The sequence below is a fragment of the Tenrec ecaudatus genome, chromosome X (genome assembly GCF_050624435.1).
Source record: "Tenrec ecaudatus isolate mTenEca1 chromosome X, mTenEca1.hap1, whole genome shotgun sequence".
NCBI classification, from domain to species: Eukaryota; Metazoa; Chordata; class Mammalia; order Afrosoricida; family Tenrecidae; genus Tenrec; species Tenrec ecaudatus.
Genome location: NC_134548.1, coordinates 53,623,759 through 53,733,090, shown reverse-complemented (window position 1 = coordinate 53,733,090; position 109,332 = coordinate 53,623,759). Strand labels below are relative to the sequence as shown.

The window sequence follows — 109,332 nt, the reverse complement described above, 5'->3', positions numbered from 1 at the left end:
CTATGATGCAGCTTATACAAAATAATTGTTGTTCTGTTAACTGAATACCACTCTGTAATTGCAAAAACAAAAAAAGTTGCAACTGTTTTGTTGACATTCTGAATGCTTCTAAGTAAATACCATTTTTTTAAAATTAAAAAAAAGAAAGTTGTATGTTTCATCGGTACTATACTGCACTCTGACTGGCTTGTCTCCTCCCTGCAACCCTTCTGTAAGGGGATGTTCAGTTGTCTATAGGTGGGCTTTGGATGCCCACTTCACACCCCACCTCATTCACAATGATATAATTTTTTTGTTCTGGGACTTTGATGCCCGATACCTGATCCTATTCAACACCTCGTGATCACACAGACTGATGTGCTTCTTCTATGTGGGCTTTGTTGCTTCTCAGCTAGATGGCCACTTGTTTATCTTCAAGCCCTTAAGACCCCAGATGCTATATCTTTTGATAGTGTCTTCACCACATTTGCTTATGTACCCGCTTTGTCTTCAGCAATCGTGTTGGGAAGGTGAGCATCATGGAATGCCAGTTTAATAGAACAAAGTGTTCTTGCATTGAGAGAGTACTTGAGTAGAGGTCCAATATCCAGCTGCTTCCTTAGTACTAAACCTATAAATATATGTACATAGATCTATTTCCCCATAGTCATATATAAATATATATATGTACATGCCTGTATTCAGGCCTCTTTATTAACTACCCTTTGCCTCCGAGTTCTTTCCTCTATTTCCTTTTACTTTTCTCTTGTCCCACTATCGTGCTCAGCCTTCATTTGGATTTCAGTAATTCCTCTCGGTTACATTGCCCTTGATCAAACCCTGCCAGGCCTCCTACACCCTCCTCCTCATCAATTATAGATCACTTTTTGCTCCCTTGTCCCTGGGTTTGTGAACACCCACTTCCTTTCCCCTGCTTTCCCCCTCTCCCCTGTCCCCCTGGAATCCTTGGTCCCATTGTTTTCTGTCCCAGATTGTTTATCCCACCTATCTTATCTTGACAGACATGCTGAGATAATAATATGAACAAAAACAAGACAGCGCAAAAGAAAGCAAAGCAACAAAAAAGCACGACCAAAAAAGAGAGAAAAGCCTATAAATAGTTCCAGGCCTATTTGTTGACCTTTAGGAGTGGTTTCCGGTTGAGTGTGATGGGGTGCCATGCCCTGGCCCCAAAGTCTAATTTTGGTATTCCCTAGGGACTTCGTTGTTCTGTTCCCTTTGCTGTTCTGTTTGCCCTTAGTGTTTCACCTCGGTGTGGTAGGATCAGATCAGGCACAATTTCCGCACTGTCACCAATGTTGTCCTCCTTAGTGCTATGCGTCAGTGAGGAATGCCGTGTCTCGTAGTGGGGCTGGCCCCATGGTCCTTGCATTGGCTGCTCTGAGGAGGAATATCGTCCTCAGGGATTGATGGCTCCACTCTTTCTTCCTCTCCCTTCATTTGCCCCTGTGTGGTCTGATCAGACATGTCTCTCTCCCTTGTTACTGCTTCTTTTTTTCTGCCAGCAGGTTTATTGGTATATAATTCACATATCATACAATTCAATGGTTCAGTCACATCAATAATGACCACAATCCGTTTGAGAACATTGTCTTCTTTGTTGTGCTCATTGTTGTTAGGTCCCCATTTCCCCACAATCTCCCTGCCACACCCCCAAAGAACCATTGATCCAGTTACTGTCTATAAGCTTACCTACCCTGGATTTCATATACAAGAAACATTAATTAAAATAAACTAACAATAATAACAAAGTAAAATAAATAACGCCTTCATTAAAAAGAAAGCAGAAAATGTGAAAAATGAACAAATTTAAATGGATCGTAAGGGAGATCAAATGATAGGATGCTGATTTTAACCTACCTGCCTCTGCAATAATTCACTTCCCAATCTATTCTGCATGATAGCCAGGCTAGCCACAGCCCTGGCCTTTGTTCAGCGGGGATTCACCAGGGGTTTAACTTGCATGTCTTTCCCCTTCACTTTGTTAAGAAGCAGAAGCAGCTTTAAAAATAGTTCAAAGGGGAGAGTTACTGTTTCTTTCTATAAGTCTTATCCCTACATTCTATGTGCAAGGTGTTATTACTGTTTCTTTTCATTGAATTTTCATGTTTGGGAAGGATAGCCTGCTTTAGCCAAAAGAAAATGTCTGCAGTGAGTGCACATGCCTTATGATGTTATCTCCAGCAATGTCTCCAGCACTTGACAAGATTTTTAAAAATTATTTTATTTTTTAAAAACCATTTTACTGGGGGCTCATACAACTCTTTCTGTACAACTTTTATCACAATCCATACATCTGTCCGTTGTGTCAAGCACATTTGTACATTTATTGCCCTCATCATTCTCAAAATATTTGCTTTCTACTTGAGCCCTTGGTATCAGCTCCTTATTTTTCCCTTACCTCTCCCCACACCCTCATGAACCCTTGATAATTTATAAATTATTATTTTGTCATATCTTATACTGTCCGACATCTCCCTTCACCCACTTTTCTGATGTCCATCCCCCAGGGAGGAGGTTATATGTAGATCCTTGTCATCAGTTCCCCCTTTCCAACCCACCCTCCCTCCACCCTCCCAATATCGCCACTCTCACCACTGGTCCTGAAGGGATCATCTGCCCTGGATTCCCTGTGTTTCCAGTTCCTATCTGTACCGGTGTACATCCTCTGCTATACCCGGATTTGTAAAGTAGAATTGGATCATGATAGTGGTGGGGTGGGGGGAGCATTTAGGAACTAGAGGAAAGTTGTATCTTTCATCATTGCTACCCTGTACCCTGACTGACTTGGCCCTGACCATTCTATAAGGGGATGTCCAGTTGCCTACAGATGGGTCTTGGGTCCCCACTCTGCATTCCCCCTCATTCACAATGATATGATTTTTTGTTTTTGATACCTGATCCCTTCAACACCTTGTGATCACACAGGTTCGTGTGCTTCTTCCATGTGGGCTTTGTTGCTTATGAGCTAGATGACCGCTTGTTTACCTTCAAGCCTTTAAGACCCCAGACGCTATATCTTTTTTTATGTTTTTTAGGGGCTCATACAACTCTTATCACAATCCATACACACATCAATTGTGTAAAGCACATCTGTACATTCATTGCACTCATCATTTTCAAAGCATTTGCTCTCCACTTAAGCCCTTGGCATCAGGTCCTCTTTTTTTCCCCCTCCCTCCCCACTCTCCCCTCTCTCATGAGCCCTTGATAATTTATAAATTATTATTTTGTCATATCTTTCCCTGTCCGATATCTCCCTTCACCCCCTTTTCTGTTGTCCGTCTCCCAGGGAGGAGGTCACATGTAGATCCTTGTAATCAGTTCCCTTTTCCAACCCACTCTTCCTCTACCCTTCCAGTATCACCACTCACACCCCTGGTCCTGAAGGTATCATCCGCCCTGGATTCCCTGTGCCTCCAGCTCCTATCTGCACCAGTGTACATCCTCTGGTCTAGCCAAACTTGCAAGGTAGAATTCGGATCATGATAGTGGGGGGAGGAAGCATTTAGGAACTAGAGGAAAGCTGTATTCTTCATCGGTGCTACATCGCACTCTGACTGACTCATCTCCTCCCCTAGACCCCTCTGCAGGGAGTGTCCAGTGGCCTACAACTGGGCTTTGGGTCTCCACTCTGCACTTCCCCCTTCATTCACTATGGTAAGATTTTTTTTTTGTTCTGATGATTTGTAAGGTAGAATTGGGATCATGATAGTGGGGGAGGAGGAAGCATTTAGGAACTAGAGGAAAGTTGTATGTTTCATCATTGCTACCCTGCACCCTGACTGGCTTGACTCCTCCCCCTGACCATTCTGTAAGGGGATGTCCAGTTGCCTACAGATGGGTCTTGGGTCCCCAATCTGCACTCCCCCTCATTCACAATGATTTGATTTTTTGTTCCTTGATGCCTTGTACCTGATTCCTTCAACACCTCGTGATCACACAGGCTGGTGTGCTTCTTCCATGTGGGCTTTGTTGCTTCTGAGCTAGATGGCCACTTGTTTACCTTCAAGCCTTTAAGTTGACAAGAATTTTTATGAGAAACTTTCAGCCAGAAATGAAAATGTCAATAAAGAAGTATGATCTTCCTTCCTCAGTCTTGCCATTGTTTTCCATAATGACTGTAAACATTGTAAATCACAAATGTTAAGACTCTTAGAGATTAATTTTCCTCATTCACTCGCTGACATCATGTCCATGCTGACTCATAGCGATCCCTTGTGAGTTTTCCGAGACTCTAACTGTTTAAGTGAGTAGAAAGACCAGTCTGTCTCTCATGGACCTGTTGGTGGTTTCAAACTGCTGACCGTGAGGCTTGCAGTTCAACACATAACTACTACACCACTAGGGCTCCTCTTAATTATTCTAGGATTTTGTTTTGTTCTTTCAGAAATACTAAAGTAACCCCACTGAGGGAGAGTGAACAACAGAATGGTATGTGAAAGAAGGTAGTGGATGGAGTAAGATATGGCAACATAAATAAATAATATTTGAGACCAAAAAAAGAGAAATACTAAAGTCTAAAATAGTTGACCAGCCACACCACAGAGAAAGACTGGATATTTTACTCCTGTAAGCAGTTACAGTCTCAGAAACCCGTATGGGGCTGCTAAGAGTCAGAATGCCTTCAGTCTCAGTGAGTTCAGTCATCTCACAGGCGAGTTTGGTCATCTCACGTGCCAAAAAGCATGAGCCTTTGGAGTAGGAAGAACGAGTTCAATGTCTTTCTTAACCAGCATGCTTTCTTTCTTTTAAAAGCTTAATCCCCTCTGCTTCAGCTGGGTTTTTCAAATTATTTTATCAGGGGCTATATACAGCTCTCATCACAATCCACACATTCATCCATGGTCTCAAACACATTTGTGCATCTGTTGCCATCATCATTTTCAAAACATTTTCTTTCTACTTGATCCCTTGGTATCAGCTTTAGATTTTAATTTTATCTAGTTGCTGTTTTATTAGAGAGATTCCAGCAAAATTGTAGCAACGAGTCATGGATAATAAAGAAAAATATTTGGTTTTGTGTTATAATATTAGTATTCTAGTACTGTGTTTTTTTGGCTTTAGCAAACAGACATTTATTTTCTCCCATCTTCGAAGATGCGAAGCAGAAAGTCGGGGCTCTGACTCTGGGAGATCGTTGACTTCTCCAGTTTCCGTTCCTGGGCTCCTTTGTGATCTTCATTTGATACCTGTCTTCCTCTCGTCATCCTTGATTGGCTCTCTGTCTAATCTGCTGGTGGTTTTATATCTCACACGTGATTAGGCTACAGGGATGGCGTCTAATTATAACAAATGAAGCCCCATGCCAAGTGGGAGTATATCTACTCTCTTTTTCTCTCTGCCATCAAATCCATGGCAACTCATCTCCACTGTATAGAGCAGGGTAGAACGGCGCCTGTGTGCTTCTGAGACTGCAACTCTTTGCGAGGGTAAAAAGCCCCATCTGTCTCCTACCGAGCAGCTAGTCAGTTCAAACGGCTGACCTTGTGGTTAGTAGCCACACGGGCGGGTTCTTTAGTATGGCCGCAGATGTCCTGAACCATCGAAGCCCGTTGCTGTGGTCAAGTGCATTTCGAGTCAGAGTGATCTCATGGGACACAGGAGACGTAGCCCCTGGAGTTTTCCAAACTGGCAGTCTTTCGGAAAGCAGAATGCCTCAGCTTTCTCCCCTCAGGCATGACTTCAGGAACCTGGTCCCAGCAGAGAGAGCTCGAATACTTTTTTTTTTTTCAGGACTCTAGTACTTTTAAACAAAATATTTTCTATGTGAACTATATTAACCAATATTTAATAAAATTGCCTTACAGCTAATGGTATCACTTAAATTAAAACTTCTTTCTTCGCTTGTCATTTATACCTAGGTCACCCTTTCCTCTAAAAGTCAAAGATGAGTCGAAGTCACAGAGCCATGGCTTCAGGTCTCAATCAATTGCAGGGGAAGGCTCCATGGTGCTCTCGGAACCTGGAGCTTCTCCACATAAACCACAGGAGCAAGTGGTAAGAAGCTATTTCTCATCTAGCTCCGTATGTGCTTTCTCACTGCTTACCTGGCTCTACTGAGGCTTGAGGCTTTTTGCCTCGACCAGCATCCCACTCTCTTGTCAAAAATCATCATAGAACAGTAATATAAATTGATTTTTAATTTATTTAACATATGATTTGCAAACAGGGCAACACTTCCGATGAGGGTCAACATGTTCCAAATATGTGAGAATGTCCTCAGATTTTTATACGCCATCTATATTGCCATGGAAACAAGGCCAGAACAGTGTGTTCGTAATAACAAATTACCGTAAAACACAGCTTCCGGTCTGACCTTGAAATTTTCTATTTCTCAAACTGACTGACGTCCTGCAAAAGAAAGTCATTACTAAATGAAATCCTTTTTACAAATTAAACAAGGCTATTCTTTGAATTGATGGTACAAATGGCTAAACACTCAACAGATTAAACCCGCACCTGCTTTTAGGAGAAAGACGGGGCACTCTGTTCCCATGGAGACTTCCAGCCTTGGCAACCCTAGGAAGCACAGTGTTGCTATGAATCTGAATAGACTCAATGGCACCAGGATTGTTTGCCTTAAAGGAAACTTTTAGCAAATCATCAAGGCTCAATGTTCAAAAGATCATCTGAAAAGATAAATAATTTTTTTTTTAAGAAAGAAAAGATCATCTGAGGGCAATAGCCTGGATGGGTTATCCCACCTCCATGGGACCAAGATCTCTGAATTCCACAAGAATGGGAAACTGTTTCTTTAGTAGTGCTTTGCTTACCTGATGTCTCTTTCCTTTCCATATAAAGCAGATGATTAATTTCGCCATCTCATTAAAGAATGGTGTCGGCAGCGGAATGGGGATGGCATTAGATCAATAGATGGATTATATTGCATTTGGGAATTCCCCAAACACATCCAAGCAGATCAGGGTGCCACCCACGTAGCAATAATCACCCAGCTCTGAGCTGACTACCCCACCGCCCTCCCTCTCACCCACCAGCAGCACATAGCATTAAACAAAAAAAAGAGTCTTGAAAGAAAACTAAGACATGCTAGCTGGACCACAGAGGCTCAGCTCCCAGGGGAGCACACATTTAAAACAGGCAATTTGGCCTCTACATAGGCAATTTGGCCTAACTGCTGAAGTCACTACAGATCTGGGAGCCAAAGCCAGTTCAACATGAGCTGACCATAGCATGGGGATTTTCGAGCTGCTAGTGTTAGGTGTCATCACCCTGACCATGGGTGCTGTTCTTGAGCCAATCGTAACAGCAAGTATGTCAGCCTATCTCTTGGCTGTTCTTCCTCCTTTTCACTGACCCTCTACTGTACCAAGCATGCTGTCCTTCTCTAGCTACTAGCCATTCCTGAAAACGTCAAAAACTCTTGAGACAAAATCTCGACAACTTCACTTCTTTCTTTTTTGCTTTTTTTTTTTTAACATTTTATTAGGGGCTCATACAACTCTTATCACAATCCATACATATACATACATCAATTGTATAAAGCACATCCATACATTCCCTGCCCCAATCATTCTCAAAGCATTTGCTCTCCGCTTAAGCCCTTTGCATCAGGTCCTCTTTTTTTTCCCCCTCCCTCCCCTCTTCCCCCTCCCTCATGTGCCCTTGGTAATTTATACATCGTTATTTTGTCCTATCTTGCCCTATCCGGAGTCTCCCTTCACCCTTTCTCTGCCATCCATCTCCCGGGGAGGAGGTCACATGTGGATCCTTGTAATCAGTTCCCCCTTTGCAACCCACTCACCCTCCACTCTCCCAGTATCGCCCCTCACACCCCTGGTCCTGAAGGTATCGTCCACTCTGGATTCCCTGCGCCTCCAGCTCCCATGTGCACCAGTGTACAACCTCGGCCCTATCCAGTCCTGCAAGGTAGAATTCGGATCATGGTAGTTGGGGGGAGGAAGCATCCAGGATCTGGGGGAAAGCTGTGTTCTTCATCAGTACTACCTCACACCCTGACTGACCCATCTCCTCTCCTAAACCCCTCTATGAGGGGATCTCCAGTGGCCGACACGACAACTTCACTTCTCAGGAGCATTCTGGTTGTACTTCTTCCAAGACAGCTTTACTTCCTCTAGCAATTTGTAGTATACATAAGATTCTTTGCCAAAACCATTTTCAGAGGCATCAGTTTTTCCTCAGTCTTCCTTATTCATTGATCATTTTTCACGTGCATATAGGGTGATTGAAAATACTAGGGCTTGGGCCCAGTGTACCTTTGCATTCAGTGACATTTTTGCTTTTTAACACATTCAAGAGGTATTTTGCACAAGCTTTTCTCAGTGCAATTAAGTTTTTTATTTCCGGACTGCTTCTTCCATGGGAACTGATTGTGGATCTAAGTAAAATGAAATTCCCTAAATAGTGCATCTTTCTCTGTTTATTGTGATGTTACTTACTGGTACAATTATGAGATTTTGGGGGATTTTTTAATGTTTTGGTATAATCCATACTGAAGGTTGTAGTCTTTGGTCTTCCATCAATACTAGCTTCAAGGATTCCTCAATTTTAGTGAGCAAGATTGTATAATCTGTATATTACAGATTTTTAATGAATCTTCCATCAATCCTGACGGTGAATTCTTCTTCTTGTAGACCAGCTTCATGGATTATTTGCTCAGCATACAGATTGAATACACCTGGTAAAAGGATCCTTGACATATACTATGGTAGTTACAGAAACTGTTGTTAACTTGAGACTATTAAGAATGAAGGGGTGGAGTTTAGCCTGTCAATCAGGTAGCAGCTTGGTGACTTCATTTGGAGGCTTTAAGGAGATAAATAGCTCCCTGGAGGTGAGACACTCACTCACTTCCTGCAAGACATTCCTGTTGACAAGTCACATGGAGCAATGCTGATGGCAACCAGAGCTTTGGAGCTGGAGGGGCCACATGGAGACTCACATCAGCGCTAAGATGTTTCCACTGCCACTGGAGCCACAAGACTTTCCACTCTCTGGCCTTTGATCTTCCTGCACTTGACATCATTGCATGTGTTTCATGAGTCTGAAGAGGAATTTATACATAGGTATTGGACATATGGGCTAATATCGGACTTATGGACTTGATCTAGACTGGGCTGGGATGTTTTCTTAATGTCCAATTGTTCTTTGATATAAAGTTCTCTCTTATACATATATGAGTCTCCCTAGATTTGTTTCTCTGGTCAACCCAGAAATGTACATATACCTTTCCAGTTTTTAAGCCAAGAAGTATCTCCTTATTATGTTCGAATGATTGTCTCTTTATGTATGTATAAGTTCCACATGAGCACAATGAAGTGTTCTAAAATTCCTATCCTTCACAATGTTATGTATAATTTGTATGATCCACACAGTCAAATGTCTTTACATAGGTAAATACCTTTCTGATAGTCTCAGTTTTCAGTCAAGAACCTTCCTCTAGTTCTTTAATGTTTCCTCCCCCGCACCCCCCTGACTACCATAACTCCAGCTCTATCTTCACCAATGGTACAGATAATAGCTCGAAACACAAGGAATCCAGAACAGATAAACCCCTCAGGACCAATAAGGGGAACAATGATACAAGGAGAGTAAGGGGGAGGGGAGGGAACTGATCACAATGATCAACACGTGGCCCCCATCCCAGGGGGACAGACAGCAGAAGGGTGAATGAAATGAGACAGCAGTCAGTGTAAAACATGAAGAAGAAAAAAGAATAATTTATAGATTGTTAGGGGGGAATAGGGGAGGGAGGGGGAAAAGGAAGAGCTGATGCCAGGGGCTCTAATAGAAAGAAATGTTTTGAAAAAGATGACAACATATATAAAGATGTGCTTGACAAACTGGATGTATGAATGGATTGTGATAAGAACTATAAGAGCCCCCAATAAAATAAAACTTAAATTCTGTTTTAAATAAAATAAATTTTATTTCATTTTAATCTTTTATCTTCTTTTGATGCTTCCTGCCTTGTTCAATATTTTGCCCACAGAATCCTTCAATATTGTTGCTCAAGGCCTGAAATTGTTCTTCAGTTCTTTCAGCTTGAGTTGCTGAACATGTTCTTCTTTATGGTTTTCTAACTCCAGGTCTTTACATATTTCATTATAATATTTTACTTTGACTTTTCAAACCCCTCTGAAACATTGTGTCCAACCATTTTTTACTTCATCACTCAGAAGGGTGTGTTCAACCACCCTTTTACTTCATCGTTTCTTCCTTTTGCTTGCAAGAGCAAATGTGAGAGTCTCTTCTGACATCCATTTTGGTCTTTTCTTTCTGTCTTTTTAGTAACCTTTTGCTTTTTTAATATATGAGCTGATCTTCAGTAATAGTGTTCAATATATCCAGTCTATTCTTAAAATGGTCTTTCAACTCGGGTGGGGTATGCTCAAGGGTGTACTTTGGCTCTGATGGACACATTTTCATTGTCTTCATCTTCACCTTGGATTTTATATGAACATTTGATGTTCTGTTGTGCAATTGGCCCCTGGCCTTCCCTTTACTGGCCGAAGTCAACCTTAACAGCTGCCACTGCTCTGCGACTATTGAAGTGCTTGACTGCTTGGTGTGAGTGGTTGAAAGAGGAATGAGAATATGGTTTCTCACACGTTGGTCTTTTGATTAAAACATCTTTCTAATGTGTGCTATAGCAAAGTGGGATGAAACAAAAAGCAGGTGGTGCCTGGCTATTAGAAAGAATTGTGTCTGAGATGTTAAAAACTTGTCTTAAAACAAGCAGCCATCTAAGCGAAGGATTAGCCAAGCCCAGACACAGAAGACACACATCAGCCTGTATGATCCAATGATTGTAAAATATACAATACAAGATCATAGGAGTGAATTGTATTAGAGCTTAAATTCTGAACACCTGGGTTGCAGAAGGTTATGGATGACAGTGAAAGCCCAAATTCCATTTGCAGAGTCCCCAAAAGGATTAAGCCTCAAAGCCTTGGCCAGGAGTGTGACTAGCTTTGCTCTAAAACCAAGTGCAACAGGAAATGAATTCGTGCAGATCTAGTAAGGTTAACTGTGAGCATCTTATCATCTGTCTTCCTTTTTGACCCATCTTTAATTTGTTCTCTTTTTTATTTTGATTGCAGCTATTTTTTCCCAACCATTTTATTTATTTCTTACTTCCTTTTGGATTGAGATTTTTCTTTGTTTTATTTTGGTATTGTTGTTGGGTGTGGGGGTTTTTTCTATGATTTTCCTTATATAAAATCCAGAATAGGTAAATCTGTAGAGATAGTAACTAGAATTGTAGTTTCTTAGCAATGAATATAAAAATGAATAAAATGTTCTAAAATTGATTGTGGTGATGATTGCACAACCCTTTTAAATATATTTAATATATTTCAACCATTTAATTGTACAGTGCATGAATTATATGTCAAGAAAAATTGTTTTAAAAATAATAAAATAAAACTCTTTGCAATCTCACTTTATCTTATACTTTCTCACATCACAATTCAGTGTCATATTGCACTAATGTTAGGGTTAGAGAACCTTGCACTGTGTATCTGAATATGGCAAAAGCCATAATGGTTATACATGAATTATTGAAGTTTACAGTGCATTGTTTTGTCATATGCATGTTTTATACATTTCATATGTAATGTATATGATTTATCATATAAAATATATAGTATGATAAATTCTATGTGTTAAAATATTATAAGTTATGAAAAATGTCATCAAAGTCTCTGTATTTTCATTTCTTCTAAGGACATGCTATAATCTTTGTGACACTCTTTTTAGAAGAGGTCAAACGAAACATTATCCCAGCTATCAAAAGAGATAGCGTCTGGGGTCTTAAAGGCTTGAAGCTAAACAAGCAGCCATCCAGCAGAGAAGCAACAAGCCCGCATGGCAGAAGCACACCAGCTGGTGCGATCATGAGGTGTCATCAGGATGGGATAACCAGCATCAGAAGACCCATAACAAACAAACAAACAAAAACATATGGTTGAGAATGAGGGGGGTCAGAGCAGAGACCCAAAGCCTATCTGTAGACAATGGAACACATTTACACACACACACACACAGAGGGTCACAGGGAAGGGATGAGTCAACCAGGGTGCAGTGTAGCACCGATGAAACACACAGTATTCCTCTGGGTCCTTGAGGCTTCCTCACCCCCACCCCACCTCCACTATCATGGCCCAGTGCTGCTTCTCACTTCGGACTAGACCGGAGCATGTGCACAGGTACAGATAAGAGATAAGAGCTCACGACACACAGAATCCAGGAGCAGGAATGGGAATAGCAATACAGAGGGTAGGGGGTAGTGGAGGAGAGGAGGGGAGGAAAGGGAAACCGATCACAATCATCGACACATAAACACACACACACACACACACACACCTGCAGGGGAACAAACAACAGAAACCATGGGAGAAGGGAGACAGCAGTAAGTGTGAGAGATGGAAATACTGATCAAGGATTACAGCCTTCAGGATAGTAAATGAAGAGAAGCCTGAAGTTGTCGAGGACTTTGTCCTGCTTGGATCCACAGTCAATGCTCATGGAAGCAGCAGTCAAGAGATCAACGGACTCATTGCACTGGGTAAGTCAGCTGCACAAGACTTGTTTCGCGTACTGAAACACAAGGCTATTCCTTTGAGGCCTCAGGCGAGCCTGACACATGGAATTTTCCATGGCCTCATATGCATGTGAAAGTTGGACACTGAATAAGGAAGACTGGAGAAGAATTCATACATTTGAATTGTGATGCTGGAAAAGAATATTAAATGTACTATGTACTGCTAAAAGGATAAACAAATCTGTCTTGGAAGAAGTACAGTCAGGGTGTTGCAGAAAGGCAAGGATGGCAAGACTTCACCTCACATATTTTGGAAAAATATGTTGGAAAAAGACAACACACTTGGTAAAGTGAAGGTGAGATGAAAAGGAGGAAGTCCCTCAACGAGATGGACTGACACAGGGCTGCAACAATAGACTCAGACATAGGAACAATTGCGAGGGTAGTGCAGGACCATGCAGTGTTTTGTTCTGTTGTGCACAGGGTTGCTATGGGTTGGAACCGACTCAATGGCACCTAACAACAAATAAAAACAAAGGCTGGCATATTTCTATTCAAAATTGTAGTCCCCAACATACAACATATTTGAGTTATGACACTTATGATCATCTGTTTGAGTTTTGGGAGGATTTTGTTTGTTTTTGTTGTTGTTGCTCATCTTATTAGTAGTAATATGTACAACATATAATGTTGCTGTGTGTAGTTTGCTGATGTTATCATTTTCAGATTTTCACTCAGCAATGCTCAATTTTATGATTTAGTGTTCAAAATACTGTTGTATAAATTTTCTTCTAAACTAAAATTTGTGGTTTCAATTATTTGAAAACAACCAAGGGCTCAAGTAGAAAGAAAATGTTTTGAAAATGATGATAGCAACATGTGTACAAATGTGCTTGATACAATTGATATATGGATTGTTATAAGAGCTATATGGCCTCCCAAAAATGATATTTTAAAAGCACACTTGTATATATGTTGCCATCATCATGTCCAAAACATTTTCTTTCTACTTGAAAAAAAAATGTTTGAAAACATGGACCTAAAATGCTATTTGCTTTGCTAAGATAAATAGGTTGATTTGGCAAGCAATAAAATATATGGAGACTAAAGAAAAAGACCATTCAGACAACTCTCACTAATTATCCTCCTATCCAGGAACAATAAATGATCAAAAACTTTCCACAAGTAGAGTTATTACCACCACGGACAAATAACAATATTATCTAACATTTCATAATCGGAGCACATTTTTATGATTTGTGTATTTTTGGAGCCCTGGTGGAGTAGTGGCTACATGTCAGGCTGTTAACCACAAAGTCAGCAGTTCAAAACCACCAGGCTGTCTATTCCTGCACAGTCTCAGAAACCCACAGAAACAGTTCGACTCTGATCCATATATAGGGTCTGTATGAGTTGAAATTGATTTGATGGCAATGAGGTATTTTTAGTATATTTTATGAATATATATATATATAAATATTTATGCACTGTTTACAACTCTCTTTTTTTTGTAGTTAGTTCAAGGATCGTTTGTTGGCCCTGTTTACAACTCTTAAAGATGACCTAAGATTGGAGTTATAGGTATACTGATAATAAAGACAATAATAGTGGCATGGGGCAATGAGATAGATAGTTAACATACATCAGAACCTACTTAAGAAAGAGTCATCACAATGGATCCTCTTTGTGAAGTCAGGGATTACCTGTAGTATCAAAAATAGAATAGGGGGATAGAGAAATCTGAGGCCCTTTCCCCTGAGAATTGGAACAAAAGAAGAATGCTTATTATCACCATTCCTATTCAGTATTTCCTCAATTTCCTAGCCAGAGCAATAGGCCAGGAGGAGAACCAAATGGTGTATAAATTGGAAAAGAAGAAGTTAAATCAGTGACATGATCTCCTATACACAGAAAATCCCAAAGAATTTGCAAGAAAGCTTCTGCCCTAATAGTAGAATTCAACACCATTGGAGGATATAAAATAAAGACACAAAAATCAGTTGGGTTCCTTAACACTAACAAGCAGTTCCAAAAAGGAAATTGAGAAAACACTATTTATAATAACCTGCAAGATTATAAATTATCTAGCAATAAACCTAACCAGGGATGAAAAAGAAAACTATAAAACACTAGTACGTGAGAAAAAGATACCCACATAAATGGAAGGTCATTAAATGCTTATCGATTGGAAGAACTAATATTCTTTCATTGGAAAATTACAATTTAATATTGTAAAAATGTCACACTATACAAAATGATCTGTAGATTCAATGTAGTTCCAATTTAAATGCAGAAAACATTCTTTACTGAAATGGGGAAAGTCCTGACCAACGTCGTTAGAGAAGCGCAGTGAGCGCAAATACAGAGACACAAATACAAACCACAATGCGAGGACGGCCTTGGGCAAGCTGCTGACTGTAGGCCAACCCACTACAACAAAGACCCGAGAGACCAAGTGAAACAGCTATGGATGATAATCCTGGAAGCAGGAGCTTCCAAAGAAAGGCTAGAAAAGCGGACTGACTACTAACTGGGAAAAGAAGCCGAACAGAAGCACCAGGAAAAGAGACCCCTCCAAAAATGTTTTTATTAAAAAAGACCAGTGAATTGTTAACTGGTCAGATGTAGTTACTTGAACTTTTACAAGCTGCATTCCAGTGAGACAGCAACTTGACCACACCCTAGTGGCTGGAGATGAGAAAGTTAGGATCTGCTCTTGTTCCCCCACCCCCACCCCCGCATTCTCCTGGTGACCAGAGGCTACAACCATGACCGGCCACACCCTTGCCATCACAGTGGCCAATGAGCTCCAATCTCATAAATAAGGGTTATGTTAGACAGGGTTTCCTAGAGAGACGAAACCCGGACGCTAATAATTTCATATATATGTATATAGATGGCTCAGTGCAACTCACTTCCGTGAGACAACTGTGAGACACTGGCAGTCCTTCAAGTCTTGAGGGCCGCTGGGTAGTCCTCTGTGGAGCAATTCAGGCCATCCAGGAACAGGCAGCAAACAGCAAGGCAGGTCAGCAACAGTCAGCCAGATGACAGGGTCCGACAGTCCCCAGCTCAAGAGATATATATTCCAGTAGTGTGGCGAAGCAGGTCTTGAAAGAACTTCAAATTATGGCAACACAGTCCATGGGTTAGGCGTCCCACAGGTACTGTAGCTTGCAAATTGAGCCACAGAACAAGCAAGGCAGCCACACACTGGTCTGATGATCAAAAAGCAAGACACAAGAAAGGCTAGGCTCACCAAGCCATTTATCTCTCTTCCCTTCAATTAATCCCACATGTGTTCATTGGCCATGTTGATCCAATAAACCTATCACAACCCCTTGCCAACTTGGCACCTGTACACAGTTCTTTAGCCATATATAATTTCCAGACATGAATGAAATCACACTTAAAATCAAACCCTTATTTTACATATAAATGAAAACAGAGTCCAATTGTATCTGATATATCATATATGAACAAAGGAAAGATATTAAATAAGCACATATAAAGAAAATACACTGACGATCACAAACCTCGCTTTTGCAATTGATCACGTGGTCATAACTGATAGCTAGAAATATCTATTTTCTACTTCTGTATTACCTTTACCCTCAGCAAGCACCTCAGGTGGCTGTGGTTTTGGGCCTGGTGGGGTGACCCAGACCTTCATTCCTGAGGGGTCTGGGTCATTATAAGTCCTGTCAGAATTGGGTTGCTGTAACTTACCATTTACTTTAATCACAGGACATGGTAGCATTAAGAGCAGGCCTATGCTGCACAGATGAGTCTACCTCAGACCCCTCACTGCCTTTAGGCCAGTGAATACCTTTCCTCTGTCCCTGTGTTTACAATGACCAAAGTCTGTGACACTAACCCAACTTCAAGGGCACTGCCACCTTACAATCTTACCATGTCTCACTTAAGCTGTTCACCTGTTGTTTGTTTGTTTGTTTTCCAGTTCTCAGGTTACAAAGGCCTATAAACCAAGTGTGCCAGCTCCAGGACCACCGCCTCCAAAACCCACCTCGACCTTATCTATCCTGGGCTCTTAATGGACAACCCCTTCTAACAGAGTAGGAAGAGTATGGACCCAAAACCCCACTACATCCCTTTGTCAGCAGGAAGGAACTAGAGATGTCGTTGTCCAGTACCCCAAAGATTTGGATCCATATCTCTTCAGGGAGAAATGTTAGGCAGCTTAGCTTAGGGAATTGGGAAGTCCATTTACGCATGCCCAGGAAAGCCAGCAAAGGACAAAGCTGGATTTTCCCGCCGGTGGGCGGAGATGGGCATTACACCTGGAGCAGCCCACCTGGGCCAGGTGACTGCAATTCAGCCAATGGGATCGATTGACCTGGGGTCGTTCACCACGCCTCCCCTGGGAACCCTTAAAAAGGCAGGGACCGAGAGGGAGAGGGTGAGAAGGAGAGGGTCTTGCTTGGCTTGTCTGGTCGTCTTCCTAGGAGGAGAGGGATCCTTGCGTGACCTGGAGCAGTCTCTGCCAGGCCGCATGGTCAAAGGAATCCTATGGGTGCCGCATAAAACCTGATGCTTCTTTGAACTTTCATTAAATTCACTTGGATCATGGGGGAAAAAAAGAGCTGGCCTATGGGATCTCCTGGATTCCAGACATCTTCTTTACCTCCATTATGTAGCACCAGACCAACTTCTCCTTGGTAATCAGGATCAGTCGCACCACTCAGTACAGTGACACCCTTCCTGACCTGTTGATCCAAAGGCATGAGGAGCCCAAAGTGGCCAGGGGGCGTTCTCAGCTGCCAGTTCAGTGGAATCCATGCTGTATTTCCAGGTGGGAGAGAGTTCCTTCCTTTGGGACCAGGACCCCCAGGCCTGAAGTGCACACATAGGATTGCTGGGACAGGAAGCAAAAATGCTGCAAGGAGATCACTAGGAAGGAGTAATAGTGAGTGGTGCCACTCAGTTTCCACCCCTTGGTTGCTGGACCCATGAAATCTGGCTATTGGAGACACAGCACCATACATTGGCCACTGGTTTAGAGTGTATACAGCTTCCTGGAGAACATTGCCCCAGCCCCGCAAGTTGTTGTCACCTAGTTGGCGCCGTAATTGTGTCTTTAGGAGCCCATTCCATCATTCTATCAAGCCGGCAGCTTCAGGATGATGAGGAACATGATACAACCAGTGGATTCCATGGGAATGGGCCCATTGCCACACTGTACTTGCTGTGAAGTGAGTTCCTTGATCTGAAGCAATGCTATGTGGGATGCCATGCCAGTGGATGAGGCATTCTGTGAGTCCACGAATAGTAGTTTTGACAGAAGCATCACGTGCAGGGAAGGCAAATCCATATCCAGAGTAGGTGTCTATTCCAGTAAGAACAAAATGCTGCCCCCTCCATGATGGAAGTGGTCTTATGTAATCAACCTGCTACCAAGTTGCCAGTTGATCTCCCCAAGGAATGGTCCCATATCTTGGACTTAATGTTGGTTTCTGCTGCTGGCTAATGGGGCACTCAGCAGTGGCAGTGGCCAAGTCAGCCTTGGTGAGTGGAAGTCCATCTTGCTGTGCCCATGCATAACCCCCAGCCCTGCCACCATGTCCACTTTGTTCATGTGCCCATTGGACAATGACAGGAGTGGCAGAGGAAAGAGGAGGACCAGTCTCCACAGTGTGTGTCATCTTATCCACTTGATTGTTAAAGTCCTCCTCTTCAGAGGTAACCTTTTGATGAGCGTTCACACAAGACACGATTACATTTACTGTCTTGGCCCATTCAGAGAGGTCTATCCACATGCCTCTTCCCCACACCTCCTTGTCACCAATTTTCCAATCAGGTTCCTTCCAATTCCCTGACCATCCAGCCAAGCCATTAGCCACAGCCCATGAATCAGTATGCAGTCTCACATCTGGCCATTTTTCCTTATATGCAAACTGAACGGCCAGGTGCACTGCTCGAAGTTCTGCCCATTGGGAGGATTTCCCTTCACCACTGTCCTTTAGGGAGATCCCAGAAAGGGGCTGTAGTGCTGCTGCTATCCACTTACGAGTGGCACCTGCATATCGTGCAGAGCCATCCGTAAACCAAGCATGACTTTTTTGGTCTCCAGTTAAAGTATGGTAAGAAATTCCCCAGGAGGCCATAGGTGCAGACTGGGAGAAAGGAGGCAATGTGACAGGAGTGGATACTGTTGGCATTTGGACCACTTCTTCATGCAGCTTACTTGTCCCTTCAGGTCCTGCTTTGGCCCGATCTCATATATACCACTTCCATTTAACAATGGAGTGTTGCTGCGCATGTCCAACTTTATGATTACGTGGGTCAGACAATACCCAGTTCATGATGAGTAGTTCAGGCCTCATGGTGACTTGGCGACCCATGGTGAGGCATTCAGTCTCCACCAAAGCCCAGTGATAGGCTAACAGGTGTTTTTCAAAGGGGGAGTAATAGTCTGCAGAGGAAGGCAGGACTTTACTCCAAAATCCCAATAGTCTACGCTGTGATTCACCAATAGGGATCTGCCAGAGACACCACACTGCATCTCTATCTACAAGTGACACCTCTAGCACCATCGGGTCAGCTGGATCATATGGCCCCAGTGGCAAAGCAGCTTGCACGGCAGCCTGAACCTGTTGAAGAGCCTTTTATTGTTCTGGGCCCCACTCAAAATTGGAGGCCTTTCATGTCACTTGATAAATAAATAGGTCAAAGTAGAACATCCAAGGCAACATCCATGTTGCCTCCAAAATCCGAAGAGGCTCACTAGGCGTTATGCCTCCTTTTTTGTTGTTGGGGGTGGTGGTGGCAAATGCAATAGCTTATCCTTCACTTTAGTAGGAATATCTCGACATGGCCCACACCACTGAACCCCTAGAAATTTTATTGAGATGGAGAGTGCCAGAATTTCATTGGATTCATTTCTGAATCTCTTGTCTGCAGATGTTGTACCAATGAATCTGGAGTCTTTGATACATCCTCCTTAGTGGGTCCAATCAGCATAATATCATCAATATAATGGACTAGTGTGATATTTTGTGAATAGACAGGCGATCAAGGTCCCTCTGGACTAAATTATGGCACAGGACAGAAGAGTTGATGTACCCTGGGGGGAGAGTTGTGAAAGTGTATTGTTGCCCCTGCCAGCTGAAGGCAAACTGCTTCTGGTGGTATTGAGACTAAGGCATTAGCCAGATCAATAGCTGCATACCAAGTACCAGGAGAAGTATTAATTTGCTCAAGCAATGAAATCACATCTGGCACGGCAGCTGCAATTGGAGCCACCACCTGGTTAAGTGTACGATAATCCACTGTCATTCTCCAGGATCCATCTGTCTTCTTTATAGGCCAAATAGGTGAGTTAAATGGGAATGGGGTAGGAATCACCACCCCTGCATCTTTCAAGTCTTTGATGGTGGCACTGATCTCTGCAATCCCTCCAGGAATGAGGTACTGCTTTTGGTTTACTATTTTCCTAGGCAATGGCTGTTCTAATGGTGTCCATTTGGTCTTTCCTATCATGATAGCCCTTATTCCACATTTCAGGGATCCAATATGGGGGTTCTGTCAGTTACTAAGTATGTCTATTCCAATGATGCATTCTGGAACTGGATAAGTAATCACAGGATGGGTTCGGGGGGCCACTGGACCCACAGTGAGATGTACCTGAGCTAAAACTCCATTGATAACCTGACCTCCATAAGCCCCCACTCTGACTGGTGGGCCTTCGAAACACTTTGGGTCTCCTGGAACTAGTGTCAGTTCTGAGCCAGTGTCCAGTAATCAACAAAAAGTTTGATTATTTCCTTTACCCCAATGAACAAGCCGCAGGTCCCTTTGGGGAAGGCTAGAAGAAAGACTAACAGTACAGACCTTCGGTGATGTAGCAGGGTCCTCCTTCAAAGGGACCCGGCCTCCCCCTCATTCAAGGGGTTGTGGGTCTGTAAACTGGCTCAGGTCTAGGAACTGATTGAGTGATCGTGACTGTCTGTTCTGCTGTTCACCTGATCTAGAATTCTTCTGCCTGTATAGATCATGTAAATATTTAGTAGGTTCCCCATCTAAGTAGCCAATGCCATAATTCCACAAGAGACGAGTTGCTTTGATTACTACGGAAACCTTGTTGTCTATTATAACCACACCCACCTTGCCTCTGTTGATTCAGTGCTGACACCTGTGCTCTACCACCATGGTGCCCAATCAGCCCCATTGTGGGCAAATGTCGAGCAAATGTTCACTTGGGGCAGTTCCCACTGTTAATCCTGGTGCACATAAAATAGCAATTACACAGGAGTCTTCAGAGATTCTGGGGCCCACTTCACAAACTTGTTCCTTATGGTTGTGGTGAAGGGTAGGTCCTCAGGACACCCCCTTTTGGGGTCTATGGGAACATCCCGATAGATCCATTCCAACATACCAATTTCCCTAAGCTTTTGGATGCCTTCCTCTACAGTGTACCAAGGTAGGTCAGGTACCTCAAGTTGGTCTAATCTAGGCCATCTGGCAGTCCATGCTTCAGCGAACCAACCAAATGAGGAATTAGATCCCCCTCTTAGCCTTTCTTGCTGAGACATTGCAAGAAGAATCTGTGTTTAGGGGTCCCTATATTTGTCATCTGAGGTTAACATAATTGACAATATCACCGAGAAGTCAACTCAGAGGTAGAAGTATCCAAAGAAACAAATCTACAAGACTGAAAATAGGGAACAAAAAAATATCAATTTGTAGCAAAGGCAATTAAAAAGTAAAAAGAAGGAATAATGTAGTTACCGAACTTCCAAATAGAGAGGAAGTCAAGTGGATTTACTTGGGTGAATGAGAAGGCAATAGACAATAACAATGAAACGGGCAAAAAAGACAATACAATAGGCAGACATTGAAAGGAGTGCTAGAGTTAAAGATAACTCTTATAAACAAAATCCTACAGTAGCAGTGATCTAGTAAATATATGGACAGATACATAAACTGAATGGGAGCGGAAGGGAGAGTATACCCACCAATATATATTTGACAGAGGATATCTGTACATGGGTATGTACTTTCAGTGCAAATACATTCATGGATATGATGGAGCATACAGGGGCAAAATTATGAAAACATCTTAGATATAACCAAACACTGTGAGGAAACGGTTGCTGGGTCTGAGGGCTCAGGACTGTGACCTCAGGGAACACCAAAGTCAATTGGCATAACACAGCCCCCAGTCCACAGAGATAATGTTCTGAACCATAGTTTGGTGAGTAACAATTAGGGGCTTAAAATTTCATAAGAGCCATCTAAGGTCTTTCCCTGTGCAGAGACAAAAGAGAGATGAACATCAAAAGCACACTGTGATAAATGAACCACGTGCGCATCAGTCTCCATGCCCCGGAGACCGGGACTAGACGGTGCCCAGCCACCACTACCAATTACTCTGAATGGGACCACATTAGATAGAATGAGAGAAAAATGTGGAACAAAATTCAAAATCATATAAAATACCAGGCTTATTGGGTAGAGAGATACTGGCGTAACCCCTAAGATTTTGGCCCTTAGTCACCCTTCAGGTCTGGAACTGAACTCACCCCCATGGCCTCTACACATCTAGAGTAAAAGAGAATGAATGAGACTAAAGACTCGGAGAAGATACTAGTCCACAGAACGAATCATCTACACAAACCCCGACCATATCTACCTTGAGACCTGACGAACTAGATGATGCCTGACTACCACTGCTGACCGTTGGGGTCAGAGACATAACAGAAGGACTCGGAGAGAACAGGAACAAAATACAGAACAGAATTCAAGTTCTGAAGAAGTCCTGAATTACTGGACTCCTAGAAACTACTGCCCTTAGATACTCTTTAAACTTGGAATGCAAACTATGCTGGGGGCAGGGAGGGGAGGGTCACTTTTCAACTGAATAAAGAGCTTGGCTCATAAATAAAGACTGCCACCTGTGAAGTCTATGATCCTTTAAAAAAATCATCTGGATGAGGACCAAACATTTACTCTCAACAAAAATGAGAAGGTAAGGGAGCCAGAAAACGAGATTCCTGGAAATAAAACAACCTGAACAAAAATAAAGAGAAAGTTGACACACTGTGTAAACTCTAACTAATGTCACTGAACAAAGTGTGTAAAAATTGCTAAATGAAAACCTAATGTGCTGGGTAAATTTCCACCAAAAACACAATAAAAGATTGTTTAATAAGTGAAGAGACTATTTATCTAGAGAGTCTAAAATGTATCAATCCTGTACATAAAACCCATCTTTATATGTTACTCTGTTAAATACAAATAGTTAAAAGTTACCAAAGTGTTACAATTGTGCTTTAATGAAACCCAACTCACTGCCACAGAGGCTGAGCGACCAGACAGGAGAGAGGGGAAAACTGCTCCCCCACCCCCTCCCCGTGAACTTCCTAGCCCGCAGTTCCTCAGGGGAGGAGAAATCCCCATGGAGCAACTGGGGTTTCAAATGGCTGATTTTTCATAACCACTAAGCCACCAGGGCCTCCTAATACCAATGACAGAAGTAATATTTGTTGAAAGTTTGGGGGCCAGGAAAAACATGCCCTTGATCACAACATCGTTCCTTAGGGCAAACAGTCTTGGCCTAAAGATGAAGCGCAGAATAAAGTGGATGGAACCCCCACCTTTAAAAAGAAAGAAAGAAAGTTTGCTCAAAGCCCAACAAATAAGATGAAATGTAATGAATGGCCCTATCTCCCTGAATTTCATTAGCAGCCTTTGGTCACCTCTTAACATTTGCTGACTGTTACTTCATTGCTCTGGTGCAGTGCAGCAATGATGAAACACACAACTTTCCTCTAGTTCTTGAATGCTTCATTTCCCCCCACTATCATGATCCCAGTGCTACCTTACAAATCTGGCTGGACTGGAGGAGGTACACTGGTACAGGTGGGAACTGGAAACACAGGGAATCCAGGACAGATGAACCCCTCAGGACCAGTGGTGAGTGTGGCGATATTGGAAGGGTGGAAGGAAGCTGAGGGAGGAAGGGGGAACAGATTACAAGGATCTACATATACCCCCCTCCCTGGGGCACAGACAGCAGAGAAGTGGGTGAAGGGAGATGTCGCACAGTGTAAGGTATGACAAAATAATAATAATTTATGAATTATCAAGGGTTCATGGGGGATGGAGGAGTGGGGAGGGAGGGGGGAAATGAGGAACTGATACCAAGGGCTCAAGTAGAAAGCAAATGTTTTGAGAATGATGAGGGAAACAAATGTACAAAAGTGCTCGACACAATGGATGTATGTGTGGATTGTGATAGGAGTTGTACAAGCCCCCAATAAAAGTATTTAATTATTTTAAAAAGCAAAAAAAATCACATATATAATTTAAATAATCACTTATTACTGAAGAAAATGGATACTACCAATTCACACATTTAGACAACATGATCACTTTTGTTCAGAGAAATGAATTGTCTTGATCTAGCAGAATTCCACAGGAAATTATTTTCTTTGGTACCATGGAAAATATTGGGCTGTGGTAGCCTATTAGTATTCCATCTGAATTAAATGGTACTACTCACACCACACTTGGAATAATTTTTCATAGAATTTGAATGCAGAAAAGCACTTAACACTAAAATTGAATATAATTTACACTTTGTTTCCCAAGTGAGAAAGTGTGTCACAACATACAGCACAAATACCTATATGAAAAAGGATGAAAGATCTAAAACAAACACCCACACTTGACAACTTGAGGAACAGAACACCCATGTACAAATATCCTCCGTCAAATTATATATATATATACTCTCCCTTCTGCTCCCATTCAGTTTATGTATCTGTCTACATATTTACTAGATCACATGCTGCTGAAAGAGATTAAGCAAGAAAGATGTCCCACGCTTATGGATTGGAAGACTTAAGATTATTTATATGTCAACACTACCAAAGCAATCTATATATTCAATGCAATCCCAATAAAAATGTCAATAGCCTGCTTTACGGAAATAGAAACACCAATCCTAAACTCTACGCGAGATGGCAAGAGGCCCTGAATAGTTAAAGCAATATTAAAAGAGCAGAGCAAAGTAAGAGGACTCAGGTTTTAATTCTCAAACGTACTATCTCAAAACTCAAACTCGACGCCATCAAATCAATTCCAACTCATACTGATCCTATAGAACAGGGTTTTAAAACTCCTGTGGGTTTCCAAGACTGTAACTTTTTATGGGAGTAGAAAGCCTCATCTTTCTCCTGAGGAGTGGCTGGTGTTTTTGAACTGCTGATCTTGTGGTCAGCAGCTCAACATGTAACCACTATGCCACCAGCGTTCCTAAAACCTACTATACAGGTACAGTGATTAAAATAGGTGGGTGCTGATAATACACACATAGAACAATGGAATAGAATTAAGAATCAACAAAAACAATCCACATCTATGGTCAACTGATTTTTTGCAAGAGTGTCAATGAAATGGGGAAAGAAGAGTCTCTTCAATAAATGATCTGAGATGAAAAATACAACTTTCCTCTAGTTCCTAAATGCTTCCTCCCCCTCCTCGGCCCCCACTGTCATGATCCGAATCCTACCTTGCAAGCCTGATTAGACCAGAGGATGTACACTGGTACAGATGGGAACTGGAAACACAGGGAATCCAGGGTGGATGATCCCCTCAGGACCAGTGGTGTGAGTGGTGATACTGAAAGGGCATAGGGAGGGTGGGTTGGAAAGGGGGAACCTATTTCAAGGATCTACATGTGACCTCTTCCCTGGGGGACATACAGTGGAAAAGTGGGGGAAGGAAGACATGGGACAGAACAAGATATGACCAAATAATAATTTATAAATTATCAAGGGTTCATGAGGGAGGGGGGAGGGGAGAGGGAGGGGAAAAATGAGGACCTGATGTCAGGGGCTTGGGTGGAGAGCAAACGTTTTGAGAATGATGAGGGCAATGAATGTACAAATTTGCTTTACACAATTGATGTATGTATGGATTGTGATAGGAGGTGTATGAGCCCCTAATAAAATGATTTTTTTTAATGAGCTGATACCAAGGGCTCAAGTAGAAAGCAAATGTTTGATAATGATGATGGGAACAAATGTACAAATGTGCTTGATACATGGATGTATATATAGATTGTGATAAGAATTGTACGAGCCCCAAATAAAATGATTGGGAAATAAATAAATAAATAATCTGAGAAAATTGGATTTCCAAATGCAAAAACAAAACAAAACAGGATTCATGCCTCACGCCTATGGATTATTCATGCCTCATACAAATTCAAAATGAATTAAAGATCTAAATGTACAAACTAAAATTATAAAGTTCTTAGAAAGAAAAGCAGAGGCAACACTATCAGGCTTAGCTTTCAACACTGGGTTATCTAATAAAGTATCAGAAACACAAATTGCGAAAGACAAAATAAATAAATAGGACTTCATAAAAATGTAAAACTTTCAGTTAGCAAAAGACTACAAAAAAGTGAAAAGATATGTGTTAGTCTGGGTAGACTAGAGAAACAAATTCATAGACACTCATGTGAATAAGAGAGAGTTTTATATAAAAGAGCAATTGTATATTGAGAAAACATCCCAGCCCAGTCCAGATCAATTCCATAAGTCTGATATTACCCCATAGGTCAATACTAGTCCATAAATTCCAGATCAAGTCCATAAGTCCGATATTACCCCATATTTCCATACCAGTACTTAAATTACTTTTTAGACTCCCGCAGCATGCAATGATGTGGAATGCAGGAAGATCACAAGCCACTGAGGGGAGAGTCTTGTGGATCCAATGGTATTGTAAGCATCTCAGTGCTGGCAGGGGTCTCCACGCGGCTCCTTCAGCTCCAGCGTTCTAGCATAGCTCCATGTGTCTTGTCCACAGGAATGTCTGGCCAGCCTTTTCTCTGTGTTTCCCAGTGCTGTCTGGAATCAATTTATGGACCACTTCTTTCAAGTCATTTGCACCTTTCAGGCGGTGATTGCCATCAGTTTCTTACGGATTTGGCGGACCTGCTGGTGCTGAGAATAAGAGGTCTTCCGAACCTGCTTCTTGTATTTTTTAGTAAAACCAACACAGAGCGGATGAAGCAGATACCCATCGGTAGTCTGGACATCAACATGAGTTTCAATCATGGTCTGCCACTTTTTGACCATAGAGCACATCAAGTCCCACGTAAGGTCCGCGCCATGGAAGGTGGCCAGGCAGTTTTTTGCCCTGAATGTCCTCAGTCATTAGCTTGAATTTTCTAAATTCAACTTCCTCATTTTACAGATCAGCATCAGATGCAACTTTGGTTCCTTGAATCCCGGTGGCTGGTGTTTTTTCCAGTAGTTCTTGGAGTGAACCTAGCTGGCGCTTGCACAGCATACCAGTCTTTCTTAGAAAATGAATCAGCCACTTTATTCTGAGCTCCTTTTTTGCCACCTTTTGTAAGGTGCTTGTTCTTGCCGACCACCGTGGTACCGCTCAGAGAGCCAAAGAGGCAGATTTTATGTTTTTTAGTCAGAACGCATATTATTTCTAAACAGGCTTTCAAAATGTTTACTCTGTAGTATGACTTTTTTTTTTTTTTGGTGCCGAAACCCAGGATCGAATATGTAGTATGACTTTTTTAACATACATAATTCAGTGACATTAATTAACTTCGCCATGTTTTGTAATCACTGCCACTCTCTAATTCCAAAGTTTTTCTTAATAGAAATCCAATGCCTCCTAAGGAATGACCTTTCTTCCCCTTCTCTACCTAGCACTGGTAGCCACTCATAAACTTTGATCTCTATGTATTTGTTTAATCTAGATATTTCATGTAAATGGCTTGCCTTGGAATTACTGAAACCAGAATGAAGGCTGAGCATGGTAGTGGGACAGGAGGAAAGCATGAGGAAATAGAGGGAAGGAGTAGAAGCCTAAATACAAACATGATTTGTTTCATTTGGCATAATGAAGTTCATTCAAACTTCATTCATGTTGTAGTATTATCAGAACTTCATTTATCTTCATGGCTAAGTAATACTCTATTACATGTAGATACTGTATTTTGTTTATCTATGCATCCATTTCTGGGCACTTGAGTTGGTTTTACATATGGATATTGTGAATAATTCTTCAATGGCTATTAGTGTACAAGTATCTGTTTTAATTCTTTCTTTTAAGTTTTGGGAGTATATACCTAGGAATGGAATTGCTGGGTCATATGATAATTCTATGGTTAATTTTTTGAGAAACTTCCCAAATATTTTGCACAATGTACACATTATTTTACAACCCTGCCAACAATGGGTGAGTTTCACTTTGCCCACATCCTTGCCAACTCTTGTTTCCAATTTTCTGACAGAAAACATTCTACTGGGTATGGAGTGCTTTGATTTGCATTTCCTTGACTAGTAACTTTGAGCATTCTTTCAAGTGCTGGTTGGCCATTTGTATGAGTTTACTTTCTTTGGTAAAATGTCTAAGTCCTTTGCCTATTTTTAAATCGAGTTGTCTGCCTCCTCTCGATGTTAAACCCTTATCACGGGTTTGTTTTAAAACACATTTCATCTTCACTGAAACCCAGAACTTTATTCATACAACTCATGCAAAAAGAAAGGATCAACTTAAAGCTGTAGACGGGGACAAGAACCTGGGAAGAGCCAGTAGTGCTACCAAATGGACACAAAGTCTTCTGTTTTCAGCACAGTCTCATTTTGGAAAACTGAAAGGTCTTCTCACTGAGCACAGAAAACCCCACTTACAGATAGAGAAGTGGATACAGAGAGATGATTGATAACATGGAAAGGCTACTCAGCTCCTGGCAGTTGCTGTAGCCAACCAAGACTAAGCTCTTGTTTTTTTTAAAAAATCACGGTCAGCAAGTCATTTAAGACTCATAGCAATCTTATAGGACCGAGTACAACTGCCCTGGGGGCTTCTGGGACTGTGACTCTGCACGGGAGTAGAAAATTCTAGAGCTGCTCAGAGATTAAGACATGAATTTTCTATGGCAAGGGGAAAAATTGAATGGTCTTTTTGACTTTTAGTTTCAGACACATAGACAATCGTTTATTAACAATTTCTTTGAAAAGTTATCTTCAAAATGACATTTTGTGTTTTATATATTGTTGCTTTTGTTTTGCTTTGTTACCATTTTCTACACACATCAACCCTTTCAAAACCACATTATATTCTTTTTTTTCTTGAAACTACATTTTCAGAATTCAAGGCATTTTTAATGAAATGACATTTTGAAAGGTAATATTCATTGTGAGACATCATTGGGAAACATATGTCCCGTGGGGTTTCTGGTGCTAGAGTTGGAGGGACGAGGCTCATGATTTCATAGTCACACGGTTATGTAGGCTTCCTCTAGATGTCAATACTCACTACAAATGGGATAGCTACTTCCCACTGAACCCCAGAGGCAGAAAATGTAGATGGACATTATATGTCTCACGAGTCATGAAAGAGTTAAAAATATCCTGAATTCTGATTTTATTTTATTTTTAATTCTGATTTTAGTACTAGGATTACAAATACATCAAAGCACCGGGTTTTAAATTGGTGAATAAAGCCTCTATCTCAGGACATGAGGAAAGAGGTGGTGTTGTTGGGTGCCATCGCATCAGTTCTGAGTCCTACTTGCCCTCTGCATGACAGCACGAACACTGGCTGGGCCTGCGTCAGCCTCCCAGTTGTTCCTATGCAAGCCCACGGTGGCAGTCACTGTATCAACCCATCTAGGGCCTTCCTGAGCTTGGCTAAGCATGATGTCCTGCTCCAGGGATTGGTCTCTCTTGATGACATGTGCAACGTATACAAGGTGAAGTCTGGCCATCCTTGCTTCTAAGGAGCATTCTGACTGTATGTTTAAGACAGATTTGTTTGTGCTTTTGGAAGTCCATGCTACTTTCAATATTGTTCTCCAGCACCGTAGTTCAAATGCATCGATTTTTTTTCAGTCTTCCTTACTTACTTCACATGTAATTAAAAACGCCATGGCTTAGGGGAGGTGTACCTAAGGCCTCAAAGTAATATTCTTGCTTTTCAACATTTTGTTTGGCTTTTATCTATCTATTTATTTATTTATTTATTATTGCTTTTCAGCATTTTAAAGGGGAAAAGAGTAACAAACATAAAAAAGTTTACATTTAGGAAGGCACTTCTGCTTCCAGGAAGCAGAAAGGTAAGTAAGGTCAAGCACCAGTGACAGGACTTACTTGTCGGCCTGAGACAACAATAGGACTTGAAAACAATAGTTTTGAAGGCACTGAGCAACAGTTAAGGAAATGCAGTGATCCCAAGAGACAAGAAATAAGTGAGATCAGCCCTGTAAATTCCCCAGTTTTACTGTCTTGAGGGAGTTTCCAGAAGAGGAAGCCAAGCAGAGCCCTTCAGAGTGCCTGCGCTGAGGAAACCGAGCTGAGAGTTCCTACAGACCAGGGCAGCTAGGGCTTACAGGACAGAGCGCCAAAGAGGAGAGAGCTGCAGAGAGACACACTGCGGCTCTGCAGGTGATCCTCCTTAAGGATTCCACAGAGTCTATCCATCATTGTGTGTGCATGAAGATCTCACCGGTGGCTGGGGAAAGAATCATCTAAAAGAATGCGAGGAGGGAGAACAGTGGTGGATTCAGCCAACCAGCCTAGAAAGAGTCGGCATTAGATAGAGAATTCAAGACGGTCCTGACACAGCAGTGGGGACAGTCAGCTCTACATTTACTATTGCTCTGGAACCTCCTAATCAAACCTCCTTTAAAAAAAGCAAGACCTGAAAAGAGAAGTGCTTTTAAGAAAATTAAATATATCCTAGAAGAAAGCTCCAGAAGAACTAGAGGAATACAAAAATACCCACAACCAGTAATGAAAAATTCATGACATCTGGTAGCCAATCAAAGATTTCTAAGAATATTTTTGCAAGGAGACATGACTAATAATAAAGAGAATAATCAATCGATCAAAACTGACCCAGAACTTGAACAGATGCTAAAATTATTATTAAATGACATTTAAATGGCTATTATAACAGCATGTTATATATTTTGTAAGTTAAGTGGAGACATTGAGGACATAAAAAAGACCCAAATTGAAAACCTACATTGACTATGATGAAAATACACTGGATGATATTAGCAGCAAATTAGATATTACAGAATAAAATATTAGTGAATTTGAATATATATAATAAAAGCTACTAAAAATAAATACACAAATAAACATAAAACACTTTAATTAGTATAGCACCAGTGATGTGTCGGACAACTTCAAGCAGTCTAATATAGGAATAATTGGAGTCCATAAAGACATGAAAGGAGGCTCCAGGAAAAAAAAAGTTTTAAAGAAATATTGGCCAGAATTTTATTTCTTTTTGGTGAACTTTAGAAACTCACACGTCCAAGAAGTTCAAAGAATTCCAAGCACAAGAAACATGAAGAAAATTTCACAAGAGGTATCATTATAAAATAGCTCAAAACCAGGGCTCTAGAGAAAAATCTTAAAAGCAGCCAGAGGACAAAGAGACAAAGATAAGGATGCCATCTGATTTCTCACCAGAAAAAAATGCAAGCCAGAAGACAGGGTTGGGAGGGTGGGAGGGGGGAACACCTCTTGAAAGTACTGCAAGAAATGAAAAGTGTCAACCTAGAATTCTATAGCCATGAAAATACCTTTCAAAAGATAAAGTGAAGTAAAGACTCTTTTAAGATAGACATAAACTAAGAGTTCATCTATCATAAGCAGGCCTGCACTAAAAGAAATGTTAAGGGATGATCATTAGGCAGAAGAAAAATGAACTCAGCAGGAATTTGGATCTAAACAAAGAAATGAAGGGCCATGGAAATGGCAACTACATTGATGACTAAATATGATTATTTTTCTTATTATTTAAATCTAAATAAATTTGTTAAATAGTAAATAACTGTGTTTTGAGGGGTCGTAAAATGCACAAAAAAATAACATATAGACTGAGCATGGATGTACACTATTGTAAGGTTCATATTCTAAATGTAAAAATAGGAGGGCTGGAACCTTCTATCCCCCACTTAGAGGCACTAGGTGACTGCGGGTGGGGAGTACTGTCAGTGGGAAATTCTGTCACAATAAGCACCCCTGCCTGGTGAGAGATTTCCTTCCCCACTTAGAGGCACCAGGTGGCCTGCTCTGGGGAAGCCTCTGCCATCCCCACAGATGACACCAGTAAGTCTCAGGGAGGGCCCAAATGCCAGCAGATGAACCAAACACACAAAAACAGCCCAACAGAGGTTCTGAAATTAAGTTGGCAGTGGAACCACAGCCCACAAAACAAGCTAGGACCTACATGTTAAGCCTAAATAGTAACCATCTGATAAAATCGAATGATTAAATAGGACCTAGCATTTCCTAATAAAAAGTCAAATTGTACTGGATATAATCAAATGTAATCTGGCATACTAAGACTCAATAAAATTACAACTTGAATGAAAAGGGCAATCAACTGATGCTGACCCTGAAATACATTAGCTTGTGGAATTATCCAAAAAGAATTTCATAGAAATCATCATTAAAACGTTTCAATAAAACAGGAAAAACATGTTTCAACAAGCAAATTTTAATTCTCTTGAGACAAATGAAAAAAATTACCAACTCTCACCAAATAATAAGAAACATAAAAAGTAAGCATGGCAAACATAGAAATGAAAAACACAACGTTGTTGTGTGCCATCGAGTTGATTGTGATTCATGTCAACCCTCTAGGGCAGAGTAGAACTGCTCTCATATAAGCTTTTATCTGGAAGCATGACTAGTGGGTTCAAACCACCAACCTTTCAATTAGCAGTCAAGCACTTAAGCCATTACACTGCCAGGGCTCCTTGCAAAATGCAACTGATTCAAACATCTCAATGGATGGACTCAATAATAGAGTAGAAATGACAGAGAATAAAATCAATGAACTTGAGGAAAGATCAATATAATTAGTCCAATCTTATCAACAGAAACAACATACCCTGAAAAAAATTTTTTTAATTAAAAAAAAAAGAAACAACATACCCTGAAAAACACAATGAACAGAACTTCAGGGACCTGTGGAACAACATTAATGTTACAACATGCACATAATTGGTGTTTGCCGTTGCTGTGGCTCTTGTAACAAATTACCCAAAACTGGGCAACTTAAAATAATCCATATTCATTTTCTCATTGTTTTGGAGGGAAGAAGCCTGAAATTAGTACCACTGGGCTGAAATCAAGATGTTGGCAGAGCCGCAATTCCCCCAGAGGCCTTCAGAGACAATTAGTTCCTCGCCTCTTCCCACTTCTGGTGGCTCTAGACATCCCTAGGCCTATGGCCACATCATTCAAATCTCTCTCTGTTTGTACATCGCCTCCCCCCTGTGTTAAATCTCATCTGCTTCCCTCTTAGCAGGTACTTGTGATTGCACTTAGAGCCCAGCCAGATAATCTTTTCATTTTGGGTATTCAAAACTTAATCCTATCTATAAAAAGTCTGAAATCTACAGGTTTCATAGATTAGAACCTGCTCTTTCTGGGGGCCATGCATCAGCCTACTACAATGAGAGTCTCAAAAAGTGAGGAGAAAGATAGGGAAGCTGAAAGTATTCAAAGAGACCATGGCTGAAAATGTCCCTAAACATTTAAGAAGGTGAGCAAATTCCAAATAGGATGAACTCAAAGAAGCAAGCACCTGTATTCATCATAATTAAACGTCTAAAAACTGAAAACAAAGATATGTAAAACAACCTTCGAACAATTCCCTGAATGGCAAAAAATTGTTTGTATTGGACTGCTAACCTAAAGGTTGGTGGTTCCAATCCCCCTGTGGAACGCCTGGTAATCTAGTTGTGTGGATTACAGCCAAGCAACCCTCATGGAACAGGTCTCCTCTGTCATGTCTAGTGCCACCATCATGAGTCAGAACTGACTCAACTCTGCGGCAATGGGCTTGGTTGACCATTTGGTTCCATATAGATGATATTTTCAAGGAGCATGGCATTCATGGGCGATAGCCTCAATTTTGTCAGCCAATCTGTTATTTAGACCTCAGGGACAAATTTGGGTTCAAGGTTTAAAAATAATCTCAAGGCAATCCCCTTGGGGGAATACCTTAGCCTTAGCTGGTCCAGTATGTTTTTCTTTTATTTTGTTTGGCTTTGCTTTTAGGAATTTGAGATTGTATTCCCCTCCCCACCCCCCGATTCTACTAGAGTGCATCACTGTGGTTAGGGGTGCTAGCTGGCCACTAGCTAGGTCTTGTAGTCTTGGGATAGGTGAGGCTGAGGTTCATGTAGATTGTCAATCCTGTAGACAAATTTCTTCTTCGAGTTTTTGGTTTCTCAGGGAAGTTATTTTAAATGGATTCATTTTAGGTGAGCTTTATCCAAACCAAATGCACTGCCATCAAGGCACTGCTGACTCATGGTGATCCCCTGTGGGTTTCTGAGGCTGTGACTGTTCAGGAGAATAGAACGCCCAGCGTTTCTTCCACGGAGCTTCTGGTGGTTTCAAACTGCTGACCATGAGGATCGCAGCCCAACGCATAACCACTAATCCACCAGGGGTCCTTTCATGAGCTTTATACAGAATTGATTATCCCTAAATAATGGGACATTCCTGTATTTAAAGCCCATTTTTACCCAGCAGCTCTTAATGCCTTTCTCGTTACAAACAAAATGAGTGTGTTCCCACCACATGTCTACGAGTTTGTTGTACTACAATAGCTTTCATGGTGCTGTGACACATAGCTGGGTGATATGTCACTGGTGTTTCAGATACCAGCAGGGTTACCCAAAGTGGACACGTTCCAGCAAAGCTTCCAGAATTAAACAGACTATAAAGAAGGACTAGGCTGTCCACTTCTGAGTGAATAACTACGGAAAATCTTCTGCAGAGCAGCAGAACACTGTCAGAAATGGTGCCAGAAGATGAGCCCAGAAGGCACTCCAAATGTTACTGAGAAAGAGCTTCCTTCTCGCAATAGAGTCAGCCAGAATGACAAGAATGGAATAAAGCCCATGAGACCTTCGTTTGTTGATGGCGCACCACTCAAAATGAGCAGAACGAGCCGTAAACATCTGCTAATAAATCAAACTTGTAAGGCACAAAGTATACATCTAGGAAAAGTGATACACCTGTCCAACTGACTGGAAGAGATTCATAGTTGTGCCCATTCTAGATAAAGGTGACCCAAGAGAATGCTCAAATTATATCATTGATGTCACATGCAACATTTTGCTGAAGACCATCCAACTGTCAGAGCAGCACATTGACAGGGAGCTGCCAGAGGCTCAGGCTGGATTCAGAAGAGGAACGTGGAACAAGGGGTATAATTACTGATGTCAGATGGATGTTGGCTCAAAGCGGAGAATACAAGAAGGTTTGTTTACTTGTGCTTTATTGATTATGCCAAGGCATTCAACTGTGAGGATCATAACAAACTATGGATAGCCTTGAGATGAATGGGCATTCCAGAACACTTTGTGGTGCTCATGCACAACGTGTACAAGGATCAAGAGGCAGTTGTGCAACCAACAAATCAGGTAAGATGTGTGCCACGATTGTACCCTCTCACCATACTTATTCAATCTGGATGCTGAGCAAATAGGCAGAGAAGCTGGACTGTATGAAAAAGAATGTGGCATCACGGTTGGAGGAAGGCTTATTAATAACCAGCCATATATAGATGACACAATCTTGCTTGCTGAAAATGAGGAGGACTTCCAGCACTTGATGAAAAAGATCAAGTACGGATCACAACTCAATGTAAAGAAGACCAAAATCTTCACAACTGGATCAATAGGTAACATCATGATAAATGGAGAAAAGGTTGAAGTTGTCAAGGATTTTGTCTTGCGTGGATCCACAATCATGGAAGCAGCAGCCAAGAGATCAAAAGACACATTGCATTAGGTAAATCTGCTGCACAAGACTTCTTAGGAGTATTGACAAGCAAGGATGTTACTTTGAGGACAAAGGTGAGTCTGAGCCAAGCCGTGTGAGTTGGACATTGAATAAAGAACAAAGAAGAATCAATGTATTTGAATTGTGGTGCTGGAGAATATTTAAAATACCATGCCTAAAAGAACAAACTGATCTGTCTTGAGAGAAATATGGACAGGGTACTCCTTAGAAGTAAGGATGGCAAGACTTCATCTTACATACTTCAGACATATTGTCAAGAGAGACCAGTCCCTGGAGAAGGACAACATGTTGGGCAAAATAGAGGGGCAACGAAGAAGAGGCAGGCCCTCCAGGAAATGGAGTGACACAGGGGCTTCAACAATAGGCTCAAGCAAAGAAACGATTGTGAGGATGGTGCAGGATCAGGCAATGTTTTGTTCTGTTGTGTATAAGCCTGCTTTGGGTCAGAAGTGACTTGGTAGAAGCTAAGGCACGGGGGCGCTCACACACTCACACACACAGGCATTAATGAGTTGAAATGGTTTGGTTTGAAATGGATTGTCCTTTTGAATCAGACAACCATATGGTTTACTATGCCAAAAATGATAGATTCAAGGAGAATGGCATCACATTTATTATCAAAAAGGGATATTTTAAGATCTATCTTGAAGTATGATGCTGTTTAGGATAGGATAACATCTGCACATACGAGGAAAGCCAGTTTATACAATTATTATTCAAATTTTTTTTATTTGCAGCTTTTATTTATTTATTTTAATTTTATTAGGGGCTCATACAACTCTTATCACAATCCATACATACATCAATTGTGTAAAGCACATCTGTGCATCCTTTATCCTCATCATTCCCAAAGCATTTGCTCTCCACTTAAGCCCTTGGCATCAGGTCCTCCTTTTTCCCCCCTCCCTCGCTGCTCCCCCCTCCCTCATGAGCCCTTGATAATTTATAAATTATTATTTTGTCATATCTTGCCCTGTCCGATGTGTCCCTTCACCTCCTTTTCTGTTGTCCGTCTCCCAGGGAGGAGGTCACATGTAGATTTTTGTAATCGGTTCCCTCTTTCCAACCCACTCACCCTCTACCCTCCCAGTATCGCCCCTCACAGCCCTGGTCCTGAAGGTATCATCCGCCTTGGATTCCCTGTGCCTCCAGCTCCTATCTGCACCAGTGTACATCCTCTGTTCTATCCAGACTTGCAAGGTAGAATTCGGATCATGATAGTTGGCGGGGAGGAAGCATTTAGGAACTGGAGGAAAGCTGTATTCTTCATCGGTGCTACATCGCACTCTGACTGACTAATCTCCTCCCCTAGACCCCTTTGCAAAGGGATCTCCAGTGGCCGACAAATGGACTTTGGGTCTCCACTCTGCACTTCCCCCTTCATTCACTACGGTAAGATTTTTTTTTTTCTGCTGATGCCTTTTCCCTGATCTCTTGGACACCTCGTGATCGCACAGGCTGGTGTGCTTCTTCCATGTGGGCTTTGTTGCTTCTGAGCTAGATGGCCACTTGTTTACCTTCATGCCTTTAAGACCCCAGACACTAGCTCTTTTGATAGTCGGGCACCATCAGCTTTCTTCGCCACATTTGTTTATGCACCCGTTTGTCCTCGGCGATCGTATCATGGAGGTGTGCACCCAATGATATGATTTTTTGTTCTTTGATGCCTGATAACTTACCCCTTCGGGACCATGTGATCACACAGGCTGGTATGTTCTTCCATGTGGGCTTTGTTGCTTCTGAGCTAGATGGCCGCTTGTTTATCTTCAAGCCTTTAAGACCCCAGACACTATGTCTTTTGATAGCCGGGCACCATCAGCTTTCTTCACCACATTTGCTTGTTCACCCGCTTTGGCTTCAGCGGTTGTGTCAACTCTGGGTGGACTAGAGAAACAAATTCATAGACACTCATATGTGTATAGGAAAGAGGCTTATATAAAGAGTAATTGTACATTAAGAAAACATTCCAGTCCAGTCCAGATCAAGTCTACAAGTTCAATATTAGCCCATATGTCCGATACTAGTTGATAAATTCTTCCTTAGACTCATGAAACACATGCAATGACACCAAATGCAGGAAGTTCACAGGCCAGTGGGTGGAACGTCTTGTGGATCCAGTGGCGGTAGAAGGATCTCAGCGCTGGCAGGGGTCTCTACATGGCTCCTCCAGCTCCCAGGGTTCTGGCTGCATCACTGAAGCTCCATCAGGCTCGTAGTCAATAATGTCTCACAGGGAGTGAGCATGTGTCCTGCCTCCAGCGAGCTATTTATCTCCTTAGCACCTCCAAATGAGGTCATCAAGCTGTGACCTGATTGACAGCCTAGACTCCACCCTTCGACTCTTAAGTCTCAAATTGACAATTATGCAACTACCACGCCAACCAATAAAGCTAGTGATGAAGAAACTGAAGAATTCTACTAATGTCTTCAGTGTCAAATTGATCAAACATTCCACCAAGATGCTTTGATAATTATTGGTAACTAGAATGCCAAAAGTTGGAAAGTAAGAGGAAGGAACAGGAGTTGGTGACATCACTTTGGTGAGAGAATGAAGATTGGAGATGGCATGACAACATTTTGCACCATCGCCCAGAATGGCACTTGATCAGCAATGAAAACAAAGCCAAGCCACAAAGCCCTAACAATAGACTTCAGTGTAGGAGGGGCAGGTCCTTGAAACCCCCCCCCCCCAGGAGCCGTGGGGAGATAGTCATAAAGGTCAGCAGACAGACCTGGAATTATGTATGCTTTTTCATTTTGTTTTGCTTTTTCCCCCTTTTTCTTCGATCGTTTGTTTTCTTTTTGTACTGTCTCCATTATTGTTTTGCCTATCTCTATGTTAGGCATGGGAAGCAAGGCCGAGGAGAAAGCGATGGGACGGGTGGTTCCAGAGGGACTTGGGGGAAGGAGGAGGCAGGAGAAGGGAGCAGTGAGAAAACAATACCATAGAGAAGGGAACAACTAGGGAATTAAAAGAAACAACTAGGAGGACGTAGAAATGCTGAGGGTGTTGTGTTGGAATAATAGCATCTAGCTGAGAGGAATTACTAAGAAGCAGAAGATGAGCGAGTATGATGGTGGGAAAGGAGGAAGGTAAAAGGAAACAGAGGCATCGGCGGGGTTTATCAGCCTTGTGCCCCTCGGTGGTCCGAAATGGTTAACTGCTTGGCTGCTGTCAAAGAGTAAGAATGTATACTCTTAAGATAAAAATATATGGACAAATGTGTGTGACACAATGGATGGATGGATTGTGATATGAGCTGTATGAGCCCCTAATAAAATGATTCTTAAGATAAAAATACATTCCTTGAGGAATAAATATTTTGCATATTGAAAAAAAAAGGAAACAGAGGAAAGATCTAGAAAGCAAAGGTATAGATAGCAGTACAAACATAGGTGTGCACTTATGTAAATATATTAATTCATAAAAGTAGAAGTATTGGTCTATGTACATATATTTATATGGCAATACATTGAGGAAATAGATGGATTTTGGGACTCTACCCAAGACCTCCCTCACCACAAGAATACTTTACTTGAACAACCGGGCATTCTGTGATGCTCACCCTCCTGACATGATCACTGAAGACAATATAGGTGCATAAGCTAATATGGTGAAAAAAACTGATAGTGCCCGGCTATCAAAAGATATAGCGTCTGGGGTCTTAAAGGCTTGAAAGTAAATAAGTGGCCATTTAGCTCAGAAGCAACAAAGCCCGCATGGAAGAAGCACATCAGGCTGTGTGATCATGAGGTGTTGAAGGGATCAGGTATCAGGCATCAAAGAACAAAAAAAACCATATAATTGTGAATGAGGGGGAGTGCAGAGTGGGGACTCAATGCCCATCTGTAGGAAACTGGACAGCCCCTTATGGAACAGTCATGGGGAGGAGACCAGCCAGTCAGGATGCAGTGTAGCAACGATGAAACATACAACTTTCCTCTGTCTAGTTCCTAAATGCTTCCTCCCCTCCCACTATCATGATCCTAATTCTACCTTATAAATCTGGCTAGACCAGAGGATATACACTGGTACAGATAGGAACTGGAAGCACAGGGAATCAGATGATCCCTTCAAGACCAGTGGTGAGAGTGGCGATACCGGGAGGGTAGAGTGAGTATGGAGTAGAAAGGGGGAACCGATTACAAGGATCTACATATAACTTCCTCCCTAGGGGACGGACAACAGAAAAGTGGGTGAAGGGAGATGTCGGACAGGTCAAGATATGACAAAATAATAATTTATAAATTATCAAGGATTCATGAGGGAGTAGGGAGCAGGGAGGGAGGGGGGAAATGAGGAGCTGATGTCAGGGGCTTACGTGGAGAGCAAATGTCTTGAGAATGATGAAGGTAATGAATGTACAACTGTGCTTTATACAATTGATGTATATATGATGTTAAGAGTTGCATGAGCCCCAATAAAATGATTTTTAAAATACATTGGAAAGTGGATTACAGCAGATATGGTTAAGTTAAAATTTAACATCTTACCATTTGTCCCCGTTTGAACAATTTTTAACTCATTTTACTTTTTATGATTTTGTTTTCTTTTGAACTGAGGTTTTTCTGTTTTATTTTGTTGCTGTTGGGATCTATTTTATATGATTTTCTTTATATGAAATTCAGGAGAAGTAAATCTATAGAGATAGTAACTAGATTATTGTACATACTCAAGTATAAGCCAACTCAAATATCAGCTGAGGCACTTAATTTAACCACAAAAATGCATTAAAAATGTGCTGAAAAACTTGCTTATACACGAGTATATATGGTAATATTTCCTTGGGGTTATAGTAATGGAGGAGGGGGAGAAATGGGGAGCTAATAATAATGGATACAAGAATGAAATAATAACAATGGCTACAAGAATAAAAACAATGTTCTAAAATTGATTGTGGTGATGAATACACAGCTCTTTGTAATATATTTAAAACATTGAATTGTGTGGTACTTGAATTACACGTCAATAAAGCTGTTTTTTTCTTTCTTTTTTAAGGCTTCATGAAAAGAGCAAGAAGATGGACAGCAGAGAAGAGGGCAGAGGGAGATGTCGGATAGTGTAACATATAACAAAATAACAATTTATGAATTATGAAGGGTTCATGAGGTAGGGGGGAGTGGGGAGGGAGGGGGAAAATGAGAAGCTGATAGTAAGGGCTCAAGTGGAAGGCAAAAGTTTTGAGAATGATGATGGCAACAAATGTACATATGCGCTTGACACAATGGATGTATGTATGGATAGTGATAAGAATTGTATGAGCCCCCAATAAAATGATTTTTTTAAGAGCAAGAAGAGGACCCAAAGATTGGGGCGGGGGGGCAATCTTTGGCAATACTATATTGGATAAAGTGATTGATTTTCTTAAAATTCTGTATAAAATTGCAACATTTCAATAAGAAAAACAACTCATTCCATTGAATATGGACAGAAGACAGACAACTCACTAAAGATGATATCCAATCGGTCATTGATCATATGAAGAAATCCTTGTGATCATTTGTGATAAAAGAAATACAAATGAAAATAACAATGAGATACCACCTCACATCAGCACTGATAGCAAAACTCTAAAGAAAAACCAGAAAATAACAAATGCCGGAGAAGATATGGAGAGATTGAAACACTCATAGATGGCTAGTGGGTTTCAGAATTGTATAGTCACTATGGAAAAGAGTATGGTACTTCCTTAAACAAATGTGACTAGAAATATCATGTGACCCTATAATTTCTCTACTTGGTATATCTCCCAAAGAAATAAAGAACAACATATGAGCAGATAAGTACACACTATGTTTATCACAGGGCTAGCTAAAATATAAGAAACTTGAAAACAACCAAAAAGTCCATCTGTGGTAGAAAGGGTAAAGAAACTGATACATATATACACAGTAGAGTACTATGTATCTTTAAAAAAAACAATAATGAAACTGTTAAGCACTTTAGGACATGGTTGAATTTGAAAGACTATGCTCAGCAGAGTTAGTCAATCTCATAATGACACCACTATTAAAAAGAAAAAAATGATTTTTACACCAAAAAAAGCAGACTTGGGCCTCTGCTCAAGCCCCCCTCAATTCAAGAACACAATGCAAGACAAAACAAAAGGGTACATAAGCAGATGTGGTGAAGAAAGCAGATGGTGCCCAGCTATCAAAAGATATAGCATCTGAGGTCTTAAAGGCTTGAAGTTAAACAAGCGGCCATCTAGTAGGGAAGCAACAAGCCCACATTGAAGAAGCACACCAGTCTTGTGTGATCATGAGGTGTTGACAGGATCAGGTAACAGGCATCAGAGGACCCAAAGCAAACAAAAACATGTTGTTGAGAATGAGGGTTTCGGAGCAGAGACCCAAAATCCATCTGTAGACAATGGGAAATCTCCTCATAGAAGGGTCACAAGGAAGGGATGAGTCAACCAGGGCACAGTATGGCACTGATGAAACATTTTTCCTCTGGTTCCTTAAAGTTTCCTCCCCTCCTCCCTCCACCCCACTATCATGACATCAGTCCCGCCTTTCACTGCAGTCTAGACCAGAGCATGTGCACAGGTACAGATAAGAAATAAGAGCTCAGTGTTACAGCTCTTTTAGAATTTGTCTAGCAGGTTTTCTGTTTTTTTTTTTCAGAACCCCTCCCCCTCCCCCCATACACACAAAAAGAAATAAGAGCTCAGGACACACGGAATCCAGGAACAAGGAGGGGAGTAGTGATACCAGAAGGGTAAGGAGAAGGTGAGGAGAGGAAAGGAAGAAGGGGGAACCAATCACAATGATCGACACATAACCAAACACACCCCCCTCCAGGGGGACGAACAACAGAAACCATAGGGGAAGGGGGTCAGCAGTCGGTGTAAGACATGAAAATAATCATTTATAATTTATCAAGGGGTCACAGGGGGTGGGGAGCAAAGATGAGCTGATACCAAGGACTCAATAGAAAGTAAATGTCTAGAAAATAATGGTGATAACATATGTACAAATGTGCTTGATACAATTGATGTATGGATTGTTATAAGAGCTGTCAGAGCCCCTAGTAAAATGATCTTTTCATTTAAAAAAAAAACGTGGGCTCTGAAGACTATGACTAGAGGTAGGGGGAAGGCAGGAAGGGAGGTGGGAGAAAACAAAAGAGAACAAGATAGGGAGGGATATCTACACAGAAGGCTTCCTGCGATACTGATGTGTTGGCGGTACAACAAATGTTTAAAAACAAAGCATTTACCACCCAGTTCCTGGCTGTCTCTGGGAAATCCAAGTCAGTTTATTCTTGTAGCAGTCCTTGAGTACAAGTCAATGGCATTCAGTAATATTGCTAACCTAGAGCCTCAGCATAGCATTCTGAGAGTGAGGTCGACGAAACATCCCTCCAATGGAAGTGGATCCTATCCACTCTAGGGATTTGTAATGTTAGGAAAGAGTGACGTGTTGTTGAGACCAAATAAAATTAACTCCGGAATCCTGCCCTCTAAAAGATCAAAGTGGAAGTCAGAAGAGACTCTGAAGCTTGCTCTTGATCAGAGAGCAGCTAAAGCAAATGGAAGAAATGATGATCTCAAAGAGCTGAGCAGAAAATTTCAAAGGACAGTTCCAGAAGACAAAGTGAATTATTATAATGAAATGTGCAAAGACCTGGAGTCAGAGAACCAAAAGGAACATACTCAGAATATGTCAAGCTGAAAGAACTGGGCAAAATAAAATTCAAGCCTCAAATCGCCACATTGGAAGATTCTAGAGGCAAAATCTTGCAAGATGCAAGACGCATCAAAAGACAATAGAAGGAATATACCAAGAACTGGTCTACATTTGATCATTTCAAGAGAGAGGATATGATTCAGAACCAAGGGTACTTAAGGAAGAAAAGCCCAACCTGCACTGAAGGCATCAGCTAAAAACACGGCGCCAGGAATTGAGAGTAGCAACCTGAACTGCTTCGACCAACCGATGAAACACGCAGGCTCTCACACGCGCCCATCCATGCCAAGAAATCGAGAAGATGGTTACCTGGCCAACTGACTGGAAGAGTTTCATATTTGTATGCATCCAAAGAGTCAATGGATGGCAAAAATATATACCATGGTATCATCAATATTATCATGCAAGGAAAGTTTTGCTTAATAGTCTTCAAGAATGGTTGGAGCAGTACAGCAACCAGAAGCTGCTAAAAAGTCGAACCAAATTCAGAAGAGGGTGTGGAATGCAGGATTATCATTGCTGAGGTCAGGTGGATCTTGGCCCAAAATAGAGTCCCAAGATGTTTACTTGTGTTTTATGGACTATGCAAAAGCATCTGATGACGTGGATCATAACAAACTCTGGATAGCAGTGAGAAGCATGTGAACACCAGAACATTTCATTGTACTTATGCGGAACCTGTACATAGACCAAGAGGCAGTCATTGGAACAGAACAAGGCAAAACCACGTGGTTTAAAATCAGGTAAAATGTCTGTCAGGGTTGTATCCTTTCACCATACTTATTGAATCTGTATGTTGAGTACATAGCCCAAGGAGCTGAACTATTTAAGTGCAGGATCAGGATTGGAGGAAGGTTTATTAAGAACGTGCAATATGCAGATGACACAACTTTGCTTGCTGAAAGCCAAAAGGGTGTGAAATACTTTCTGAAGATCAAGGTCTACAGCCTTCAGTAGGGATTCCAACTCAATGTAAAGAAAACCCAAATGCTCACAACTGGACCAATAGATTGCATCATGATAAATGGAGTAAAAATTGCAGTTGTCAAGGATTTGACCTTGCTTGGATCCACAAAATAATTCTCACGGAAGCACTAATCAAGAAATCAATGGACATATTGCACTGGTCAAATCTGCTTGCTCAATAACTCTTTAATTGAAGAGCAAGGTAAACAAGCGGCCATCTAACTCAGAAGCTACAAAGCACACATGAAAGCACACCAGCCTGTGCAATCACAAGGTGTCGAAGGGATCAGGTACCAGGCATCAAAGAACAAAAAATCTTATCACTGTGAATGAGGGGGGTTGCGGAGTGGAGACCCAAAGCCCATCTGTAGGCAATCGGACATCCATTTACGGTAGGGTCTCAGGAAGGAGACAAGCCAGTCAGGGTGCAGTGTAGCAACAGTGAAACATACAACTTTCCTCTAGTTCCTAAATGCTTCCTCCCCACCCTCCACCCCCCAACTATCATGATCCTAATTCTACCTTACAAATCTGGCTAGACCAGAGGATGTACACTGGTACAGATAGGAACTGGAAACACAGGGAATCAGATAATCCCTTCAAGACCAGGGTGGAGTAGAGAGGGGGAACTGATTACAAGGATCTACATATAACTTCCTCCCTAGGGACGGACAACAGAAAAGTGGGTGAAGGGAGACGTCTGACAGGTCAAGATATGACAAAATAATAATTTATAAATTATCAAGGGCTCATGAGAGAGGGGGTAGCTCGAGGGGGGTGGAATGAGGAGCTGATGCCAGGGACTTACTTGGAGAGCAAATGTTTTGAGGATGAGGAGGGCAATGAATGTACAAATGTGCTTTAATACAATTGGGTTCTGATGAGTTGTATGAGCCCTTAATAAAATTTATATTTTTTAAATTAAAAAGAATTGAAGAGCAAGGAGATCACTTTGAGGACTAAGGCATGTCTGATGTAGGCCATGAGATATTTTTAAGCCAAGGTCTTTTCCAATCACTTCAGAAGCATGTGAAAGTTGGACAATGGAATATGAACGATCACAGAAGGATGTTTGAATTATGGTGCTGGCAAAGACGATTGAAAATTCCAGGGGCTGTGAGAAAAACCACCATATCTGTCTTGGAACATGGAGTCAGAATGCTTCTTGGAAGCGGTGGCGACTTTGTCTCATGTGCGCTGGCTGTGTTCTGAGCAGAAACCACTCCCAAGAAAAGGACATCGTTGGGGAAGCAGAAGGCCATTGAAAGAGATGGATTTGACAGTGACTGCAACCACGGACTCACACCTAACCAACTGTGAGGATGGCACAGAACCAGTCGTTTTGTTCTGTTGTTCATAGGGTTGCTATGAGTCAGAACTGACTCCCTGGTACCTAACAGCAGTGAAGCAAAAACAAGAAAAACCAGACTCACTGCCATCAAATTGATTCCAATCCATAGCAACCCTAGAAATCAAAGAACCGCTCCTGTGGGTTTTAGAAACTCAATCCTTACTGAAATAAACAAGCCTCGCCTTCCTCCCGGAGAGGCTTGTGGTGTAGAACTGTGATAAGCTTCTGGTGAAGCAGCCCAACGTGTAAAACACTTTGCCAATCACTTTGCCATCGGGGCTCTTATACATGGAAACCAGTTACTTCCTGTTCTGGGTTGTCTGAGAACTTCCCAGCAAGATGATTCTTTCCTGTGTCACCAGTATAACTGGGGGCTTGTGAAGTGGCAATCCTGGGACAGAGTGGAGTGTTTCTTTCCAGGTTCAATGAAAAGGCAGCAGACTGTGTGTGTGGTGGTGGGGGGGCTGGTTAAGGCCCTTACTAGGGCAATGCTCTCTCAATTGCCTCTGAGCAGGATTTCCTTTAGTGTGGAGGGTTGGATAGCTTATTTGTGTGTAGATAATAAACACTTGTTCCCTTCTGGTCCCTGGTTGTCGGGAGCCCCATTTCTCAAAGGTTATATAATTGGTTTCAATTGGAGGAATTTTGTGGAAGTTTGGGTGCATAAATGGCACCTTGTGCCCATACACAATATGGTTTTCATCTTTCCGGTTCCCATTGTGTAGTAGGCATTCCATTTTAACCTCTGGAGTAAGGCTGGAGGGATGCTGCCTACTGAGGGAGAATGGGTTGTGGTTAGAGGTATGTCAGACATTGGGGCAACAGATTTGCTGTCAGGTTGGCCAGTCTGGGTGTGGATCCTCTCTACATTTGCTGTAGATGCAAGTCATGTCCATAGATTTGCATTCCTGTTCAAAGACACCCCCCCCACACACACACGGTCTCACTCCTACCGGCCTCCTCTCAGAACTGACTCCAGTGTGATGTGTAATTGAGATATACACACTTCCTGAAAGCCCTTGAGTAATTACCCGATTTTTTGTCCCTCAATTTTCCCCATCTGAAGTGGGCATAACTCCCCCCCTCATAAATGGTGAGGATTTGTAAAATACTGGGTGTACGGTTGGTGCTTGGAATTGTGTCTGGCACACAAATGGCATTTTTACTTGGAAAAGCACTTAACACGTACTTGGTACTCAACCACACTCAGAGCAGCACCCATCACAGCTGGCCTTCACTAAGCACACAGGACACCACTCAACATACAGTCGGTGCTTATTAAGCGCATGAAAAACAAGACAAGACACACGGCACTGTGAGGAACAGACTGGAGCTTTATATACAGCAAAGGATACAAGCTATCAATAAGAAAATACACTGTGTTCAGATGCACACCCACCCCACTAGAACGCCCCAGAAGTTGAGGAAAGAAGCAAACAACAACCATAAATAAAACCAGAAGGGAGAGCTGTTGCTTTGAGGAGGAAACAACACAAGCCTACAACCCTGCCTGGGGAAGAGATGGGACTCTTCTTCCCCTCAGGGAGGAGCAATACAGCGGCACATGACAGCAGTGGCCACGACTGAGCCTGAAATACTCAGGGGACAGGGGACACTTAATGCGCATTAAGAGAACAGTTGGCAGACACAGGGGGAGATGCTAAAGAGGGTTTCCTTCAGGGAAGCTGGACGTAGAGCGCCTCAGTTGACATCCATGTTCTCACAGTTGGGTGGGGAGCAGGCTGGGGGCTCTGGGGGACCAGAGAAGTTGGGCTGGGCTCCCTCGGGCTGGGCTCCCTCGGGCTGGGCTCCCTCGGGCTGGGCTCCCTCGGGCTGGGCTCCCTCGGGCTGGGCTCCCTCGGGCTGGGCTCCCTCGGGCTGGGCTCCCTCGGGCTGGGCTCCCTCGGGCTGGGCTCCCTCAGGCTGGGCTCTTGGGCGGCGTGCCACATCCTGGCGTTGGTAAAAGAGAACATAGGCGGCCTTGGACTGCAAGGAGAAGACAGGAATCCGTGTTGGTTGGCAAACAGGAGGGGAATCAGTCAGGAGAAGGCAAAAATAGAATTAAGGAAGACGGAAATCACACCTCAACCTCATCCTCAGTCACTGGAGAGACACTGTTGTCATCAAAGTAGTGCCACTGGCCACTGTCCTTGTTGCAGGCAAATGTAGTGTCTGGAACAGAGAAAGTTGCCCATACGTTTATGCCTCCAAGGTTGCATCGACTCACTCATATTCCCCTACCCTGATGGCCACCTCAGCATCGGCTCACATACTTGTCACCTCCTAGAGACCCTCCTCACACACCCCAACTTAGATGCCCACCCGTACCCAGGGAGGCCCCCTGCCCAGTCTGGTACATACAGTGTCCATCACGCAGGCCTCCGTAATGGTTTGAAACCGCAATGAGATCGTATTTGTAAAGCCCTGGCTCCGATTCGCTCTGGGGTTTGATGACAAACTCAGAGAGATCCAAGTCCCTGAGAGTAGAAAGAGGGTTAATACTGGTGCCCGCGGTCGCTCCCCAGTCACTCTCCCCGCCACCTTAAGCACCCCCTACCGGATAGGAAACTCCACAAGGAGGTCCAGCTTCTCTCGGGAGAACTTGGTGTAAGAAAAGCGCTTCAGGTGGATGATCAGGATCTCAGGCAGCATCCACAGATCCAGTTTCTTGGTGGCCAGCCGGTGCTGCTTACAGTTAGGGCAGTACCTACAGAAAGGGCAGGGCCCAAGTTAGTAAACGGACCTTCTCGGGACCTAGTTGGTGGTCTTTGTTTATGTTACTGGTCCAGAGAGATGCTGGGTCTTACTTTTATCAAAACCCTGGTTTGGTCTCTTTACATGTTAAAATCTTCTCATTCATTCATAATTTATCTATTACCTTTCATATGTAAGATTCTGTGCTATTTGGAGCCTGTCCCTTTCTCTCTTAGTTTTCATCTCTTGTTTTAACTTTCATTTGTTCACCATATACTTGTTGATTACCTATTGTTTAGTCCTTTCTGCTCCATTTCTGGTACATGGAGATGCAGGTCTTATTTTTGAGACTGGGTCCATCTTTTTGGTTCTCATGTTTTGTTTACTCTGCAATCTATTGGGCATTGACTGGGCACCCTAACGTTAGCATAAGCAGTGAAGACTGAACACAGTGAACTTAAGTCTTTGCCTTTAGGGAGCTTATTCTATAACACAGGCAGGCAATATTGCAAAAAGGAATGTATGACACTACCTTGCGTGCTATTACTGAGCTAAAGACAAAAGGTTTGACCAGGAAGAAAGAGTGAGGAGGAATGGAGAGAGGGGATGGATGGGTGGAGGGTGTGTTTTTTGAATAAGGCAGTAAGAGAAGAGCTCTCTGAAAGGGTGACGTTTGACCAGAGACCCACATAAAGGAAGAGAAGCCTATGGACAACCGAGGGAAGAGCCTTCCAGACAGCACAAACAGCCCTGCTGTGGGAGTATGCTATGGTATTGAAGGCCAGTGCGGCAAGAGCTTGAGTGGAGGAAAAGGGAAACGTACTGAACAGAGGTTAACATGTAGTCACATCCACCATAACCCCTATTTGCTCCCATCCTGTTTCCTTACCAAGGGTTCTCTTTCTCCAGAGTCTCAACAGTGGTGAAGAGCTCAATGCACTCCTGCAGCTTCACCGGAGCTTTCTTCAGCACATAGCTCACACATTCATGCTTCACGTAGCCCTAGGGTGGGGTGAGTGGACAGCTGGGTTTGATGACGGGTAGATTATTAGGGAGTGAAGCAGACATGGAAGACATACTCCAAGTGCTCAAGAATATGGATTTCTGAAGCTAGAAACTCGAGGCCCTGCAGTTCTTAGTGGCTGTTCAGGTTCCAAAGCTAGATTGCACCTGGACCGGAGTCTCCTATCTCTGTTCACAGCTGAAGGAGTTGGGGCAGGGAATATGTGAAGAGTGGAGGAGGTACTAGATGTAAGTGCTCCCCCATCCCGGGACCTCTTACCTCCGCTTCCACCTCGTTGTAGTAACGCTTCTTCATGTCTGGCTCCCAGTCGATGGCAATGTACGGCTGGGCTGTAGGTGAGAGGGGGGTGGTCAAGAAGACCTGTTGCTAGGAAAACCCGCCACCCACCTCCCAAGCCTGGCTCACAGCTGAAGGAGACACCATAGCCATCTTCATTGAAGGTCAGGCGGTCACTGGTCCCGTTGGAATTCACAGTCTGCAGGGTAAACAGGTGCCTGCGTCGAGATCTCTGAGGCCAGTTAGAAGGTCCAGGGGAGTTGTCTGCAGGAGCCCGGTTCCTGCCCATGGCTCCAGAGCTGGGCCCAGCCTGGTCCAGGCCAGGGTCTTCAGGGTTGCCTCCAGCGGTTTGTCCAGACTTGGAGGGGTTGTTGCCTTTATTCCCGCCTTCTCCTTAGGGGGAAATGTCAGATATGTACCTTTCTGAACCCCAAGGGGCACAGGAGCAATGCATAACAACAGACAGACCATGTGCAGGAAGCCCTACCGCAGATAAACCTCCTCCCCCCTCCCTTAACCCATGAGGTCATTTGTACAGGCCCTTATCTTTGTGGAGCCCTTCTCCCTCCTCCTCTTCTTTACCTTTGTCGTCCCCGTCGTCGTCATCATCAGAGCTGGGCCTGGCCACATAGCGCCTGCCAAGAAAGGAGAGGACGTGCTCAGGTGAGGGCCACAAGAGCGGCAATGCGCAGCACCTGGGATTTCACTGCGATTGGTAAACTTACACCTGAAATAGTAGTTAACTATGAACCAAGAAGGCTGCAGGCGGTGGCACAGGAAGAGATTTGGTAATACTAGTTGTGTGCTAACAGTAGGGAGCTTGGCCCTTAAGTTGTGAAGCCACTAGGAAACAAACAAAGAGTTGGACAGGGGTGGCCTCTGGGTGGCCTCGTAAGCCGGGAGAGACTCAGCCTAAACCCTATGACTGTTTGCCACAAAAAGGAATCTGGATTTGAACTCCAAGGAAAATGTATCAGTAAAATCACAACCAACCAGGCCTCCGCATGGAAGAGCCAATTAAGTACCAGATGAAATGGCCTGCGGTTCATGGTGGGGAAGCCAAACGTTTAGAAGCCAAGCCTACGTGTGACGTTCCCACCTAAGTTAAATAATCCTAGGGCCCTATTAAGTTTCAGCTGTTTGGGGATGTGGAAGGAAAGCTATGAAATAAGCAGCTAGAGACCCGGGTCTGTTTCAAATTCCCTGTCCCCTTCTCCCTCAGGGAAGGGGTATACTCACGAGAGGCGGTACAGCAGGATGTGATACAAGGCATCCCAGGTAAGCCGGTCACGGGGCACAGAAAGCAGGAGAGGGTGCCCAAAAAGCATCAGGCCATAGTAAGAATTGTTGAAGTCGCGGGCTGGAGAGCGCTCCCGCAGGTAGATAGGCAGCACAATATCCTCTCTCATGCCCTCGTCGTTCCCAGCCCGGGGTGACACCTCATAGCTGTGGGGAGTGAGCATCAGGTGCAGCCTTATCAGGACAGCCAAAGCAGCAGCGCCGGCCTCAACCTCCCTATTCAATCTCCTCACCCCCCACAGGTTGATACGTATTTTTAAGTGATGTGAAATATCTTTCTTTCAATGCTTTGTGCCTTTAAAAAAGCATTAGATACATGCGCACACGCAACATTTTGTGCATGTTATTTAGAAATATTTTATCATGGTCAGAGTACTAAGGGGATTAACAGAAATTTTCAGTGAAAAGGGGGGTTAAGCACAAAATCAGTGTAACCGAACTCCTTTATTAAAATGTGTTGTGCTTTCTGAAAAAAAAAAGGGGGAGGATATTAAATGCTTTTTTTCATATTAATTTCCTTTTTTGAGCAGCAACAACTGCTTGGGTTACAAAGAACTGTTCGACTTAAAAAGCACTACTTATTTTAGGTTTTACTTAAAACTTCAGGGTTTTTTCCTGAACGCTCTCATGTTCAAGAACATATCTTAGTGTTAGCTGTTTCAAAAAAACCTTCTTAACTAATCTTCAAACCTTGTATGGAAGTGTCCTGAATAGCTAAAACAATCAATGTTAAGAGAGAACCAAGTTGTAGGATTCTCACATTTACTGATTTTTCAAAACATACTATAAGGAGCCCCGGTGGCGTAGTGGTTAGGAGTTGGGCTTTGAACTGCAAGGTCAGCAGTTCAAAACCACCCAGCCACTCAGCGGTAGACAGGGCTTTCTAGTCCATAACCGTCGGTTACCGTCTCGGAAACCCACAGGGACGGTTCTACCCTGTCCTACACAGGGTCACCCTGAGTGGGAAAGGACTCGAGGGCAGGGGGTAGAGTCTGATATGCAGCTAGCTACAGAAACACGAGCGCTGGAATAGAACTAAGAGTTCAGAAATACACCTACAACAAATTTTTGCTAACAGTGCTAAATTCATTTCATGGAAAAAGAAGCCAGTCTCCAACAGTGGTGGTAAAATTGGATTTCCACATGCAGACAAATGAAATAGGACCCATGGCTTTCACCATACATCAAATCAAATTAAAATGGATTAACTAAGGGTCTAAATTTACAAACTAAAACCATTAACATTCTTAGCAGAGAAGCAGGGGCAACACTGTCAGGCCTAGTGTTTCTCAATGAATTATCTAACAAAAGCACCAATAGCAGAAGACCGAAGAGATAAAAATTTTAAATTCTTGTTCATCAAAAGACTGCCCTGTCCCATAGGGTCACTAGGATCAGAATTGACTACGTGCTGGCAGAGTTTGCGTTTGAGTCAGCTGCTAGCGAACATTATGCTCTGTTAACAACTGTCTACTTGGGATCAAGGACAAGAGCAACCTGAAAGATTAGACAGGAATCTTAAAGGGAAGGAGGGTGAGAAGGGTTGCCTAACTCAACCAGTGTCGTAAAACTACTTGGAGAAACTTGAATTGTTATGTTTTGTTGGATGTTCAACAAAATTAATAAAATTCAGAAAACTAATTTTTGGAGGATTACGAGTAAGGAGTTCAGATCATTATGTAACTAATAAATTCTTAGACAGTAGCATCCTTCATGTAATAAGGAAGAAAACATTGAGGCTATCCTGTACAAAAGAACCTTGGTCCAGCCCCACCCCCGCTGAACCCTCCAAGTGGTCTGCCCGGCTAAGGCCCTGCACAGGGCTGGCGTCCAGTGACTAAGGAAAAGAATGGAAAGATAAGGTGGTTAAGGTGGGCCATACAAAAGGAAGAAAGTTCCCGAATAACAACCATATCCCTAGGCCCCTCACTCACATGAAGATATCATCTCGGTCTAAGATGCTACTCAGAGGATCATCCAGCTGATAAATCTTATAGAAGCGGTGACTGAAGACATCGGCCACCATCATCTGGGATTGGGATGCAGAGAGGACTAGTCAGTCGTCAAAGGTCTCCACGCCTACTCCTGAATCCCACCCTCCTCCCTCCATTTGTAGATCCTCACCCTGTCTGGCGGGACACCAGTGTGCTTGGACAGAGCCACACACAGATCCGAGACTTTGCCTTTCTTGGGAACAATAAGCCGGTGCTGTTGGGAGAATTCATATACAGCAAAGATCAGACGAGGTGTGTGATGGGTTCCAGTCATGAAACAAACTCCAACCACACGTCCTTCCTTACTACCCCCGATGGTTCTATTCCTCCCATACCTGCTCTGGCTTGCGGCGGGGATCCATGGAGACATAGAAGACCTCCATGACCCTCTTAGGGTTGACAGGCAGCGGAACGCTGAGGTAGCAGAAGGGATCGAAGGTCACAGACACATTGCCACAATCAGGACACACCAGGGTCGACTTGAAGAGGCCATGGAAAGTGTCCACAATCACAGAGTTGTTCCGACGCTTATGGTTGTACCAAGCCTCCTCAGCCACCACCTGTCAAGACGGTCAAGGTAGGGGGAGGTTTGACAGGGATTTGGAGTCCAGCTTAAAGTTAATGTCAAGACCATTAAACTGAGGTCGAGAAGTAGAGTTACAGCCAGGGATACTGTTCACTATTAGGGATGGGAATGATTTTGAGCAGGAGACTGGGTTGAGTAAGGGAACACAAAGTGGTATTGGAACTAAGCTTGGGACTGGAATAAGAGGTAAGTTCAGGATGAAAAAAATTGAACAGACACTGGTGGTGGGTGCTGCATATCCCAGGGAGGATAGTGACTCCCTAAGGCACAAGATCGGAGCAGCTTTAATGGGAGGTCTCAGGATGAGTGCTCTGGAGAGAACCGCTGGTGGATGGGATTCTCAGGAGCAACCTACCAGATCAGGACGCCCAGCAGCATCACACAGCTCCACATACTCCTTCTTCTTGACTCGATTGAGGTCCTCATGAAGCCCATCAAGGAGGAATGACAGCAGCTCCTGAGAGTCATGCTGCTGATAGCCCAGAAACTGGGATGCAAAGTGGCCCACCTTGGTCTGGGAGAGGCCACGAAAGAGAAACGTTAAGAGACCCACGAGAAATGTATGTTATGGGGGAGAGGGGCACCCAGTTGGCTCTCACCTTAAATGCGTGGGGCACAATGGAGCAGTGTTGGCCAGACCATGCCTGCTTCACCAGGTCTGCGTAGGCCTCTGCAATCTCACCCTTCATGCCCAGCGGATTGCCGAAGTTGAGCTCCTCCAGGTAGCGATTGGTGATGAAGTACTCAGTGAGCTGGGGCACATTGCTGAGGCACTGCAGTAGGCAGGTGCCAGGTGAATGAGGCAGAGAAGAGAGGAGGCGGCCATGATGGGAACAGAGAAAAGGGAATCGAGGCAGTCACAAAAAGGACGATGAAGGGGACAGGATATGGGAGAACCAAGAAATCAATCATCAGCAGGAGGTGGTGGCAAAGGAGAGGGAAAAAGGAAAGCAGGGGACGGGCAGAGGGAGGAATTGAAGTTTCAAGAATAGGGGCATGCCAATTCAGATTTGTGGGATCCTAACTCCAACCTCCCCTTGCCTTGTATGAGCGCCCCCCCCCCCAGCCCCAGGTCCCCTAGAGTTCCACCCCCAACCCCAGCTCTTGAAGCTCATCTGGCTGCCAGACACAGCCCCAATGGGCTAACCTGCAGAGCTGAATTCATGAAGCACGTGTTGCCCAGATTGGTGAGGCCACAGATGCCCGGCTGGCCCTGGAGCTCTTCCTCTTCCTTCGACACATTCTTCCTGGGGTTGGATGAAAAATACCATCAGCTGAGGGACTACTACATGCATATGAAATTTGCTCACGGGCTCAATCCTCCTACAATTCCTCCACATTTCCTACGGTGGAATCCCATTTTGGACCAAACACCCCAAGGCTCACAAGACGTACTTCTTTGAGCTCGGTGGCAAAGTGCCATCTTTGTCTCGGGTCTCCATGACGATCACTTGGGTTGGAGAAAGGAAAAAAAGAAAAGGAATGAGTCATGAAGGGCTTTATGGGTACCGAGATCTCACTTTCCCACCCCAAGCACTGTCAGCTGACCCCCATCTACCAGTCCAGCCACGTCCTCCCCTGCCATTCTTACCTGCCCAACCTTGAGGTGGATGTTAAGCACGGTAAGGTGTGTGTTGCACAGCTGCTCAAGAGCCGTCAAAGTGCTCAATCCACAGCCGTGTCTCTTCCTGGGTTCACCAGAAACTGCGCCCTCCCAAGCTGTGTGCAACACCGAGTCTGTGGAAAGGGAGGGAACACAAACAAGATCTTCCTGAAACCCAGGACTGATCTATCAGACCCGACTCATCACCATTTGTCTTGCGTCTTTGGTCAAGACCTAAATCAGAAGCGTGTGTCTTTTATCAATCTCTAGATGACGGATCCCTTCTCGGGCTTCAGAGCCCCAGAAAACCAGCCAAGTCTCCGAAATGCAATTCTTCTTGTCTGTTTGTAGGAGCCACCCGCAGTGACTCTCTCCAACAGTGAACCTTCAAATGACCGTCTTGGTGCTCCAAAGTCTGAACCAATGCCTTCTCAGTCTCCCAGAGCCTACTCCGTGCAGCCGTGGGGCCCCAAGTGGTGGCTGGGAACATCAATTTATTTTGTGAGTTAAAGAATTTCCCCCATGAACTTTATTTTTAAAAACATGCTCAGGTGAACACAGCAGGACTCATGCCTTAGTGCACCTGTGCAGTCTATACAGAGACTCTATGGATCTGGACCTATCCAGGCCCTAAAAAGACCTTCCCCTCCTTCACCACCCACAGGAGCTACTTCCCCAAGCGCTCTCCCCGTACCTTGCCTTCAATGAGTGGCTAGACATGTCTTAGCCCACTAGCAGCTGGTCAAGTAATGCCAGGCAGCTCTGGGAGCAACACACAGCCCTCACCTTCCACCATAGCTTTCTTGACGTGCCAGCTTACCTGGTGTGTGTGTGTGGGGGGAGGGGCAAAGGCTCCATCATGAAAGGAAATTACCAAATAAATCTGGGCATCCCAGCACTGACTGCCATAGAGGAAGTACCTGTGATACGTAGGGATAGAGAACTCCAGGGCTAGGTAAATGTGGGAAGCAGAGGCTTATCATTGTTGATCAAATCGAGTAAGGTGTTCCAGACCCGGTCCCCTCCCTGCATGTACACTGCCCACTATTTATACCAATGCTGTTCCACAAGGAACGGAGGCCCAGACATGCAACTAAGGTGCTCTACATTCATAAGGGGCTTACCTGTACAAGCCCCAAAGGTTAGAATGCACTCAAAGTATCAATATGCTCTCATTCAAGTCTGAAATGGAAGCTCTCCCCAAGCTGGTAATTTACAATACCTATTTTTTAAGTTGTAATTCAAGGTGCAAATAAATTGGTATCAAAATTACTAGTCAGGAAGCACAGATTTAATATTAAGTTACCCAACTTATCATACTGAGATTTCAGTTAAAAACTGCAAATGTGTTCAATAATGTTCCCCCACCCCCCACTAATAATGCTGAAGAGGTTTATTTGTATGTTGACAATTAAATTAGGTTCAAAATTATCTGTCATTTACAGCTGTTCTATAATGTACTCAGGCTTTATTTAGCTAGTGATATATTGGGATACCTGTTGAGATGATAACCAGGTGCGTAGTTCAAAGCCACCTGCCCTACCGCCTAGAGAGATAGAGGATTCCTACTACCGCAGTTACAGTTTCTGAAACCCAGAGGCAGTTCTATTTTATCCTATAAGGTTGCTATGAGTTGGAATTGACTTGATGGCAATAAGGTTTGTTTTTGGAAGTCTATGGTCATTATAGTCTTTTAATCTAAGTAGTACACTTAAAGCAGCACTGAAAATTAAAATCAGATTAAAATATAAGATTTTGAAAGCATTTATATATAAAGATTTCCCAAGAAATGGATCTGAGGAATTCTGAAAATCTGCCCAGAAAATGAACAGAATTTAGCAAGCTTCTTTCAAAAGAAAAAGCTTACACTACAAGGAGAAACATTTAGGATTGTTTTGAAACTTGCCTTTGTAATGTCATTAGAACTTCTAAAGTAGCTGTTTTTACTCTAATCATAGGGCTTAAATAGAGAAACTAATGCACACAGAACATATTCTGTAAGGAAGGTTTTAACACATAAAATTGTCTCAAATATTTAAGAAGCTACAATACACCTTAAAAAAATAAGTGCTTGCTTCGGAGGCACATATACTAAAAATTGGAACGATATAGAGAAGATTAGCATGGCCCCTGCACAAGGATGACACAAATTCGTGAAGCGTTCCATATTTTATAAAATAAAATTTAAAAAATAAAATAATTATATTGAATGGTCTTATAAATGTTTCTTTTAAAATGTCCATTCCCCCTTGCTTTATAAAAGGATCAGAGTTAAGGGATCGAAGGCAAGAAACAAAAGGCCCTGAACAGGCAACATTTGTGTCTTTTTTTTGGGGGGGTGGGGGTTAAGGGGAAATCCTTCTCACCAGAAGGAAATGGTTTCAATCACATTGCCATGGAAACATCCCCCCTTCCTGTGGTAGTTCACACCACAGACCGCCTAAGGCCCAATCACAGGACCTCTGCCCTCCCTCGGTCACACCCACATCCATCCCACCTGCCTCATTACTCTGATTTCCTTTGGCCAGTCTGTGTGGTTAATCTACTGCTTGAAGTTTATAGTTAATGGCTCTTCAATGCAAAAGAAGCCACTGTTAAAAAAACCTTTAGGAGATTTTTAAGTAAAATTAACATTAAAGTCAGTCTTTCTTCTTCACTAATCGAATCTTCCAGATCTGGTTAGCACCTAAATATCTGAAAGCTTGCGTCATAGGGATCTAAAGTGTTACACAAATATTCACAAAATACTATCGTATCTCATCAATGAGGGGTCTGGTGGTGTAGTGGTTACACATCGGGCTGTGATCTGCAAGGTCGGCAGTTCGTAGACACCTCTGGAGAAAGGCAAAGCTTTTTCTACCCCATAGTTATAGTCCATGACACCCACAGAGGCAGTTCTACCCTGTCCTACAGGGTCGCTGAGTTGGCATCAAGTCGATGGCATTGAGGTGTTTTTTTGTTTTCCAATTTCACCAACAAATAGGATGACTCAACCTCTGCCATCTCAAGTGGGAGTCATGATGAACAAAAGTAACCTAAGTATGTGATAGCCACAAGGTACTCCATGGGAAAAAGACATGGCACTCAGTTTCCATAAAGACCCACGGCCCTGGAAACCCTGTGGGACACTTCTACTCTCCCACAGTGTTGCTGTGAGTTGGAATTGACTACAGCAATGGGTTTGGATTTCTCTGGTACCATGCATGTTATCTTTTCTATTAAAAATTCCCCTATAAAAATACAACCAATCTTGTGAAAAGTCACCATTTTTAATTGCAAAAGGACCCCTAGTGATACAACGGGTTAAGTACGGGGCTGCTAACAGCAAGGTTCGTGGCTGCTCCACAGGGTTGTTTTTGTGCTTCCTCAAATTTGTTAAAATGAGAAAAAAAATATGTGCTCATGAAAGTGACTGAACAATTCTTTGTTTTGTGTCTTTCAGTTTTCACTTACATCCGGAGGAAAGAAAAATTGGTTATTTTGGTTACAAGATGGTTAACTGCACCAGAAAGGTATGTATAAGATTTTCTTCCAAGGGGGCAGCAGGGAAGGAGGGGAGAAACTGAGGAGCTGAAGTCAGGGGCTTAGGTGGAGAGCAAATGTTTTGAGAATGATGAGGGCAACGAATGTACAAACGTGCTTTACACAATTGATTTATGGATGGATTGTGATGAGTTGTATGAGCCCTTAATAAAACGATTCAAAAAAGGGTTTTTATTAAATTAGTAACTTATTCAAATGGTAAATGTAGACACATTAGTCTATTGAAATTGTTAATTACACATCTATAAAGGCCTAAGTACATACATATAGAAACACATTAATTAATCCTTAACTATAAATTTCTGTTTGAATAATGTAGCAAATTAGGAAAATTAGATGGGTTTTCTCTATAACATCACTGTTCCCTTTTTTGCCTAATAATTATCCTCTTAATTCTTCAGTGTTTTTTCTTACATACCCTTAATTCCTTCTTCTTTTACTATAACTTATTGAAGAGATTCTTGAAGGAAAAAAAAGATAAGCTAATAACATTCATGGCTGAGTGCTATTTTATAAAACAATGTTGACTGAAATATTTCACTTTGTTTACACCTTATCTCTCCTTGAACAGCTGTACTTTATTTCGTCTTTTCCAAATTCAGAACACCACCATTATTTAAATGCTCTTTTAGACCGAAACTATCTTCCTTTCTATAGAAGGAAGGGCAATAGAAATAATTAGGTTTAACTAAAACTCTTCAAATTTTAAAAATTTTCTTATGAAAGCCCTTTCATTTATCAAACTTAATATTAATGATAAATCAAGAAAAGTTTATTTTTCTAAGTTGCTTCCCCCCTTCACATTCCAAACCCAGCCACTGCCCTGTTACCCCAAAATTACTAACCTTCATTGACTATCAACATCCTGCACAATTCTCCCAGAGATTGACCTTTGAGCTATCTATCCCCAGTATAACTGTAGACTTACGACACAAAGAGAGGAGCTAAAAACTGCCAAAGAGGCTATAATAATCCGAGTTAGAATTTATTCAGAAAATGCTTTCCTCCAGAAACTCAATCTCTACACATGGCTAAAAGAATTCATGCTCTCCCTCAGTTCTGCCAGCAGACATAAGCTAGAAAAATACAAATATTAATGTTAACGTGATAAGACTTTGAGTTTGTGGACAAAACCAAATTAACTAAAGACAATGGAATTTCCATTAACTGTTTGGAAGCCCCCTTATACTTAGGTATATCTAACATTAATTCATGGCTTCAAGAAGATTTCTCAGCACAGATTCCCAAGCGCTGCAGCAACCCTATAAAATGGCCGACAAATTAGAGAACCTTGAAATGCTCTGCAGTTACCTAAGCAGGTACGGATTTTTTAAAATGGAGTATCACCACACAAAAAGCATCCTATGACCCATGGTAGCACAGATAAATGAGCCTCCACACTGAACAAACATTGGTAAGGTAGTTTTGATTATCACGAAACATAAAAGCAGCCATTTAAAAATGTTCCCGTGGCAATGAGAGCACATTCACAATGTTGTGCAAATCTATCTTGTTCCAAACATTTTACCACCACCACCAAAAAAAACCCTCATTGACAGGGTCCTTTTTAAAGTCCTTGCTTAAAATGGTGGTGATGCTGCAGGTCCTACCTACAAATGAAACAACTCTACAAAAAGGTTGCTGCGCTAGAATAGGGGAAAAACAAAGCCTTTGAACACTTCTGAATGGGCTACAGAAACATTCATGCTATTGTTTATTCTCAGGGTGCAATGAGGCTTTATCTTACTGAAGAGCTATAGAGAAATGTAACCCAGGGCAAAAAAAGAAAAGGTTCCTTTTTGTATTCTCAACTTTGTGAATTGTGTTCGCTCCCCAGTAACAAGGATATGCTAAAGAGCTGCAATGTGAGGAAATCACAATCACAAAGCCCCTAAGGTTCAGAAGAGCTGGAGGGGTTTGAAGAAAGGAGTCCAATATGGCCGGAGTGAGCTAGTGAGGGTGAGATCGGAGAAGAACTCAGACTGGAAGCAAGGAATGGGCTTCCTTAAAGCCTTCCGTGTCGTTTCAGGAATCTCACCATTTACACACTGCATGAAACGGGAAGCTGTTAGGACATTGTGATGAATGGGAAATAAAACTTATGTTTTAAAAAGAATTACTATGCATGGAAGGAGAAATCTGGCAAGTCACCATCTTAACGCAAAAATCAAGATTAACATCATCAGTGACGTCACATGGAGATCTCGTACCACCTGATATGCTGTGGGAAGAAAGACACACAGTATGCACACAGTCTGATTTCATACAAATAAAGTACGATTCTGTACCTACGCTTCACACATAAAACGATTATTAAGACAACAAATACTGGTTAGGGATGGATCCAGTGGCGGTAAAGCCTTTGAGAAAGGCAAATTCCGAGTAATTTCTCTGGAGGGCAGGAGGGAAGGGCATTTCTTATCGCCCAGAGGCACACAAGGGGTGCTCAAATCTTCTCCTAGGTGAAGCCACAAGTTGTTTTATTAGCCTTTTAAAATGTTTGTAGATTTCAGCCTCTAAATATTTTCATGTATTTCTTTGAAATTTTGAAATAAGATTCTGAAAGGTTATTAAAAATAGTACAATAGCTTTTTATTCAGATTTCCCAAATTCAACATTTACCCATTTGCTGTGTCACTGTCTCTGTCTCTCTGCATTTACACACGCGTCATTTTTTCAATAGCTTCCATCATGGTTTTTACCCCCAAAATATTCCCGGATGTGTTTGCTAAAACCAAGGATATTCTCTTTGATAACAATACAACGACCCAAATCGAGAAATGAACAGAGACTGTGCTTAGTCAAACTTCACCAATTTTCTACAGATCTTTATCAAATTTTACTAATTTCTCCATTGTCTCCCAGTTGAGAGAAAAATCTAAATCTTTCTCCCCCACTCCTCCCCGCTCCAGGAGCCACGTTGCATTTAGCTTTCACGATTCATTAAATCGCCTTCAATCCAGCCCAGTCCTTCAGCCTTTCACGACCTTGACATTTTTGGAGCGAGTACCAGCCAATTTTGTTAGTAGAATGTAAATTTGAGCCACTTAAAGATTTCATAAACGCTTATGTCGTATATACTGCACAATTACGCTGCAACTCTGCGAAATGCAACAAATCTAGAAAAAGTACATTTCAGAACACATCGCTTAGCTAACAAAGCAATAAAATAAGCACATTTACCAAGTTACGCATCGACCATTTGTTTAAAAAATAACGGTTTTTTCCCGGATTACTGAAACAAAACAGTACTGAAACCGAAAACAATTTTAACATCAAAGGCCCTTCCCCTTGCAAATCACCTGCACTGCCGGCCGTCCTAGAAAGAGGGCCTTTGCTAGCCACAAACCTCGCCGCGTCACACACTTTGCTCATTCGCAAACGCCATTTTCCATCTCTCTGACACCACCACCCCTGCACGGCTGCTCCCTCTCAGAACACGCCCCTTAGGCAATACGTCACACGCCTTGCCTCGTTCCCAGGCGCCGTGTTCCTCTACTGCGCAAGCGCAACCCTCCTCCCTCAGTCCAGAACCTTCCTCCTCTAGCTCCTCCTCGCTTCCAGAAGTTGCCAGACCACACCCCTTGGCGTCATCCCGCCTCGTTCCTAAATTCCAAGATCCGACACACGGGCCTAGCCCGCTCAGACCCCACCCAAGGTCGGCCCACCACCACCTCCATCTTGTTCTTAAGGTTTCGGCGCCAAAGCACAGGCCCCGCCTCTTTCCCAGGCGATGTGTTCCACCCCCCGGGGCCTTCGCCGCCACGTCTCCCGCTGAGCCCCCCGCCCCCGCCCCCGCCCCCGCGGCTCAACTCGGTCGCGCCTCAGCAGTTCTCGCCGGCCTGCAGGGGACACTCACGCTGTTCTCGATTTGGTACCTCAGTGGCTCGCTAGATGTGGCATCACCTTTAACAGCACACCTGCCACAACCTCTGCCGCCGTTATTCCCGCTTCTCTCACAGCTGAAGATGGGATGAGGGCCCCCCTCCCAACCCCGCGGCCACTTCCGGCTTCTTTGACCGGAAAACGGAAGTCAAGCCCCCCAAGCAGCCGCAAGGCTACGGCCATCTTAGAGCTAGAACCAGCAGACCCGTATGTGGAAGGGCTGGGCAGGTTTCGAGCTGGAGACGGTGCTGTGATCAGTTGGGGCTGCCAAATCTCCAGGTGGAGACCAAGACAGGCAATGTCCCCAAGGGTTCGCCCGTTGTTGACTCAGCGCTAAAGGGTACCAGAAGATCAAAGGCAGAGGTGGGTGTGAACATGTTACATGGTACTCAGCTTTCAAAGGCTCCTGCTTGGGTTGGCTGGGTTTTACAGTCTCAGATCTCTAGACTTATACCCTAAGGATAACATTGTTGTTGTCTGGCCAGAATCCAGTTCTTTCATTACACTATTCTCATAACCCATTGTAAAAAAAATGCCACCACCTCCAGGAGCCAGTCAGGCCTCCAGGCTTCCTTTCTGAACTAGTTTTTAAAGGTAAATCGGAGCCAGTACCTATGAATAAGCTGGAATCAAGGCCGTGGAAATAAAAAGCCTGTATCAGGTTTTAGCCTTGCTTACGTGCTTTATTGCACTTAAATAGTAACCTTAGGTAGCAGATACTATCATTGTGGAGGAAGCTGGGTCCAGAAAACTGTTCTTTCCAGAGGTAGGCAATGGACTGAGCAGTGGACTTGAGCAGTGGTTCCAACTCAGAGCCACTTTACACACCAGGCCACATATTCTGAGAATGGTGTCCCTAGGTGGTCTTCTAGTCCAGGAGATCCTTTGGGGGCTCACAAAGTCTGCATTTTCACAATGTTTTCACTTGCACTATTGTGTGTACAGTGGCATTTCCAAGACAAGGAAAAAAACACAAGAAATCAATTTTTTTTAAGAACCTAAAGGGCTACTGAAAATCAATAGTTGGAAAACCATTGTACATTTGTTTGTTGTGGGGTGCTTTTGCTGCCAGAGGGGACCACGCCAAGTCACCTAATTCTACCCAAGGGGGCTGGGGAGAGATAGCTGATGAGTTTGTGGAAGTTTCAACCTCGATATTAAAAACAAGACGGGTGCCCTCTTTGCACTGCTTACTTTCCCATTTCTGAAGCTGCAGGCTGGGTGACCCAACTACTTAGAGGAGCATAGTGATAAGAGGTCCTTGTGCCACCACCTCCAGGCAGGCCTCAGTAAAGAGCCACTATTAGAGAAGTTTGCTTGCTTGCCCTGCCCACCTGGAAGTCTATCCTGGGCCTTGCGAAAGATGGGCCAGGGTTAAAACTCAAAAGGCAAAGAACCTAACCCTCTTAACTATCCCCACATCTGGGGGGGCATGTCCCAGCTTGTGGTTGGACCCCTGGCCTCAAATCATTGCTCCCTCCCAGGGTCCTTTAAGCTTTTACTACTTCCTGGACACTACTGATTCTAACCTAACAGCTCCATCTCTGGCATTAAAGGGGTTCTTCACTCAGTGGCCCCAAATCTACCCTGTCATATTCTAACTGACCTGACCTTCCTTTTGGGGTCCTAGTAAGGTATGTGTTCACACTGCCCTCCCCATGCACTTTGCTTGCACGGGAAGGGGGGGTGGAGGCCCCCCCCCAGCACCTTTTGAATCACTAGCCTCTCTATACTCAAGTACCTCCCACCTGCTCCTATTTCTACGTATGCCTAACTCCTTTCTATGCCTGGCTACCACCACCCCTCAGATGTCAGGTCAGGAAGTGTCCTGGGCCCATTTCCAGTGCTCTTAGAAGATGGGAACCAGGTATGAACTCGCCAAATCCCAGCCATCACCCCTGCGCAAGAGCCCTCCTCCACCCTGTAGTAGGGATTTGCAATCAGGCTTTTCACTTTAGACTTTTAATATTTCATACAGCGATTATGGTGCATTCAGGAACCAAACCCTCCAAACCCCACTAGGAGGGCCCCCACCCTGCCCTCCCACCCCATTTGAGGGCCCCAGGGTTTAGGGTGGAAGAAGGGGAGGTAACTACCCATCTGGGGACTGACCCCGGATATTATCCCTGCCCTGCCTCATCCTTCTCAGGGAGTTAGGGGAGGTAATGCCAAGGTCCACCCCCCCCATCCCTGTTTGTGCATAAACACACACTATGGCTCCGCACTGAGTTGGTTAGTTCCCGTCAGGGTCGCTACTCAGCAGCACCGAGCGGGACCGGGGGTGCAGGGGGGTTGTGCTGGGGAAACCCTGAGAAGGAAGGAGGCCCCAGCAATTGAACTGAAGGAGGGAAAGAGTGGGGGGCCCCCACACCACATCCAACTCCCAAAGTGTCCGGTAGTTCCCAGGTCCCTTAGCAGCTGGGAATGGCAGGTGGGGGTAGGAAGGCGAGGGGCCAAGGCATGCTCTCCCTTAGCCAACCCCAGGGTCTGGTGATGGTCAGGGATCTTGATAGGGGCTGTGTCCCTGCCTCCGAGAGGCTGGGAGGGGGATTCATTGCACAAAATACTGTGGGAGGGCCCACACACCAAGGGTAGGACCCTGCCAGTCTGTATAGAGATATTGCATTTTAAAAATTGAAAACCTCATTCAAAGTAATTTAAAAAAAACAGTGAATGAAACAAAAAGAGACCCGCACAACATGAGGCAGGTAGGGCAGGCAGGAAAGCAGGCAGAGGAAGCCTCAGACCCAAGGTATCACCATCTTGTCTGAGTCCAGATCCCCAGCCTGGGCTAACTCCGGACCCCTGGCTGGTCGTGGGGTAGTGGTCTTGGGAGAGGGCATAGCGTGGGGAGAAGTAGGCCTGGCCTCAGTGTGGGAGGCTGGCACGGCCATGCTCTCCACTGGCAACTGCCGAGACATAAAGAGAGACACAGACAGACCAGGTGAGGGAGCCATGAGAGCTTTGTTAGCACCCAGTACACAGACCAATGGGTGGGTTTGACAGGCCAGTGGTCGGGTGTTGGGGCAGGCAGCAGGGGATGTGTGGGCAGGCGAGCATAGGTCAGGCATGAATGCAGGCAGCAAGCAGGGGGGATGCGGTTGGGGGCTGCCCTGTGTGGGGTATGACATCCCTCCAGCCGCTGCCTGTTGGGGCCTGGGTCTGTGGCTTAGTACTCGGCTTAGAATTCGGTGTCCACCACACGGAAAGCTGGCCTGCCTGCGGGGGAAAGCAGAGCGGATGGCTGTTGGTGGGCAAGCAAGTAGGTGGACAAGGCACAAAGGAGGGCCAGGGGTTATAGCTACCTGAGTCAGGCAAAGACGATGACCGAAGGCTGGCCTCCTTTTGTAGCTGGATCTCCTTTAGTGCAAATATGGAAGTAGCTGTGGGTAGACAAGATACTAAGATGGGGAACAACCCATGGGTTAATCCAAGACCACTCCCCAAAGGATCTCATTAGAGGAATTAAAATAAGCTGTCCCTTCTTTGAAAGAGTATACACAATACTTACCTGGCAGGGGAGATACCATGATCACGAAAGGGTGTACACAATCAGATATAACTAGGAAAAATGGACTATGGACCATTAGATGACATCAAGAGATTGTGAACTTGGTAAAGTGTGATAATGGTACTGCCAATTTCCAAGAGCAGTGGAACCTTTTTTTCTTTAGATGTGACAATATTTTTCGATTTTTAAGAAATCTTTTTTTTAATCTTTCAGACATACATGCTAAAATCATTTAAGGTGAATGATAACAATTTGACTAAATTTAATTGGATTTGATTAAAATTAGCCAGAGGGACTATAGATAATATTAGACTGGCCGGCCAACACAAGTTGGTAACTGTTGAAGCTGATAAGTGAATATACCTAGGGACACATACTACTGTGTATAAAATACATGAGGGGGCTTCAAAAAGTTAACTGAAAAATGGAATTAAAAGGTATGGGATGTGTGTCCCCGCCCCAACGTTTTGAAGCACCCTCAAAAATACAGAAACTTCTTTCAAAGTTTTAGAAACTAGATTTAAAGAAGAAAAACCTCCTGTATGGTTCCATTGATATAAAGTACACAAGTAACAGGGAAAACGCATCTATACTGTTAGAAGTCCAAATCATGAAAAACGTTGGCAGTCTGCTTCTGTAAAGACGGCAAAGGCTTGGGAAACCTATGGGATAAGTTTGACTGTCCTACTGTATTTCTAAGAGTCAGAATTGACTCAAGAGCAGTAGGTTTGCTTTGGTATTCCATCAGAGGTGGCACAGCCCCCGTCTGCTCTGCAGCAGTTCTGCATCCCTACCAGCCCCCATCAGCCAGTCCACACCCCAACCCCACTCACTGTCAGGAAGTTTATGGATCCGTTCCCCCAGACTGAGGAAGAATGGATGTTTCATAGCATCTTCTGCGGAAATCCGATTGCGACCCTCAAACTGAAGGGGGGGGTGGGGAGGGGGAGTTGGGGAAATTGGTACACCTTCAACAAGATGGCCCCCCTTCCTCCATACCCGACCCTGCCCCCAGAGGGTCCCTGTATACCCATACCTGGAGCTCCCCTAAGCCCCAAGGCTGGCCCAGGACAAGTGGTCTCACCTGCAGCAGCTTGGTAAGGAGATCAGCCCCGTCACTGTCAAGTCTATCACAAGGACAAGGGAATCTACTTTCAATTGAGTTTAGGCATTCTCACCCCCCCAACACATATACCCACACCCACCCCCACCAGCCTCACCGGGGTGCATGGCTCAAAAGGGCCTCGGCTCGGTATTTAGGGTAGTTGTATGTCTTAAACTCTTCATTGGACAGGATACCTGGCCATGTCTCCTCAGTTGGGGTTCCTGGTGGGGAAGAATCACTAAGTATCTCACGGGCCCTCCCTGGCATGACCCCATGACCCATAGGGCTCGTGCGCCCTCACCTAGAATGCGGAAGATGAAGTGCAGCTGTTCCTCCACTGTGGAGCCCGGGAAGAGGGGCCGGCCAGTGGCCATCTCATAGAAGATACAGCCCACACCCCTGGGCAGGGAGAGAAGAGTGAGTAGGAAGGCAGTTGACTCGTTGGCCAAGCCGCCCTTTTTACATGGCCCCTGCCGCACTTCCACCTGTCCTTACCACATGTCAATCTGGGTGGAGTAATCTGTGGAACCCAGCAGGATGTCCGGGGGCCGGTACCACAACGTCACCACCTCATTGGAGTATGTCTTTGTTGGGATTGACTTGGCCCGGGCCAGGCCTATGAGGTAGAAAGAAGGGGCAGCTGGAATTGAGGGGGTCCTAGCTAAGCAAAACCTGGGGAAGTGTGCAGTTGGGACTGGGGGTATCCTAAGTCAAGTCTGGGGAGGCTGAAGTGAGAGAAGTGAGGTACAAATGAGACCCCAAACGATCTGAAGGCAGGTGGGCAGGCAGAGAATGAGGCAGGGCAGAGGGGGTTAGAGTGAGGGTAAAGTTACGGGGTCACGGGAGAAGGGCTAAGGGAAGTGTCTGTGGAAGCAGAACAAGACTAGCTGGCACGGGGAAAGAAGAGCACAGTGGGTGTACCGAAGTCGGCCAGCTTGAGCTCTCCCCTCTCATTAATGAGCAGGTTCTGGGGCTTGAGGTCTCGGTGTAGCACCTTCTGCCGGTGGCAGTAGGCCAGGCCACGGAGCAGCTGGAACAGGAACAGCTGGGGACCCAGGAATGGCAAGGCGAAGTCAAGGCGGATCCGACATCCCAACCCCCAGCCAGCACTGCTCCCTTTCCAAACACTGAGCACAGAACCTTACCATAAAAATGACAACAGGGTCCCAATACCCTCTAAGACGGTGCTTCTCAACCTTCCTAATGCTGCCACTCTTTAATACAGTCCCTCGTGTGTGGTGACCCCCCCCAACAAAATTATCTTTGTGGCTACTTCATAACTATAATTTTGCTACTGCTATGAATCAACCTCCAAAGGGGTCACAACCCACAGGTTGAGAACCACTGCTCTAAGACCTCCCAGTGAAACAACCAAATGGACAAAATCCATTTTAAATAGATTGTGGAGGTGGAGTATGTTGAATGGAAGTCTTCCCCCATGCCCCTGTCCCACACCCACTTTCACGTTGTGCATGTTGATGATATTCCCACAGTCATCCAGGTACTGCTTCAGGTCCTTGTCCTGGGGGGGAGGGAGAGACAGTACAGGAATAAGGGTCAGACCCAATGGCTCCTGGCCATTTCCTTTCCCAGTACCAAGTGCTACCCAACCTTACCAAGTACTCAAAGACAAGGGTGAGGGACTTCTCGGTGTGGATAATGTCATGTAGTGTGACGATGTTGGCATGTTTGAGGTCTTTGAGCAGAGACACTGCAAGAAACACAAGGGAAGAACCAGGGGAGAAAGTCAGGGCTGTACTCTCAGAAGAGAGGTAAAGACAGGGACCGGACAGGGGATGAGTCCAAGGTTTCTTTCCCATGGCATTTGGGACAATGTGTCATGACCACCGCCTCCAAGCCACCCTAGGCCAGAAAGGTATGCGCTCATATTCCAGATAAGGAAATGGAGCTGCAGAGAAAGCTTAGATTGCAACCTCTGGCTCATCAGGTTTGACACTAGATTTTTACAATCAATTTTAAGTCTCTGGTAGGCCTATAGTACTATGTGAAGTTGAGTCCACATACTTCTAGGCGACTCAGATTCATTCCACACACGAGGGGGCTTCAAAATGGTTCGTGGAAAATGGAATTAAAAGTTACTGGACAATTTCTACAAACTTTTCGATGCCTCCTAGTATTTTCTGACTAGAAACTTGGGTCAAATAAATCAGTGAGCACTTTCAGGGGTGTTTTCAGAACCAAAGCACCCGGCCTGGTATCCAAATCCCCTACCTTTCCTCCAAACAGGAGAGGATTGATTCCCAGTAACCATAGCTACTGCCTGGCCATGTGAGTGATGGGCACACGAAGCCTGGGGCATCAGGAAGTCCCATGTCCCAGGATGATCAGCCTCTGTTCTCACCACCAGATATTTATGTGCACCATGGGGAGAGGCCGGGAAGCCTATGGGGTGAGGATCTGTACCTTCCCGGATGGCCGTGCATGGTGCACCCTCTTCATGCTCCAATCTGATCTCCTTGAGTGCCACAAGGTTGTCTGTTAGCTTGCTTTTGCCTTTATAGACAGTGGCATAGGTGCCCTAGGATGTGAAAAAAGGGACAGGAGGGGCTGTGAGGCTACAAGGAGCTTGCACCAACCCTCATCCCTACCCGGGGCCTCCTGGCAGTCCCTCACCTCGCCCAGTTTGTCCAGCTTGATGTAGGTCTCCAATTTCCCAAAGCCAATCTCGGACTGTGGGGCAGAGGGGCAGGTTGAAGCAGGGTCAAGGGAGGGGACTGGGCTAGGAAGTAGGATAAAAGGAGGAGATACTCACCAAGCTGACACGACGGAGGCGACGGCTAAGGGGCTTGTCAAAGATGGGACTATTGAGGGTCAGCTTCTCAAGATAGCCCTCAGGTAGCCTGATGTCAGCGGGTAGCGATAGGCGCTTGTTGATGTCCTGGTAGACAGTGGGGGAAAGGACCATGCGCCTCATCACCTGCTAATTCCAACCCCCTTTTCAAACCTCATCCACCCCACAGGCAGGGAGGTCAGTACCTCAGTGGAGATCTTGCGTGGGGGATGATTGCGCATGCGTACCCTCACTGGCGACTGCACCTCATCTGAGGATGTGGCCGAAGCTTGGTCACTCTCCCCATCAGATCCCATCTTCAAGTCCTCATGTACAATCTCTGTGGGGAGGAGAGGTGGGGATGGGCGAGCAGGCTAGGACCCCACCCCCTCACCACACATGTGCATGCACATGGCCCCTGACCAGCCTGGAGTCCCTCAGGAAGGTGACAGGGCCCAAGGGCAGCTAAAACAGGTCCTGGCCAGAGTGAATGGGCTGTGGAAGCTGGACCAAGAGTTACCTATGAAACATCCCGTTCCAGGTGCAAGTTAATTGCAGCTGACCCAGAGCCAGTGGACAAGTGGGAGCAGAGGCAGCCACAGGACCTGAGGAGGCAGGTCCGTAGGGGGGTAGGGGGCCACTGCAGGGAGGGCATGCCTGGGCACAAAGCCAAGTGAAGGGGCACAAGTAGAGAGAAAGAGTGTAGCTAGAAGACAGCTAGGGAAGGAGAGAAGAGTGTAGATGGCACGCAAGGACAGGAAACAAACCAGAAAGGCAAATACTTCAAATCCGAGAGAAGCCTGGAGAGGGAGGAGTTAGTGGAGTCAGTGGGCCCACCTTGTGCAACGCTGAGCAGGCCCCTTCCAGAGCGAGCATCCCCAGGGGCAGCGCGTGTGGGGGCCTCTCCAGGTTCACTGCCGCCACCGCCGCCACCACTCTCGTCCAGGCCTATCTGCTCAGGGGCACCATTGGTCTTGTCTACACCTCGGCCCCCTCGGAGTGTCATTGACAGCTGCCGCTTGATCTTCTTCATCCGATCCATGGCGACCTGAGCAGTAGGCAGGGTGGAAATGGAGCTATACGTTAACATATGCCTAACCAAGAGCCCCTAAAATCCATACCTTACTTAGATGGCGGCATTGATATAAACCTGTGTCAATGCCTACCTCACCTCTGTAGGCCCCTGGAACCTCTCAATAGCCCTTTATGGAACTATTCCTAAGTAGCCCACCTGGGTACACAGGTTCGGCTGGCTGGCTGGTGGTATGGTGATCTCTTTAGGGGCAGTCTCACTGTAGGAGCAGAGGGCACCACAGCAGGCGTTCTCTGATGTAGCAGTGTTGATTTGGCCATAGAGCTCAGGACCAGTGGCATGGCCCTGGGCATGTCCATATAACAGCATATTCCAATAACACAAGCCCAGCAGTTACCACAGCTGCTAGGGCAGAATGTTCCCCTCAGGCACAAGCTTGCTCCTTTGTCTCTCACAGCAACCATTGTCATGGTGACTAGTAGACCATTCCACTGGTCTATCCAAGTTGGGTGGGGGAGGGGAAGCATAAGAGGGCGTGGCCAGACCCAAAGACCCAACCACTAGGTGGAGCCATGGGGGAGGGTAGGGGTGCAGTGCACACCAACTGCCCTCAGGACTTGTTGGTGAGGCTCAATCAGATAGGGCTGCAGAGGGTCCCACCTAGAGTTTTACAATCGAAATCAGTTCCCATTTCTCCTTTGGTAGAAAATGTACCCTACCAACCAACCAAAAAAAAAATCACTGCCCAAGAGTCAATTCTAGTACAAAACAACCCTGAACAGGGTTTTCAAGTCTGCAAATCTATATGGGAACAGACCACCTCATCTTTCTCTGGTAAAACAGCTCCCTTAGCACCCCAAATAAATATCCCAATGTGGCCCACAAGGTCTGAGCTTACTGGCCCCTTTTGCTGCTCTAACCTCACCTCCCCTTCATCATTCCCAGTTGCTGCTCAGTATAAGTCCCGCCTCAGGGCATTTGCACAGGATGTTCCATGTGACTGGAACACCCTTCCCTCAGATTTCTAAAAGCTGTTGCTCAAATGTCACCTTTGCATGACAGGCCTCTAGGAATGGCCGTCTTTAAGGTATCACCCATCCTTGTCAGTTTTCCCCCACTGCACTCATCACACCTCATTAGAAGTAGTGGTAGTGTGTGTTGTCAACTCCTAACTCATGACTCTATATGCCAGAGCAGGGTTGTCAAGGCTCTAATCTTCACTTGGAGGAACCCTGGTGGTGCAGCAGTTAAGCAAGCATTCAGTAGCTCCAGCCCCCTCTGTGGGAGAAAGATGTGGCAATCTGCTTCCACAAAGATTTACAACCTTGGAAATCCTATGGAGCAGATCAACTCGGTCCTATAAGGTGGGAGGCTAGGGGTCAAAATTGACTCCGTGGCAATCAAGGGGTTTGGGGTTTGGTCATCTTTATGGTCTTTTCTCCCTCCGAATGGTTGCTGGGTTCAAAGCGCCAAACCTTCAGTTAGCAACCGAATGCTTAACTACTGTGCCACCACGACTCCTTACTCCCCAAACCAAACTCACTGCCAACGAGTCAGTGCTGACTCCTAGCAACTTGCTGTGGGTTTCCGAGACTATTTACTGGTTAGAATGCCCAGTCCCTCGGAGCTGCCAGTCATTCTGAACTACCAATCGTGGATCACAACCCAACTCATAACCACTACACTACCTGAGCTGCTGCAGGGCCCGTGAAATGATACAATCTACCCATTTACTTCTTTCTGCTTTACTCTCTTTTCAGCACCAGCACTAGAAGATCAGCCCAACCAGGGTAGGTTGTTTAGATCGTGGCCATATCCTGAGAACCAGAACAGTGACTGACAAAGTAGATGCTGGAGATGTACTTAGGGGAGAAAATGAATGAAATCAGGGAGCTGAGGGTCTAGGACCAACTTCCGCCAAAGTGGTGACTCCCTGCTACTTAGAAACCCCATACAAGGTAGCCCAGGGATGGTAGCATCTGTGGGAAGATAATCTAGATAGATGGGTGTTGGAAGGAATAGGACTACCAAATGGCTTAAACCAGCCTTTTCCTGCTTCTTCCCAGGCTCTTGGCCAGCAGAAGGGAACAGGCTTGGCCCACGAACCATATGGACTCACAGCAGGAACAAAGATGGCCCTGGGCCCAAGGGAAGCAGAGATAGGATACTGAAGATGAGGCTGGGGCTGGATTTAAAGAGAGAGGTGGGTCATCATTGCAATTGCATGTACTGACTCCACCCTTCCACCACTACCCTCCCCCACCAGGCTGGCCTTACATCCTCCAGTAGAAAAGTCAGCAGTCAGCCTAGCAGCAAGATCTCAGATAAAAAGGATGAAGTCCATCCACAGGGAGCCCAAGATAACAGCAAAAATTCCTGACCTAGAGATAAAGACATTGCACCTGAGGCTGAAGCAGGTCAAGCCAGACCAGTCTAAGGCCTTCCAGTGTCCCCATCTGACATGGCTACCTGGTCAGTCTGCATGTACTGGTGGGGACAGGACTATAAGCATGGCTAAAGAGAGGAAGGGGTGGAGAGCCAGAAGACCCAGGGGCCCACTAGAAACCTCCGGGGCTAAACAAGTTCTTGAGTTGGATTGGGGGGAGGGGGGGTATTAGGAATATGGGAGTATAAAATCTGTACATGTGATAACCCCAGCAGGAGGTCCCAGGCAGGTCATGTGAACAGACACATTTCAACTTGTATATGCAACAAAACTCTGAAATATTATTTGAGTTTACACTTTAGAGCAGTATAGGAGGGAACAAGAAGCTGGCCACCCAATTCCCCACACATACACAAAAAAGGCACATAGCCTTCCTAACCCTCCACCTATCATCACCACCCCCACCACTTGCCCCTCCCCCATCACACTCAACCTCCCCTTAGACACCTACCACATCAGACCACCCAGAACACAATCCCCACAACTCCCTCCCAGATACAGCCTCCTCATCCTGTCCTGACCCCCGCCCCCAGGATCCCCAAGACACACTGGACTCACAAGCAAGAACTCAGAGGAATTTACACTTACCTCTATCTTAACTCCCACCCACGATTTCTCCATCAGCCCAAAGTCCCAAAAGGTAACCAAGAGGGCTCTTAGCATGGGCAGAGGGACATAGCACCAGGCTTGAGTCTTCATGGTCAGGTGCCTGTTAGCTTCTTCACAGGACTGACCCCGATTACCACAAGCTCAGTCCCCCTCTAATACTCACTGAACACAGCTCTGCTCCCCCCATTCTTAGCATGCCCCAGATTGCCAAACCTCCCTATCCTTGGTTAAGATACACCAGGCTCTCCATAGCACTGACCTCCATTAACACACCCCACACCCACACCATAACTCTAACCCCAATTAACATGCACTTGGGGCCCTCTACAGCTGACCCATATTAGCACTCACTGGACCTTCACACTGTCCTGAAACCCATTAACCCAAAGTGAACCTTGAAGAACCCTGACCCAGTTTCTCTCTCTCTCTCTCTCTCTCTCTCTCTCTCTCTCTCTCTCACACACACACACACACACACACACACACACACACACACACACACACACCATCCCTCTACACCACCTTGTCTCCTCCATCAGCACAAGCTGCCCCTTCATTCTACCCTGACCCCTACCAGTATACACAGGGCCTCATCCTGAATCCATACTTAGCCCTTTTCTCCAGGGACACACAAGCACACTTCTATAATGACTGAGCCTCATTAGTGCACCCAAGTCTTCATTCAGTATTGACCCCGATTAATACACACACTTCACCCATCCATGGCTCTAATCCACTTTTGTACACCTGGACTCACAGGACCACATATATCATCCTGTATTCCCACTGGCTTCATTTCCCCACAACTGTACCCTCTACTGCACACTTACAACCTATTGGTTTCACACTCGGACCCCCTTCACAGCACTGGTACCCATTAATACAGACTAGATTTCCCCCCACTGCTTTCCCCCCACCCCCTTAGCATTCCCTGGACCACATCCCCCATGGGCACTAACATACACTGTCCTCAACAACAACGTTCCGGTGCTTATTAGCATACTACAGATTTCTCCACTGGCTCTAAACCCGCTTGAGTAGTCACTCGAACTTCATTTCTGAGTAATACCCTGCCCCCTTATCAGTGTGCCTCGGAGCCTCACATTCTGTCCTGGACTCACACACCCACAAACAGATCTCATGCCATCTTGACCTTCGTTATATTGAATCTCATCCAGTGTAAAGCCGCAATTCCTTCACCACCACCCCACCTCTGCTACCTCTAGCGTGAGCTCAGCTCTTCCACCACCCTGCCCCCATACATCCTCGTGGTCCCTCCCCCACTCTACCCGTTAACACAAAGTGGTGTCTTACTTAGTCCCTTGTGCACACACTACGGCAAAGACCCCCATCCTCAGTCCCAGTCAAGCCCACAGTATTAGTATCAACACTAGCCTGAGGCTCAGTACCCGCACCCCATTCTCCCCAACAGCCCTCTGAGATCTGACCCTATAAGCACACCTTCTGGTACTTCTACCCTTCTCCCATCCTGCCCCCATTAGCACACACCTGGCCTCTCCAGAGCGACAGTCTCCATTAGGCTCCTTTAGTACACGCCCCCAACCCTATTCCCTCCCTATCGCCCGAGGTCCTTTGAATACCCTGGCCCCTCCCAAATTTGCACAAACTGGGCCTCACACTTTTCACAGCCCGGAAGACTTATTACCACCCGCTATGACCCCTACAAAGCTCACGGTCCCCTGTTAGCAACCTCGAGTCTAACAGTACTCTGCCATCATATTCCACCCAATGGTCCTTCAGTCACCCTGCTCCCCAGTAGAACCCACAATCCAGCCCATCCCCAACTCCCAGACCGGGTCCAGGGCGGGGCCAAGGTCAGGGAGGCCCCGAATGACCCCCCGCCCTCAGTGCACTCTGGGAAATTCGCTAAGGGAGGGTGCATTGGCAGGCCAGACCGCTGAGCCCCGCCCGGGGTCAGGGTCGGTTCTGGAGGGTGGGTGGGAGGGGCAGCCCCCACCCCACGTCTAGAGGACGCGCTCACCGGCGGGGGCGCGCGTGCAACCTCAGCGGCGCGGGGCCGGCGCGGCGGCGCCTGGGGCGGCGGCCCGGGCCGAGGCCGCGCGACCACCTTCTCCTCCTGTTCGCCGCAGGCGCCCGTCCCAGTAGTCTTCGGCCATGGCTGCTGGGCTCGGGCCGCCGCCGGCTGAGGAGGAGGAGGCGGCGGCGGCGGCGGTGGCTGAGGCGGAGGCGGCGTCCCGCTCAGCCGGCCATGATCTCAGCCGCTGCGGGCGATGCCCCCGGGCTCGCTGGCGCCGGCTAGAATCTCGATGCTACTCAGGGACCCCTCCCAGCTCCGACCCGACTCTGCTGCCGGAGACGCCGAGCCCAGGGCCGCTCAGCCAAAGGCCCAACCACGGCGCGCGCCGCGCGCCGCGCATGCGCACGCACCCAAAAGGGTGAAGTAGGGAGGGGACTCACCTCGTCCTGCAAGTACCAAAAGATGGGTCCACTCCTGGAGGAGGTACGGCCATTGCGCGCACCCCAGGAAAGGCGGCGCTGGTTCTGGAAGGGCGCCAGGGAGAAGTGTAGGGGTTCTTTAGCACTCAGTTCGGATCTTGCCAGAAGTTCGCTAGCCCTAAGGTAAGCAGCAGCCAGTAAGCAGGCGTGCCGCTCACCACCCGCTCCCCCTACTCTATTTTACTTGGAACACCCCCATGGTAGCAAACGGGACTTGCCACTTTTGCAATGAGGAAGAACGTAGATGAGTTAAGTCAATTCTAGCCCCTTGAGGTGACTCAGAAGGTAAGAATTCAAAAGGTTCGCGAGAAGATGACTTATGTAGGAGAGTCATTGGCCTTTACCACCTTAGATAGGACAGGGCCTAGCCTGGCTCAGCTGCCACCCTCTGTGAACGCTTGAGGCCCCGCCCTCTAAGGTTGCTGCCCAGCCAATCAAGTTTGCTCCTCGGGTGGGGCCAAGCAAGAATGAAGGGCGTGGCTGGACTGAAGAGGCGTGATTTCCCTTTATCCCTCCACCGCCTCCGCCCGGAATTCATTGGCTTTCCCTGAGCTCTTCTCACTGCTGGCCGAATGTCCCGCGAGATGATTGGGAAAGGAGCGTTAAATCGGGCTTCGTAGCGCCTCTAACCCTCCCTTCTGCCCTAGCGGGGCCGTGAGGCGGACCTTGGCCTGAGAAGAAAGGCGGACCATCAGAAAGGCGAGGCTCCGTCACTGCGCATGCTTGGGGGAAGGGGCCTTTGGGGGATGTTTAAGAGAATATCTGCGTCTGTGCCTTGAACTGGGTTCTCTCCGACGTTGTTGCCCGCCAGAGCTCCGCCCATGGCTCCCCCACCTTCCGCAGCTTTTTTCTTTTCTATACGTGTGTGGTGCGATTTCACATTTCAGATCGTCAGTTTAACCCATTACTTTACCCTCCCCTCTTTGATTTCCCTTCTCTCTCGTGGATTACCATCTCTTTCACCCAAATTAATACCCGGCGACCCTCTAGCGTACTGCGTCATCCTCCTGTTTTCTTCAAATTGAGTAATAGCTGGCTGTACCAAGTACCGCTCCTGTGGCCACTCCGCACTGCCTGAGAAATTGCCACCACTATAAATCCCGTTCAACTGGCGACAGCCTTCAGAACTTCCAAACTGCATGCAGTCCAAAGCCATTCTCCTCCCCGTTTCTGGGATTCCAGGTTAGAATTTTGTGTGTTCGCACTAGCGAGGGCTGAGAATGGAAGTGTTTGACAAACTTTGGATGCCTTCACCAAAGCAAAACTGTCACGGCACTCCACTCATCTTAAAGCCTAGTCCTCAAAGGCACAATCGGGCCTCAGGAACTTTTGCAGTTTGTTCTTCCCCTCTGCCTGAAACTTTCTCCAGATGTCCACGTGGCTCATTCTCACTTCTGTTCCCTGTCTCAATGTCTTCTTAAAGCTTTCCCTCACAGCCCAACTTTAAAATGCCCATCTCTACCCACACCTGTCCAGGTCCTCAAACCAAGCTCTATCCCTTTAGAAAAGCACTGAGGAACCCAGTTCATTAAGTCGCATCCTAGTATAAGCCCCAGAGGACAGGAGCGTTTTATCCATTGCTGTTCCCAACAGCTAAACAGTGACTGGCACACAGCATGCACTCAAGAAATGTTGAAAACTGGAGGGGATATAGGTGGAAATTGAGCTAGACGATTTCCACCCGGTCTTTAATGCCAGTTGAGTACAGTAGCCTAACCCCTGCCAGTTTAGCCCTGGTCTTTCTTGCTGGTGTTATGACAAATAACCCTAGAAAGGGGGGGGGAGTGATAAGTGACTCAAACAGGGCTTGATGACGGGTGTCAGACGTGAATAAGTTGTTTAGAGTGGGAACTTGGGCTGTGATGAAGGAAAAAAAGGCAAGTCAGGAGCTGTAATGGATGTAATGGGAAGGCAGGCAGTAAACAAGCCGTCTTGAGTAGCCATTGCTGAGAAAAGGGCCGAGAAATAGTTGATGTGCAAGCCTCAGATCTTATAGGTGGAGTATGTGTGCTCTACAGCAGCAACCAAGGGGCATGGATTGCCATGTCTCCCAATGTTGCCAATGTCCAGGTAGGAAATTAAGAAAGGTTAATAATGGAAGGATAAGGCCACCCAAGCAGAACAGGCCAATAAAATGGTCATGAGAGCTGAATAAGAGCTGGCCCCGAAGCAGCCGAGGTAAGGACAAGCTATGGCGAGGAGTTAGGGCAGAACCTGAGTTGGCCGAGTTTTAATGCCCAGGTGGAAGTGGAAGAATTTAGTCAGGTAAGAGGCATCAATGGCATCACAGGGCACCAGGAGTTGGTAGTGACGGTGTCTTCAGCTTTCAGGGGTGCTCAGCCCAAATCGAGGACATCGTATTTCAAGCTCAGTAGTCAGTGGTGAGCCTCCTACTGCCCATTCTAACCAATAAATTAAGGGACACTCATGGGGAAGAAAAGCAAACTTGGGGTTGAGAGCAGGGTGGGGCAGGAAAGCTTTTTCCATACAAATATGTTCGCCATAATCAAGTGTATCTCTAAGGAAAGGCGCTGACATCTCCTCAGCCCAGCAGCGGTCTCCAAGTCCCGTTCCCCCCCCCCCACCCCCTTGCATCAAGGAAGTTGGGTGGGTGGAGGCCATCACGGGTATTCCTGGAGGTAGGAACCCTGGCTGAGTAGGAAGAGATTTGCCCCGAAGACAAAAGTCATGTGGATCAAGCACACTGGTGACCATCATTTTCTTCTTCACAGCAGAAAGATTAGGGAAAAGATTCCCTTGAACACTAATCTTTGCTGCCTCGCAAAATCATTATGGCAGGTAGAGAGATGGAAAGATGGGATCTGAACCCTTCACAAATGAATAAAGTCACACAGACCCAGGGACCTGTCATGTTACTAGTATTTCCATCACCACCACCACCTCCTCCCAAGCAGGTAGCAGCATGAAGAAGAGCTGGCAGTTACTGTGTCCTCTCTGCCCAGGAAATCTGGACTTCGGGCAAGATCCACGATGCTGGGATGCGGCTGAGGCTGTGCCCTTTGGGACATCACTGGAACCCAGACAGCTCCCGGAAGCCTCTTCTTCCCCTGGTTCCAGCAGGGTATGCCACATCTGGGTTAATAATTCTTTTATTAGGATTCAGATTCCAAACAAGGTGGGACGAAGCGGCAAGAGGAAAGGTTCCGGGAGGAGGTGAAGGAGACTTCAGGCTTAGCTCCGTATGCCACTGCCAGAGGATAGGAGCCCTGGGCTACAAGGGGTTTGATAAGGGCTGGTCTAGAGTGGGTCTAGGGGCAGGGGAGGGTGGCTTCAGCGGATGGTGTATCGTACATAAGGGACTTCAACATCTTCGCCGCTCTCGTCGTTGCAGCACAGCTCAAGCACCAGTGCCCGCACATGACGGCCCAGCTTTCGCTTCGACACACGGCTCACAATCTCTGTCATCCTGGGGGCAGGGAGGCAGAGAGGGCAATGAGACAGGAGGTGGAAAGGCAGAGTACATATGAGTGGGACAGCTGGAAGTTGAGGTGCCCCGCCCTACAACACTGCCCCATGGCCCCTGGCCTTTCCCCAGCCTGCCCAACAGCTAACTCACGGCTGATCCAACCGCTCCTTGAGCTTGGCAGCTGGCATAAAGAAGGAATAGAGCATGGACACACCCTGGGACAGCATAGTAATTTCCAATTTGTGTTCTCTCTGGAGGGAAAGGGGAAGGAGAGAAGTGTCAGGGGCCTATCTCCTGTACACACTGCCCCCTAGGTGAGGTGAGACCAAGGAAGTGGCTTTACCTTAAAGTATTCAAGGAACTGTTTGAGGGTCATCTCCTCACCATTAGGTTGTAGCCCTTGTACCTCAAAGCGATCCCACAATGTCCACTCTTGATTATAGTACTGTAGGACATGGAACAGAATAGGACAGGGGCTACACATCCAGAAAATCCAGCCCAAGACAGTTGCCACCCTTCATTTGTTCAAAAGATTCTCATAAGCTCCGGTCTCACTCTAAGCAAGCACTGAAATCTTCAAAATGACCAGCAGGTCCCTACACAGCACTGGAAGCATTTTCCCCCCTCCCACTGCCCCCATTCACCCTTCTTGCTCACTCTCCTCTAAGGACGCATTCCTACCTGAGGACGTTTACTTAAAAGACTATTCCCTCTATCTGGAATGGCCTTCTCCCAGAACCTGCATGGCTTGTCCCCTCTCACCTTTTCTCTTGCAAGACTGGACTCAAATGCTGTCTTTACAGCAAGCCCTGCCCCTAACTACCTCATCACCCCCAGTCCCCCTTGCCTTGTTCATTTTGTTGTTCCTAACAAATATTCTCTTGAAAATGTGATGAATTAGTGAACAAGGAGTACATTGAAAAGAGGCATACACCTTGAGAGAAACTCTTAGCTAGAACAAGCTTTATGCAAACACACAGACATACTCATCCTCCCTGCTGCAGGCCCCTACCTGGTGGCGAGGTGCAGCAACGGGTTCAGAGAAGCCAAAGAAAGGCAGGGCCAAGTTGAGGAATCCATTTTTGTAGGAATCAAGCTGTTGATGCCCTTGTACTACCTTGTACAACTCCAGACACACAAGGCCAACCACAGCTGCTGTGGTTGTGGCGATGGCTGGGATGATCTTCCCTGCGATCAGCTTGCTCTGCGATGCAGGAGGGGAACCAGGAAAGGCGGTCGTTAACAAAGCGTAGGGCCTACAGATAGGGCTAAAGGTGGAGACCTCATAGCTGGAAGGGGATGGAACAAAAAGGCTAGATTCCACCCACCTTGTGTCGGTCTGCAGGGGAAATGTCATAATTTTCTGCCCGGAGATTGGAAGCAGCTACAATGAAATCCATATGGTAGTTGCTGTCATCATCCTAATGTGCATGGGGAGAGTAGAAAGAGGGTCATGAGTACGAAGTAGCTTCCTGGCTTCTGAGGATGTTCGGGGTGGGTGGCTGGCTAGGAACACCTATTCATCAGGATGGAGTGTGGAAGGCCTATGATCCAATCCCCACAAAGGCTTGGAGCTGGCTCCACATCCCCAGAGATTTTTACTTTCTTTCTGGCCCAGCCCCTCAATGCTCACCCTCCTCTCTATCCCCTAGCCTGCCCGGGGGCTCCCCACCCAGCACCTTCTCAAAGTCAATGGGGTACATCTTGAACCCAGAGAGCTTGTCTGGACTGGGCAGTGTGGCCTTGAGTTCTTCTAGGCGACTGTCATCTGCAGGAAGGAAAGAACACATCAGCCCTTTAGAGCGCAGACCCGGGGCTGAGTGGCAGCAGGGTGTGTGTGGCAAAAGGTATGCAGGCAGATAAAGACGTTGGAAAGAGCCATCCGGGAGAGAAGTGGCAATGGGGCACAGCAGAGTGCACACCTGCAAAAGGCAGAGGTGGAGGGAGTTCTCAATAGAGGCAGTAAGGAAGAGGAATGAAGCCACTGTGAGAAATGCGGTGGAGATCAAAATGGGGCAAGTATCAATCTGAGGGTGATACAGAAACTCAGGCTCACAGAGAAGCATGGGGGGAGGAGAAGACAAAGAAGGTTGCAATAGACATGGATATGAAGAAGAGCTATAGAAGGAAGATGGAAAGGAAATTGGAAAGAGAGGCAGATACAAAAGGTGAAAACGGGACGGGGAGAGAGCACATGCGTGATGGAGATTAAGGTAGGTATGTGGTTAGGAGTGGGGCTGCTAACCTCAAGGTCAGCAGTTCCAAACCACCAGCTACTCCATGGGAGAAAGATGGGGATTTCTACTCCTGTGAACAGTTACAGTCTTGGAAACCCACAAGGACAATTCTACTCTGTCTTGTAGGGTCAGCATGCATTGGCACGGGCTTAATGGCAATGAGTGTTTTAGTTTTATGGAACTCTGGGTAAGTACTTGGGAAGAAAGCTGAGTATGTATATGAAGAGGAAAATAGAGAATATATTAGGAGGGAAGGTGGGAGGGACATATGGAAGGTTAACTCCAGGAGTCAAAAGTTACAGATTCTTTCTCTACAGAGATCAAGATATATGGATTGGGAGATTAATGGGGATCAAAGACAGAAAAAATAAGGTCCCATAGGCCCAAACTGCCACCTGTGTTTAAAATAAAGTTTATTGGCAAACAGTCACATTAATATATATATTTACAGATTATCTTCAACTACAGAGATGGTTAGCTGCAGACACTTCATAGCTTACAAATAAGCCTAAAAAATATTTTATTTTTGGTCATTTACCTGATCAACAGCATGAGCCCAGGAAGAGCTAGAGGGAGGTGGGTGGATTTGGCAGGTAGAGGTGGGTGGAGAGGACAATGAAAGATATATGGAGGACAAGACTAGTAAGGAGAATGCATAAATGAGCAAAAACCAAAAGTAAAATTCACTGGCATCGGACTCGTGGTTACCCTATGGGACAGGCAGAACTGCCCCCTGTGGGTTTCTGAGACTGACTCTTTACAGGAGTAGAAAGTCTCATCATCCCCCGCAACCCCCCACCCCGAGTGGCTGGTAGTTCTGAACTACCAACTTCGAGGTTAGCAACCCACTGCATAACTCACTATGCTACAAATAGAAGGGTAAATACATGAATGGAGACAGGCCAAGAAAGGTATGTCGAGAACACATACCCTGCCCAATAGATCAAGAAGAAACAGAAAAGGGGCAGAAAGCCAGTGCAAACATACACAGACCAAGAGAGACCAAACTAGCTAGTGCTTCTGAGGGAGTACTAGGAGAGAGAGTGGGTGAACTTGCCCCAACCATCCCTATTCATCTCACAAAAGAAAACATTAGGCTCAAAGAAAAGTGTGGAGAAGTCCCAGCTCTGGGATCAAAGCGTGCAGCCATGGCCAAAGGACTATGGGGGTGGGACGGCCCCTTCCGAATGACTAAGCACCCTTACCAACAGAGGCATTGGCGCTCTGCAGCTCCTGGTCGGAGACATGGATCTTGACACCAGACTTGGGGGTGAATTCGGGGACGTGCACAGACTGTAGGAGTGCGGTCACAGCAATTCGGTCCTTAGAACCAGTCAGCCCATAGGTCTGGGCAAACAGGTTGGCGGCAGCCATAACGTAGTCCAAGTGCAGAGGCTGAGAGAAGGCAGGACATGGAGAGGTGAGCACACCAGCCCTCATTTGAAAAACCTCCACCTCCGATTCACTCACCCACTCTCCACTTGATCATAGGAGACGCCAGTGCAGACTTACATTGTTGACATCAAAGGTAAGAGGGTGTGGACATCGCTTGGGCCCAGACCAGAACGGAGCTCCTGAGCTTGTGAGCTAAGAGGGCGAGGAGATTTGGGGTGGAGCAAGACCTGAGTGTGGAGGCCTGACAATCCCAATCAATCACCCTGGTCCTGGATATTCCCTGGGTGGGCATGCAGAGGGGCTGGAGTCAACCATAAAATCCCCAGACTACAAATGGAGGATCTAGTGCCGGGATGAACCAGAGACATTGCTGCGTACACAATTACTAATTTCTGAACATTCATTTTATACCAAAAACCCAGCTACTTAAACTCTTATTACCAGCATAATATTAATAAACATCAATTAATCCTCACCCTACTCCCCCAAATGAAATCAATTATTATTCCCACTTCACAGATAAAGGGAATTAAAATTCAGAGAAGAGCTACATGACTTGGCCCAAGTTGAAAAGGAGCTGAGGTTTTTGACCCAATAACGATTTTTGTAGTCTTAACTCCAAAATGTCTGCCCCCCCCCTTTCAATCTCTGAAGCTGCCTGGAAGATTTGGAGGATTCTACCCCAGGCCACAAGTCAGAGGGACGGAACCCCAAGTCCCTTTTAAAAGGCCTTAGGGGAGGGGAGAGAAAATCTGTCTGTGCCCAAACCACCCATGCTTCATCTTCCGTCTGAAGTCTCTGTGCTCTGAAGAGGCACCTGAGCAGGATGAGCCGCATGCAGAGGCCAAGATGGGCTCTGCTTCATTGGAGAGTGTCCTGACCTGAAGACGGACCCAGCAAGCATAAATTACCTGGTTGGGAGGGAAATTGTGTAGGAGCTGCCGGATGTTGTTGGAGTACTGGGTATGCCAGTGGTAGCAGGCCCAGGTCACACAATCGGCCCAGTTCTGTGGTCGCTGCAGCACCAAGCTACGCTGCACAGCCTCCAGCACCTCCAGCGGTTGGGTGCCTGCCAGTCGCAGTGTTCGCTCCACAAACTTTGGGTCTCTATCAGGAATCAGTTGGGGGCAAAAGGGTAGGATTACTCAGCAGCTCCAGGATACCACCCTCCCCTCACTACCACCACCACCATGTCCTCCATGGAGAGCTATCCGTGACCACCCCCCATGAGGCCCAGGTAGTCAGGAATTCACTTGAAGGTTGCCTGCTGCTGTGTTTCAAAGTGGTGAGGAAAGCAGACAGGATGCCTTGCCTTGTGGGCAGGAGATGGGGCAAAGAGTGTTTAGACTACTCACGTAAGGTACTGGTTAACATTTTCTGCTGGCTGCTTGAAGAGTCCTTCAAATTCATCCCGAGCCCACTGCCGACAGAGCACACAGATTACATGGGGGTGAGGGCTGACAAGATGGGTTTCCAGAGGCATTAGTGGAAAAAAAAATAAGTCAGAAGCTCACTGCCGCTCTGGGAGGGCAGTCTTAACCACAGCTTCCCAGCTCTCTCACCACCACTGTGGTTCACACGAGGCAAATCTATTCTTAATCGGTATGGAAATGTGAAAAATTGCCTTCTTAAGATCTGTGAACCTTACTCGAGGTTTGGGCTTCAATAAGAGAGAGAACATTTAGACTAAAAACACAAGCGATTCCTGTCCAGGCCTGGGAGACTCAGCAGAAAACAAGGTAAGAGGCTCTTGCCCTCTGAGAATTCCCAGGACATGGTGATTTGGAGTCTCAAGATGTTACAAATTCAGGTTGAAGCCCCCATACTCTGCCACATACAACCTAGTGTTGACTTAGGCACATAAGAGGACACCTTTACCTCGTTGTCCTCATTCCTGAAATAGACATATAGCAATGCCCAGCGGAGGGGCTTCTCTGAAGGAACAAATCTCTACATATTTAAAGAACCTCAAACAGCCCTGTGATCACGATACATCTATTGTCATCCCCATTTTACAGATGAGCAATCTGAAGCACACAAAACTTAAATCTAAGACCACACATGGCCTCATGAGAGACTATGGTGGGTGCGCAAACACAAACTCTCCCTCCCATAATTGAAATAGTTGGCACCGAGTCATTCTGGTAGCACTGTAGGCACCCTTGGGTGTAGGGTAGTGACTAGAAAGGTTGGGTGCCAGTAGCCCAGGAGTGTTTGCTCTGTGAAAGTACAGCTGTGTCTACATCAATTATGTAAGGCTTGTGAAAAATGAAACTCAAAAGATAATGGGATTGGTATGAGTCACTGACAAACCAGCTGTTAAACCTATCTGGGCAATAGTTGGGAAAAGCTGAAAATATCTAAGATAACTGGTGTTTTGTTTATACAACAACAGTTCGCAGTTGAAGGTAATCTGCCTGCCTGCCTGCCTACCTACCCCAGAGGCATTTTGGTTGTCACAGCTGGTCGGGAGAAGAGCTGCTGGTATGGAGTGGAGAAGCCAGGGATGCTGCTAACCCTTCTGCAACGCACAGGGCAGCTCCTACCTAAAGTGACATTTGGTGCCGAGGTTGAGAGCGCTGTTCTATAGAACATATTCTCGCTCTGCAGATGCATACTGAAGTGTTATGGAGGACAGTGTTGTGGTGTCCATGGCACATTCCAGCACAAAGGAAAAGAACTATGAATCAAATGTGGCAGAAGATGAACAACTGTTACATCTTATTGGAGTGCTTACTTCTCACACTTTGTTTACATGTTGAGAAAGTTCTGTTATAAAAAAAACCTACAACAATGAATCATCGTAGAAACTTAGGCTGCTGGGTAGGGAGGTGAGGGAGGTCAATTTGGAGAAAAGTTTATCTTCCAAGTAGGCGTGGGCAGCACATGAATTCCAGAGGTCTGGTGGTCTGGGTACCTGCCTATCCGCTCAGCCTTTTCCCAAAGCCTATCAATCACCTGCAGGGTGTGCTCGATGGCATTGGGGAAGTTCTTCAGTGTGCAGATGGGGATGGACTTCTCTGGGGGGTCCTGGCTAGAACTGTAGGACTCTGTCAGAAACGGGATCACCACTTGCACATTGCCCTTGGTGCCTAGTGTGCCTGACTCCAGCAGGGGCTTCCGGTAATACACACAGCGGCGGTCCATGTACATGCCTGCAAGGAAAGGGGGCGGGGGGAATTGGGAATTGCGAAAGAAATATCCAGAGATGACAAAAGCACAAGGCACACATGCCCCACACACAACCCTGCTCTTGTCCTCTTCACCAGCCTGTCTCCATACTCACGGGCATCCACGTTGTCCAGGGCATTGGCCACACCATCCAGATTTTGGAAGAAATCATCGTCATAGATGCGCTCTGTGTCAGGGCCCACACGGTTCTGGTGGCTCATCACCCGAATATGCGGGTTCATTTGGTGCACGGCTATTGCGGCAGTGTTGGACTTCAATTTCTAGTGAAGCAAAGGGGTATACAGTTCCAGGAGGGTTTCGGAAGACTGCAGCTTAGCCATTGCTCCACAGGTGGACACTGACTGGCTTACTAGTCAGAACGGAGCCCCGAGTTCAGGAAGCTCCCTGGTTTAGCAGGAGAGATCAGTTGTGGCAGCTGGGGCAGAGGGCAGGAAAAAGGGAAGCAGTGGATAAACAGACTGAAGACACGGGGTTACACATCTGTTCGGACGACGCCTCTTCTTTTAAGTAACAGCACCTGGGGCTGGGGGCAGATGCCCAAGCACTTTCCCCCACAGCTCATCTAAGGCAGGGGTCCTCAAACTTTTAAAACAGGGGTACAGTTCACTGTCCCTGAGACCCCTTGGAGGGCCGAACTATAGTTTAAAAAAAAAAACTATTCCTATGCACACTGCACATATCTTATTTTGAAGTAAAAAACAAATCGGGGCAAAACCACTTGGCGGGCCGCATGTGGCCCGCGGGCCATAGTTTGAGGACGCCTGTCTTAGTCTCTCCCTTACAGCTTTTGAAGAAGTGAGACCTTTTCAACGATGCCTTCCTGAACCACTGAACCAAAATAGCAAACCAACCTCACCTGGCACTCACAACTTCCCTGTTTTGTTTAATTATTTCCTTTAAGACCGCTTCCTTGCAGTTTCCAGAGAGAAAATACAAAACAAGTTGGTTTCAAATATATAAACTGCCGGAGTATAAAATATTACTGATAATATTGTTCTGAGGAATGTCTACTGTCTCCAGGGCACTTCGATATTCCTGAGAAAAGTGATTTCTCTTTTTTCCTCCCACTGGGATGTTGCCAGGCCTGCCATTGCTATTCAACATAATTTCCACGAAGATATGGAGCCTGGAATTCATGCTGACAGCTAGAGTGGGTCATTCCCAAGCCCATGCCAGAACCAAAGGCTAGCGGCCACATTCTTCTTTTTAAAAAGGTAAGTGAGAAAAAGAATTCCTAATCCAAAACCAGTACCTAGCTTCACGACCACATCAGTGAAGCACAGTCCCACTTCCTGCCATGCTCTGCACATGGCAATCTATCTGGGACGCCGACAACAGACACCATTTCCCCTCTGCTTGTTTTTATATTTCCTTTGCACAGCATCTATAACCTACAGACTTTACTTTCTCTATTTAACTGTCTGTCTCCCTGATGAGCATCCTCCTTCCGTGGTGTGTCCCAAGTGCCCAGAACAGTACCTACCTACTTCCTCAATAACTACTCAGTGAATCATGAATGACAAGGGGCTAGACTTTGGGCAAGTGAATACAGTGCCACCTACAGACAGGTGTCCCAGATAGATTCCTGTGTAACCCTGGGCAGGAAACAGTTAGCAAAGCCAAGTGTAAACTGCTAGGTTGGCTCTTAACTGGCATCTGGGAACTTGGCTTATAGGAGGGTTCCCCACCGTCTTGTACACTCGCTGTGTCTACACTGCGTGCAAACATGATTTATGCTGAGCACCTGTGTTCCTTCTGAGTCTGGACAGGGTATTAGACAATTCTATGTGACCAGCCTCTAATAAAAACCCCCGAGGCTGAGTCTCTAATGAGCTTTCCTGGTTGGCAACAGCTTATTGTATTGGTCCAACAGATCGCTGGGGGAATTAAACTCAGATCTTGCATGATTCTGCTGGGAGAAGACTCTTGGAAACTTGTACCTGGTCTCCCCACATCCCATGCACAGTGTTCCCCTCGGCTGACTGCTCTGTAATAATCCATAGCCATTGAGCTAATGCCTATTCACCAAGTCCTAGATAGGAGTCCTTCTAGCAAATTGTCTAGGGCGGGTGGTCTTGGGGACCCCGACACACCAGATCTGCTGAGAGTAAAGAAAAGGGGGGAGGGGGGGAGAGAGAAATGAAAAATGGTAGATTTGATGGGAGCAGGGGCTCAAAGAAATGTTTGCTGAATGAATCATGGAGAGAAAAGGAAAGTTGAAGGCAAGATCAAGGTGGAGAGGCTTCTGCTAGGAAGAATGAAAATAAGAAAAAGACAGGAGAAAAATGAAAGGGCAAAAACCCTACTCCCACCCCACTCACCGTGACATCCCAGGGCCGGAACAGAAATTGTCGGTTCAGATTGGACTTCTCAATGGTGTCCATGTCTGTGACGACGATTTCCCCACCCTCTCCACAGCCCAGTCCAATCATGGCGAAGTTCTTGAGCAGTTCACAGCCAATGGCCCCTGCACCCACCTAGCACATGGCCAAGAAGAGAGAGAGTCTGGTCAGGGTGACTCAGGCTAGTGCGAAGTCACTGCTTACTCCTCACTCTTCCTGGATACAGCAGGAGAGGGGAGAGGCTAGGCCACATCTTCACGTGCCATGGTCATAAGAAATAGCGCAGTCATCTGAGGAACTGTGAAGCACCAAAGAGAAGAAATGGGGGGATGCAGCAGGCTTTCCCCCATGATAAGGAAAATAGCAAAGGGAAAGGGGCAAGGGTTCAAGAACTAAAAGACTCTCTTGGGGGAAAGAACACTGGAGAAGAGGTGGCCCGAGGCCAGGGCAGGTGAAAGCCACTAGCGCCGCGCTCACCAGGACCACTCACCAGGAAGTATTTCTGTTTCCCCAACTTCTCCTGTATGTCTGAGCCGAACACAGCCACTTGACCATCATAACGGTTCTGCCGCTGAGAAATGCAAGGCAGAAGAGGGTCACAGAGAGGCCTCCCTAGGTAGGCCAGCAATGCCTTCCCAGGGGCTCCACTCACATACCGGGAGGCACTTGTCCTCTTTGAGGGCATCTTTGTCCTCAGGAAGACACTCAAGGGCATCGAAGTACAGCCACTGCATGATGGGCATGAACTTCCCTGAGCAGGCCTGAGGTGGGGGGAGGGGGAGAGATGGTCAGTAATCAGGGCTACACACAGATGAACAGTACATGATAAAGAAATGTGCCCCGCCCAAGCCTCTATCCTCAGGCCCACCCCAACACCCTGCCCCGCCCCACCCGTGCTGACCTTCATGACCTCCTGGGCAGCTAGGCCCCCAATGAAAGCATTGATGGGCGCCAGATCACCAGCAGCCACATATGACAACTTCCGAATAAGGTCCTCGTCCAGGCTGTCTTGTTGCACTGACGGTCTGGATTGTGCATTCACAGCCTGTGCCAGGGCCACCAGTTCCAGTGCGTCTTCCTAGAAGGACAGAAAGAACCAAGAGCCTTTCAGGCCACTGGGAGGGAAGGAAGGGTGGACAGCGTGAGAGATGGCGGGCTTCAACGCCAAAACCTGCACCCTGGTTGGCTCGCCTGTCCCCTACTTACGTCATTGTGAGGCCGAGGTGGTCGGCCATGCAACGCACAGAACCGGTGCAGGGCCTGGAAGCCAATGTGCAGCTGGGCTGGACGAGAATACTTGGCAAAGTCCGTTAATACAAAGTCGGGGTTCACCAGTGAAGCCAGCAAGGATTTCTGTGGAAGACAGGACCATCAGCCCAAAGAGCGATGGAGCGCCTAGAAATGCCTAGCACCGCTCTCCCCACTTTGTTCCCTGGATACTCACAAAGCTAATCTTTTTGGGTACTTTGACTTGACTGACGATGCCTCCCCGAACATAGTCAGAGAAGTTGGAGGTGTCACAAATGCTAAAAGTATATGGACCTAGGGTAGATGAGAACTCAGTCAGTCCACCCAATCCCCCGAAGATCCAGGGGGCACCCAACCCCAACTCAGCTCGGCCATCAGGAGCCACATCTCTGCACAGCAGAGACCATCTTATTTCTGCTCCAGACCCAGTTTCCTGTGCCCAAGTCTACAGTGCAAGCCTTTATCTCTGCTCCCTGCCCAAAGCTCGGACACCAGGTCCTCGAATCGACTTCATTCCAACACCAGAGGCCTTCTCCCTTCTCGGTTCAGATACCAGGGACATTCTCTTAGGAAAAGCCTCTCTTCCCCCAGTACCCAACAAAACCAGTCAGACCCCAGAGGACTGATTCCATTTCTGGTGCGCCTCAGATATGTTGCTTCCCTTCATTCCCCTGGTCAGAGCTCCAGGCATCTCCTGTCTCCCCTCAATCCCCTGGTCAGAGCTCCAGACATCTCCTGTCGCCCCTCTGGTTCCCCATGACCCTAGCTCACCCAGGACTTTGATCTCTATAGGATGATTTCCGTTGAGTTCGATCATGCCCTGTACTTCTGAAAAGGAGACAAAGTCGCCACTCTCAAACCCATGCCGGGCCTCATCCAAGCAGGTAACCACACCAGGGCTGTCCTGTTAAAGGAGGAGTGCATCTCAGAGGCAGGCTCACTCGGGGACCAGGAGCAGACAGGGAGGACCCCTGGGGCGAATCTCCTCACCTTGGTGACCATAGAAACCATAGCACTCAGGGGCTGCTCCCCATTGGGATCTGTGAGGATCATTTCTTCTCCAAAATCACAGAAGAGCTGCCTGCAGAGGGAGGCAACAGGGCCTGATGCTCAAGTTCCATGCATGTGGGGAGCCCGGCTGCCCCACAAAATGCAGTGAATACTTGCTAAACAAACTCAACCCATCACTGCTGGGAACCAGCCACTGCTCATACCACACAAGGAAAGGAGAACACACAGGATACAAAATTGGACGGGGTAGGAGCTGGGAGGGGGGGGAGCGGGAGCAGACACTCACCCAAACAGGCCACGTGTGTCTGCCACCACCAGCTTGATACCATGGCTGTGACAGAACTCACCCACTCGCAGCTGGTCCTCCAGGGGGGTGTTGGTAAGGACCACCACCTGTGAAAATGTGGAGGCTTAGGCCAAGGGCCACACAAAGAGGTGGAGAAGAGACTGGAGAAAGGCCTATGGAGAGAGTTCAGGAAGTTCTTAAAGCAAAGATGCCCAGGCGTTGCTGGCCCGGCCCTCTTTCACAAATAGAAACATAATACCTGCTATATGTCAAACTCTGAGAGGGTGACACTTAACGAAGAGAGAAACGAATACCTACCTAGATCATGAGGCAAAGTAAAGCGGTACCTAGGGGAGGCATAGTTGGGAGACCAGATGACGAATTTGACCCCAACACCCACTGCTGCCTGCCTAGACCCTGGTGTGCGCTGGGAAACAACATCTGGAAAATTCTGTCCCCAGCCAAAGTCTGAGCTCCCTACTACCACACCCACCTGCTCCAATGCTCCAAACGCCTGCTCAGGCAGCATCTGTGGAACTGTGCTCTCTGCCTGGGTGCCCACTGGGACCTACAAGGGTGAGCTCCTACTCCTACGGCAGTCAGGGCTCAGTGGCGGTGCCCTGGGACACACAAAGCAAAAGCATGGCTCCTCGTTCTGTCCCAGATGAAGCGGTCACTTCACAGACATTGTACAGCCCTTACCATGTGTGCCACTGCTACCCTCAGCCCTCGCAGAAACTCGTATGCGGAAAGAAAACAAAGGGGGGGCCACCATTAACAACTATGACTTGAGTATTGCTATCATCCCCATGCTACAGATGGTCAAACGGAGGCTACCATAGGTGACTTGCTCAAGGTCACGCAATTAGGAGCGCTAGAGACTCACACCAAGGCCATTTGGCTCTGTGCTCCTAAAAAGCTGTGAGCTCCCCCAAGGGTAAGTCTGGGGCCTAAATCCTGCCTGCATCCCCTAGCCTCCCTCCTGAGGCATAAAACTTGGCAGAAGGTCGTTAAATGTTACACAAAGGAACAAACCAGAGATGGGCTGGGAGTTAGACAGGAAGCCTCCAAGGTACCTGGAAGCCACTAAGGAAGTCCTCAACAAGGGGCCCAGTGTAGGCGCTGACAGGCACGTAGCTGTTGAGCTCGGCAAGGCGAGGTTGGGATACCTCAGCCCGGTTTTTGCCAATGTCTTCCTCCCGTAGGTAGAACTGAAAAGGATGCAGAAGAGAAAGAAAGTGGCTGAGACGCCTGGTGTGGGGCAGGGGGGATTCCTCAGCAGAGGGAAAGGGAACTGGGAGAAGGTACCTGGGAAGAGAGGTCAGCCCACTGAGCAGTGCCCTGGTCATGAAGAGTGACAGCCTTGACCCCACCAAGGATGATGTTCTTAGCAATCTCTACTCCTAAGCCCCGCAGGCCTGAAACCAGCACGCTGGATGTCTGGAGTCGCTTCATTGCCTCATGGCCTAGCACATACCTGCCAGGTTAAGAGATTAGGGGACACTTCAAGCCAGGGCCTGGCCCACCCAAACCATACTTCACAGAAGCCCCTTCCCAGCTCTCAGCCAGGCCTCGGCCCTCCTTACAGCTGTCTGGAGTAAAGGCCCTCATCTATGTCCGCTTCACTGCCGTTCTTCGCCATTCCCTAAGGATGAGAGGGGGACGAGCAGAGGGAGAGTTAGGAGACCTGGTGGACAACAGCACAAGGACTTGCCCAGCACCATGCCCCCGCCAACCTCCAGGGATAAGACACTCACGTTGGTTGGCACCGAGGGTACTTTGGACAGCACGGAGTGGGCAGGGGTGCAGTTAGAACCCGGCTTTGGATCAGGCCCGGACACGCGACGTTTCTTGGACAGCGGCGAGCTGGACATCTGGAAAGAAAAGTGTAGGGTTTGAAGTGAGCCTGACACGTGTGGCTCAATTTTTCTGTGGAGGGTGATTATGGGGGATGAGAAGATGGAAAGATGGAAACAGGCACAGAGAGGGGAGGTGACCTCTACAAGGTCACAGAGCTGTCAAAGACTCAAACCCAGGGGATCTGACTCTCAACTCCATGCCACTGCCCATGAGGTAATCTGCCTCTCTTCAGCTTAATTTAATGAGAGGAAGACTCCAAAGCTGGGGGATTAAAGCTCTGGCGAGAATGTCTTTGTGGGGAGGAGGAGAGATGTGGATTCAGAACAGACCCACTTTAAAATCTCCACCCTTCCATTCCTCAGCAGATGACATTTAACCCCTACAGACCTGTTTCCTCGCCTATAAAGATCAAAATATCACTTACCTACTCCATGAGGTTGTTGAGGTGAGGAGAAATAACACGGAACATAAAGCTTGGCACCAAACTCCAAACCAAACTCACTGCCATCGAGTTGATGCCAACTCACAAGGACCCGATAGGGCAGGGTAGAACTGCCTTGGTGAGTTTCTGAGACTCTTTATGGAAGTAGAAAGCCCCATCTCTCTCCCGAGGAACAGCTGGCTGGTGGTTTCAAACTGCTGACCTTTTTGGTTAGCAGCCCAAATGCGTAACCAGGGCCCCTAAGCTTGGCACAGAGTAAACGGAAAACCAAACTCGCTGCCGGCAAGTCAGTTCTGACTCATACCCAGGCAAGCAACCATTCTACCTGCCCTTCCCTCCAGGCAGAAAGGCACACGCGCAATACTGGGACTTGGCTACCAATCAGAGAGTAGGGTGATGGCAGAATATGCCACACAGACACCTCAGTCCCCAGAGGGGCTCGGGGTTTCACAAAGCCCCTTCGGCCCCAGCTTTGGCAGCAGAAAAACTGGCCTAGGCTAATAAAGAGGTCGCAGGAAAAGAAACATGTTTCAAACCTCTGCTGCGCATGTGGAACCCCCACACCGGTTAACAGAAATGATAGAGGCGTCCAGAGCCTTGCAAAGAACTTCCTGAGCCCTAGCTCACTTTTTCCTCCGGGTCCTCAAGGAGATTTGGACTACCATCAGTAACACCTGCACCCCACCCACCACTACCTTTCAAATTTCTACAAGGATGTCGGAGGACTTGCTGGAGTTAGGCTGGGCTGAGACACACCAGGATCCGCTGACTCTTGAAGCCTAAGCAGCCTCCCAGTAAAACATTACCTCGTTTTATCCTAATGGCCCTGACCCTGCAAAACAAGGTTTTAAAGCCTTGGGGCGACAAATGAGAAAACCTGAGGGCACAGAGGTCAAATCACTTGCCAAGGGTCAAACATCAGATTCCAGCAAGAGAACAATCCACTCTCCAGTAAAAAGGGAGGAGGGACATAGAGAGGGTGGGCCTGGATCCCTCCACTGGGACCTGAGACAACAGGGCCTGGAATCATTTCTCGGCACACTCCATGTTCCTCCTAAGCTTTTCTTCACCAAAGTACTCCTACACCAGTTTGAAACCAAATCACCCCAAGCACCACCTCCTGGCCTGTCACACTCCAGTTCCCTACCCAGCACCGCCTGTCTGCCAATCACAGGGTAAAGGCCTTTGTTTAATCCCTGACAATCCACCCAGAACCAAATAACCTCATACCCACAGCTCACAGATAAGAAAAGCACAGGCTCAGCTCATTTCACTCACCTGCCTAAAGTCACACAGCCAGCTAAGGATTGTTTACTAAACACTGCCTGGGTGAATAAAGTCTGGACATAGCTCAGCGCCCCCCCCCAGTCCACAGAGGGCAAGGGAGGGGGAATTTGGGAAGTGGGCTAGGGCCCAGAGTCAGCCAGCAGAATTGGTGGAAACACCAAGAACCAATCTGGATAGGTAGAGGCTTGGTTAGTTAATAGGGAGACAAAGGTAAATCCTATTTTCCATCTATTTATTCTTTGATCTGGGGCAGGGCTCTCACCTCCTCTGAGCCCCATTTTCTCCAAAAGCAGGGACAAACAGAACCATCCTTGAGGGGCTGCTGCAAGGGTTAAAGAAGTCAAGGTCTGTGATCAGAGCTCAGCAACCCGAGAACATGATCTCTTCCCTGGGAAGCTGTATCGGCCTCCTTTCCTCAGTAATTCCCTTGCATTATCATTATTAGTTTATTTGGGACACACCATCTCCCCATTCCCTAAATCAGAGGTGATCTAAGGTCAGAATGATCGAGACCTTTCCCCCTGTGAGCCCCTAGTGCTAGGGACAAAGATTTAAGCAGATTTGGGCTAATTGGTCAAAAGTGGGTTTCAAGTGCACGGCTTTGGGGGTATCGAAGAACAAAGTGCAGGGCTTTGGAACCGCCTTAGAAAGGGACAGGCACTGAAACCTGCCCGCACAAACCCAGACAAACATTGTAAAACAAAAACATTGTAGCCTTTCTCCCACAAGTTTCCCCAGCCGCCATTAGGAGGAGTTCAAACACTTTAGTTAACTTCCACCACCGGGCAGGGTACGGTTTCTGTTTCTTTTTTGCGTGATACATTTAATTGTTAAGTAACGAATTCTGTCTACCAATGTTGCAGTATGTATTTGCTCTTGGTGGCCTGCCTGTTTGATCACTCCTGCATGTTCAATGATATAATTCACTGCTCAGAACACTGCAGGCTATGGAAACATTTTTTTTAAAGCACTTTGACTTTCTTCCGTCAGAACTGACAGAAAGTAGTTGTTAGGTTGGGGGCTCCCTGTACTGTAAATTGCTCTGCAAAGCTGAACCTGGGGCTTAGAGCGGGCTTACACCTGGCCAGAAGAGAGCTTAAGGAGGATCCCCGAGTAGGTTTGAGAGAGGGGCAGGTTGGGCCATCAGGGTGGAGAAGTTAAAAGCAAGGAGAAGGACTGGAGACTTATGGGAGGGCTTCACTGGGAAATGGCTGGAGGCTTGAGAAAGCAGGCAGGCAGACGGTGCTACTAGCTTGAGCCCCTTAAGGCTCTGCGGGAGATGGGAAAGGGGACGGTCAAAGTAAGTGTGGGGAGTCTTGGGAAATACTCCAATCTGTAGCTTTTGGGGGTCAAGAGTGCTAGCAGAGGCCCAAGGGACGGCTAGGTGGGTGTACAGGGAATGGGTGGAGGGGAAGGTCTGCATGGGCAGCTCTTTGAAAGGAGAGGGTCCTGAAAGTCCGAAGGTGTGGAGGTGGAATGACTCTGCAGAGACCCGTGAGAAAGCATTTCCCATGGGGCACAAAGGCTGTGTCGTTGCTCCCTCAGAGCACATGCTACGGGCGTACAGCTGGGTGTGGAAAGAGGAGGCTGAGCTTAGATGGGTCAGGCTTCAAAAAGCTGAACAAGCAGACACTGGCTAAGTGGGGTTGGGTTTCATCTGACTAATTGTGTTGGACCTTGTGTTCGCTCTGCGAATAGAGTCCTAGAGGGGGCTTTCCACGCTGATGAGAACTGGGCCCGTTGGGGAAGGGAATGCCTGACAAAGAGGCCGGGCTCCCAGGAGGCTGAAAGCAGAAGCTGAGGGTCTCTGTCGAAGGTGCTGGGGTCCTCAAAGGCTCTGACCACAGACTGTGAGCCCTAGTGGGAGATTCAGGTATCTGTAATAGGAGAGACTGAAACCTGGGTCTGCTTCTGAAGGCAGAGTCCAGGGTAGGTTTGGGGAGTCAAGTCTGAAGGGGTGACAAGGCCTCAATAAAAGGGGAAATAAGACAGAGATGCTGGCTAAAGGATCTCTGACCTAGCACTGTGTCCGGACAGTTCCTCCCCCACCCAGAGCCTTGTCTGTCTCCTCGGCGGTCTCTGAAGTGACCACTGGAAGCTCAAAAAAGGGGCATTCCCTGAAAGACTACGCTAGGGTGGAGTCTGGCCACTGAGTGCAAATACTGGGGCTAGAGGTGTCTGTGGAGGTAGTCTCTAAAGGCAGATGCCAGGGAAACGGAGTGTAGGGCAGCCCACTTTGAATCAAAATTTGGCCCTCTAATGGAGGATTCTAGAGCTAGGGTGTGGCAGGGAGAGCTCGGAAATGTCGGGGAAGGATTGCTTACGGGGGTTCAAATGGCTTTGGAAGCTCGCAGGTCAGAGAAGCGAGTGTGGGCATGTGTGGGCATGTGTGCGCATGTAAGCGAGATGGGAGGTGGAAGTCTGGGGAAAGATGTGTTGGAGAAGCCTCTCGGTCCGAAGTGAAAGCCATAAAGGCTTCCCAAGGGTCTGGCTCTCCTGCAGCGGTGAGGGCAAACACTCAAGCGCAGGGCTGTCAGAGTGGGGGGGGGGGCGGCCAGGGCAAGCAAATCCTGGAGGCACTGTATGAATGGCATATACTGGAGGTGCGCTATGGAACATAGAACGCTGAGCCTAGAAGGATGAGTGAGCGCAGAGCGTTCTGATCAGAGTTGGAACGTCCTGAAGGGGGGTCAGATTCTAGAATTAGAATAATTGAAAGTAGATTCCAGTGGGGGAGGGAGATCTAAACTCAAGGTCAGATTGCTGAGCCTGAGGAGGGAGTGGTCCAGAATGGGGGGATGTCCCCACTGCCCCTAAGATCTGGGCGCCCCCCCGCCGCCGCCGCCGCCTTCAGCCCATCCCGCAGAGGTTCTCTAGAGTTACCGCTGTCCAGCCGGACATCAGCCCGGCCCAGCGCTTCCCAGGCTTCTCCAATGCCTCCCGACACCCGTCCCGGGCGAGGCACCGAGAAAGATCATTTGTTACCAATGCCGGTTCCCCGGGTCGTGCCGCCGCCAACGCCTCAAGGAGCCGAAGCCAAGCCCGGCCGCCGCCCTCTTTCTCCTCCTCCCCTCTGCCTGGGCCACCTAGGCCACCTAGAATCGCCGCCGCCGCCGCCGCCTTCTCCTCCCCAGGCCGTGGTGCTACTGAACGTCCGGCTACCTCCTTCACCTTATCCGCTGACACAAGATGGCGGCCGCGGAGCCCAAGGCCGGAACAAAACCGTGTGCCCCACCCCCAGGAGCCCGGATGCAAGCCAGCCGCACCCACTCATGAATCTTGTATAAGGTTCCCAGCCCTTCGACGACGAAAATTGTTGGAAAGAGAACAGCTCCATCTGGTGGCTACTGTGACAATGTGAGGAAGGAAAGGGTTCAAACAACCTCCAAACCTCTCTGAAGTCCATTCGGACGCACGGCGACCTTATGCTCAGCTCACTGCTAGCGGACTCCGAGAGTTCCAAGACTCTCACTTTTAATTGGACTAGAAAGCTGCCTTTTTCTCCTGCTAGCTATCCCATGCGGGGAGAGGGAGACCGAACCAAACTCGCTGCCATCAGGTCAGTTCTGACTCGCACCTTGTAAGACACTCGAACTAGATCCCTGCGGGTTTCGGATACTGTAACTCTTCAGAGGAAACTGTAACTCTTTAAGAGAGATTGTAACTCTTTAGGAGAGATTGTAACTCTTTCAAAGTGGTACTCCAATTCTTTGTGAGTAGAAAGCCCCATCTTTCTCCCAAGGAGCAGCTGGGGTTTTGTACTACTGACCTTGCGGTTAGCAGCCCAACGAGTAACCATTTCGCCACCAGGGCTCCAGCCTCTAGAGGTTCAAAAAAAAAAAAAAAACCACTTCAAACTCCCTGCCACTGAGTCTGTTCCGACTCAGAGTGACCCTATAGGGCAGAGTAGAACTGCCCCTCTGAGCTTCTGCAACTGTAATTCTTTACAGGAGAGCAGTAAACCTCATCTTTCTTGCGAGGAGCAGTTGGTGGTTTCGAACTGCTGACCTTGTGGTTAGCTGCCCAACAAGTAAACCATACGCCACCAAGATTCCTTCTATATAGAGGCTAAGCCTGAGGAAAACATGAATAATAAGTGAGTTGCTTGCTGCAGCTAGACTGCTGAGGAAACCAAGAAAGGGTATGAAGGCCAGCTTTCTAACCATGAATTATGCATGACGCTGGCTGAACACTCTGCAACCAGAAAGCAAGTGTTAAATATGGAGGACACGCCCTGCGATTTATGAATAATGAATGAGGCGGCATCAGCCCTGCCCTGAAACCAAGGGAACCAAAGTCACATCTTATTCATGAATAATGCATAAACCCAGTGGGCTGGAACAAAAGGGGCAGGCCCACCTATTGCTGCACCTAATAGCCAGTAAGCAGGGGGACGGGCTACTTGCTGCGGAGAAAATCGTTTCCCTGTTCATGAATAATGAATGACACTACAGCGACTCAACCTGGAAGCCCAGAGGGGTCAAAAAAGAACCCTCCCAGAATCATGAATTAGGCACTCAAGAACGTTGTTGCCCAGCTGGAAGGGATTATGGTGCTTTAGCCTAGTTGCCAAGACAACATGGCCACGCCACCCCACTCATGAATAATGAAAGATGGTCCTGCAGCTCCACAAAGGGAGTAAAGCCCCCTCCCCTCCCCTCCCCTCCCCTCCCCTCCCCTCCCGTGAACTGCTCGTGAACTAGGCTGTCATGACCCCAGCTAATGCAGACTTGGCACATGCCTTTGCAGCTGCCTCAGTTTCCGAAACTACAAAATGGCAGAGAGTGAATCGAACCCAAGGGGGACCTTGGTGGCATGGTAAGGTATGCATTGGATTGCAAATCATAAGGTCAGTAGTTCAAAACCACAAGCAGCTCGCAAGAGAGAAAGATGAGGCTCTCCTACTCCCGTAAAGAAGCCCACAGGCACAGCTCTGTCCTGTCGTATTGGATCACTATGAGTCAGAATTGACTCAGCTGGGAGAGGGTGGAAAATAGAACCCACCCCTTTTGAGGGGTTGAAATAAATTAAGAAAATCAAAGAATACGAATTAAGGAGTTTAGACCATTGCTTGGATAAAAGTACTGTTAACTTTTAAAACTATGTATTAATATAAAGGTACTAAACAAATTCCGGTACACATCTTTATTAATACAAAGTGAGTAATGGATGAGAGAATGCCCCGTCACCAGAGAAACCCTCATCTTGGATCCGTATTTCAGAGGTGGTCTCCCCGAAGAATTCTCCCAAAGCAGAACAGTCTACCAAGTCACCAGATCGCACTGTGTTCCAAAGACCCGGGAATACAGTAAGAACCCACCAGACCACATTAAACTAAGCGCCAACTATGTGCTGCGCAGCGTGTCGTTTCCGTGCTTTAGGACACTGATATCCTTTTTAGGGAAACTCAGAAGATGCTCTTTTTATTCGTCCTGTTTGGCAGAGGTGGAAACGCGTTCTGTCTTGTTCTTCAGGTCTCAAATCAAAGCTGGTCCTTAGAGAGGCCTGAAACCTTCACATTTCTGACAGCCAATGACTACCTGTGTGACCTGGGACCAAACATTTCACCCCTCTGGGACTTGGTTTCCCCGACCATACTGGGCCCAGTAATAGTTTTACTGACCTCCTTTGTGAGAGAGTCCCAATGAGTAAATACATCAAAAGCACTTCTAACGGAATGCCTACCATCCGTGCTACTGCTACTAAATTGAGGGTGGGGGGCGACATTGTGGTCTTCGGCGAAGGTGGCACACTCTGAAACTAGAGCAGCTGGGATTGAATCCTGGCTGGGTAATCTTCAGGCAAATTACCCAGCCTAACTGTGCCCCAGTTTCCTGTCTCTAAAAGGAGATAATGGCCTGCCTCCCAGGGTTGTTGCGGAGACTCAATGAACTAATAACGAACTAAGCGACAGTTTGATCATTTTAGCATCTTTCGCCTCACACTCCTTTCCCCAGACTCAGAAGATTTGCCCAACATCACATAGCTGGAGGGTCAATGGGATGTGAATCCAGAGCTGTTGTTGAAAATCTGGGAGATGGAACCCTAAGGAATAACAAAAGGAACCCTCCTCCGCTGGCTGGCGCAGGGCACTGTTGGGATGCCAGCCTCGAGGTTGAGGTTCAAACCCACCAGTCACTCCTCGGGAGAAGGATGAGGCCACAGAACGACGTAGAGGCAGAGGACACACACCCTTTACAGGACAGTTCTAGTGTGCTCGATAAGGGTCCCTAGGAATCAGAATCTACTAGACAACCGCGGGTTTGGGGGGTGGTGTGTGGATCGGGAAGCAAGAACTGTAGGAGGCGCTAAACACAAGGTGCACACCCGGAACCTGTAAGAGAAGGGTCTATGCAGAAAAGGCTGAAGAAGCCATGCCCCTCATGAATTAGACACAACTCCCTTAGAAAGAGAAGCTCTGCTTGGCCCTGTGGCTAACAGCAAAGTCGCAGCATTGAATGGACCCGCTGCTCTGCTCTGCAGGAGCAAGATGTGGCAGTGTCTTCTTGGGAACCCCATGAGGCCGCTCTCCTTGCCCTATAGGGTCAACTCGGCGTCCGAATCCACTGGATGGCAATGGGTCCCTAGAACGGATGCAGAAAGCTCTGGGCTCTCCTCGCCGGTCTGAATAATCAAATCCCCCTCAGCACGCTGACCCGCCCCTTTATGCATAATTCACAAGCCGATACTCACCGTGAATCAAGTGTAAAAATACCTCCTCAGGAAAAACCTAGTAGTCTGGGTTCCAAAGTCCCTGAGCACAGCTGGGGCTCCTCTCTCTAAACGCGTGTGGACCCCAGTGTGCTCAGTTTCACCCCCTTAGCCCCCACGTGCAACAAACACCCCATAATGGAATCATCAGAGGTCACAATGGCCATAAATACCTTTCAAATGCTACCTCAGTCGTAAACGCCCCCAAACCCCCTGTCATCGAGACAGTTCCTGACACTCCGAAAATCCCGCTTGGACTTCAGGAACCTCTAACTCCGCCTCCGTCTCGGGGAAACACCTCAAATCCTCCCTCCTGGACAGGCTACTCCAACACGGACCCTAAGTATCTCCCCAAGCGCCCCCTCTACACACTGCCTCCGCGGGGGGATTGCCCCCCCGCAAGGCTGCCCAGTGCCACCCAGCGTCCTGAAACACCGCCTCCAAAGGGTCCTTCCAAAACATGCCATCCCGGGCCAGGGCCACCCAATGCACCTACTAGGGGATTCCCAGGTTGAGTGCCCGCTTCTAAATGCTGTTTGATGCGGGGACACCCTACGCCAGCTTACCCCCTGGACTGGGCGGAAGCCTCGCCTTCCTGTCGGAGCTGAGCCGAAGCCACGGGGCAACGGAAAAGCAAACCCCTTCGGTCTTGCAAGAGGAGCTAGAGTTTGCGCGGAGCTCCGAAGCGCGGGGCCTCTAAGGGCCCCCGAGGCCGGATCCTACCACAGGCGCTGGGCTGCAGGGGCACCGGCCCCTACTCCCGTGCCATGAGCGCCTGTTTCATGCCCAAACACCCCTGTAAGTTGTGGTAGTCCCCCACTGTGCAGGGCATGCTGGGGATTGTAGTCCCGTCTGGCCAGTGCCTGGTGCACGTGGTGGGTACCTCTGGCTCAAAGTGTGGGCAAATGTAACCCTGAACTGCAGGCGCAGCGCTCTTGGGCGTGGGAAAAGGGAGAAGAACGTGGCGGTGCTTCCAGACGGAAAGACTCCCGCCCTACAGAAAAGGAGGGACTGAGGCTCAGGTGATCAAAGGGGTTCATTCAAGTGACATGCACTGAGCTTCCACTGCGGGCCAGGGACTCATGGAACTGACATTATAATCAGTGACAGGCCATAAACATAACAAGCAAAAACCATAGCTTCACCTATGTTATGTATTATAATAAATATATGTGACTATCATGTCAATTATATATCATACCATATACATATGTATGGGGTAGCTAAAATTATTTCCATCTTTATATAATGAATTTGACTTGTTAACTATATTACATAATGTATTTCTATATTAATACATGCATATATGTCACATAAAGAAACATGAATTGGTAAAGTCGAGGGTTGGGGAAACCCTCAATGAGAAGCATCGATTCATCCTGAAATATGTTAACAGCGACTCAAATTAACATTGTATACATGTGCTATAGAGCCCTGATTACTGATTATTGTACACATATTGCATGTATTGCATCACATACAATATTATACACATATGCGTTAGAGTAGTTGTTATGCATTGGACTGAGATCTGAAAGACCAGCAGGTCAAAACCACCACCAGCCTCTGCGAGAGAAAGACAGGGATTTCTACTCCCATGAACAGTTTTAGAAATTCACTGGGGCAGTTTTCCCCTCTCTTGTAGGGCTGCTACAAGCTACAGCATGACCTCGATACATGAGTTTGGGTTTTATACATATGCTGACTTCTAAATGCTATGAGAGGAAATCGGGCAAGGTAAGGGGAAATCTGGGGGGCAGGCTGCAATGTCAGAGAATGTGATCACTTTATACCAAATTCTGAATCTCATATCCTGTCCACCACCTCGAAACACATGCAATGAAACCAAATGTAGAAGATCACAGGCCAGTGGGTAGAAAGTCTTTGGATCCAGTGTCCTTGGAAACATCTCAGCGCTGGCTGGGGTCTCTGCATCAGGGTGGGTCCATGTGTCTTGTCAGCTGCTATGTCTCTCAGGGTGTGAGCAGCGAGTGTCCCACCTCCAAGGAGGAAATACCGGAATTCCCAGAATCCTTAGGGGAAGCCTCATTGGCTATGACCTGATTGACAGTTTAGACTCCACCCCTACACATTTAATCCTTAATTTGACATTGTCAAATTTGTATTGTAATTTGGATGAGAGTTTCCATTCAACAATGCATACGCATTTTGATTGGTGACATCGATTGCAATGTAATAGCCCTCTTTCCCAGTGCTCACTTACCTTTTCATTCGTCCTTTTCTTTCCGGCCCTCTGAGTTTATGCTGGGCAAATGCTGTCCTTTTGAGCTGGTTTGGTCGGTTGCGTTAGGGAGTGAGTACCTCGCTGGTGTTACTATTCACCTTATGCCTGTCTCACTACCATCGAGTCTATGCCAACTCATAGTGACCCTACAGGACAGGGTAGAGCGGCCCCTGTAGGTTGCCGCGACTCAAACTCTTTACTGGAGTAGAAAGTCTCATCTGTTTCCCTTGGAGTGGCTGGTGGTTTTCAACTGCTGACCTTGCAGCTCAAGGAGTAACCCCTACACCACCAGGCTTCTGTTCACATTATAGGCCTGCCTATTATTTGGAACCAAGCCCTGGTAGAATAGTCTTCACTCATGTGAACATGTGTATATGTCTGCCTTCTAGTGAATGACTTACCTTCCCTTTCCCTCTCAACCCCGGTAACCTCCAAAAAAGGTTTCTTTCTGTGATTAAACCCCTTTTTCTAAGGTTGCAGCCATAAGGGAAGCAGACTGCCACATCTTTCTGTGGTCCAACCACTGATCTTTCATTTAGCAACAATGCTCTTAAACTGTGCACTCCATAAGGAAGGCGGAAGAAAGAGTACCAGAAGATGAAATCAGACACCAAGTCAAGTTGGGATGTTGTAAGGGAGCCTGAAAGATTTGGCTTTTTATTCTAAGATCCCTGGAGAGCTATAAATGGAGTTTAGGGTGGACAGCCGATTGCTTCTTTGTTGTCTGTTCTTAGTCTGGAAGCCCTGCTGACACCTGTTCCCTTTGGGTTACCCTGCTACCGGTGACATAGCTTCCAGCATCACCGGCAACACACGAACCACCACAGTACAGCAAATTGACGAACTGTTTATTGTTAGGTGCTGTCATTTCCTATTCATAGTGACCCTATGCATAACAGACCAAAAAAACCTGTCCAGTCCTTCAGCATCCTCACAATGATTGCTGTGTCTGAGCATATCCCTATAGCCATTGTTGTACAAACAGAACAAGGGCATACTGTGTGGTTTGCACTCAGGAAAGATGTGGGTCAAGGTCACATCTTCCCACCATACTTATTCAAGCAGTATGGTGAGCAGATCATCTGAGAAGTTGGGTTCTATGAAGAAGAATGCCGTTTCGGGAGTGGAAGAAGGCTTAGTGAACCCCTGCGGTGTGCAGAGGACACAGCCTGGCTTGCTGAGAATGAGGAGGACCTGGAGCACTGGTTGATGAAGATCAAGGATTGCAGCCTTCAGTGTGGATGACCACTCAATGTGGAGAAGACTAAAATGCCCCTGACTGGACCAGGAAGTAGCACGGTAAGTGGAGGAAAGGTGGATTTTTGTCTGGTTTGGTTTCACAATCAATGGGCATGGAAGCAGCAGTCAAGCGATCAAATGTCACATTACATTTAGTAAATCTGCTGCACAAGGGCCTCATTGAAGTGTTGAAAAGCAAACAGGTTACTTTGAGGACTAAGGCGTTCTTGCCCCAAGTCATGGTGGGGAAGGGGCTGTAATTTAAAATAGGATAGTCATGGCAAGATTCCTTAAGGAGAGGCTATTTGAAAATGCCCCCTTTCCAAAGTTCCCCATGTGCTTACTCGTTCATTCATTTATTCCGGTAAGCAAGGCTTCAGGAATGACTTTGTCAATATGTTTTTTCTGTGGTTGGGCTCAGTTTCCTTTGATTCTGTTACTGTAGAGCCGGGCGGTGGCTGTCAGCCATTCTGATGGGGAACCAGGTACAGAGAAGCCAGAAGCGGCTTCTCCAGGCATGTCTTCAGAAGAGTGGGTGGGTTTTTCCTAGTCAGCGAGCTTTTAATAATTGTGCCACTTTGTCTCTTTTGTTAATATTTTGTTTCATGTGGCCCAACATTGGATTAATTTAGCAAATATTTTATTAAGGGTTTTCACATCGACAGTTACGAATGACATGTGCTTGAAAATTTCTCGCTGTTCTTAATTTTTCACTTCCGGTGCAAATTTCCCTTTAAGATTTTGTAGTTGGTTTGTATTTTTTATCTTCTGTAATCAACCAAGTTTGTCAGAGATTTACCTTTCCCCTTGAGTTTTGTTTCAATGATTCTACTTTTGATTTTACTATCTTCTTGTTTTTTGTTCTCTTTGTCAATTTCTGTGCTTCCTTATTTCCTTCCTCACCTGTGCTTATTTCCTTCCCTATTGAGGTTGGTTCTGGTGCTCTTTCTCCCACCTTGCAGAATTTGCATACAATGCAATGTCAACTTTTTAATTACACAACGTGTTGGACTTTCACAGGTGCCCTGAAACCATATCTAAGGTCAGCATTGACTTGATGGCAGTGGGTGGAGGTAACTCAGATATCAAATTGTAAATAGAACATTTTCATCACTCCAGAAAACTACCATGCAGTCTTTTCCAGTAACATCCTCCCATCCCACTGTTCCATTAGACGCCCTTGGGTCAGGAGCTAACAACTCCGTGGCGACCTTATATATTACAGAGCAAAACACTACCCACTCCTGTGCGGCCTCCACAATTGTTACGTTTGAGCCCATTGTTGCAACCCACTCTGTCAATCCATCTCTTCATTTTGTCACTCTAAAACTCGATTTCATCCACAAATTTTTTATTATGAATTAGGTAGGCATTTACATTAGCACTATACATTTGTTTTGATTTTAAAATGTCACGTAAATGGAGTTGTACATCCCTTTTCCATCTCTTTTTTTTCTTAATCATTTTATTGGGGGCTTTATACAGCTCTTATCACAATCCATACATACACCCATTGTGTCAAGCACATTTGTACATTTGTTACCATCATTTTCAAAACATTTTTTTACTTGAGCCCTTGGTATCAGCTCTTTTTACCCTCCCTTCCTCATGACGTCTTGATAATTTATAAATTATTTTTTAAATTATTTTTTAATGTCTTGCACTGATCGATGTCTCCCTTCACCCGCTTTTCTGTTGTCCATCCCCTCAGGAGGGGCTTATATGTAGATCATTGTGATCGGTTTCCCCTTTCTTCCCCCATCTTCCCCTTCCCCTCCTGGTATCACTACTCTCAATATTAACCCAGAAGGGTCTATCTGTCCTGGATTCCATTTCCAGCTCTTATCTGTACCTGTGTACATGCTCTGGTCTAGCTGGATTTATAAGGTAGAATTGGGTTCATGATAGTGGGGGGAGGGGAAGAAGCATTAAAGAACTAGAGGAAAATTGTGTGCTTCACCAGTGCTTTAATACACCCTGACTGGCTCATCTCTTCCTGTGACCCTTCTGTAAGGGGATGTTCAATTGTCTACAGATGGGGCTTTGGGTCTCCACTCTGCACTCCCCCTCATTCACATTGATGTGATTTTTTTCTCTGGGTATTTGATGCCTGATACCTGATCCCATCAACACCTCATGATCACATAGGCTGGTGTGCTTCCTCCATGTGGGCTTTGTTGCTTCAAGCCTTTAGGACCCCAGACGATAAATCTTTTGATAAGCTGGGCACCATCAGCTTTCTTCACATTTGCTATGCACCTGTTTTGTCTTCAGCGATCATGTAGGGAAGGCAAGCATCACAGAATGCCAGGTTATTAGAACAAAGTGTTCTTGCATTGAGGGAGTACTTGAGTAGAGGCCCAATGTCCGTCTGCTCCCTTGATATTTAACATATCATAGATCTATTTTCCTATCATTTTATATATATATATTTACATATGTACATGCCTGTATTTAGACCTCTATAAATGGCCTTTGCCCTCCTCTATTTCCTTTTACTTTCCTCTTGTCCCACTATCATGTTCAGCCTTTACTCAGGTTTCAGTAATTCCTCTTGGCTACATTTTTCCTTGATCAAGCCCTACCAGGCCTCCTACACCCTCCTAGCCATCAAATTTGGATCACTTGTTGTTCCCTTGTTCCTGGGTCTGCGAACCCCCACTTCCTTTCCCTGCCTCCCTCTCTCCCATGTTCCCCCAGAACCTTCAGTTGTTTTCCCCTCTGGATTGCTTATCCTATCTTATTTAGATAGACATGCAGAGACAATAATAAGCACAAAAACAAGGCAGAACAAAACAACAAAAGAAAACCCCCAAACCAAACAACAAAAAAATGACAAAAAGAGAAAAGCCTATAAATAGTTCAAGGTCTGTTTGTTGACCTTTAGGCATGTTTTCCAGTAGAGTCTGATGGGGTGCCATGCCCTGGCCCCAGAGTCTTATTTTTGATATTCCCTGGGGACTTCATTGCTTTGTTCCTCTTGCTGCTCTGTTGCATCCCTTAGCATTTCAGCCCAGTGTGGTGGGGTCAGATCGAGCACAATTCCCACACTGTGTCTTCAGTGTTGTCCCCAGTAGCGCTATGGGTCAGTGAGGGACATCTTGTCTTGTGGTGGGCCAGGCCTATGGTCCTCTCTGTGCATCGGCTGCTCTGAGCAGGAATATTGTCCTCGGGGCTTGGTGGGCCAGGGTGTGTTCCACACACCCTCTCCTTCCCTCTTCATTTGCTCCCGTGTGCTTTGATCAGACGCGCCCCACTCCCTGAGCTGTAACGTTAGTGCTGTTCTCTGTAGTGCATTCATCTGGTTAGCGGGGGGTGGGAGGGGGTGTTCCACAGTTGGGATTTGGGCTGGGCCCGCAGAGGCCTCTATTGATTCCCTGCTTCACGCAGGTATGCTGCATTCACGTCTTGGCGCACCGGGTTGAAGTCTGGTCCCTCTCCCCCTTTCCTATGGAGACACAAACAACACCCTCCTCTTGGGTGGGTTAGTGTCGTTCCACTATCCATGTCTTCTTTTTTCCTTCTCCATTTTAGTTGGCTGCCATAGTACCTGGACCTCACCCCAGGAATGTATATATATAGTAGCTTTTCCCCTATGTCCCTTTTGCATTTTAAAGCTTACCTCAGTGGACTCATGTTGTACTTGTCCTTTTGTGCTTGGTTTACTTCACTTAGCACAATTTTGGTGGGTTTTTTCCCGTGCAGCAATGTGCTTCATGTGTTCTTCACTGCTTTTTAGGGACGTGTACTCCACTCTATGTATGTACGTTTTTTAATCCATTTGTCTGTTGATGGAAATTTGGGTTGTTTCAACTCCTTGCGATTGTGAACTGTGCCACGATGAACACTGGAGCACAGATGTCTGGCCGTGGTTTGTTTCTTGCCTCTTCTGCGTACTTGCCCAGTAGGGGGGTTGCTGGGTCGTATGGTAGCTCGATTTCCGTATTTTAGGTATTGCCAAATCGATTTCCATAGTGGCTGTACATATACATCTACAGGTCCACCAGCAGTGGATGAGAGTTCCTATCTCCCCACAGCCCCCCCTACACTTGTTACCTTCTGGTTTTTTGAATTGGCTATCTTTGAGGGTGTTAGGTGGTCTCTCAGTTGTTTTAATTTGCATTTCTCTTATGGCTACTGATCGG

The 109,332-nt window shown here is 46.1% G+C and overlaps 3 protein-coding genes, 2 non-coding genes and 1 pseudogene across 13 annotated transcripts; 2 read left to right on the top strand and 4 right to left on the bottom strand.

Moving 5' to 3' along the window:
* Nucleotides 1-41,950: 41,950 nt before the first annotated feature.
* LOC142435279 (U7 small nuclear RNA) lies at nt 41,951-42,013 on the top strand. The gene has a single exon (XR_012781369.1). It is a non-coding gene; the product is annotated as a U7 small nuclear RNA (small nuclear RNA).
* A 4,689-nt stretch (nt 42,014-46,702) lies between these two features.
* USP11 (ubiquitin specific peptidase 11) lies at nt 46,703-62,407 on the bottom strand. Of its 3 annotated transcripts, none has more exons than XM_075538961.1 (18): nt 62,267-62,407; nt 54,853-54,998; nt 54,657-54,711; nt 54,409-54,508; nt 53,861-54,034; nt 53,617-53,775; nt 53,011-53,235; nt 52,806-52,889; nt 52,616-52,710; nt 50,622-50,828; nt 49,965-50,017; nt 49,512-49,775; nt 49,365-49,435; nt 48,972-49,084; nt 47,946-48,095; nt 47,750-47,865; nt 47,472-47,560; nt 46,703-47,374 (listed from the first exon to the last, which is right to left on the bottom strand). In XM_075538961.1, the coding sequence occupies exons 3-18, from the start codon at nt 54,701-54,703 to the stop codon at nt 47,090-47,092; spliced, it is 2,232 nt and encodes a 743-aa protein (XP_075395076.1). In that variant the 5' UTR covers nt 54,704-54,711; nt 54,853-54,998; nt 62,267-62,407; the 3' UTR covers nt 46,703-47,089. The 3 variants fall into 3 exon arrangements, with proteins under 3 accessions (XP_075395076.1, XP_075395075.1, XP_075395077.1); XM_075538960.1 differs by lacking the exon at nt 62,267-62,407 and adding an exon at nt 61,710-61,868; XM_075538962.1 differs by lacking the exon at nt 62,267-62,407 and adding an exon at nt 61,710-61,868 and having other exon boundaries at nt 49,527-49,775.
* LOC142435217 (U6 spliceosomal RNA) lies at nt 56,932-57,037 on the top strand. The gene has a single exon (XR_012781321.1). It is a non-coding gene; the product is annotated as a U6 spliceosomal RNA (small nuclear RNA).
* A 1,831-nt stretch (nt 62,408-64,238) lies between the features above and the next one.
* On the bottom strand, nt 64,239-76,633 carry CDK16 (cyclin dependent kinase 16). 6 transcript variants are annotated; one of them, XM_075538964.1, is made up of 17 exons: nt 76,484-76,633; nt 76,227-76,383; nt 70,537-70,747; nt 69,906-70,039; nt 69,682-69,807; nt 69,543-69,599; nt 69,333-69,447; nt 68,525-68,619; nt 68,368-68,430; nt 67,830-67,953; nt 67,404-67,524; nt 67,210-67,307; nt 67,024-67,129; nt 66,888-66,951; nt 66,637-66,727; nt 65,598-65,675; nt 64,239-65,511 (listed from the first exon to the last, which is right to left on the bottom strand). In XM_075538964.1, the coding sequence occupies exons 1-17, from the start codon at nt 76,597-76,599 to the stop codon at nt 65,474-65,476; spliced, it is 1,794 nt and encodes a 597-aa protein (XP_075395079.1). In that variant the 5' UTR covers nt 76,600-76,633; the 3' UTR covers nt 64,239-65,473. The 6 variants fall into 6 exon arrangements, with proteins under 6 accessions (XP_075395079.1, XP_075395078.1, XP_075395080.1 ...); XM_075538963.1 differs by having other exon boundaries at nt 64,239-65,201; XM_075538965.1 differs by having other exon boundaries at nt 64,239-65,201; nt 66,888-66,930.
* Nucleotides 76,634-79,359: 2,726 nt separating this feature from the next.
* UBA1 (ubiquitin like modifier activating enzyme 1) lies at nt 79,360-102,390 on the bottom strand. 2 transcript variants are annotated; one of them, XM_075539459.1, is made up of 26 exons: nt 102,270-102,390; nt 93,161-93,277; nt 92,990-93,048; nt 92,712-92,880; nt 92,480-92,614; nt 91,404-91,510; nt 91,097-91,187; nt 90,878-91,010; nt 90,303-90,400; nt 90,065-90,211; nt 89,760-89,936; nt 89,515-89,619; nt 89,349-89,429; nt 88,838-88,993; nt 86,611-86,776; nt 86,283-86,479; nt 84,680-84,744; nt 84,236-84,431; nt 83,442-83,516; nt 83,135-83,324; nt 81,372-81,460; nt 81,021-81,113; nt 80,705-80,896; nt 80,036-80,137; nt 79,843-79,943; nt 79,360-79,692 (listed from the first exon to the last, which is right to left on the bottom strand). In XM_075539459.1, exons 2-26 carry the CDS (start codon nt 93,275-93,277, stop codon nt 79,557-79,559), a joined length of 3,177 nt encoding a protein of 1,058 aa, XP_075395574.1. In that variant the 5' UTR covers nt 102,270-102,390; the 3' UTR covers nt 79,360-79,556. The 2 variants fall into 2 exon arrangements, with proteins under 2 accessions (XP_075395574.1, XP_075395573.1); XM_075539458.1 differs by lacking the exon at nt 102,270-102,390 and adding an exon at nt 97,978-98,200.
* Nucleotides 86,800-88,825, bottom strand: LOC142434871 (MICOS complex subunit Mic10 pseudogene; annotated as a pseudogene).
* Nucleotides 102,391-109,332: the final 6,942 nt, after the last annotated feature.

Coding starts and splice junctions, on each gene's coding strand:
- USP11 (XM_075538961.1), bottom strand. CDS start 54,703: ATGGAGACCCGAGACAAAGATGGCACTTTGCCACCGAGCTCAAAGAA. Junction 53,236..53,616: donor CTGCTGGGCGTCCTGATCTG/GTAGGTTGCTCC, acceptor CCGTCTTGACAG/GTGGTGGCTGAGGAGGCTTG. Junction 48,096..48,971: donor CTGGAGAAAGAGAACCCTTG/GTAAGGAAACAG, acceptor CCCTTTCTGTAG/GTACTGCCCTAACTGTAAGC.
- CDK16 (XM_075538963.1), bottom strand. CDS start 76,599: ATGACTCTCCTACATAAGTCATCTTCTCGCGAACCTTTTGAATTCTTA. Junction 69,600..69,681: donor GCCTCCGTCGTGTCAGCTTG/GTGAGTATCTCC, acceptor TCTGCCCCACAG/TCCGAGATTGGCTTTGGGAA. Junction 65,676..66,636: donor GATCCATAAACTTCCTGACA/GTGAGTGGGGTT, acceptor GTCTACCCACAG/CTACTTCCATATTTGCACTA.
- UBA1 (XM_075539459.1), bottom strand. CDS start 93,277: ATGTCCAGCTCGCCGCTGTCCAAGAAACGTCGCGTGTCCGGGCCTGAT. Junction 91,188..91,403: donor GACACACGTGGCCTGTTTGG/GTGAGTGTCTGC, acceptor CTCCCTCTGCAG/GCAGCTCTTCTGTGATTTTG. Junction 88,994..89,348: donor GGAAACAGAAATACTTCCTG/GTGAGTGGTCCT, acceptor GCCATGTGCTAG/GTGGGTGCAGGGGCCATTGG.